Raw genomic sequence first — 144,179 nt, 5'->3', positions numbered from 1 at the left:
TGACAGGTGCCCCAATGGCAGCACTAAGAGCCTCTCCACACCCGTGACTTTAACTGCTAGAGCTCAGAGCTCCTTCGCAGCGGGCAGTCAACACTGACTGACAGGTGCCCCAATGGCAGCACTAAGAGCCTCTCCACACCCGTGACTTTAACTGCTAGAGCTCAGAGCTCCTTCGCAGCGGGCAGTCAGGATTGACTGACAGGTGCCCCAAGAATTTGCCCCGTGGAGGCGGCACAACTCAACGCTAGGCTCTTAGTACTCTCACCTAATGGCCAGGCTTTATAGCCAAAACGGCTGACGTTCTTTTAATTGTGTTGGCTGCTTTACAGTAAACCAGAGAAACAAGTCAGGCTTATGCATAAATGGTTACCAAAATTTATTAAACTAGATTCTAATCATGTGGTTACAAAATTGCTAGTGCCTACTTATTTAAATGTAGAGATGTTACACACACAAACAAGTTACAAAACTGAAGCTACAATCCCAAAGAAAGAAAACAAAGTATAGAGCTCTATTTCAAAATATGTGTACACTAAAGATAGGAGATCAGGTGTGGGTGCTTCTTACCCTCCTTGCATCTCTCGATTCCAGCGGTGCCAAGCCAGGATCGGTCACTCAATTCCGCGGAAAGACGAATAAGGGACAAGGCTCAGGGACCCTCTTAGCTGCAGAAGCCTTGGGAGGCTGTCACTTATCTGACCAGCAGATAGATAGTGAAAAGCACTCAAAAATCATGGTGCTGTAGGTCCCCTACTTATACCTCTGTACTCCTTTATTCTCTTTCTCCTTTCTATGCTAAATTGGGGCTGGTCTGTCGGGGTGACGCCAGCTCTCGCAAGAGTAGTTCACACTTGCAAGGGAGAAACAATAAGTTTCGACTACTGGACACTTCTTTTATCAGGGTAAATATTTTCCCACCTAGGATGTTGGTGTGTGTGCATCATGCTGTTTTAGTAGGGGCTAAGAGCCATGTCTGTCACAGCGCCTCTGCCTGCTGTGAGCCCAATTGTTGTATACGTTCCCAGAGGCACATTGTCGCAGCACACCTGTGCTTCTCACAGCTTCAAAGGCTGTGCTGGAGTGCCCTGGTGTTTTGGCTCCCGTGTGTTTCCAGCAATGCTGGTCTGAGGGGGGGGGGGCTGGCTGTCTGGCTACAAACCCTTATGTCAGGTGGAGCCAGCAGCAACCAGGGCCGGGTTCAGTATCTAGGGGTTCCTTTTCAACAATACAACACAAAACCTGCTTGAGCCCCCACCCAGTGACCTGGGACAATTACACACCATCCCTGGGGTGCCTCTTAAGAGGCAATACTTCCCCTTTCACAAGCACAGAGTCTGAGTGTAGCAAAACTTTTAATAAAAGGAGGGAATTAACTCAACATTAATTTGGGAAAACACTGCAACTAGGGTTCATAAACACAAACTGTGAGGTTGCACCCCATAATGCTTTATAGAAATATGCTTATGAGCGTAAATATGACATAACTGAAATAAGTTTTATACTAGATATGCCATGTAACATATCTTTGCAAAGGTTATGTTCTTCTGCATGTATTCATCCTATTTGTATGCATGTATCATTTTTATATCTGAAGTTATAAGCGTTGGCTCTATGCTTGTATTTAAAGTATTTGCTGTAGAAAGCACCTACAGTAGATTTGGTCAACATAGTGTGAAGGTGTTATTCAAGTAATTGGGAGTACTTTGCCAACAATGGACCTTGATAGATGTCAATCCACATCTGAGCTTTCCTGGGAAAGTTCGGGCTAACATGGCATCAGCCTGTAAAGAACTGAGTCATGCATGGACATGTGACTTGCCCATGTGACTCCAAAACTCCATCTTGGAGCTGTAATTCTACACAGGGGGAGAGATGGGTTTCCACCCACAAGAGGGAGGCTATATAAGCCCCTGGAAAACCCCTCCATTTTGTCTTCATCTGGCTCAAGAGATAGTCTCTCCACCCCAAAGGATGCTTGAAAGAAACTGGAACAAAGGACAGTAACTACAGGGGTGTGAGTGATTGCTGGACCCAGACTAAAAAGAGGCTAGTCTGTCAAAGGAGCTTATTGGAATATCTCTGAGGGTGAGATTTACCTGAATTTAGCTTCCTACTGTATTAGGCATAGACTTGTGTGTTTTATTTTATTTTGCTTGGTAATTCACTTTGTTCTGTCTGTTATTACTTGGAACCACTTAAATCCTACTTTTTGTTTTTAATAAAATCACTTTTTACTTATTAATTAACCTAGAGTAAATATTAATACCTGGGTGGGGTGGGGGTGGCAAACAGCTGTGAATATCTCTCTATGAGTGTTATAGAGGGCTAATAATTTATGAGTTTACCCTGTATAAGCTTTATACAGAGTAAAATGGATTTATTTGGGGTTTGGACCCCATTGGGAGCTGGGTACCTGAGTGCTGGAGACAGGAGCACTTCTTAAGCTGTTTTCAGTTAAGCCTGCAGCTTGTGCAGGACGTGGTTCAGACTTGGATCTGTGTTTGCATCAGGCAAGCGTGTCTGGCTCAAACAAGGCAAGGTACTGAAGTCCCAAGCTCGCAGGGAAAACAGGCTCAGAGGTAGTCTAGACAACACAGGTGGCAGCCAAAAGGGGTTTCTGTGATCCAATCTGTCACACAAACAATGAGCAAAAGACCTACCCCCAAGTAAGTTGGGCAGTGTCCTTTTTCCCCTCAGGATCTTAAGTCCAGCAACCCAAAAGTCCCTTTAACGTGCTTGTCCCTTCTCCGCACCCCATTCAAAGTTGTTGTCCTTGGCCAGTGCAGCCCCAGAATTCAGAGGTTCATCCACGGAGTTCACCTCCCATCGTGTGGAAGGCAGGGGGTGGGCAAGGAGGCACCTTACATGCTGCACTGCTCGAGCACTCGCTCGTCACCCCAACGGCTGACTGCCACACCTCTGCGGAGTTCTGCTCTGGCCCTCTCCACCAGCCTCCCAGCTGGCCGCTTGCCACGCCTCTCCACCAGCCACCGCCTCTCCCCAACACTAACCCTAACCTCTCCACCAGCCACCCACTCATCAAGATGACTTCAGGCCCCACCCCCAACACTTAACACAGCTCTCCGTGATTTCAGCTGTTAGTGCGGGAGCCTCACTGCTGGTGCACACTGGGCAGTCCATTGCAATAGAGAAAGTAGGTCTAATGCTTAGAAGTAGGTATTATTGATTTCAGCTCTGCAGCATGTAACAAGACTCTCAATTGAATCTAAATTAGCTCTTTTATTATACTATGGCAAGGGGGGGGGGAACTCAAATGCTGTCTAGTGCCCTTAAATAGGACCCCACCCTCTCTCAATTCATTGGGCTTTGGAACCCATGTCCCCTGCTTAGAGAGCTGTTCAGTGGAGGGTGATTCACAAGTCATACCCTCCACTGGGGTATGCCAGGTACAGTTTTGCTGCCCTAAGTTCACAAAACAAAGATAGCAACCCTTTATTACTCCTGTCCCAATAACAAGGAGACTGGGGATCCAACACCATTCATTCGGTCAAGCAGTCCTGTCATGCTGAGCACCTAGGCAGGGTGGGTGTGTCCATGAAAATGAGATCTGCTTCTGAAGTCTTTTTCCACAGCTGGATGTCAGGGGAGAGCTCATACAGATTGCTTACACTTAGAATCTGAATGATAACACAAGAATCCCAGAACAGAGGGACAAAGCCGGCTTCTCCCTACAACAGGACTCCAATCACACACTTTCCCACAGAGCATCCTGCCTGCATGTAGGAGAAGGAAAACTCCATAGAATTTAAAACAATAGACCACTGGTTTTCAAACTGTGGGTCGTGACCCAGCACTGGGTTGCAGAATGTAAGGCAGTGGGTCGTGGTGGCTCTGGTCAGCACTGCCGACGGGGCCATTGAAAGTCCCATCGGCTGTGCTGCCGGGCTAAGGTAGGCTAGTCCCTAACTGTTTTGACACCGTGCTACACCCCGGAAGCGGCCAGCAGCAGGTCCAGCTCCTAGGCAGGGGGACCACGGGGCTCTGTGCGCTGCCCCGACCCCAAGTACTGGCTCAGCACTCAGAAGCTGTAAGGGGGTGGTGCCTGTGGGTGAGAGCCACACAGAGCCACTTGCGTGCCTCCGCCTAGGAGCCAGACTGCTGCTGTCCACGGTACCAGGACAGGCAGGAAGCCTGCCTCTGCACCCTGGCTGTGCCACTTACTGGGAGTGGCCTGAGGTAAGCCCGTGCCCCAATCCCCTACCTGAGCTCTGAACCCCCCCCAAACCCAGAGCCCTCTCATGCACCCCAAACACCTTATCCTCAGCCCCACCCCAGAGCCTGCAACCCCAGTCCGGAACCCTGACCCCCTCCCATACCTTGAGCCCCTCATTCCCAGCCCTACCCCACAGCCTTCACACCCCAACCTTCTGCCCCAGCCCTGAGCTCCTCCCACACCCCAAACCACTCATCCCCAGCTCTGTGGGGTCACGGGCATCAACAATTTTCTTCAACTGGGTTGCCAGAAATAGAAGTTTGAAAACCACTGTGATAAGACCACAGCTTTCAATACACCACATTAGAGAGACTTAGATCTTTTTTTGACATGAAAACAGAATCTGGAACATGACAGAAAGCACCAGGGGAAGCATCTGTTTGCTACACTGCCCTGAGCCAGCTCTATTATACCCTGCCTGAGCATCCAAGTTCCATATAGCCCCTGAAAGCTGCCGTACCACCCCTTAAGGGAGAAAGTGCAGATTCCTTCTAAAGAGACTCCTTCACGAGCAGGGGCTGCAGGGAAGGAGCGATGATCTTTCCTAAAAGTCATGTCTATTGAGATAATACGGCAAGACAGGAAGGGGTCCATGGGAAGAACAGAGAGCTGGAGACGCTCCCCTCTCTATGGGCGGCAGGCATATCTGTGGAACAGCTCCTCAGCCTGGGCGAGGAGCCCATTTCCCCAATCCCTGCAGAGAAGCCTGGGTGGGTGGGAGGTCATGATTCAGCCCATGTGGTTTTGTTAAGGAAATCTCCTCTGAAAGCATTTGTACTTCAGGTGCCAAAGAGGACACTGCTAAACCCCACAGTCTGGTAAGGCAGACTGTGACGTTATGAGTGTAATGTATCTCATTGAAAGGTGACATAGGGCCAGAAAGAGTTAATTAACTCACAGACTGACCTGACCCATGGCTGAACTTTAAAAACTTGTTAGGAAGAGATGTAAATGAATAGAGCTTTGAAATGCAAGCATCCCCTACAGCCTCCTGGGAAAAGGAGACCCCAGCTGCCTGGTCCTTGACACACACTCTTCAACCAGTGCAAGTGGGTCTGCCGGACTACCAGCTCCTGGAAGAAGGCCATGACGGTGCTGGTATACAAGAAGGGCGAGTGGGACGACCCCAACAACTGGAAGCCCATCTCCCTCTGCTCCACGGTGTACAAACTATGCCAGCTGCCTGGCGTCGAGGATCACGGAGTGGTCGGTGTGCGGGGGGGCCATCAGCTCCATCCAGAAAGACTTCATGTCCTGCGAGGGCTGCTACAAACACAACTTCGTCCTCCAAACCACCATCCAAACAGCCAGAAGGGCACGGAAGCAGTGTGTGGTAGTGTGGCTCAACCTGGCTAACACCTTTGGGTCCATGTCCCACCACCACATCTTTACCATGCTCCAGGAGTTCGGGATGCCATAGAACTTCCTTCGTGTGATCCAAGAGCTGTACCAGGGGTGCAGCACCACCATCCACTCAGTCGAAGGGGAGACTGCTGAGATCCTGATCCGGAGCGGAGTAAAGCAGGGCTGTCCTCCCAGCGCCATCATCTTTAACCTCGCCATGGAGCCGTTGCTACGAGCGATCTCCAACAGCACAGATGGTTTAAACGTCCATGGTGAGAGGGTGAGCATCCTGGCTTACGCAGATGACCTGGTCCTGACCGCGGACGACCCAGAGAGCCTCCAACATATGCTAGATGCCACCAGTCAAGCTGCCAACTGGATGGGGCTCCACTTCAATGCAAAGAAGTGCGCAACTCTCCACTTTGACGGTAGCAAAAGGGAGTTGGTGCAGGCAACGGAGTTCCAGATCTAGAGGGGCAGGCATACCAGCACCTCGGCACGCCGATGGGATTCCGTGTCCTGCACACACCCAAGGACACCATCCAAGAGATCTTGCAGGATGCTACCAAGATCGACACCTCCCTGCTGGCACCATGGCAGAAGATAAATGCCCTGAACACCTTCCTGATCCCCCACATCTCATTCGTCCTAAGGGGATCCGCCATGGTGCAGGTGCCCCTCAACAAGGCAGACAAGATCGTCTGGCAGCTGGTGAAGAAATGGCTGTTGCTTCACCAGACAGCCAGCAATAAGCTGGTCTACATTGCCCACAGGCATGGCGGCACCAACATCCCCCGCATGGGCGACCTGTGTGACATCGTGGTGATCACCCACGCCTTCCGCCTGCTGACGTGTCCCAACTCCATGGTAAGAACATGGCAGCAAATGCCCTCCATGATGCAACAAAGAAGCCAGCCATTCACTGTATGTGGAAACCCTGAAGCATAAACCGGACCAGGGTAAAGCCTTTGAGTTGACCAGCAAGTGGGACGCCAGCAACCACTTCCTCACTGGGAGCGGCTTCACCCATTTCACTGACTGGCGGTTCATCCACCATGCCCGGCTCAACTGCGTCCCGCTCAACGGAGCCGTCCGCCACAGGAACCGAGACAAGCGTTGTAGGAAGTGCGGCTACTCCAACAAGACCCCGCCCCATGTCCTGTGTATCTGCAAGCCCCACTCCAGAGCCTGGCAGCTGCGTCACAATGCCATCCAGAACTGCCTGGTGAAAGCCATAGCACCGCGCCTGGGGGAGGTCGCCGTGAACTGCGCCATCCCCGGTACTGACAGCCCGCTGCGACCTGACGTTGTCATCACCGACAAGGCCCAGAAAAAGATCATCCTCGTCAACGGCATGGTCTCCTTTGAGAACAGGACCCAGCCTTTCGCGAAGCCCGAGCTCGTAAGCTGGAAAAGTATGCCCTCCTGGCCGACACCCTGAGAGCGAAGAACTATGGGGTGCAGATGGACGCTGGCATAAAAATAAAGGGAAGGGTAACCACCTTTCTGTATACAGTGCTATAAAATCCCTCCTGGCCAGAGGCAAAACCCTTTCACGTGTAAAGGGTTAAGAAGCTAAAGATAACCTCACTGGCACCTGACCAAAATGACCAATGATTAGACAAGATACTTTCAAATCGGGAGCGGGGGAAACAAAGGGTCTGTCTGTCTGTGTGATGCTTTTGCCGGAAGCAGATCAGGAATGCAGTTTCAGAACTTCTGTTAGTTAGTAAGTAATCTAGCTAGATATGCGTTAGATTCTGTTTTCTTTAAATGGCTGAGTAAATAAGCTGTGCTGAATGGAATGTATATTCCTGCTTTTGTGTCTTTTTGTAACTTAAGGTTTTGCCTAGAGGGATTCTCTGTTTTGAATCTGAGTACCCTGTAAGGTATTTACCATCCTGATTTTACAGAGGTGATTCTTTTACTTTTTCTTCTATTAAAATTCTTCTTTTAAGAACCTGATTGCTTTTTCATTGTTCTTAAGATCCAAGGGTTTGGGTCTGTGTTCACCTATGCAAATTGGTGAGGATTTTTATTAAGCCTTCCCCAGGACAGGGGATGTGTAGGGCTTGGGGGGGATATTTTGGGGGAAGACATCTCCAAGTGGGCTCTTTCCCTGTTCTTTGTTTAACATGCTTGGTGGTGGCAGCATACGGTTCAAGGACAAGGCAAAGTTTGTACCTTGAGGAAGTTTTTAACCTAAGCTGGTAAGAATAAGCTTAGGGGGTCTTTCATGCAGGTCCCCACATCTGTATCCTAGAGTTCAGAGTGGGGAAGGAACCTTGACAGATGCCCTGATCGTCGGAGCCCTGGGAGCCTGGGACCCCTGAAACAAGTGTGTGCAGGATCGGTGTGTGGTACCGCTCATGCGGCACCTCATCCGATGGTCCAGGGACATCTAAACCGAACACATCACCGGCCACTGAGAGTACCAGGAGGTGAGAGCCAGAGCGACATCATGCTTTGACTATGAGAAAGGGATCGAGAGACTTTGTCCGTTGGACCATATGAACTGGAACCATAAACTCACTGAACATTAAATCTCACCAAATGAGGGTCAATCCATCATAACAGTATCCACTCGTACTCCACACCTGAATGTAGCCATTATATGAACAACATACCCTCATAGCTCAATGTCTGTACTTTGCCCCATCAACCTTTTACCCCCAATCAGGGATATTGCAGCTTATGTATTCCTTATGCCACCCGATCTTAAACTGAACTTCGCACCCCTTGACAATCTGTGCGTTATTCCGTGATAGCCAGAAACTTCTATGCCTAAACTCTGTACTGTTCACTTTTTTTAAACATCATCTTAATAAAATTTTTATATCTCATTGAAAGGTGACATAGGGCCAGAAAGAGTTATTAACTCAGACTGACCTGACCCATGGCCGAACTTTGAAGACCTGTTAGGAAGATATGTAAATGAATAGAGCTTTGAAATGCAAGTCTGCATTGTTAGAGATAGAAGGGTAACTGTTTGCTCAGGTCTTGTGATGTAAGCAAGCAAGTCTTGTCTATTGCCATGGCTTTGATTCAAAGATCAAAAAAGGAGTATTAACATTTAGGAAGACACTTGAGTAAAATAGTATTATTGTCTATATGTCTTGTTGAAGGTTGTGGTAACCGGTGTCTGAACTGTTTAATGGATAAATTACCCTGGGCTAATTGCCATGATGTTTGGGAGAAGGAAAGTGAAGCCTATTGTTTTCTCAGGCCAAAAGGCTGCTGGAAATGTATAAAAACCCAGGGACATGATCCTTCTTCATCTCAGATCTGCTTTGGGTTTCAAGAGGGAGAAACCTTAAACCACAAGGATTGAGATCCCCAGTCATTGAGATCCCCAGTCATCCCTGAATATGAACTTTGGACTATAACCTGTGGACTATTTCTAAAAGGACTTTTGGCAACTACAAACTCATCTCTGCTACGTATCTGAACCTCAAGAATTGAATTCGTCTGTATGTATATTGATCTTTTAACCAACACTCTCTCTTTTCTTTTTTTAATAAATTTTAGTTTACTTAATAAGAATTGGCTATAAGCATGTATTTTGCGTAAGATCTAAGTTATCATTTGACCTGGATCTGGGGCTTGGTCCTTGGGATCAGGAGAACCTTTTTTCTTTTACTGGGGTATTGGTTTTCATAACCAGTCTTCTGTGTTTGGCTGTGTCGCAGGGCTTCCCCCTGCTTCCCTGTAAGGTGGTTGGGGGCATGGCTGAAACCCGGAGCAGGGAGCCCAGCTACAGGCCCTAACAAGGGTAGGCTCAGGGTGATCTGCTAAGCCAAGTGGAACCAGCTGGGTTGATTACTGGGCAGGCATATAAACCCAGGGAGGAGCTCAGTGAGGAGAGGCTAGCCAGGCTGGAAGGGTTGTGGCTCTATCCCTGCTGGCTGACACAAGCCTCAAAGGCCAGAGGACCCAGTGAGGGGTCGGGGGGACCGGTGGGGGGGGGGAAATTGGGACTGTACAATCACTGTAAATAAAGAAACATTTGTGAAGCACCTGCAAGAGGTGTCTGAGACCCTTTCTTTTGCCAGCTCAAGCGCAGGGTGCAGGGACAAAGGGGAAGAAACCTGTGACACCCTGTGACAGGCTGGTTTGGTTTGCCTTGGTGTGCAAAGGAACCCCAGCCTGGGGCTGTGACTGCCCTGCTCTGAGCAGTTTGTCCTGAATTGATACTCTCACGTGGCTCCCACCAAGGGCAGCATCGTTACACACACGTCAAAAACATGTTCCCAGAGCAGCTTGCTGCAAGAGGCATCTTTTGGAGATACCCAAGGAGCCAGGGGCAGGACAGGAACCCCTCTCCTGAAGTACTTAAGGAGCAGCTAGGCAGCTGCTAGGCAACTGCCCTGCAGTGCGAGTCCCAGTCAGCGGCCAGAGTTCTTCCTCCTGCTGCACGAGCCTTAGTATGACACGCATGGTCATATACAATCACATAACACACTCCCAGCAAAAGGAAGGTCACATGGCTCTGGAGATCTGCCAGCTCTGTCGCAGACGCCATGTGATTTAAACGAGTCAGTCTCTCAAGTGGGGATAATCCTTCCTTTTTCTCCTCCCCTCCATCTGTCTCTCATCCAGCTGGACTGCAGGATCTTCCAGGCAGGACCTGACTCGGTGCCTGTAGACGATGTGCAGCACCTGGCCCCATGGGGATTTAGGTGCCACTGGAACACACACACTGTAGGGTCGAGTTCAAAAGCTCGTCACAAGAACTGTACAATTGTGAGGCCAAGCTCTCAAGAGTCAGGAATTCAAGTTGTCTGTGCATCCATGGGGGGCCTCTCATTACATGATCTCAAATAGGGAAAGAAGAAGTGAAAAATGACTTAGGGCCTGGCTACACTTGCAGATGTAGAGCGCTGTGAGGTGAACCCGCCTTTGTAGAGCGCAGAGGGACAGCGCTGCCGTCTGTCCACACTGACAGCTGCAAGCGCAGTGGGGTGGCCACATTTGCTGCACTTGCAGCGGCATTGGGAGCGGTGCATTATGGGCAGCTATCCCACAGAGCACCTCTTCCCATTCTCAAAAAGAAAAGGAGTACTTGTGGCACCTTAGAGACTAACCAATTTATTTGAGCATGAGCTTTCGTGAGCTACAGCTCACTTCATCGGATGCATACTGTGGAAACTGCAGAAGACGTTATATACACAGAGACCATGAAACAATACCTCCTCCCACCCCACTCTCCTGCTGGTAATAGCTTATCTAAAGTGATCATCAAGTTGGGCCATTTCCAGCACAAATCCAGGTTTTCTCACCCTCCGCCCCCCCCCAACACAAACTCACTCTCCTGCTGGTAATAGCCCATCCAAAGTGACCACTCTCTTCACAATGTGTATGATAATCAAGGTGGGCCATTTCCTGCACAAATCCAGGTTCTCTCACCCATCTTCCCATTCTGGCACTGTGGCTTGTGGGAAGGGGGCAGAGGGGTGTGGGGCATTCTGGGTCCTGTCCCAACACCCCGTGATGCATCACTTCGCATCCCAGCAATCCCTGTGCTTCTGGCCACATTTGGCGCCATCTTCCAATGTTTTTTTTGTACTGCGCGCTCTGCCTTCCCTTTCAGTCTGTGGGAACGGAGCCCGAACTGCTGAGGAATATGCTGATGGGTCTTGCCAGCACGTTACGTCTGGCAGTCGAGTTACTCCTTAAGCTGCAAACTGACAGTGAGGAGTCCGATGATGATATCGACTCGAGTAACGCATATGACACGAGATTGCTTGTGGCCTTCACGGACTTACTCACCACCGTGGAACACCGCTCTTGGGCTTGGGAAACAAGCACTGAGTGGGGGGGGGGGTCACATCGTCAGGCACGTCTGGGATGACGAGCAGTGGCTGCAGAACTTTCGGATGAGAAAAGCCACTTTCATGGGACTGTGTGAGGAGCTCGCCCCCACCCTGCAGCGCAAGGACACAAGATTGAGAGCTGCCCTGATGGTGGAGAAGCGGGTGGCTATTGCAATCTGGAAGTTGGCAACTTCAGACAGCTACTGATTGGTCGCTAACCAGTTTGGCGTGGGAAAGTCGACCGCTGGAATTGTGTTGATGCAAGTTTACAGGGTCATTAATCGCATCCTGCTCAGAAGAACCGTGACTCTGGGTAACGTGTGTGACACTGCGACTAGCTTTGCACAAATGGTTTTCCCTAACTGTGGGGGTGGGGGTGATAGATGGCACACATATTCCAATTCTGGCACCAGCCCACCTAGCCTCCGAGTACATAAATCGGAAGGGGTATTTCTCGATGGTTCTCCAGGCGCTTGTGGATCACCGTGGGCTTTTCATTGACATTAACGCAGGTTGGTTTGGAAAGGTGCATGACACATGCATCTTTCAGAATAGTGGCCTGTTCAGGAAGCTGCAAGCCGGGAATTTCTTCCCAGACCATAAGATCACCGTAGGGGAAATTGAAATGCCCATTGTGATCCTTGGAGACCCCACTTACCTTTTAATGCCATGGCACATTAAACCCTACAGGGAGCCTTGACAGCAGCAAGGAGAAGTTCAACAACAGGCTGAGTTAGTGCAGAATGACTGTGGAGTGTGCTTTTGACTGTCTAAAGGCCGCTGGCGCTGTCTGTATGGGAAGCTGGACCTGACCGATGACAACATCCCCACGGTTATATCCATGTGCTGTACCCTCCATAACATTTGTGAAGGGAAGAGTGAAAGATTCACTCAGGCATGGACCTCGGAGGTTCAACCCCTGGAGGCTGAATTTGAACAGCCAGAGAGCAGGGTTATCAGAGGGGCCCAGTGTGGGGCTGCAAGGGTTAGGGATGCCTTGAGGGAACAATTTGAGGCTGAAATCCACCAGTAATGTTTGGTGCCCTGCACGGAAATGAAGTGCAGTGGTTCCAATGTTAGTAGGAATCTGTGTTTGCTACGTATGATACACTGACTTGCAGTGTCTGTTGCTTTCCTGGGCTAAGGTATCTTTTACGTTATGCAATAATAAAGAATGTTTTCAAAGCCAAAAAATGCATTTGTTGAAAAGAAACACAACTGCTTTGGAAACACAAAGGGCAAGGGGGTGGGATGGGGAACGGTACAATCACAGATTTGTGTATGCCCTGTTATCATACTCAGCCTTCCTGTCTGGAGTGCTGTGCAATGAGTGCTGCACTTCTGGCTGGCTAAAATGCATGGTGATGAGGGTTGAGTGCAGTGAGTAACGGTCACAGTTTGCAGGGCTGGGTGGTGAAGCTACAGGTGTTGGAGGCAGCTGGTGGTGGTAAGAACCCGGATGTTGGGGAAAGTGGGTTGGAGGTGACATGGGGGCACAAGGGAAAGAGTTTTGGGACAAGGGCTGCGGGGGGTGGGGTGTATCGAGTTCACTTGGCGCTCCATGATGCTTAGCAGCTGCTCCGTGCTTTGCTGCTGGCGATCTGCATTCTGCTGGCGGACCCTCCTTTCACTCTTTCACCACTCCTGCGCTTTTTGATTTTCATTAAGGGACTGCTGCATTACTTCATGCAGCATGTCCTCTTTGCTTCTACGTGGCCGCTTCCTGATTCTTTGGAGTCTTTCAGCCATTGATAACAAGGACGGCTGGGATCTCAAGGTTGCATCTGTAAAGCCAAAATGCAACACTTAACACTGGCAGCATTGTTCACACTAGACAGAGCAATGATTCCCCCGTACTTAAGGGCAAGCACAGTCTACACACTAGCACATAACCCACAGGAGCTCCAAAATGGTCAGTAAGCACAGGGTCAAGGAGGACTGATTGTTTCACGGCCATACTGTCCTCTGGGGTTCTGTGCCTTGGGGAGAGCCAACAGCGGCAGGGGACCCTGTACTGAACGCTGTCCCCACATTTTCCATAGGATGAATTCTTCCTGGAAGATGTCTCGCTGCTGAGGTTGACCTGGGAAGCAAGGGAGGGTCTTCTACTGCAATGCGGCTTCCGCCCTGGCCCATATGCAGCTTGCCTGTGTGCAGCAATGGTCCCCTTGCCCCTCATCGCACAGTGGTGTGGACAAGTTAGCCTGACTGGGACAGGACCACAGTGGCTATCCCGAGAAACCTGTGCAAGCGCATTGCCCAAGTGCTGGCTGAGACCTTTGAAGAGATCACTGAGACTGATTACCGCGATGTGAGAGAGCACATCAATGTCCTATTCCACATCTAGGCATCAATGCCGCCCTAACCCTCCTCGCCCCAAAAGCCTGCACCAAACAACGTCCTTCCCAAAATAAAAGCTGCTTACTGGGCACCTCCTTTGGTGTTTGTTCTTCCCCAAGCACCGTGTGCTGTGACTGGCTACCTTCCTCCTGGCTTGAGAACAGCTCCTGGCTGCATGCATCTAGGGATGCCGGGGTGTCTTCTTCCACCTCAGCACCCTTGCGCCCGCTTTCCTCCTCCTCCCACCTTGTTGCACTGGGCTGTGAAGTGTCCATGGTGGTCTTTGAAGTGGAGGTGGGGTCGCCCTCACGTATTGCATCCAGCTCTTTGTAGAAACGGCAGGTCGTGGGGGCAGCACCGGAGCGGCAGTTTGTGGTAGGCATTCCGCAGCTCCTTCACTTTAACCCTGCACTGTAGTGCATCACAGTCATGGCCCCTTTCCAGCATGGCCCTTGCTATCTGCCCGAATGAATCGTAATTCCTATAGCTGGAGCACAGCTGGGACTGGACAGCTTCCTCCCCTTAAACACTGATGAGGTCCAGCACCTCGCCATCGCTCCATACTGGGGATTGCCTGGTGCGTAGAGGCATAGTCACCTGGAAAGATTCACTGAGAGCACTCCACACCTTGCTGAGCAAATAGGAAGGGGATTTTCAAAATTCCCAGAGAATTTAAAGGGCGGGTCTGACGGCTGGTCACCTGAGGGCAGGGCAGTAGAGTTCAAAGTGATGACCAGAGTGGCTAGAACAGGCATTGTGGGATACTTGTGGAGGCTGATCAGAGCGCATTAATAGACCAGGGCTTCCACACTGGTGCTGTGGTGCTCAGGCCGGGGTGCATCAAGCTTTATTCTTCTCATCAAGGTGGATCACCAGGAGCGCTCCAGCCGCAGATTCCGGGCACTCTACGTGCCTTGCTAGTGTGGATGCATCATGAGTTAGGGTGCCCAGGGCTGATTTAATGCACTCTAACTCGCAAGTGTAGCTAAGCCCTTAGACAAGTTAGATGTCTTCAAATCAGTAGGGCCTGATGAAATGCATCCTAGAATACTCAAGGAGCTGACTGAGGAGATATCTGAGCCATTAGCAATTATCTTTGAAAAGTCATGGAAGACGGGAGGTGTTCCAGAAGACTGGAAAAGGGCAAATATAGTGCCCATCTATAAAAAGGGAAATAAGGACAACCCGGGGAATAACAGAACAGTCAGCTTAACTTCTGTCCCTGGAAAGACAATGAAGCAAATAATTAAGCAATCAATTTGAAAACACCTAAAAGATAATAAGGTGATAAATAACAGTAGACATAGATTTGTCAAGAACAAATTGGCCTCCTTACCTGTAAGGGGTTAAGAAGCTCAGATAAGCTGGTTGGCACCTGACCAAAAGGACCAATGGGAAAGAAGATACTTTCAAATCTGATTTTACAGAGGTGCTTCTTTTACTTTTTTTTCTTTATAATAAAGTTCTGTTTTTTAAGAATCTGGTTTCCCTATTTGGTTGGTGTATTATTCTCAAGCCTCCCCAGGAAAGAGTGTGAAGGGACTTGGGGGGATATTTTAGGGAACAGAAACTCCAAGTGGTCCTTTTCCTAAATCTTTGTCTAACTCACTTGGTAGTGGCAGCAGTACCCGTCCAAGGACAAGAAAGGATTTGTGCCTAGGGGAAGTTTTTAACCTAAGCTGGTAGAAATACGCTTAGGGGGTCTTTCATGTGGGTCCCCACATCTCTACCCTCGAGTTCAGAGTGGGGAGGGAACAGAGTCTGTATTGCTCTCCCAGCAGATGTTAGGGTGATTGAAGTCCCCCATTAGAACCAGGGCCTGTGATCTGGAGACTTCAGTTAGTTGTCTGAAGAGAGCCTCGTCTACCTCATCCTTCTGATCCGGTGGTCTATAGCAGACGCCCACCATGACATCACCCTTGTTGCTCTCACCTCTAAACTTAACGCAAAGAATCTCAACAGGCTTTTCTCCAGTTTCAAACTGGATCTCTGAGCAATCAAAGCAATCTCTTACATACAATGCAACTCCTCCACCTTTCCTCCCATACCTGTCTTTGCTGAACAGTTTATACCCATCCATGACAGTGCTCCAGTCATGTGAACTGCCCCACCAAGTTTCTGTTATTCCAATCACATCATAATTCCTTGATTGTGCCAGGACTTCCAATTCTTCCTGCTTGTTTCCCAGGCTTCTTGCATTCATGTACATGCACCTAAGAAAACCTTCACTATGAAAACCTTCAGGATGTTTAATGCCGTTTGTTTTTTAGTAAGGGTTTCCTTTCACTTCCTGCCCAAGTGCTGGCCAGTGGGTGGGGGACCCTGATCCCCACAGTGCCCCAACAGCAGGTGCCTCAGATAGGGTGACCGAGTGACTGACCGGGCCGTTGACTGTGTGGGCCTGGCAGGCTCCCTGCTGCTAGCCTCCGTGCTCCAATGGGAGCTGTGGGGTGGCGCCTGAAGATGGGGCAGCGGGTAGAGCCACCTGGCTGTGCCTCCACGTAGGAGCTGGAGGGGGAAATATGCCGCTGTTTCTGGGAGCTGCCCGGAACCTGCACTCCCTGATCCCCTTCCATACCCCAACCCCCTGCCCCACACCTGATCCCCCTCCCACCCTCCAAATCCCTCAATCCTAGCCCAGAGCACCCTCCTGCATCCTAAGCCCCTCATCCCCAGCCTCACCCAGAGCCCGCATCCCCAGCCAGAGCCCACACCCCCAACCCCCTGCCCCAGCCCCAGCCCAGAGCCCCCTCCCACACTCCAAACTCCTCAGCCCCAGTCTGGAGCCCCCCTCCTGCACCCCAAATAACTCATCCCCAGCCCCACACCAGAGCCTGCACTCCCAGCCGGAGCCCTCACTCACTCTCACAACCCAACTCACTGCCTCAGCCTGGAGCCCCCACCCTCACCCTGAACTCCTCATTTCTGTCCCCACCCCAGAGCCCTCACCCCCAGCCAGAGCCCTCACCCCCCTCCTGCACCCCAGCCCCCTGAGCCAGCCTGGTGAAAATGAGCAAGTGGTGGTGAGGGTGAGGAGAGTGAGCGACATAGGGAGGTGGGGTATGGAGTGAGTGGGGGCAGGGCCTCGGAGAAGGGGCATGGCATGGGTGGAGTCTCAGAGGAGGGCAGGGCAGGGGGCAGGGCAAAGGTGTTTGGTTTTGTGTGAGTAGAAATTTGGCAACCCTAGCTTCAGAACAGGGCAGCCTTGTGCACTCCCCCCACCCCCCGGGGGTGAGGGCTTCTACTGGCCTGTTGGAACCTCAGCTATCCCTGGGGGGACCCCACTCTCATCTCCCCACCAGTGCCGACCCCCAGGCGGCTGGGATCATGTTCTCCATGGGTAGCCTCATGCCCTGGGACACACACCAGCAGAGTAACAAGCTCAGTGGTTAGACCAAGTGAAGATGCCCCAGGCCTGGTGCCTCAGGGAGGCAGAGCCCAGGGTAGATGGCACCATCAGGGGGAATCAGGGTTGGGGGGCTGGCGGTGGAGCAGGCCCCTGCAGCATAGCCCCACCAGGCAGCAAACCAAATACTTATGGGAGGCGAGTGGCAGCCGGCAGGATGGTGTGGGTGGAGACGTGTGCTTGGCCCTGGCCCCACTCATGCTGGGGAGCATCCTCTGAGGAGTACACTGCTCCCTGTGGGCTGGCCCTGGCTCTTTTCTCGATTCATAGAATCATAGAATCTTAGAATATCAGGGTTGGAAGGGACCTCAGGAGGTATCTAGTCCAACCCCCTGCTCAAAGCAGGACCAATCCCCAATTAAATCATCCCAGCCAGGGCTTTGTCAAGCCTGACCTTAAAAACTTCTAAGGAAGGAGATTCCACCACCTCCCTAGGTAACGCATTCCAGTGTTTCATCACCCTCCTAGTGAAAAAGGTTTTCCTAATATCCAACCTAAACCTCCCCCACTGCAACTTGAGACCATTACTCCTTGTTCTGCCATCAGCTACGACTGAGAACAGTCTAGATCCATCCTCTTTGGAACCCCCTTTCAGGTAGTTGAAAGCAGCTATCAAATCCCCCCTCATTCTTCTCTTCTGCAGACTAAACAATCCCAGTTCCCTCAGCTTCTCCTCATAACTCATGTGTTCCAGTCCCATAATCATTTATGTTGCCCTCCGCTGGACTCTTTCCAATTTTTCCACATCCTTCTTGTAGTGTGGGGCCCAAAACTGGACACAGTACCCCAGATGAGGCCTCACCAATGTCGAATAGAGGGGAACGATCACGTCCCTCGATCTGCTGCCAATGCCCCTACTTATACATCCCAAAATGCCATTGGCCTTCTTGGCAACAAGGGCACACTGTTGACTCATATCCAACTTCTTGTCCACTGTAACCCCTAGGTCCTTTTCTGCAGAACTGCTGCCTAGCCACTCGGTCCCTAGTCTGTAGCAGTGCTTCGGATTCTTCTGTCCTAAGTGCAGGACTCTGCACTTGTCCTTGTTAAACCTCATCAGATTTCTTTTGGCCCAATCCTCCAATTTGTCTAGGGCCCTCTGTATTCTATCCCTACCCTCCAGCGTATCTACCTCTCCTCCCAGCTTAGTGTCATCTGGAAACTTGCTGAGGGTGCAATCCACACCATCCTCCAGATCATTTATGAAGATATTGAACAAAACTGGCCCCAGGACCGACCCTTGGGGCACTCCACTTGATACCGGCTGCGAACTAAACATGGAGCCATTGATCACTACCCGTTGAGCCCGACAATCTAGCCAACTTTCTATCCACCTTAGAGTCCATTCATCCAGCCCATACTTCTTTAACTTGCTGACAAGAATACTGTGGGAGACCATGTCAAAAGCTTTGCTAAAGTCAAGGAACAACACGTCCACTGCTTTCCCCTCATCCACAGAGCCAGTTATTTCGTCACAGCATGGATTCACCAAGGGCAAGTCATACCTGACTAATCTAATTGCTTTCTGACTGTTCCTGATCACTTTCCTCTCCTCTAAGTGCTTCAGAATTGATTCCTTGAGGACCTGCTCCATGATTTTTCCAAGGGACTGAGGTGAGGCTGACTGGTCTGTAGTTCCCAGGATCCTTCTTCTTCCCTTTTTTAAAGATGGGCACTACATTAGTCTTTTTCCAGTCATCCGGGACCTCTCCCGATCGCCATGAGTTTTCAAAGATAATGGCCAATGGCTCTGCAATCACATCCGCCAACTCCTTTAGCACTCTCGGATGCAGCACATACGGCCCCATGGACTTGTGCTTGTCCAGCTTTTCTAAATAGTCCCGAACCACTTCTTTCTCCACAGAGGGCTGGTCACCTCCTCCCCATGCTGTGCTGCCCAGCGCAGCAGTCTGGGAGCTGACCTTGTTTGTGAAGACAGAGGCAAAAAAAGCATTGAGTACATTAGCTTTTTCCACATCCTCTGTCACTAGGTTGCCTCCCTCATTCAGTAAGGGGCCCACGCTTTCCTTGACTTTCTTCTTGTTGCTAACATACCTGAAGAAACCCTTCTTGTTACTCTTAACATCTCTTGCTAGCTGCAACTCCAGGTGTGATTTGGCCTTTCTGATTTCACTCCTGCATGCCCGAGCAATATTTTTATACTCTTCCCTGGTCATTTGTCTAATCTTCCACTTCTTATAAGCTTCTTTTGTGTTTAAGATCAGCAAGGATTTCACTGTTAAGCCAAGCTGGTCGCCTGCCATATTTACTATTCTTTCTTCACATTGGGATGGTTTGTCCCTGTAACCTCAATAAGGATTCTTTAAAATACAGCCAGCTCTCCTGGACTCCTTTCCCCCTCATGTTATTCTCCCAGGGGATCCTGCCCATCAGTTCCCTGAGGGAGTCAAAGTCTGCTTTTCTGAAGTCCAGGGTCCGTATTCTGCTGCTCTCCTTTCTTCCCTGTGTCAGGATCCTGAACTCGACCATCTCATGGTCACTGCCTCCCAGGTTCCCATCCACTGTTGCTTCCCCTACTAATTCTTCCCGGTTTGTGAGCAGTAGGTCAAGAAGAGCTCTGGCCCTGGTTGGTTCCTCCAGCACTTGCACCAGAAAACTGTCCCCTACACTTTCCAAAAACTTCCTGGATTGTCTGTGCACTGCTGTATTGGTCTCCCAGCAGATAACAGGGTGATTGAAGTCGCCCACAAGAGCCAGGGCTTGTGATCTAGTAACTTCTGTTAGTTGCCGGAAGAAAGCCTCGTCCACCTCATCCCCCTGATCCGGTGACTCCGACTCCGACCTGACATCACCTTTGTTGCTCACACTTCTAAACTTAATTCAGAGAAGGCCAAGGCACAATTGGAGTTGCAGCAAGCAAGGGATGTGAAGGGTAATAAGAAGGGTTTCTACAGATATGGTAGCAAAAAGAAGGTGGTCAGGGAAAGTGTGGGACCGTTACTGAATGGGGGAGGCAACACAGTGAAGATGATGTGGAAAAAGCTGAAGTACTCAATGCTTTTTTTGCCTCAGTCTTCACAGACAAGGGCAGCTCCCAGACTGCTGCACTGGGCAACACAGCATGAGGAGTAGGTGAGCAGCCCTCAGTGGTGAAAGAACAGGTTAAGAACAATTTAGAAAAGCTGGATGTGCACAAGTCCATGGGTCCAGATCTAATGCATCCAAGGGTGCTGGCTGATGTGAGTGCAGAGCCATCGGCCATTATCTTTGAAAATTTGTGGTGATCGGGGGAGGTCACAGATGATTGGAAAAAGGCAAATATAGTGCCCATCTTTAAAAAAGGGAAAAATAGAGAACCCGGGGAACTACAGACCGGTCAGCCTCACTTCAGTCCCCAGCAAAATCATGGAGCAAGTCCTCAGGGAATCCATTTTGAAGCACTTGGAGGAGAGGAAGGTGATCAGGGTCAGCATGGATTCACCAAGGGCAAGTCATGCCTGACCAAACTTATTGTCTTCTATGATGAGATAACTGACTCTGTGGATATGGGGAAAGCGGTGGATGTGATCTATCTTGACTTTAGGAAAGCTTTTGATACGGCCTCCCACAGTATTCTTTGCAGCAAGTTAAAAAAGTATGGATTGGATGAGTGGACTAAAAGGTGGATAGAAAGCTGGCTAGATCATCGGGCTCAACGGGTAGTGATCAATGGCTCCATGTCTAGCTGGCAGCCGGTATCAAGTGGAGTGCCCCAGGGGTCGGTCTTGGGGCTGGTTTTGTTCAACATCTTTATTAATGATCTGGAGGATGGTGTGGATTGCACCCTCAGCAAGTTTGCAGATGACACTAAAGTGGGAGGAGTGGTAGATACGCTGGAGGGTAGGGATAGGCTACAGAGGGCCCTAGACAAATTAGAGGATTGGGCCAAAAGAAATCTGATGAGGTTCAACAAGGACAAGTGCAGAGTCCTGCACTTAGGACAGAAGAATCCGAAGCACTGCTACAGACTAGGGACCGAGTGGCTAGGCAGCAGTTCTGCAGAAAAGGACCTAGGGGTTACAGTGGACAAGAAGTTGGATATGAGTCAACAGTGTGCCCTTGTTGCCAAGAAGGCTAACGGCATTTTGGACTGTATAAATAGGAGCATTGCTAGCAGATCGAGGGATGTGATCATTCCTCTCTATTCGGCATTGGTGAGGCCTCATTTGGAGTACTGTGTCCAGTTTTGGGCCCCACACTACAGAAGGGATGTGGGCAAATTGGAAAGAGTCCAGCAGAGGACAACGAAAATGATTAAGGGGCTGGGGCACATGTCTTACGAGGAGAGGCTGAGGGAACTGGGATTGTTTAGTCTGCAGAAGAGAAGAATGAGGGGGGATTTGATAGCTGCTTTCAACTACCTGAAAGGGGGTTCCAAAGAGGATGGATCTAGACTGTTCTCAGTGGTAGCGGATGACAGAACAAGGAGTAATGGTCTCAAGTTGCAGTGGGGGAGGTTTAGGTTGGATAGTAGGAAAAACTTTTTCACTGGGAGGGTGATGAAGCACTGGAATGGGTTACCTTGTGAGGTGGTGGAATCTCCTTCCTTAGAGGTTTTTAAGGTCAAGCCTGACAAAGCCCTGGCTGGGATGATTTAGTTGGGGATTGGGCCTGCTTTGAGCAGGGGTTTGGACTAGATGATCTCCCAAGGTCCCTTCCAGCCCTGATATTTTATGATTCTATGAAGGAAGAATCCCATGCACCGCTACAGGCTGGGGACAGACTGACTAAGCAGTAGTTCTGAAGAAAAGGACCTGGATTACAGTGAATCAGAAGCTGGACATGAGTCAACAGAGTGCCCTTGTTGCCAAGAAGGCCAAAGGTATAATGGGCTGTATGAATAGGAGCGTTGCCAGCAGATCAAGGGAAGTGATTATTCCCCTCCGTTCAGCACTGGTGAGGCCACACCTGGAGTATTGCATCCAGTTTTGGTCCCCCCACTACAGAAGGGATGTGGAAAAATTGGAGAGAGTCCAGCGGAGGGCAACGAAAATGATCAGGAGGCTGGGGCACATGACTTACGAGGAGAGGCTGAGGGAACTGGGCTTGTTTAGTCTGCAGAAGAGAAGAGTGAGGGGGGATTTGATAGCAGCCTTCAACTACCTGAAGCGGGATTCCAAAGAGGATGGAGCTCGGCTGTTCTCAGTGGTGGCACTATTTCAGTAGGAGGGTGGTGAAACACTGGAATGCGTTACCTAGGGAGGTGGTGGAATCTCCTTCCTTAGAAGTTTTTAAGGTCAGGCTTGACAAAGCCCTGGCTGGGATGATTTAGTTGGGGACTGGTCCTGCTTTGAGCAGGGGGTTGGACTAGGTGACCTCCTGAGGTCCCTTCCAACCCTGATATTCTATGATTCTATGGTGAGAGACTGAGCAGGGACGTAGTGGCACTGCTAACACCTGTACTGCATGGGGGCCAGAGAGGGACCAGCCTTTGGGTCCCTCTGGCCCTGTGTGGCAGCAGGTCTGTCAGAGTGTGTATTGCCAGTAACGTGTGATCTTGATGATGGTTTTTCCCCCTCCCCCAGCACCCTCTGGTTTTCCATGTCAAAATAGGTCAGCCCTGTGGCCCCAGTACAGAACCAATGCTGCTTGCCTTGGTTCTAGGATTTATCCCTGTTAGTGTGTGGTGTAAATACCCCTCCTGCGAGTGTTCCTGTGGGTGGAAGCAGACATGCCCCCTCAGGTATCACAGGGTGCTGACAGCGGCTGGAAAGGGCCTCTCTTGCAATCAGTGCTGGGCTGGATGCAGGGTGGAGTCTGTGTTCCAGGTGCCCAAAGGCATTTTGGACCTTAGCTTTGAATACACCCCTAAGATTGTAGTTACAGCAGGTGGGCACAGGGTGGCACTAACACACCACATCTCCCAAGGGCTCAGTGTGTTCTGGGGGCAACCTGCAGCCAGAGAGGGGGTACTGCTGCCCTTCCCCCTGTCAGACCTGATACACTGACTCTGGCCTGTGTTTGAAGGCACACTCGTGTCTAAGTTCACACACAGCACCGACCCGGGAGAATGAGCTAGTGGTTGAGACTGGGACCTGGGAGTGCAATGCTGGCTATTGGCTTGAGCAAGAGAGATGGGCCATCAGGGCCTCTGGGTTCTAGCACTGGCTCCGGCACCGACCTACTCACTCCACTGAGCAGCGGCAGAGTCTCTGTATGTCGAGCTGCCAACTCCCCTTTCTGTTAGATTCCGACTGCTCAGCGCTTGCCTGGCCCCTGGACGGTACCAAGTGTGAATAAAACAAAACAGAACCTTGCCATGGATTTTCCTGCTCCTTCTCACTCTTGCCCGCTCACTAGTTTTGCAGACTCTTTAAATAATAGGACCCCCCCCACACACACACACTGTTGCTCCGCTATCCCCACCTTCTGCCTGGGTTGGTAGATTTCCAGGTCAGAAAAGCGGGTCCCTCCTGCTGCATCTCTCCATCATTCACCCAGTAACCGCTGCATCCAGTCCAGTCGCCTGGGGTCAAAATAGAGCATACCCTTTAGACTAAGGGCTTGCTGCGAAGACCCCACGGGATGGAGAATCCGCAGCTACCCCCATGTCCAGCACACAAAAGCACTGTGTCCAAGGTGAGAAATAAGCTGCAGCCAGCTTCTTTAGTTAGGGGGAGGCAACAGCAGGGGGCAGCAGAGCTCATGGTGCACCTAGCTGCTGAATCAGGAGCAGGCTTTCAGCCATGGCAGGGGCACGGGCCCACTGCACCTGGTGGGCAGGAAGGAGAGGGCTGGGCTGCGGGCAGGTCAACTGCTGAACTCACTGCATGGGTGAGGGGCCATGGGCTGTTGCCCTGCACGCCTCACCATAGGATGGGTTTGCTTCCATTTCATCCCTCTGCCCTAGTTAGACAGCAGCAAGCCCTTGCCCTAGGGCCATCCTGTTAACCAGCATGGGCTACCTCTGGCGGCTATTACAAGACATTATAGCCTGAACGCTAGAGGCCAAACCAGTAATTCCCCCTCCAACCCCAAATCCACCACCATGCTGAAGTGCAGGTAGCCCCCGCCAGCCAGTTTGCTGGGCTGTGGTCAGCAGTTACACGGGTGAGACCCCCCACAGATGGACCCAGGGTTTCACACAGGATCGCACTTGGGGCGGTTCACCCTCCTGCTGCTCACGCCGCCACCGCTACCCTTCATTCTTAGAGCTAGTGTGGGTATGTCTCTCCAGTGCTGATGCAGGCTGACTCATGGTTGCTCCCCATCTCCCCCAGTGACTGGCACAAGTCCAGGGAAAACCTACATACTCCCACCCCATTCATGGCCAACGGGGATGCCCAGAAGTCTGAAGGACATTCGGTTCCCCCAGCTTTGCTGAGAGCTGCTGCTCTGCAGGTGCCATGGCTGAGCACTTTGCCTTGTCTCAAGGGACGGGGATGGAGGATGGTGAAGTGGGGAAAGATTCCAGGGAAATTCCTTCTAGAACTGCCTGGCTGGAGGCATCTGAAACCATGCACCAGCACTGGTACCTAGGAACCACAGGCAGATGTGACATCATGAGGCTTCAGGCTTGGGTGTGGTCTCTTGTTAAGGTAAACCAGACTAGTTGCCCTCTCTCTGGGCCGAGAGCATCCCAAGAAGTCACACATCCACACACTTCTTAAACATTTTTTTCAAAATATACAGTTTATTTACAAATATGTCATGTCTACAGTTTTATGGATAACTTTATTTCAACCTTTAAATGTCAGCAGTAGACATTAGGGAAAAGCAAGTCATAGGATCATCAAAAGTAAGAGACCTCTTAGCAATTATATTCATTGGAGTTTAAGTTTCAAGTAGCCAATGTCTACAAAAAACATTAACAGGATAAATCTGGCAAAAAAGATATTGTACACTGGGTTAGAAGAAGGCAAGACACAAACCTGCAAAACCCTTACCGCTGGCTCAGCTGGGCTCCCTGAGCAGCTCCCTCCCGCCCCAGCTGGGATCCCCCCAGATCCCAGCTGGGGGGGAGGGGTGACTTGAAAAAAGCCCCCTCTGAAGTGATCTGGTCAGAGTCACAAGTGCTACATGCCTCAGATCTTGGAGTGGGGAAAGCAGTGCCAGGGCATGGCCTAGTTTGCAATACAAGAGCAGTCATATGGAAATGAGAGAGGCTTCCACCAGGGGTTAGTCAATTGAAGGTTTGGCAAGCACATTAGCAGCAGCTTCCAGACTCTAGGAGCTTATTTAACATCAAGGTCATGAACACTGCACGATGCTTAACATTAATGTCCAGGATTCCTCCCACCAAGCTGCGGGGGAGGGGGGGTATTGGACGCCATATGAACACTGTCTAGCAGTCAGTGCGGTCTCGTGGGGGCGAGGACGCTTTGGAGGCGGCTAGCTGCACTTTGGATGCTCTGGCGGCTGGGTGCTCTTTCCCCGAGCTGTGGAGCAAGGTGCTGAATTTGGGAAGGAGACACATGGCGAGGGGACCCAGAGAGCAGCAGGAGACTGCTAGGCCAGCAAGGCAGAGGGAGAGCTAGAGAACACGGCCAGCCGAGGAGGAGCACAAAGCAGAGTGGGAATGCCTGCAGCAGCCCCAGGAACAGGAAGGGCAGGAAGCCTGAGGCAGGCGCATGTTTGGCACTTCATCTATCAGGGCATGCTGTGCAGCAGATTCCACCCGTCTATCAGTGGCCCACCATGGGGGAGGGGAAGGAAAGTCTGGGGATCCAAGAATCCCCTACCTTGGCAAGTCAGCTGTGGACAGTCTGGCCCACTGTGAGAAAGGCAGAGTTCTCAGGGCCCCCCCCCCAGCTCACTGGCCCCAGCACCAGACGTTAAGCTAGTTCTAAGGGGAGCAAGACTTCTCCTGGAACGCTGCACACTCGCCCGGCTGTCATGTGTCTCCAGGACGGGACTGGGCAGAGGTGGCACTCGCAGAAAACACAGACGGCACCTCTGCTACTGTAACATCTGGCTCCCACAAAGAGCAGGGACTAAGCCAGATGCTTCTGAACCAGCCAGCAGCACAAGGGATCTGTGCTGAGCAGCAGACGCAGAGCAACAGTCTTGGGGTAGGACCCAGGGGCCAGGAGAGCCCTGGCAAAGGCTGCCGGCTCCATCACTTGCTTTGTGGCCAGACGACCGAGCCGTACAAGCCCCTTCTCATTTCCCTCACCCCTCTCTTCCCACCTTACCGGAGGGGACAGCTAAAGGCGTGGAGCTGAGAGCCAAGGGGAAAGAGGAGAGGAAAGTTAAAGACAGCAGCACTGCTTTCCTCTTCTACGAGGGAGCCAACAGGCCCAAAGGCATGCCACAGCACTGAGCGCCCACTGGGGAGTCCCAGCCCCCCACCCAGGGGTCACTCTCTCTGGGTCTGTGCTCAGCTGCCAGCGCCAGCCACCAGGCAGAAAGGGCAGGGCTAATGGAGGCAAGAGACAGCAGGCGCTGCCCAGCCCGGACGGAGCTGGAAGGGCAGTTCCGGCTCCACAGGCTGTGCGGTGGCCCAAGAGCTCAGCCGGGTTCGGAGGGGCCCCCAGTGGCTCCTGGTGTCACCGGCATCCATATTCCAAACACCCCATCCAGCCAGAAAGGACACCGCCATTCTGGAGCCCCAGAGCAAAGCGCATGGCCCCCCAGTTGGGGAGGTCAGATGGGAAAGGAGGGGGTTCTGCTCCCAGCAGGCCCGAGGGCGGCCATTCACTGCAGCACCCTCCTCCTCCCCTGGGCTCAAGGACTCCTAGCTTCCAGCGGGGCTGGCCCGGCCAGGCAGTGTCCCTCACTTTGGCTGTTACAAGGATTTGAGTTGGGGCAGGGAGAAGGAACATCCTACCCTGCCCCAGCAAACCCGACAGACAGAGGGAAGGGACCTGAGCTGGGGCAGAAGCCGGAGTATCATTGCTGCAATTCCTCTCCCTCCGGCCGCCATGTCCAGAGAGCCTCCAGCCATGGGCCCCTCTCCACTCGGACACCAATGCAGGAGATGTGTCAGACTGGCAGTGCAGCGAGCTGGGATGCTCTGCCCTCCGGAGGGCAGGCAACCCCCCAGGAAGAGGCTGGATCTCCTGGTTCTTTGGCACACGGTGGAGAGCAGGGGGACGATGGACTGGCTGGTTCCAAGGTGGGAGGGTGTCGCAGGCACGATTTTGCCATGTGGCACCAAAGCCAAAAGCTTTGTACCCAATGCACGTGTGTGCTGGGCAGGCGGGATTTTGACTGCACAGCCAGTGCACTGGGGAACAAAGGGCAGCACACCTCCCACCGGCCCTGACTGCAGAGCAGGCAGTGAAGCTGCAGCCCCCCCTCTCCCCTCCCCCAGTGTATTGTCATGCTTTACTTGGAATTAACAAGCCCTCGGCGGTGGGGCCAGCCCCTGGCATTTGGAGAGCTGAAGCGTCCATCCCCACACTCCAGTGCCAACAGCTGGGCTGCGTGTGCCGCCTGCCAAGTCTTCCCCTAAGGCCCAGACTCCCCTTTCCCACCTGTAATGGGGAGATGCCGCCCATAGAGAATACAGGTCCCAGCATGCAATGCTTCCCCTTGACCAGAGCCAGGTCAGCACTGGGCCAGGACAGTCTGATGTTGAGTGCAGTGCATCATGGGATCCGAAGTCTCCCTGGCTGCAGCCTGCTCTGGTGTTTACAAGGCAGGTTGCTGGGATGGTTTAGATGCACCTCTTGGCTTGGCAGTTAGTTCTTGTCCCCACTCCTCCCTCCCTCCTTGCTGACGAGCTCAGAGCAAAAGAAACCCAGAGCATTTACACAGCAGCCACCTTGTCTCCTGGCAGACTCACTGCAAAAACACAAAGTTGCTCCTCCACACTGAGTGGTGTGACAACCTTTCAAGCATCATTAGAGAATGCTGTGCAGATGCCTCTTGGGAGAAATACCTGCCTTTAACTCACAGGCAGCGCCACCTCCCAGGAGCCAGGCAGAGTGCCGTGAGGTCGAAGCGACAAAAGCCAGCAACACAGGGCAGTCTTCTCCCTCTGCGGTCAAGGGGCTTTTACTCCCAGTCATTCAGTTTTGCAAAGGTGGGCGCCCTCCCGACGTCCTGCGGCTGGTGGAAAGGGAGGTGGCAGCGTGATGCACCAGGGACACGGGAGCCAGATGCTAAGCGGGGGAGCCACGGATGTTAATCCTCTTCCTCAAAGGTTTCCTCTGGGATTAGTGTTTTAAATGGACGGTCCCAAAATTTACTAGTGATGCCAAAGCCTTGGGGGAAGAGGGGGGAGAGGAGAGGAGAAAGAAGAGAGAGAGGCTGTGTGAATTGGCATTCAAAAAAGGGTAACCTGACCTGTCTTATATGGCCCTCGTCATTTCTTGTCTGAGCACCTCACTGTCATTAATGGAGCCCGAGTGGTGGGAAAGGGTCCCCATTGTACAGCCAGGGAGGCACAGGATAGAGTTAGGAACTCACCCAAGGTCCCGCTGGGGCTGAACTAGGAATTGTCCCATTTGGACCCCTGCCCACCCCGCCTCAGTCAGTGAGAGCGGAGACGCCCAGGGAGCTCAGACACCTGGGTCAGTGTATGGTGACCCCAGGCCAGGTGCATTCTGGGTGGAATGCCGCTGCTCCCCAGAGGTGAATTTAGACTAACTGCAGCCACCAGCGGATTCCGAGGCAAGTAACAACCGAAGTGCTGGGCCGCCAAGGCGATGGGAGGGGAGTCAGGCCTGCGCGCCTCAGCCCCCAAGTGTGAGCTGCCTAGGAGCAGCTGTCAGTCTGAGCCTTCTCTGACACAGCATCTCGGGGACATTTCCCTCAAACTGCCAACTCCCAAGAGCAAGGGGTGAGCTGCCCACGCTGGTGCCAGGTCCCTGTGCATTCCCAGAGAACGGTTACCTGGTACAGGCTCTGTATGTGGTGGCTCCTGTTTGGAAGGGGTTTTCCTGGCTCAGGTGGAGGGAGGGAGAACATTATGGAATTGGCTGCATCTCCCGCCCTCCCCCCAACTAGACATTCAGTATCGACAGTCAGGGAAGCTGTGGCAACAAGTGCTCTGCACCAGTCTGTCATGCTAAATTTCCATCCGTTATCTTCAACTGGGTTTTGTAGTGTTCACTTCCTGCCTAAACTGCTGTGTGCATCAGCTGCTGCACTCTCCCTCAGATGTGGTTGCATTTCAGTGGTGGGAGAAGGAGCCATGGCTCAGAAAGCTGCACGAGCACTAGTCCCCCCACCAAATGCAGGCATGTCTGAGTGCTGTTGAGTGCTGCTCCAAGGATCATTGCTGCTTTGCTGAACACGGCAGAGCGCTGGGGCACCATCCAGAGTGTTTGCTCATTTTGCATTTGAAGATATTAAATTTAGTACAGATCCTCCCACGCTCCAGGCCGATGAGCCCACTGGGGATCCTGCGTATGTGCGTGGGTTGCTAGCCGGCGTCAGGGTTCATGTCACTGCATCTTCTGTGCCATGGTTACCCACAATACCCAATGAATATTCTGCACTGGACTAGTGCACAGGGCTGGGCCTCCACGCTCCCCACCGCTCCCAGTGGAGTGAGGGCTGTAAGGGGACTAAGGCCTTGCTAATGGGGAGGAATACCTTTGCTTTATGGAATTCATTCCATTTGAAAGAGACACTGGTAAGATGCAAGGGAGTTTTTTTAAAACCCAGCACTGGCCTTTGGGGCTCTGCTCGGACAGCGGGAGGGGCAGAGCGTTTCCAGGGAATTGCAGGAGTTCCTGGGGAAAGCTGGAGGGTGACTAAAAGCAGCCATGGAATGAGAAGCAGAGGAGGGACCAGCTCCCTCCTTCTGGGCCCCAAACGGGTCACCACTAACACAGCCAACCCTTGCCAGCCTGAACAACCCAGGTCTCCTCTAGAAACAGCCCCCGACCGCGAGCGCTGCATGGCTCAGAGAACCCACGGCCTCAGGAGAGGGGAGGAGCGCAGGGGCCAGATGCCTGTGGGAGGGGAGCGTTTGCAGCCAATGTCCTGCCATCAGGACGGCAACAGCTACCCTATGTACAGCACTTTTCTCCTGCCTGTCTGGAGACCTCGCCCCCGCCGCAGAGCAAGGCGTGAGCAGCATGGTTTTAGGGTGCCTGTACTGTGGGGACAGTGTAGCCTTGGGAAAGTCATTTAATCCCAGTGTGCCTCAGTTTCCCCATCCGGAAAATGGAGATAACCGCTGCGCTCCTGGGCCAAGGATCACTGGAGAAGCAGAAAGGGGTACCCCGGACCCTGACCTTTCCCCCAGCATGAGGCAGTAGGGATGTGCCTCTCTATCTGCATATCCTGCAGGCAGCTCGGGTAGCGCATCCTCACTGGCTAATGGAAGAGGAAGATGAAGAGAGCCCAGGGCTGGTCAGATAATGCTGGCTAGGCAATGCCCGAGGATATAAGCCTCATACTCCATGCTGCAGGCTACATCAGAGCTTTAATTTCTATAAGAACCTTTCACCCTAATTGAAACAGTGGCAGGCTACATCTACAGTGCACACCACCGGCGGCCGCAGCATATGGGACATATGTAGCTTCATACCACAGTGTGGATGCATCTTGTTTGTCACTGTGGTGTGTAGCTACATGGGTCAGTGAAAGGCTTTGGCATGGGGGAGGCAGCGAGGAAAGGCTCCGGCACCGGCAGCATCTACACTGCTCTTTGTGCTTGGACGAGTGGGGCATGCAGTGTACGTACTCGACACATCCCTATAAAGAGTGCTCAGAGGAGACATAACCTCAGAGCTTTAACAAAAATTTGTTAGAGGATTGGGTCCTTCTCCCACCACTGAAATGCAGCCACCTCTGCGGAAGAGTGCAGCAGCTGATTCACAGAGCAGTTTAGCAGGAAGTGAACTCTACAAAAACCCAAGCGAAGTTACAGGTGGAAATTTAGCATGACAGACTAGTCACCCAAAGGGCAATTTTAACAGGTCGTTGGGGCCAACACCCTGACCCCTGCCTAACATTTAAACAGGCGCTTTAATTACCAGAAGTAGTCAGGACTTGCATTACACCCCATCAGAAAGGCTACAAGCCCAGTGGGAGAGTGCCCTTAGCACTGCTGCATTTTAGTGCCAATTCAGAAAGCAGCACCTACTTCTTAAAACCTTTGGACACACTTCTCAGCACCTAGATTTTCCCATCCACATACCTGTCAAGCCCTTGCAGAGCTGCAGCTGACTAGATGGCTTAATTTCTAACAAAGAGGAACATTATTGAAATCCACCCAGCCTCTACATGACCATAGATTTACAGGCTTAAAATCCTCCCAAGTGCAGAAGTCACGGCTGAATACACCACTTTAACTCTGCCCTCTTACACCAACAGAATCACACAAGCTCAGCTTCACCTCACATACTAGTGCTCTGGTAACAAGGAAACTTTCTACAACTTCAGGTACACATGTGCATCTGTGCACAGTCCCTGTTACCTATGTCTGCACACACAAGGGAGTAGCTAAGGTTTGTTTCAAATGTAAAAAGCTCTGAAATAGGATTCTTGGTAGACTAGGAAGCATCTGTTTGCAACTGATTCAAATTAATTTTTTATATATATTTGTATGTAATTGTACAGTATTAAAACTACACATTTAATAAATCAAAGTAAGTTTTCCGACTCAAGTACACAACTTGCCTTAATTTTTAACCATGTGCTCATATATTGTGCAGTATTAAGACTATTTCAAGGCACATACACACAGGGGCAGAGTTAGGGCTCAGTAGAGTCAGCCATATGCACTGGAATTTCCTGAGCTTGATTTCAGCCCCCTGATTAACGTGAATCAAGAGGGGGAAAAAGCATCCCACATTTTCTTCACACGTCAGACAGTAACTGGAGGAAAACGGACTGACAAGAGAACGTACCACCACCATTTGCAAACCCATGTTGGGGTGTGGTGTATGTGTCTGTGCCATAACCACCAGTCTGGAACGCCTCCACTGAGTCCGATTCAACTTCTCTGCTGCATGTGTAAATCTCCTGGAAACTCAAAACTGGGCCCACGCTTTTAATCAGATGTGCCTAACTTTAGGTACCCACGGCCACATTTAGGCACCACAATAAGTGGTTGCTGAGAACTTGTAAAAAGAAAAGGAGTACTTGTGGCACCTTAGAGACTAACCAATTTATTTGAGCATAAGCTTTCGTGAGCTACAGCTCACTTCAAAGCTTATGCTCAAATAAATTGGTTAGTCTCTAAGGTGCCACAAGTACTCCCTTTCTTTTTGCGAATACAGACTAACACAGCTGTTACTCTGAAACCTGAGAACTTGTAGCTTTTCTTGACCCCAGTAGGGGCTGCCAAGGCTCAGAATCTGTGAGGATCAGGCCACGTTTTTCTTTGCCTAAATGTGGCCTTGGGCACTGAAAGTTAGGCCCCTGTGATTAAAAGCGTGGGGCCAGTTTTAAGTCTCCAGGAGGTTTACGCACACAGGCGTGGAGCTCCAGTTGACTCAAGAGAGAAGAGCAAAGACTGGGGGAGGTTAGGAGATGAACAATGGTTCAGAGACACGCCACCCCGAGCCCCAAGGCATGGATGATGCAGACCTAAAGAGCACAGTCTGACCTCGGCTCAGCCATGTGGTCTCAGGCTCCCCGGGGGTCAGTGGTGTTCGCTGGCCGTGTGTCTGTTCTGAGGGCACAGCGGGAAGGAGGGAAAAGGGGCAGGTACCTGATTTTTGGTGTTCGAAGTGGTGCTTCACATGATAAGCCTTCAGTCCATACAGGTAGGTGCCTTTCTTTGGCGAGCCGTAGTGCAGGTAGTAATGAGTCATGTCGTAGACGACATAACCAAACAGCCCGCCAACGAACATGGAAATGCCAACTGCTTCAGGCAGGAGCAGGCGCAAGAGAGTGTAGAAAAACCCAATCACCAGCGATGCAGGCACGGGAGGGAAGACCAGACGGGAGCTGTCGAATGGAGACTGTAAGCAGAGGAGCACAATGGGCAGGGTGAGTTCCTAGCGTGTTTAAGGAACCCAGGTGCGATACTCTCCTGGTTCAAGTGACCCAGAGAGAGAGGGGGCAATATGAACAATTAGCATCAGATCAGAAGCTACAAACACGTCTGCCTCTGCTCCTGTGGTCTACAACCAGCTACGGTGGAGCCTCTCACCGGTCAAAGGAGCTGTGTTTAAGGCATCATGAGGGAGCTTCCAAGCAGCGTCAGAAGAGTCTACTAGCGCCTGTTGCAGGTGCAGGGGCGGTAGATTGGCTACGCTGGCCAGCTCCCAGGGGAAGCTGATTTGGATCTTGGCCCCTCCACCTTTCAGGGGGTTAGGGTTCTTCTAGTTGCAGCAGTGGCCTCTTCTAAAGCTACTCTGCCACCATTCCCAACACTAACAAAGCTAGAGGTTGCCAAGGCAGCTCAGGTGCCCACAGAAGGGTAAGTTTGTTGAAAGCTACTTTTAACCATCTAAGTCTCAACCTGGTCAGACCCCTACCTGGTGCAGACTGGCATGGCTCCTTGGAGTTCAATCGAGTGACATTGATTTCCACCAGCCAAGGAGCTGGCACTGCATTCATGGATTTGGGATATTAAATCACAAATCAACTCGCCCAACTTCTAGTTACCCAACAAGACTCAAGGCTTCCGCATTTCCCCATCACTAGGGCTAAAGCATCTACTGTCTTGGAAGGGACATGGTGCCTCACCCTGCTTTGAGTCATTGAGAAACACAACCCTGCGTCTGCAGGCTTCCCAGGTGCTAAAGCGTTTCCAGTCACCATTGAGAAATTCCAGGCAAACGCCCCTACATCTGGAGTCCTGCTGCATATGGCTTGAGATGCCACGTGCCAAGAGACTGGCAGGTTGCCACTGGAGCTGGCCCGTGTGTGTCTAAGCACGGCTCCGCAATGTCAGTCAGACCTTGAATTTTAGCTTTCGTGGCAAAACTGTTGCTCTGGGCAAGTGTAATAGCACTGGACGGTGCTCCTTTTCTAAGCAGAGAGAGGACACGAGTCCCTGACATGCATGACTAGGCTCCACAATGCCCATGCCCGAGCCTGTTATCTCCAGAGATCCGTTGTGCCACTCCCTACATTGCAAGCAGGGGTGAGCATTACTCACCTTGTGATGCTGGCCGTGCAACAAGAAATGCAGTGTGATGAGATAATAGTTACTAGCAGGAGGCTTCATGTGGAAGAGAAACCGATGGATGAGATACTCTACTAAGGACCACAGACACATTCCCAGCACGAAGAGGAATGGGAAGAAGTACTTGTGCACAGGGATGGAATACTCTACAGGACAAGGAGACATGCAGCTATCAGCAACCATGCATCACTACCACTGCTAGCGAGCAAGACAGGGGATCACGTCACATTTACTTTGTACTTGTATCCATCCAGACCCTCTTGGAGAGCCAGGAGTCTCCTCTCCTCTCCCCTGCCAGCCAGGCTCTATTCTGGCAATAAGCTAGCCTTACTGCTAAAGCCTGCTTCATGGCCATGGGTCATTTCTTGCCTTGGCCATTGCAAACACCTCCGGTTTCTCAGTTCTCCACCCTCCAAATGCTGTGGTCAAGATTCTCCTCCTCTCCTTGAGCAGCACTGACCACGTCCACCCGCCCTGTCCCCCTCAGATGCTTTCAGTGATCTCCATTCCTTCCACATCTCCTCCTCTCTCCAGACTCTGCCAGCACACCCCATCTCTTCCCTCGCACCCCCTGCGCCCTGCCCATTGCACCCTCTGGGTCCTTCACCCCCCCTTACTTCCTGATACTCCTCGCACTAGAAAGGGCCAGAGCCCCTCTCAATCTGCTCCCAGCAGCAGAACCACCATCTGTACCATGGAGTCTCCCAGCTCAGACTGAACCCCCTGCCCCCAAGCCAGAATTTTAATTGAGCAGCTGATGCTTCTGCCATCATCGTCTCTGGGCATTGAAGGGGAAGGTGGCATGGAGGCTGCTGCCAGGCTGGAGCGCTTTCCCATTGTTCCATAGACAGATCTGCCTCTATCAGGACGCCGGGAGCTAGGCAGAGCACATCAATGGGAGGGCTGTTTTCCCATGGTGTGGCTCAAACACGCATCTTTGTATGATCCCCAGTCATTTACTCTGCAGAAGCAAAGCTAGCTCCTTGGGCTGTGTGTGCGGGGGGATGTTCACTGGATTATAGTGAGAGTCCCTAGCACTCGGGCCATGCGGTACCTACCCACTTCCCCACTAAATGCTGCTGTAGTTCGTACTTCTAGTGACACACGCAGCCCTCAGTCTCAGCCTGGAGTATGCCCCCACGGTGCCCCCCAGCCCCGTTCCCTAGGGGATGCTTCCTGCAGACAGCAGTTCTTACTGAAAAAGGAACAAGGTAACCCCCGCCCACCGCCACAGACTGTTCAACTTGCTACCAGCTGAGGCCAGGAATCCGACTACTACTGGTCTGACACTTCAGATCTTTAAAATGGGCGTGTGACAAGCCCCTCCTCTTGTGACTGACGACCTGTCACAGATCAGGCCTCAGCCAACAGCACAGAAGACTCACAATCAGCTTTAGGGGCGAGAGGGGGAAGAAGGGGAGAAAGCCTCAACCCAGAACAAATCGGTTGCCCAGGGGACTCTGCAAATGCGTAGCGGCGCCAGGCTCTCCCTAACCCAGCTGAGAGCACAGCAGAGCGAACACTGCAGCGGGCGGGGGGCACCAACAGACACACATGAGGAAGTCTGCTTCGTGTCACAAAGCCTTGACAAGAGCTGCTGCTGCCCCTCCTGCCTGGCTCCTAATGCAGGGCACTTGGATCCTCTCAACGGGCGGAGGTCTAGCTACAGGTTTGACTGGACTTCCTGAGCCCTGCGTCACTGGCTGTTTGCGCCAAGCTGTTCCCTGCCTCATGGTCTTTTCACCACAGCTTCATTTCACATCTGCCCTTCTCAGGCTCTGGCTCCTGCCCTGTCCCCCTCACTCCCGTCCCTGCTCTTTCCATTTAGCTGATCCCCCAGCCCCTAAAATAATAACAATTATGGCATTACCCTGCTCTAGGCTGCCATCGCACTGTTCACCCTGCTCATGTGTTCTAGCCCTTCCACCACCCACATCTGCCTGGTCTATTTCGGCTGTAAGCGCTGCAGGGCAGAGACTGTCTGCTACTGTGTTTGTACAGCACCTGGCACAGTGAGGGCCTGTTCTTAGCTGGCCCTTGGGCACTGCCACCATAAACGCAATTGTTCATAACAAAGGCGCAGAGGCCGGCTGGAGGTGGGGCACAGGGGCAGCACTTCAAGCTACTTTTGACTAGCTTTAAAAAAAAAAAAAAAAAAACCCCAAACCCCCCCTCGATTCCAAGTTGAAGGGGTCCCTTTAAGACCCCAGCTAACAGCATTTGCCAATGATCTTCTCCAAATGCAGCGCCCCCTCCAGCCCACTGAGTTGCACCTGCGCCACCATGGCAGGCTCTGGTGGGGCATGGCCACATGACACCAGGTCAGCCTGCCAAGAGGAGGAGGAGGAGCTTCTCCCTCCCCCTGCTGTTCACCCGCCCCTGGCCACAGCCCACGCTGGTACCAAGTAGCATCTCCAAAGGAATGCAGCTCAGGGAGGAAAACAGCACATTAGAAACAAAGGCGACAACATGGTCTGGCTGCAATTGTTGCTGGCAGGAGGGTGGCCAGTGGGGGATTTCACACAAACAAGCCACGCACTGTGCGAGGCTTGTCCAGCGCCAGCAGCACTGAGGGATGGGCTTGTCAAACAACCGAGCAGGGCTGCAGACTTACAGCGCTGGCTGTTTCTTTTGCTTCTATTCAGCTGCAGAAGTGGGCAGGGATGAGTTGCGAGCAGCATGCCCCACAGCAGGTTAAAGGCCACTGGAGATGGTCTCTGCAGCCCCCAAAGCCCCATAGTTGTGGGTCCCCTTGATTTGGGGGACCCCAAAAAAGTGGAATCTCAGCTTTTATGCAGCTGAATTTCTTGCCTTTTTCCTTGTAAAGATAACTAGACAGTGTCCACGCTGGAATTGTTGCAAACTCCTCCCAGGAGCTTGTCTCCAGTTCCTACTAGGAATAAGGCTACGATTTAATCATGGCAATCACGGCAGTCATGGATTCTGTGACTTAACCGGATCTCTGGGACTTCTAGGACTTCAGGAGGCGGAGGCGCGCACCCATGCCCTGCAACTGGGGTTGGCTAGAACCAGGACCCTGCAGCCCCAGTCCCGTGGCTTCCACCAGGAGCTGCAGCCCCACACTATCCTGGGCTTGGTGGGGGCTGCAGCTGGAGCCGTGCACCCATCCTGCAGCTGCAGCCAGCTCCAGAGCGGTGGCTGTGTGCCCCCGTGGCTGCGTCCCCTGCTGGAACTGGGGCTGTGCCCCTTGCTATGGCAGGGGGGGGAGGGGGGCTTGGCCTGTCAGTCCCCCCCATGGGGCTCCGCCTGTCAGTCCCCCCCATGGGGCTCCATTCCTCCCCCCTACCTAGCCCTGTCCCCCGGTTATTTTTAGTAAAGTCATGGACAGTCATGGGCTCTGTGAACTTTTGCATATTACCCGTGATCTGTCTGTGACTTTTACTAAAAATAACCAAGACTTCAAGTTACAGAGACTCCACTATTTACAGGGTCAGACGGGACTGTACTTGGGTGCCTGCTGCTATTTTTAGCATGGTAGCTCCAGCAGAGCTAGCACGTGTATGTTTCCCCAACCTGGAATTACATCTCCCCACTACCGCGCAGAGACACCCGAAAGGGCTAGACCAGGTGTTCTAGTAAAGTGGGCCAAGGAGGAAATGGTTTACATCTTTGCTCAGGATCCGGCCATAGGGAGCTGGATAATGCAGGCCTGCGCGGGTGTGTCTGGAGTGAAGCACCACAGGAGCTGAATCTGATTCCAGCACTGCAGCCCATGAGCTTGTGCTCAGTAGAAAGCTTTGGGGGCTGGACAGACAACAGAGAAGCGTTGCAAACTTGGCACAAGTCACTGGACTGGTACAATATTTTCTTCCTCTTATATGCCTTGCCCAAAGCACCACCGTGATGGATGGATTACAGCTGCCCCAGACCACAGCCCCCAGCAACCGGACTTCTGCAGCAAGCCAGTGATCTGGTGCTGCTCACAAGCTGTAACACTTAGCCCAGAGCGTGGGATGGATGCAGACAACCATGGCTGTGACTGGGTTTAAAGGAGACCGGATGTTATTTCAAAAGCTGTACTTGACAAAAAGGGTAAATTTGCTACTGTTACATGCAACTAATTGTAGCTTCAAACATGCACCAGTGTGGTGGGGTGGTGGAAAGCAAGCCAGCCAGCCCCCCATCCCCATGGCCCTGCACGCACACAGATTTGACCCCTTCATGCTAGTGGGATAGCTTGTGCCAACGTACATGCTAGTGACTCCCATCAGGAAAGCAGGACTGCTGGGATGCAGGTGAGTGCAATCGCCTTTCCGGGGCTTAAGGGACCCGGATTAGACAGGGACAGGTGGAGCCGCGCTGGAGTTCAGTACCTGTTGTGAATGATGAGAAGAGTCTGGTCGTTCCCTGCGCAAGAGATGTGTAGCAGAACCAGCTGAGATACAGCACCACGGGGATCCACACCATGATAACGATGTACCTAGAGGATGGAAGAGAGGAATTCGTTTGAGCAAATTCACAAGCCTTCTCCATGCTCTATGGCAAACTTAGGGCTTGTGCACACTACCACTTGTATTGGTATAATGTATGTCACTCAGGAATGTGAATAAGCCACACTCCTGAGTAACGTAATTTACACTGAACTAAGCGCCCGTGTGGATAGTGCTATGTCGGCAGGAGAGCTTCTCCTGCAGACGTAGCTACTGCCTCTCCTGGAAGTGGAGTTCTTGTGCCAGCAGGAGAGCTCTCTCCCATCAGCATAGAGCGTCCTCCCCAGATGCGCTGCATCAGTGCAGCTGGGCCGCTGTGGTGTATCTAGTGCAGACTAGCCCTTAGCTATTCCACACCGGGCACGTGCTTCGGGGGATATTTGGGCAGCTGTACCAGTGGCCCCAAAACTAGCGTTCTGCCTGTTCTACACTTCATAGGCCCTCACCTCCTGCCCAGGCTCAACAGAGAGAGGGAGGAGGAGACCCAATTCAAACTATTTGGGAGAAGAGCTTTAGGTGGCAGCCATCCTACATCCTAAAGGAGCAGACCCTGGTACCAGAGGCTGCTTTGCAGGGGAGTCAGCCCAGTGGCTTGGGCTGTGCACAACCACAGCAGAGACTCAGGCTCAGTGTCCATGTCTCTTGCTTCCCATCCTAGGAATGCTGTGGAGGAAGCACTTCTCATTGCTCTGCAGCTGCTCCCCTTCGCTTCATCTCCTGAGGGGCACTGAGGGATGCGGGAGCAAGTCTCACCATGGTCACTGTGGACACAATATTGACTGGAGGATGGTAGGCGACGGGGCAGAGAGCGCGAGGGCTCCAGCAACACCTGGATGCTCCAAGAAGCTCCCAGATGGGACGTGTCTTATTATCTGAGCTCGGCCCATTGTGGAGTCACCGCACTGAGCTGGCTTTCCCTGCCGGACCCCAGGAGCTCCCTGTGTATCCAACAGGCCCAGCTTCCCTCCCCTTTCCCCGGGGACATGGTCGCACAATGAACGTCTGTATTGAGATTCTAGTCTTGGAGGTGCCAAGAAGCACAAGCCCTGGGGGAGGGTCAGACAAGGCCAGGCCTGCTGCAAGCCTCCCTCAGGCTACACTTACCATGCTGTTTTAGAGAGGGACTCTATGAAATCCGAGTGGAACAAGCGAATTGGCCGGTCCACAGGCTGATGCACCCACTCATCATATTTCTCCCCCAAATGGCCCACCTGCCAGAGCAATGGTTTGTACCAGTCCACGAGATCCTAGGGGAGCAGAGAACAGGGGGCAAGATCTTTTACAACCAAGTCGCTAAACCATTTTACATTCCTCATCTAGCACAATGCCTTACTGAGTATTACTGGGTGATGTCCATATCTCCCATGGAACATCAGGGTGAGCCAGACAGCTTATTCAACCTGCATCCAAGAACTTCTCCCCTATACAGAGCAACACCTAAGGGGCTTTACCCAGGCTCAAGGTTAAGATTGCTACATTAATATGAGCTAGGACACTTCCCCAGGCCGGGGAGCTGACCGGCTATGCAAAAATTAAAAACGGTAACATTGTATGTCCATCATAGACTGAGCTGTTTGGTTCAAGGAGCTGAATCTATTAGAGTTAGGTGGGAAGAAAGGACCTCTTTCTTCCCCCTACTCCCCCTGCCCCACCAGCGACTCCTGCAGTGAAGCTCTCAATTGTCGGTAACCCAGGGGTCACTTTCATATTTGATTTTAAAAGCTGCCACCGAACTACCACAGAACTTTCATCCTTCTGCACAAACCCCCAGGGGCAGCAGAGGGAAAGACTAGGGGGTTCGTAAGCCCAGAGGGTGCAGGAGAGATATCGTACTGCTGGCTAAACGATGGCAGCACAGAATTACAATCAGCTCTCAGTACTGGAAATGCTGAGTGCTGCTCACTTTAATACTCATGTTATTATTTGAGCTGCTCTGTGGGCCAGAATTTTTTTCTCCCTAGCATTAGAAGTATTGAAGCGTCCAGAGAGTTTTTTGTAAGACACTGTGTTTACCTGCACTGAGATAGATGAGAGACACACACCCCCCCTCCCTCGCACTGTGACCAGACAGACAGATCCCTGTGGCAAGCCGGCCCCCTAAATTACGCAGCAAAGCCCTCTGCAGCCCTTGGAGGTTTGTGCAGAGGATGAAAGTTCTGTGGCAGTTCGGTGCCAGCTTTTAAAATTGAATATGAAAGTGACAACTGAGAGCTTCACTGCAGGAGTCGCTGGTGGGGCAGGGGGAGGAGGAGGTTTGGCAGCTGGGTGGGGGACAGGGAAGACAATTTAGGGTGGGGATGATCAAAAGTGCTCAGTGCTGGCCTGATGTTGCTTTCCCTGAAGTCAGTGGAGCCAGAGCTCCCTGGAGGCCGAGCCCTTACAGATGCCCCCACCCTTGCTTTATCACAGGTAGTGAGTACAGGAGACCAAGGTATCGTGGCTAGATCGCTGGGGCTGGGGCTGCTCAGGGTCCCTTGCTGATTCTCTGTGCCAGGAGGTGCTGCACACCGTAATCCTCCGCACTGTCTGAATGCCCGGATCTCACAGGAACGATTACACCCTGGTTTATGCTCTCCTAAGCGAGCTGTGCTGTACTTTCGCTCAGAGACGACACTGCAGCGCCTGCCACCTCCTGCTGTCCATCATGCCATCCTAGTGCTGCACCGGAAGTGAGCAGGAGACATGCGGGAACGTGGTGGACCAGCCATTCCAGGCTGCCACACATGAGAGCAGCTTACTCTGCAATGTCTTCATTCCCCCTTTTCAAAGACATTTGGTGCTTACCAAGAGCAGGCGAGGGACACGTTCGGGAGGTATTTCACCAATTGGTGACTATAGATGAACAATTACTGAAAGGACAGCTGGAGTGTAAGCTCCGGTGGGCGAGGAATGGAGCACAGCAGGGACAACAGGCAGAAAGGGGAGTAGTGATTTTTTAAGTCCTGGGTGAAGATACTGTAACAGCCATAGTGGAGTCATTCAGGCAGCCCTGGGTGTGCACTACCACAGCACTGAGAGCCAGCGAAAGAAACACGTTAATGCAGAAAAATCTGACTGCGTTTGAGAAACTCTGTCCGCATGGCATGGTCTGAGGAGCCTGAGACGGCAAGGAAACCCCTGGGCCCTTGAAGCCATCCATGCCCCCTGCAGAGGCATTTCTGTACCCTGGGCGCTAATACAGACCAGAAATTGGAATTCCAGGAGATCTGACAAACAAGACTGCAGCTGCTTCACGATGGCAGGTGGCCCACTGGCTGCATATCCAGACCCTGCCTGCCTGGGCACAGTCGAGGAAGTACCCCTTCACATAGAATATCAGGGTTGGAAGGGACCTCAGGAGGTCATCTAGTCCAACCCCCTGCTCAAAGCAGGGCCAATCCCCAACTAAATCATTCCAGCCAGGGCTTTGTCAAGCCTGACCTTAAAAACTTCAAGGGAAGGAGATTCCACCACCTCCCTAGGTAACGCATTCCAGTGTTTCATCACCCTCCTAGTGAAAAAGGTTTTCCTAATATCCAACTTAAATCTCCCCCACTGCAACTTGAGACCATTACTCCTTGTTCTGTCATCAGCTACCACTGAGAACAGTCTAGAGCCATCCTCTTTGGAACCCCCTTTCAGGTACTTGAAAGCAGCTATCAAATCCCCCCTCATTCTGCTCTTCTGCAGACTAAACAATCCCAGTTCCCTCAGCCTCTCCTCATAAGTCATGTGTTCCAGTCCCCTCATCATTTTTGTTGACCTCCGCTGGACTCTTTCCAATTTTTCCACATCCTTCTGGTAGTGTGGGGCCCAAAACTGGACACAGTACTCCAGATGAGGCCTCACCAATGTCGAATAGAGGGGAACGATCACGTCCCTCGATCTGCTGCCAATGCCCCTACTTATACACCCCAAAATGCCATTGGCCTTCTTGGCAACAAGGGCACACTGTTGACTCATATCCAGCTTCTCGTCCACTGTAACCCCTAGGTCCTTTTCTGCAGAACTGCTGCCGAGCCATTCGGTCCCTAGTCTGTAGCGGTGCATTGGATTCTTCCATCCTAAGTGCAGGACTCTGCACTTGTCCTTGTTGAACCTCATCAGATTTCTTTTGGCCCAATCCTCTAATTTGTCTAGGGCCCTCTGTAGCCTATCCCTACCCTCCAGCGTATCTACCTCTCCTCCCACTTTAGTGTCATCCACAAACTTGCTGAGGGTGCAATCCACACCATCCTCCAGATCATTTATGAAGATATTGAACAAAACCGGATTGAAGAGCTCTGCCTTGGTACATGCAGCGGGGTTGCAGAGATGCAATCTGTGCAGTCAAAGGGCATGTCTACGTGGCAAAAAACAAAACAAAACCCAACCCAGTTGCAGTGAGTCTTAGATCCCAGGTCATCTGCCTGGGGCTCATGCGATCGGGCTAAAAATAGCAACAGAGCTGCTCCCGCTCGGGCTCTAAGTCCCGCCTGCCTCGCTGGGTTTCAGAGCCTGAGTGGGAACGGCTACGCTGCTATTTTTAGACCTGTAGCAGGAGCCCGCAGCAGCTGACCTGGGCTCAGACTGGCTGCGGTGGGGTTTTGGGCAGTACAGATGTGCCCAGAGATGCTGCAAGTCAAGTTTGCAGGTTTGCTTCCGAAGCAGCAGCCTCAGAAGGGGCCAGTGGCTCTGACATTGGAGCCTCCTTTTCCGGCTCTAGGAGCTGGGAAGCGTGGCACACACCCGCTCCAGGCACACCTTAGCTCTGCCTGGGTCACCCTGAGATGCCCATATCTAGTTGGGGCAGCTTGATTAGGCAGTGTAAGCGCGCAGTGGTTTCTTCTGTGGGACTAAATGCATCTCACAGCTGCAGGGTGTTTCTAGGTGGCAGCCCAGTAGCACACGGTCCCACCCAAAGCCAACAGCAGTTTCATGCCTTAGCCAATTCTATTATCCTTTGTGGTATTTGGGTCAGGGCAAGGAAGCACAGGTGGCTTGATGGTGCCAGGTGGGAGGTGGTGGAGGCCCACTGCACGTCAGCGAAGCCAACCACGATGCTAACCCTCTCTCCCACAAACAACAGGGTGAGCCAGATAACCTGCGGTGCTCATGTGCAAACACAGCAATGCCTCAGGCACTTTCCACAGGCTCAAGGTGAAGGCTGCTGGATCACTAGGGGCTGGAGCACATTTCCAGGCATCCAAACCCTGACAGGACAAGGAAACAAACTGACAGCAAAGGTGCCAAGAGCAGCCTGAGATGTTTCATTTTAGAGACACTTGAAGCAGTCAGCAGCCAGCACAACTTGAAAGAACCTCTTCTAGTGACCATTAGATTGGCCTTCCGGGACCCCAAGGAGAAGGAGCTTACAGCATTCCCTAGAGTTTGTAGTTTCTTGACTGCAAAGAGCTCCCAGCACATTTGCTGAAGGGACAGGGTTTGTTCCCCGAACTGTAGCTATAACTGTGTCGCCCAAACTGAAGGGCGCAAAAAAAAGTTACACGTGCCAGAAGCAAGTGCCATGGGATTCGCTTCCCTCCGTGTGGGCGACAGGCTCCCTTTCTGAGACACACCAGTAATCAGTAAAAGAGTGTGTGGAGTAGAGGTAACTTTGGGACTCTCAGGAGGAGAGGAAGAGTCGAGCTGCCAGCACCCGTTTCTGCCTGCTGAAGAGAGCTGGTTAATGAAGCTGCCTGGCTGCTGACCATGACACATGGTACTGACTGTGTGAAAGGCGAGTCATTCTAGGGAGATAAATATCGCTTCCTCCTTTATCCCTCCCATGCCTCAGGACAGATTCTGCTCTGGCCCAGCTACTTGGCTCGGCATTGCTCAAGGAAGTCAGAGTGTCGCTATGACAACATGGCATCCAGGCCATGTTATGAGTCGTTTGGCTTATCTGATGGACTGTAGTGTCACATACCAGCTCATTACAGTGAATGCCTGTGCCACTCCCCAGGGCGCCCTGGGTTGTGAGCATAGGCGGCAGGTATTGTAGGCTGGGGAAGTCTGTGCCCCCCCAAACAGCCTGGTGTGGCCCTGCTTACGCTCCATCCCCAGGCCTCCTCCTGCCTGCTGTTCCCTTCTGCTGGCAAGAGCTGCGGTGCACACAAGACCCCCAGGCTGGAGACATGCCGTGCCACCCGTCCTCCCAGTGGTGGAGCTGTGCTGCCTGGTGCTCTGGGGCCACACCACCTGGAGCTCTGGGGCTGGGGACAGGCGAGGGGGTGCTCCAGCAGTGGAGGGGGACAGATGGGGCGGGGCCTTGGGCAGACGGGGAGGGGCCCGGGGCTAGCCTCCCCCAAGGGCACGTTCACCCACCACCCACGGTTGGGAGGCACCTCGCCAGCACCTGCCCTCAGCATGAGACAGCTTTGTCCCCAGCCTCTGGTAGCACAAGCCCTGCCTTCCAGAACTCCGCAGGCCTCACTTTTTCTCTTTCCCACAGAGACAGGGAAGTGTTATTGCCATTACACAAGCATCTGGAATATCGCGTGATGTTCTGGTCTCCCAAGTTTAAGAAAGATGAATTCAAACTGGAACAGGTGCAGAGGATGGTGATTGAGGAATGATAACCCTACCTTGTGAGAGGCGAGTCAAAGAGATTGGCTTGTTTAGCCTCACCAAATGAAGGCTGAGGGGAGATAGGATCGCTCTCTATAAATACATACATATACAAATACCAAGGAGGGAGGGGAGTTATCTAAGTTAAGCGCCAATGTGGACACAAGAACAAATGGATAGAAACTAGCCATCAACAAGTTTAAGCTTGAAATTAGACGAAGGTTTTTAACCATCAGAGGAGTGAAGTTCTGAAGCAGCCTCCCAAGGGGAGCAGTGAGGGCAAAAAACCTAACTGGCTTCAAGACTGAGCTTGATAAGTTTATGGTGGGGATGGTGCGATGAGACTGCCTACAATGGTATGTGGCCCATCGGTGACTGCCTGTAGCAAAAATCCCCAACAGCCAGAGACAGGGCACTAGATAGGGCAGGCTCTGGGTTACTAGAGAATTCTTTCCCAGGTGTTTGGTTGGTGGATCTTGCCCACATGCTCAGGGTCGAACGGATAGCCATATTTGGTGTTGATAAGGAATTTTCCCCTGGTCAGATTGGCAGAGACCCTGGGGGTTTTTTTGCCTTTCTCTGCAGTGTGGGGCTCGTGTCACCTGCAGGTTTAAACTACTGCAAATGGTGGATTCTCTGTAACTTGAAGTCTTGACTTAAAGATGTGAAGATTTCAGTAACTCAGGGCTTGTCTACACTGGCAAGTTTTGTTGCCAAAAACTGCCTTTTGGTGACAAAACAGCAAGAGGCTACACACTACACTGGCTCTGTGGATGAGGGGAAAGCAGTGGACATGTTATTCCTTAACTTTAGCAAAGCTTTTGATATGGTCTCCCACAGTATTCTTTCCAGCAAATTAAAGAAGAATGGGCTGGACGAATGGACTATAAGGTGGATAGAAAGCTGGCTAGATCATCAGGCTTAACGGGTAGTGATCAATGGCTCCATGTCTAGTTGACAGCTGGTATCAAGTGGAGTGCCCTAAGGGTCAGGCCTCGGGCCGGTTTTCTTCAATATCTTCATTAATGATCTGGAGGATGGTGTGGATTGCACCCTTAGCAAGTTTGCAGATGACACTAAACTGGGAGGAGTGGTAGGAGGGTAGGGATAGGAATCAGAGGGACCTAAATAAATTGGAGGATTGGGCCAAAAGAAATCGGATGAAGTTCAACAAGGACAAGTGTAGAGTCCTGCACTTACGAAGGAAGAATCCCATGCACTGCTACAGGCTGGGGACCGACTGGCTAAGCAGCAGTTCTGCAGAAAAGGACCGAGGGATTACAGTGGATGAGAAGCTGGATATGAATGAGCAGTGTGCCCTCATTGCCAAGAAGGCCAATGGTATATTTGGCTGTATTAGTAGGAGCATTGTCAGCAGATAGAGGAAAGTGATTATTCCTCTCTATTCGGCACTGGTGAGGCCACTCCTGGAGTACTGCATCCAGTTTTGGTCCCCCCACTACAGAAGGGATGTGGACAAATTGGAGAGAGTCCAGCAGAGAGCAATGAAAATTATTAGGGGGCTGGGATACATGACTTACGAGGAGAGGCTGAGGGAACTGGGGTTATTTAGTCTGCAGAAGAGAAGAGTGAGAGAGGATTTGATAGCAGCCTTCAATTACCTGAAGGGGGGATCCAAAGAGGATGGAGTTTGGCTGTTCTCAGCGGTGGCAGATGACAGGACAAGGAGTAATGGTCTCAAGTTGCAGTGGGGGAGGTTTAGGTTGGATATCAGGAAACACTATTTCACCAGGAGGGTGGTGAAACACTGGAATGCGTTACCTAGGGAGGTGGTGGAATCTCCATCCTTAGAGGTTTTTAAGGTCAGGCTTGACAAAGCCCTGGCTGGGACGATGTAGTTGGGGATGGTCCTGCTCTGGGCAGGGGGTGGGACTAGGGGACCTCCCGAGGTCCCTTCCAGCCCTGATACTCTATGGTTCTAACTTGCCAACACAGGAGGCTTCACTCATGCTGCAGTGACAACAGCTTCATGTGCTGTAGCTGTGGAAGGGCTGGTCAGAGAGGAAATCACTCTCTGCCGCCCCCATCCCTCCCAGGCCCAGCAGGTGAAACCTACAAGAACAGGAGGATGGGAAAGGCCCATCTGCACAAGATCAGTCCACAGAGTTCATGTCCAGAACTCCTCTTCCTGGCCCCTAGACTCATTTGTACGCAGTCACTTGGCAGCACGGCGCAGCGTGTGTTAGCTGCCAGATCTCGGAAGCAAGGCAGGGACACTTGTTGATCAAACGGGACAATTTCCCTCCCATAACCCCGGCCACAGAGAGGTTCACTCAGTCTCAGCGTAACTGCCATTGTTGCCCCAGTCAAACTGGAGCACCAACTTGATTTCCTCCAGCCCCTGCCTCTGGCAGCAGCGCTTGGGGAGCAGCTAGCGGACGGTGTGGGCGAGAAATGTGGGGGGCCCACACAAGAGCTCGGCGCAGAGGAGGCAGATGGTGGAGCAGCGTGGACTGGCTGATGGGACGTGCGGATTCCATGGGCCAGAGTGCAATGAAACAGGAAGGAGAAAGGAGATGCAAGGGGAGGACAGAGTCATAGGACAGCTCTATAATTCTCTTGGCAACTTCTGCCTCATGGTCCCCTCATCCACAGCTGCATGCCTAGGTAGTAGATCAGACACTAGTGGAAAAGTTTGATGTTCCCGACACCGTTCTTGCTCCAGAGTTCCTGCCACCCGGGACAAGTGTTTACAAGCAAGCATCAGCCCAGCAAATAAGGGAGAGAACATGCAATTTGCTTTAGAAAAAGCACTCAGTTTTAGACACCTGCAGACCCTAGCAGAGCAGTCTGCCAACAAGATCTTGTCTCCTCAGTGCAAGCAGAGAGTGGAAATGCATGCAGCCCTCATGCTCTTGCAGGGAGTAAGGGAAGCTTGTAGGGGACTTCCTATGTCCACAAGCAGTCTCTGCTCGAGGCTGTCTGTCATGCGACTGCGGCAGGCAATTCCAATCATGCACTCATATTCCCTTGCCTGCAGCGAGACAGAGGCTGGCCAGTCACTCGAGCCCAATATTAAGGGGGTTTCTGTTCCTATTAGGCTGTGGAAGTTCACACCCCAGAGAGTGGTTTCCATAGAACCAGTCCCTTCTGGAGCGGTGACCAGAGGCAGCTAAGGGAGTTTTGGAGGGAAAAAGCTGCAGGCTCTGTGCTTGGAGGCAGCGGGACGTGGTGAGTGGCGCGTTTGGGCCAGCTGTGGGTTGCTCTCTGTGTACAAGCTGTGGAGCTGGGCTGTGAGGCTCAGCCCTTGGAGCTTTGATTCCCCCCACTCCCCCCAGATCCAATGGCTGGGAGTTGAAGCTAGACAAATTCAGACTGGAAACAAGGTGTACATTTTTAAGGAAGAGCAATTAACCACTGGAACAATTTACTAGGGGTCATGGTGGATTCTCCATCACTGACAATTGTTAAATCAGGACGGGAGGTTTTTCTAGGAAGACTCTGCCTAGGAATGACTTTGGGGCAGGTCAGAGTACATGATCAGGGTACATGATCATAATAGTCTTTTCTGGACTTGGAATCTATCACCAGCAAAGCAACCAGCACACCAGTCTATACAGTCAGGGCCCTGGCACTCCAACCCAGGGGAGAATGGGCCAAACTGGGCAGAACATTAGAGCTCAGCTAATAAATGAAGTGATCACACCTGGCTGATATTGCCCTTATTTAGGTAAGGGACGTTTCATCATTTATAATCTTTCACATTTAAAAGTTTTAAGAACAAAGTCATCAAACCCTTCCCCCTAATGTAGATGAGTTCATTCATGAAATACAAGAGCTGGGCCCGCTCCTTTCTGTCCCACCCTGGCTTCTCCCTGCAGTCCCCCCACTCCACTGGGGGAGCCCGTTCCTCCCCAGAGCGACAGGCAGTGCTAAAATGCCCAGACATTGTGTCTTCCAGACCAGCAGCATTTCCTTGGAGCTTAAGGCAGCGACTATACCAGGAAGTGTCTAGCTGTCTCATCTGCTCCTCCCCAGAATCACTTTGCAACCGCAATCTGGTTCAGCCACATTTCAAACACTGTCCAGGCTGCTTTGCTCCAGGCAGTGTGGGTGGGTTAAGTGCTTCCCCTCAGCCACTCCCTCCTCTCCCCTGAAGGTCCCAGGGAAGGAGAGACCTGGCCCAGCCAGCAGCTGAAGTTCCCTAGGGAAAGGTGGGGATGAGTTGTCAGAAGCTGTACAGAGATATGCCAGGAATGGCACAGAAGAGGAGAGGACGAATTGCTTCCCAGGTAGAGAATGGCGCCAGGATGGCGAGAGGGAAGGCTGCAAGCTCTGCCCGCAGGATGGGCCCTAGGAGCTCTCACGGACTAAATCCAATTTGCACCAGCTGCTTTAAGGCTGGCTGCTTTGGACAAACTGGAACCAGCTCTATGTCTGCAGCATCACTCCCAGCCATGTTTGTGGCCCGAGTGTAAGTGGCAGAAGGGAACGTTCTGCATTTACCACCTTCCTTCCCTGGCGAAGGGAATTTCCTCTCCGCAGCCATTCACTCCCAGCTGGCTTTTAAACGCAGCCAGACACCATGATTAGACTTTGCACTTCCAGCACTTCCTATTCAAAGCACTTGCAGGCCTCTAGAGTCTCCCACCATGGTCAGGTATATCGCCCTGCCTCATAGCACATCTGCTTCATCGCTGCAAAGGATCCATTCTGGGAAGCTGCGTGTTACCCTCTCAGTTCAGAGCCCGAACAGCTAGTGAGGTCAAATTGTTTGTGTGGGGGTGGAGATGTAACCCTGCCTTCCCCCAGCTCCGTTAATAAGGACGCTTGAGAACCATATATCATGAGGGGACATCTGAAGCTGAGGGATGTAACCTGCATATTGAGCAAAATCTACTTGCCCAGCCCTGGTTATGGTAAGGGCGTGCGTCTAGCTGGAAACAGACTGTTGCACGTTGGCAGGCTGAGCAGGAGAGAGGGACTGGCCACATGACAGGGAACTGGAGTCTGGAACAGTGAGGGAGGCTCAAAGGAGGAGAGCAAGCATCTCCTTGTAAAGGGGGGAGACAAACGAGGCAGGTCTGGCAGGATTCTGGAGTTAGGGTTCTCACACTGGGGGTTGGTACCCTTCAGGGGGTCACAAGGTTATTACATGGGGGGGTCGCGAGCTGTCAACCTCCACCCCAAACACGCTTTGCCTCCAGCATTTATAATGGTGTTAAATATATTAAAAAGTGTTTTTAATTTATATGGGGGGTTGCACCCAGACTTGCTATGTGAAAGGAGTCACCACTACAAAAGTTTGAGAGCTACTGCGCGAACAGTTAATACGCGAGTGTGTTCCAGACTGATTTTCCAGGCCTCAGGTGCCTCCTGGCTCTCTGCAGGGGCGCAAAGAGATATTGGTTTAGCCAGGACTCACTGGGATATGTGCAATTCTGGATACCCACAGACACATTAAAAAACACAGCTACCAGTCTACAGGGGAGTGTGGACAATGGGGCCTTATCCATTAAGGAGCTTGAACTGCCTCTCACTAGCTATCTGGGGCAGCAGCATCTCACTCCAATAATGAACCATCCAGGGGTGTGAGGCTATGGGCTCATACTCAGCCTTTCACCCCTTTTGGCTCCAGGCACACTGGGGGAGTTCTACTTTGGAGAGATGTGTGTGTATCAGGATCCTGCCTAGGACAACCCTTGCGTCCTATGGGGGAGGACGCAGCCAAAGGTTTCTTAGGTGGGAGGGCTGGAAAGGAGCTTTTGGGTCATTCAGCCAGTCCTCTTCCAAACAACACCAAATATGAGCCCCAGGAGGATACAGGATGGGTTGAAGAGGATTACAAGGGAGAATAGGAATGGAAAGAACTTGCAGCCAGAGGGAACAGGGGATAGACTGGAGAATAGCACCATCACCAGGAAAAGGCAGGTCTATGTGATTGAGGACTCTTTACTGAGAAGACTAGACAGGCCTGTAACCAGAGCTGATCCAGAGAATAGGAGAGTGTGCTGTCTTCCAGGTGCTAAGATACATGATGTAGACCTGAGGTCGAAAAGGATTCTAAAGGGAGCAGGAAAGAATCCCCTAATTATCCTTCATGTGGGAACAAATGATACGGCTAGATTCTTGCTGGAAAGTATTAAGGGAGACTATGCTAGGCTGGGGAAGACGCTTAAGGAAATCGAGGCTCAGGTGATCTTTAGTGGGATTCTGCCTGTTCCTAGAGAAGGGCAACAAAGGTGTGACAAGATTATGACTATCAACAGATGGCTCAGGCAATGGTGCTGTAAGGAGGGCTTTGGGATGTATGGCCACTGGGAGGCCTTCATGGAGAGAGGACAGTTCTCTCGGGATGGACTTCATCTGAGTAGGGAAGGAAATAGACTTCTAGGATGGAGGCTGGCACAACTGATTAAGAGAGCTTTAAACTAGGAATTTGGGGGAGATGGTTGGAAGATGTCCAGGTAATCTCCATGCCGGATTTTAGCATTGAGAGGAAAGAAAACGAAGTAAGACAGGATACAGCCATGGGTAGGAGAATGGCTATAAGGAGGAAGGGCAGTGTGGACACCAGTCTAATAGGTTCTACTGGCTGTAGAATGACCGTGCCTAATTGGTAAAGAACGTGAGCGAGGCCAAACAGCAAAAATGAAGATGTTTGTATACTAATGCGAGGAGCCTAGGTAACAAAATGGAGGAACTAGAGCTACTGGTGCAGGAAGTGAAACCAGATATTCTAGGGAGAACAGAAACATGGTGGAATAGTAGTCATGACTGGACTACAGGTACTGAAGGGTATGTGCTGTTTAGGAAAGACAGAAATAAAGGTAAAGGTGGTGGAGTAGCATTGTCTATCAGTGAGGAGGTAGAATGTAAAGAAATCAGCGATGGAATGGATAAGACAGAGTCCGTCTGCGCAAAAATTACATTGGGGAAGAAAACTATTAGAGCCTCCCCTGGGATAGTGCTTGGGGTGTGCTATAGACCACCGGGATCTAATTTGGATATGGATAGAGCCCTTTTTAATGTTTTTAATAAAGTAAATACTAATGGAAACTGTGTGATCATGGGAGACGTTAACTTCCCAGATATAGACTGGAGGACGAGTGCTAGTAATAATAATAGGGCTCAGATTTTCCTAGATGCGATAGCTGATGGATTCCTTCATCAAGTAGTTGCTGAACCGACTAGAGGGGATGCCATTTTAGATTTGGTTTTGGTGAGTAGTGAGGACCTCCTAGAAAAAATGGTCGTAGGGGATAATCTTGGCTCAAGTGATCATGAGCTAATTCAGTTCAAACTGAATGGAAGGATTAACAAAAATAAATCTGCAACTAGGGTTTTCGATTTCAAAAGGGCTGACTTTCAAAAATTAAGGAAATTAGTTAGGGAAGTGGATTGGACTGAAGAATTTATGGATCTAAAAGGTAGAGGAGGCCTGGGATTATTTTAAATCAAAGCTGCAGAAGCTATCAGAAGCCTGCATCCCAAGAAAGGGGAAAAAATTCATAGGCAGGAGTTGTAGACCAAGCTGGATGAGCAAGCATCTCAGAGAGGTGATTAAGAAAAAGCAGAAAGCATACAGGGAATGGAAGAAGGGAGGGATCAGCAAGGAAAGCTACCTTATTGAGGTCAGAACATGTAGGGATAAAGTGAGACAGGCTAAAAGTCAAGTAGAGTTGGACCTTGCAAAGGGAATTAAAACCAATCGTAAAAGGTTCTATAGCCATATAAATAAGAAGAAAACAAAGAAAGAAGACATGGGACCGCTAAACACTGAGGATGGAGTGGAGGTCAAGGATAATCTAGGCATGGCCCAAATATCTAAACAAATACTTTGGCTCAGTCTTTAATAAGACTAAAGAGGATATTAGGGATAATGGTAGCATGACAAATGGGAATGAGGATATGGAGGTAAATATTACCATATCTGAGGTAGAAGAGAAACCTCAAACAGCTTAATGGGACTAAATCAGGGGGCCCAGATAATCTTCATCCAAGAATATTAAAGGAATTGGCACATGAAATTGCAAGCCCATTAGCAAGAATTTTAATGAATCTGTAAACTCAGGGGTTGTACCATATGATTGGAGAATTGCTAACATAGTTCCTATTTTTAAGAAAGGGGAAAAAAGTGATCTGGGTAACTATAAGCCTGTTAGTTTGATATCTGTGCAAGGTCTTGGAAAAAATTCTGAAGGAGAAGGTAGTTAAGGACATTGAAGTCAATGTAAATGGGACAAAATACAACATGGTTTTACAAAAGGTAGATCGTGCCAAACCAACGTGATCTCCTTCTTTGAGAAAGTAACAGATTTTTTAGACAAAGGAAACGCAGTGGATCTAATTTACCTAGATTTCAGTAAGGCGTTTGATACCATGCCACATGGGGAATTATTAGTTAAATTGGATAAGATGGGGATCAATAGGAAAACTGAAAGGTGGATAAGGAATTGGTTAAAGGGGAGACTACAATGGGTCCTACTGAAAGGTGAACTGTCAGGCTGGAGGGAGGTTACCAGCGGAGTTCCTCAAGGATCGGTTTTGGGACCAATCTTATTTAATCTTTTTATTACTGACCTCGGCACAAAAAGCAGGAATGTGCTAATAAAGTTTGCAGATGATACAAAGCTGGGAGGTATTGCCAATTTAGAGAAGGACAGGGATATCCTACAGGAGGATCTGGATGACCTTGTAAACTGGAGTAATAGTAATAGGATGAAATTTAATAGTGAGAAGTGTAAGGTCATGCATTTAGGGATTAACAACAAGAATTTTAGTTATAAGCTAGGGATGCATCAATTAGAAGTAACGAAGGAGGAGAAGGACCTTGGAGTATTGGTTGATCATAGGATGACTATGAACCACCAATGTGATAGGGCCGTGAAAAAAGCTAATGCGGTCTTGGGATGCATCAGGAGAGGTATTTCCAGTAGAGATAAGGAGGTTTTAGTACCGTTATACAAGGCCCTGGTGAGACCTCACCTGGAATACTGTGTGCAGTTCTGGTCTCCCATGTTTAAGAAGGATGAATTCAAACTGGAACAGGTACAGAGAAGGGCTACTAGGATGATCCGAGGAATGGAAAACTTGTCTTATGAAAGGAGACTCAAGGAGCTTGGCTTGTTTAGCCTAACTAAAAGAAGGTTGAGGGGAGATACAATTGCTCTCTCTAAATATATCAGAGGGATAAATACTGGAGAGGGAGAGGAATTATTTAAGCTCAGTACCAATGTGGACACAAGAACAAATGGATATAAACTGGCCACCAGGAAATTTAGACTAGAAATTAGACGAAGGTTTCTAACCATCAGAGGAGTGAAGTTTTGGAACAGCCTTCCAAGGGAAGCAGTGGGGGCAAAAGATCTATCTGGCTTTAAGATTAAACTTGATTAGTTTATGGAGGAGGTGGTATGATGGGATAACTTGGTTTTGGTAATTAAATATTCATGGCAAATAGGCCCAATGTCCTGTGATGGGATATTAGATGGGGTGGGATCTGAGTTACCCAGGAAAGAATCTTCTGTAGTATCTGGCTGATGAATCTTGCCCAGATGCTCAGGGTTTAGCTGATCGCCATATTTGGGGTCGGGAAGGAATTTTCCTCCAGGGCAGATTGGAAGAGGCCCTGGAGGTTTTTCGCCTTCCTCTGCAGCATGGGGCACGGGTCACTTGCTGAAGGATTCTCTGCTCCTTGAAGTCATTAAACCATGATTTGAGGACTTCAATAGCACAGACATAGGTGAGAATTTTTTTTGCAGGAGTGGTGGGTGAAATTCTGTGGCCTGCGTTGTGCAGGAGGTCAGACTAGATGATCATAATGGTCCCTTCTGACCTAAATATCTATGAATCTATAAGAGCAATATCAACCTCTTGTTTACTGCCAACCTTTCTGTCAAGTTAGGAGCACTCAGACTTCCAGAGCCACTGGAGAAATCCATTTCCAGGGCTTACAGCTCAGGAAGGGCTATGGTCCAGTAACCTAGCTAATGATGCATTGCACTGCGGCACCACTCGTTATGAAGTGCCTACTGCCTGCTCCCAGAGAGTATCTGCACTGACTGCAGGAGTACATGGCTCCACACCCCAGGACAGCAACCCTGCATTGATATAGCGCAGCCCTGCAAGACTAGGCACACTTTCTCAAGCAAGTTATGCCATTTCTTTGTGGTCTATTTTTAGTTCTCTTGGAGACGGGGAGAGAGAACACGTGTCCTTTCTTTCTCCGAAAGGACTAGAGGCTGAGCTTCAAACACCAAGCAGTTTGTATGAGTACACGTACACCCCCCCCCCACACACACACACCTTTAGCCAACTGCCAAAAGGACTACACCCTACTCACGCCCTGTCCTCCCACTCCACCTGCTGCGGGCACCTTGCCCAAACACCTAAGTACGTCTGAAAAGTTATTATGCAGCCAGTTTAACCCCACTCTGGTGAGACTCCTTGCACCTGCAAGGGTCTTAAATGCTGGACAGCCGTATTGATTTCTCTGGTTAGAAGTGTGCGCCTGCCCAAATCACGGCTGTACAGCATAAAATGGCACCTGTGTCCCCCCAGCTGGATTTGTGGCCAAACTGCCAAGCATAGCTGCCAACTTCTCCTGGCGCCAGTGGGTGCTCACGTCCCCCTACCCCCGGCCCCGACTCCACCCCTGTCCCGCCCCCGCCTGCCCCATTCCAACTCCTCCGCCAAAGTCCCCACTCCAACTCTGCCCTCTCCCTGCCCCTATTGGGCTCCTTCCCCAAATCCCCATCCTAGCCCCGCCTCCTCCCCTGAGCGCACCGCGTTTCCACTACTCCCCACTCCCTCCCACAGCTTGTTTTGCGGCGGCAAGCACTGGGAGGAGAAATGGGGAAGGCGCGCTCAAGGGTGGAGGCAGAGTGGAGGTGAGCTAGGCCGGGGGGGCGTGGAGCTGCCCATGGGTGCAGAGCACCCACCAATTTTTCCTCCTTGGGTGCTCCAGACCCAGAGCACCCATGGAATTGGCACCTATGCTGCCAAGGTAGATTACCCAGAATTTAACATATCTAGATGCTTCCCTCCACACTAGGTCACTCTCACTGGATGTGTTCACAGCTTTGGGTATCAGGGAAACCTTCACTTTTCAAGTCCACACTATTTGGACAGTGGAGGGTAAAGCCCTAGCTTTGATCTCCTGGGCGTGGGCATGTTTACTAGAAAAGCACTGCTCTATTCCACACCCTTACGCTGGTGACCCTCATTTTCAAACAGCCTCAGCTTTGCAGAGCAGAGCACCTAGGAATAAATTCAGCACCTTCATCTTGGAGCAAAGGAGCTGATTTTAAATCACTTTTCAGCTTAGAGAAGTCAGACTGCACTTTGACTCCCCTTATGTACACACTGAAGGATGACAGTCGGAACAACTGTGAAACACCGATAAGGCTGGGAGCAAGCTTGCAAGACCATGGAGGAGGGGACTGGAATCATCATTCACTTCCCCACTCTTCAGCCCTTCTTTTTTTTGTTATTGCCGTATCTGATAGTGCTGCAAGGAGTGGCCTCCACAGGGAGCAGGGTTTTGCCAAGGTGTGATGCTTAACGCCTGAGGGTGGAACTGATCTGGTAAGATCCGTAATGACTATCGTGGGCGTTCAACTTGATGCAAATGCACCTCTGTTGCCTAACACATTGTATGACCTAGGGCTGGGGTTCTCAAACTGGGGGTCAGGACCCCTGAGGGGGTCGAGAGGTTATTACATGGGGGGTCACGAGCTGTCAGCCTCCACCCCAAACCCCGCTTTGCCACCAACATTTATAACAGTGTTAAATATATTAAAAAGTGTTTTTAATTTATTAAGGGGGGGTCACACTCAGACACTTGCTATGTGAAAGGGGTCACCAGTATAAAAGTTTGAGAACTACTGACCTAGGGCAATGGTTCTCAACCAGGGGTACGCATACCCTTGGGGGTACGCAGAGGTCTTCCAGCCGGGTACATTAACTCTGAGATATTTGCCTGGTTTTACAACAGGCTACATAAAAAGCACTAGTGAAGTCAGTACAAACTAAAATTTCATGTGGATGACTTGTTTATACTGCTTTTATATACGATTCACTGAAATGTAAGTACAATATTTATTTTACAATTATATGGTAAGAATGGGAAGAAGCAATTTGTCAGTACTAATGTGCTGTGACACTTTTGTAGGTTTAGGAGGGATAGCTCAGTGGTTTGAGCTTTGGCCTGCTAAACCTAGGGTTGTGACTTCAATCCTTGAGGGGGCCATTTAGGGATATAGGGCAAAAATTGGGGATTGGTCCTGCTTTGAGCAGGGGGTTGGACTAGATGACCTCCCTTCCAACCCTGATATTCTATGAATCAGACTCCTGAAAGGAGTACAGTAGTCTGGAACAATCGAGAGCCACTGACCTAGGCAGTGGACAGTTCCATGCATCAGAGCGACTCTGGACAAACAAGACTGCACCTCCACTCCAAACATGAAGTCTGCTCCCATGTGGCTGCCCCTCTGCATGGGAGATGGCCAAGGGCAGATTGGAGTCTGAGCTCTGCTCCAGAGCGGGAGGCAGGGAGGGGAGGATTGGGGTTTTGGTGGAGGTGTTGCTTAGGCTGGGGTTCAAAGGAGCCAGAGGCTGAGCCATGTTCTTAGTTAGAAGTGACACAGCCTGGCTCTGCAACACGGGTCTCATTGTGGATGCCCAGAGTTAGCGTGCAGGGGAACTGCACACAGGGAGATGCAAGGCTGCTGCCAAAGAAACCACCTCCTGCTAATCACTCCTGCTGCATTATTTAGCCACACCTGGGTGACAAAGCATAAGCAGCCCCATCGGCTGGGGGTGGGCAAGTTGACTCATTCATGTAAATTTCAGATAGTGCCTTCTCAAGATAAACAAGACACACAGCAGCTGCTGCCTGGCAAATCTCAAGCAGTCTGGAAACAGCCATGAACTGCAATCCTGCTTCTACCACCAGAAAGCCACCTCCAGTTAAACCAGGGAAGAAAGTGCTTGGGAATGGATCAAAGATGGGCAGGCCACAGCCTCCTGCCGAAAGTGCCTTATCAGAATTGTAGCATGCTGACTCTCTGGAGTGGATGGGTGTGGAGGAAGGAAAAGCCTCTTACATGCTAATTACATACATCACCGAGAGAACAACCATATCAGTGTATAACTTGCTTGCCTGAGTCAAGGCAGTCAGTCACGGGTTCACACCTTGTACAATGACTTAAGTTCATATCCAGTGGTGACGCTGGAGCATGGTACAGAAGGAGGGGCACACTGCATTTTAAGAGGCGTTTCCTATGCTTGAAGGGTAAAAGCTGAAGATCAAAAAAAGGTACACGTCAAAGGGGAATAGCATCCTGGCCAGCATTCCCCAGCAGTTCTACCCAGGCTCCAGAATCCAAGACTGACAGAGCTACTGGAGAGCACTACGCAGGCAGGGCAAGCCTAGTGCCTAATGTCTGTAGCAGTTTGTACACTCACTACTGCAAAGGAAAGTAAATCTTGTCCCACGTGCAGGGCGGCCAGCTGTGGATCTACATGTGCATCTACTAATCACAGAACTCCTGTCATAACAAGGTCATTGTATCCATTCAGTCTCTTGAACACTAGCAGTTCTCTTACCAAACATCAGGACCAACCCACAATGTCCATTGTGGTGAGAGGCTTATTCTTAGCAAGTTAAAGTGTCAGTCCGAGATGAGGGCTGGCAACAGGGAATGCAATACATAAGCAGTCAACTCAAACTCACCTCAGACAGGAACAGGGCGATACTGGTGGACAGAGGACAAGCAGAAGATCTCGCAAACACTAGGACCTCAGTATGTCTGTAGAACATCAGGAAGGTGCAGTGTCGTTCTTGGCTCTGCGCTGTGTCTAGAGGCACAAACTGCAGAAGTGTCCAGGAAGGCCTCTTTCCACCTCCAACTGATCAACTGTGTGCCCACTCCTCATGGGCAAAGCCCGACCTCAGTGGGGTAGGGGAAGTCACACGGACATTGCAGGCAGTTTCAAAACATGGCAGTACATCCAAGTAGGACAGGTAAATGAGAACAAGTCACACCAGAGCTCCCTCACACTACCCTGGACCTTCATTCATATTTGATCCAGTTCAAGGTCATCTTCAAAGCCCTCAATGGGCTAGTCTGCCGAATACCTAAATGGACCACCACTGCTTCAAGACCCTCTAGAATGCCGCAATGAACAAGGACGCCGCAGCCAGCAGCACCTGGGCCAAGCATTCTTGGCTCTGAACTCACCACTGCAGGAGCTCAGGATGAAACTTGGGCTAAGCCTCCCCAGCTGCCCTACACATAACTTGCAGATAACTATGTAAGTTATCTGGAGCTCATGAATTTGGGGGACCTGAATCATAATTTTTGAATGCCTGGGGTTGGCAACATAGAGCCTATGGAGGCCAAACCATTTTATGGGTTCCAAGGTTCTTTTGAAAGGAAAAGGCCATTTCTGAAATGCAACGACTTAGAAATTTCCTTCTAAGAGGTAGTGGATCAGGAGACAATGGCTAATTCATGTGTACAACAAAAAACATGGAAATAGCATCAGTTGGGTATTGAGGATTGAACAAAACGAAGTACCAAGCCATGACTCTTGCTGTCCGGACACTAAAATATCACCTTGTATTATCAGTCCATCCTGCCCTTCACAGCTCTGTTTCTACGAGGAACCCTCACAGCCTCCTCTTCTCCCACCAGATGCAGTTTCTCCATAACCTTCTTATAGAAGTCAGTCTCTGTTGCACTCCAGCTGCCCTTGTAATAAGAGGACTAGAACAGTATCCTGGATTCCATTTGGGCCATCACTATATTCTCTTCTAGTCCTACAATAATTTTCTGTCGTTTACATACAATGCCGCCACTGTTTACATATCCCAGAGTGGTGTTTGCTGCCCAGCCTGCTGCTCTATTATGGCACAACTGCACGGAGCTGCACAGTGAAGAAAGCTCTCATGTGGACAATTTGTGAGCACGTAGAACATGCGAGGGTACAGTATGACCTCCAGGACTGCACTTGGGATACTGGAGCACTCTTCCAATTAATCTGGATTTACCATTGTGACAAAAGAAGCATATTTGGATGTTGGGGAGGGGAAGAAGAGGCAGAAGGGGGTACAGAGCCTTTTACCCTAGGTCAGCAGCTCAAATGGAGCCCAGGCAGCTAGTGATTATCATTCATTGCCTATTTGGTGGCCTACAAAAGCTAGCGTGTGGATCGCCAACACGTAGCGCCCCTTTGCTGGTGTGCACTTCTCAGAGAGGCCTTGGTTTGAATGGGCTTGGAAAATGCATGCCCTCCTCACTCCAAGAGATGGTGGCATGGCACGTTGGTAGGGTAGCACAGTGGAAGCTTCTGTGGCTGGTCTGGAGGAAAAAGACGTCAGTCTTTAACACTTTTGATAAGCATGCTAATTATGTTCACAGAATGTCAGAACCAGCAATGGTACTGTGTGGTATCCCGCTATGGGCATAACCCTCACCAGCGCCCATGGTTCTCATGCTAGCCCTTCTAATGGAGATGCTGTGACTCCAGTCCAGCTTCGTTCCTACAGGATCTAGATGATCTGTGCAAAACTCCATTCTTGTCCTACCTTGTGTTTATTTGGAACATCTCTGCTCCTGATCTTGATTTGGACTGTGTTCCTTCGTTACAGGTTTGAAGGAAGATTTCCATTTTCAGACACAGAGAAGAGTGATCAAACATGTTAGCTTCTGGAGATCATTTGAGCAAAGTAACAGTGTTCGAGAAGCCAACATGCTTCTTCAAATACTATACAACCAGCTCCTTACCTTATCTGGATCTACTGTTTTACATCTAGGATCCATCCTATGGTTCATTGTTCGCGCTGTGGAATTTACTGGTTTCTCTGTCTCGAGAAGGCTCTAGAGACAAGAACAAGAAACAATTAAATCCATAAGACATCACTTGAATTTAGTCTGGCAGCAACAAAACCTGAGGTGTATGGCTAAGACCCACATATTAAGCAGCTAGTCAGGATTTTTACTAAGTTCCCACAGCAGATTTCATATGTATCAGGGAAGCACTAGTTTTATGCTGTCAGAAGTCTAGAATCTTTGTTCTTTGATACATGACAAATGGCAAAACACCACTAACCCCTCACAATCATGTCAGTTATATACATACATACATACAGGCTTTACACAGAAGTCACTGAGTTCTGATAATGTTTTTTCCTGCAACTGTATTCACGTGGGCCAAGATTTTGGGCACCTCCATATTTTTAGTGTCTAACTTGAGAAATCTTAAAGAGGCTTTCCCAAACTTCAGAGAGTGGGTGCTCTGTATTTTCTGAAAATAAGTCCCATTAAGGCTTCTCAAACGTTGGACCACCAAAAATCACTAGTGTCATTTTTGAAAAATCTTAGCCATGACCTGTGTGTGTGGAACAGCCATGTGTGGAACAAGCGCTCACGGATTAAATCCTGATGCTTGGCGGCATGTGGTGTCCCAGGCACACCATTATCAGAGCACCAATGAGCATCACTTTCCCCTTTTTAAAAATCTTGACGTGCAATTGTATTGTCCAGAGAAAAAACATTTCTACTAAAACTGCTTGGGAAACAGTTTTTTTGTCCTCCAAACATCCGATTCGAAAAAAAAAATTCCAGCCCAAAATTGGAATGAAGAGTCAAAAAACCCCCTCAATTTTCACACCACAAAAATCCAAACCATTTTTGGATCGGGTCAATCAAATTATGGGTTTCAATTTTGACTTTTGTCTTTACCATCAGTTTAGTTCAAAAAACACTTAATTTTGAAACCTAACTGACTTTGTCATTTAGAAAACATAAAATGGGATGTTTCAACAATTTCAGAACTCTCCCTGCAATGAGCTTCTGAAATAGGAAATTTCTTGAAACTGACCCATTCCCACAAAATTTTTGGTTTCAACTAAAACAGTATTTTCCGATGAAACAGCATTTAATCAAAGAGTTCCCAGCCAGCTTTAATTTCTACTATCTAGGCCATCAGTTCACTCTCAGCATTACAAGCTAGATACCAAGTGACCAAGGTGGCTACCCTGAGGACACCTTTCAAGCAGCAGCACCGCCCACTCCCAACACATCTGCAGAGAGGCATTTTGACACCTTTGGTTTCAGAAGCACAATGCTCCTGACAGGCATCGCAACAGCAGAAGTGGAAGGTTGAGAAGCTGCTGTGGACAACAGGGGGTCACATAAGCAGAGACGATGAGCAAATAAGGAGAACAACTATGAAAAGCAGCTGGAAACCCACAGCTCCAAATAGCCAAGTAAACTGGAAGTAAGGAGAGATCACCTACTTATAGCTCATGAAGAACCAGCCAAAAAGAGAACCAGACTAGGGGGTTACAGCCAGGAGAGCAAATTTTCTTGTTTATTTCTTCTTTCAAGCCATGTGTGCTTCAAAGGGGTTTACACACAAGCATTGGAAAGATGGGAAATCCAGCATTAAGGTTAACACTGGGGGAAAGTAGCAGGCTGTATGGAAATGAATAGCTCCAGACAGACAGACAGCCATCAGCAATCAAACCCAGACACTTTCAACACAGTTAGCCTCATACACCTACCACTGCACCATGGCTGATTTACTCATCTAAGTACCATCAGCATGGCCACAGCCCATGGCCAGTTCACTTCCCTTTGGCAAGAGCAATGCCAGCCTCTGCCCCATTCCCCGTTTTGACCCCTTGTTAGTATATAGGCTTCTTTGTTTGCCTGAAATAGAATTTTGGGTTTGACTTTGATACTTTTATATTTTTATTAATATGTGGATAAAACAAAGACACTGTGTTGCATTCTTCACAACCAGACGGGGCTTTTAGTACAATGGGAAGAGATAAGGTATAGAGCTAGTGTGTTACAGGGTATGGTGGGAGTGCAATGTATATGAGCATACACTAAAAGGCTGCCTGGCTCCTTTCTCAAGCCAAGGTCAAGCAACCAATTAGGAGGGGTAAGGGAGGATGGGGGGGGGCATAAGAAACACTAAAAGCCAAAGAAAAGCCTGGCCTTGGCCAGAACACAACCTCACCCCTCCCATAATATAAAAAAGGTGGAACGAAGACCCCAGACTTACAACCCTCCAAAACAAAACATGACAATAAGTTCTAAGGAGAGTAACTAGGGGCGTGCCCTGCAGGTATATTTGGGCCTGCTAAGAAGGAGGAGGTGGGAGTGGGGAGGTGGGACACAGGCAAGGCTCTGCGGTGTCACAGCTGGGAAGGGGGACACAGGGGAAATGCTCTGCGGCATCAGAGCTGGGAACAAAACACTAGGAAACAGACTCTGCGGCATGTAAATCTATGAAGATGCTTGCTTGAAGCTTACCCCAACAAACATCGCATTGCCTGCACTTTGGACTTCTGCTTTGTCTGTGTGACAAGGACCAGGGGAGGGGGTGAGGGGAAAGCCCTCTAGCACCCCTCACACCCAAGAGTGGAAGCAATGCACCAATTGGGATTTTATCATGATCCAAGAGTGAGCTAGCCATCTTCCAATACAAATAGGAAGGCCATCCATAATCACTCAGAGACCCTGCCGGCCAGGCTTCCAGAGAGACCAAGGACGCTCTGTATATCCCCCCATATAGACCGTTACATAAATCACTGTGTGATGGCCACAGACTAAGGCCCTTAATAACTGTCTACTTTGCAACGTGTACAAGATTCATGGCCAAGCCGCCTATCTGGAGACTGCTATATAGATACCAACTAACTGCTATGCTTGTCAAAGACTTAAAATCATACAGTCATAGGGTTAGAAGGGACCGCAAGGGTCATCTAGTCTAACCCCCTGCCAAAACGCAGGATTTGGCCTTACTCAATACAAAAGTTGCACAGACAGTAGTAAGACAGAGACTTTTGAGGTAGAACTCCTCCCCACTCCATAGTATTTGAAGCGTAATCTTAAATTTTATATTTATATTATACTCACACAGGAAATTCAGAGTTATTTTACATTATTCCACATACACCCCCAATCCCCCATCACACACCATTTGTTTGCAACTAACTACATCTTAGCAGAAGAGCTTTAGCCTGTGAATTCTTCCTCCAGCCTTGGAGCAAGTTTTAGAATCAGCAAACCCACCCAGATGTCTCCAAGGAAGAGTCCTCCTCACGTATACTGTCCTGGAGGTAGAGGGGGAAGGAAAGGGAATGCGGGACTTAAATTATGTAGATGTAGGCCAGTAGAGTAGCCTTCACTCCCACAGAGATATGAGTTGAGTCCCAACTTGGGAAACAAGTCAGTTCCAAAAATAAATCAGGGCACTGGACATAGTTGTCAGAATCCTTGAGAAGCCCATAACAGCTATCTACATCAAAAGCTATTCTTAGTGCTTGCCTAGAGCCAGTGCTTTCATGAGCATGAGCTTCCTCCACAAAACTAAAGAGATGGGCATGGCAGCTGTTCACCTGCACATGTTCTGTTATTCACTGTGCCAACCTATGTGTCAAAAATAGCACCAGAGCGGACATTTCAGCTATTCTCTGAATCTTGCCTTATAGAACATGCCTGCAACCCTATTGGCATGCGGGAGGTACGGGGACCAGATCTCCACCTCGCACTGTTGTGACAAAACAAGGTAACAAGAGCACAATGGAACCAAAGAATGTTTACAGCAAGAATGCACAAGGCAAGTGGTTATCCAATGCACGGTTTCCACAGCTCGCTAACCATATTGATTTATGCTGGGTAGAACAGTTAAGTGTAATTAACTTTGCCAGAATCACTTAACACATTAGAAGAAGGGTAGATGTCATTGTGATGAACTTAAGATCCTGGTCAACTTAAGGCACCCCTGCCCGCTGCCAGAATTCTGATAACGCAATGGTAGGCAGCTGCCTCACAGACCAGGCACATGAGGCCAAGACACCTCTAGTGCTGCCCTTGCAGACCAGAGATGCTGCCTTTTGAGGAGTCTAATTCCAGTGAAATGTTACCACATGCAAGAAAATCGGTCGATCCCGGCAATGCACATGGCATGACCTTGCATTCAGCAGTGAAGGCCAGTGAAAGGATTGCCCTATAGTGCCTCTATGTCCCTTCATTGTCGGTTGCATTTCACTCCCTACCCTCTCAGTTAGTTTGATCTTCCTCCTGTTTGTGTACATGTCTCATCTGTTCGACAGCATCCAATGCTCATGGCCAACAGATGAACTAACAAAAATCAGCAGAGCTGGTAACTTGCTGTAGCTGTCAGTCTACAGAGGGTATAACCTGTCCCACTCAGCAGGACAGTCTGGCAACTGTATTCTAACAGTCTCCTTGCCTTCTCGATGTATAGCACTTTCACAGAGTCATAGATTCCAAGGCCAGAATGGACGACTGATAATCTCATCTGAACTCCAGGATACACAGGCCAGAGAAATGCCCCAAAGTAATTCCTAGAGCAGAGCTTTTAGAAAATATCTCCTCTTGATTTAAAGATGGTCAGCAATGGACAATCCACCATGACCCTTGGTAGATTGTTACAAATTTACATCTTTATTTCCAGTCTAAATTTGCTTCAGCTTCCAGCCACTGGACACATTATATCTCTTTCTCTGCTAGACTGAAGACCCCATTATTAAGTATTTGTTCCCCGGGTAGGTACTAATAAACTATAATTAAGTAACCCCATTATAACAGTCTCTTAGTTAAGCAAAATAGATTGAGTTATTTGAGTCTACCGCTATAGGACAGGTTTTCTAATCCTTTAATTGTTCTCATGGCTCTTCTCTGGACCCTCTCCAATTTATCAACATCCTTCTGCAATGGCAGACACCACAACTGGATGTAGTATTCAGCAGTGGTTGCACCTATGCCAAATACAGAGATAAAATAACCTCTTTACTCCGACTCAACTTTCCCCTGGATATGTATCCCAGGATTGCATTAGTCCTTTTGGCCACAGTATCACACTGGAAGTTCACGTTCAGCTGATTATCCACCATGACCCCCAAATCTTTTTCAGAATCACTGCTTCCCAGGATAGAGTCCCCCACATACTGTAAGCATGGCCTACATTCTTCATTCCTAGATGTATACATTTACATTTAGCTGTATTAACATGCATATTGTTTACTTGTACCCAGTTTACCAAGCAATCCAGATCACTCTCTCTCAGTGATTTGTCCTTTTCATTATTTACCACTCTCCCAATTTTGAGGTCATCTGCAAACTTTATCAGTGAAGATAAAGCTAATTAATAAAAGTTGTTAAGCAGAATAGGGCCGAGAACCAATCCCTGCAGGATCCCACTAGAAACACAACTATTTGATGATGACTCCCTGTTCAAGGTTACATTTTGAGACCTCTCAGTTTTCCAACTTTTAATCTATTTATGTTGACTGGCATTAATTATATTACCCTCCTTTAAGTCTTGATTAATCAAGTCCCATGTCAGTAGCTCCATTACGTTGTCTGGGATTGGGGTCAGACTGACAGGCCTATAATTACTTGGGTAATCCTGTTTATCCTTTTTCAATATTGGCACAACAATAGCTTTCTTCCACTCTTCTGGAAATTCCCAGTTTTCAAGAGTTATTCGGGGGGGAGGGGGAATAATTAACATTAATGGCCCCCTGAGCTCCTTAGCTAGCTCTTTCAAAACTCTTGGATGCAAGTTATCTGTGTCTGCTGATTTAAAAGTGTCTAGCCTTAGCAGCTGCTGTTTAACATCCTCGAGATACTAGTGGAATGGAAAGAGTATTAGCATATGTTATGACATATGTTTATTTCCCAAATACAGAATAGAAATATTTATTGAACATTTCTCCCTTCTCTGTATTATTGATCATTCTACCATTTCCATCTCGTAACGCACCAATTCCATTGTTAGGATTATTTTTGTTCTTAATATACTTAAAAAACCTCCTCATTATCCTTAACTCTGCAGGAAATAGATTTCTCCTTGTGTCCCTTTGCTTCCCCTATCAATAGTCTACAGTTCCTAGCTTCTAATTTATATTCATTACTATCAACTTCCCCTTTCTTCCATTTGTTTACATAATAGATTTATGATTTTATTTTATTATATATATATATATATCATTTTGACCAAAGAAGAAAGTCCAGCTCCTAGTATAGACTTAGTAGAGGCATGATTAGTTTAATAAACATTACCTTTGCCATGCTCTAGAATAGATCCATTCATAGGTGTTGACTCCATGGGTGGACCGGGGCTGGAGCACCCATGGGGAACAATTTGTGGGTGCTCTGTATCCACTGGCAGCCAAGCTCCCCCTCAGCCCCCGCCCCACCTCCTCTCTTGAGTGCACCGCATCCCCGCTCCTCCGCCCATCTCCCAGCATTTCCTGCCTGGCTGCCGCCAAACAGATGTTTGGCAACATTAGCACGCGCCGGGGTGGGGAAGGAGTGGGAATGTGACGTGCTCAGGGGAAGAGGTGGAGAAGAAGCAGGGCAGGGATTTGGGGAAGGAGATGGAATATTGGCGGGGGGGGGGGGGGAGTTGGGGTAGGGACTTTGGGGAAGGGGTAGGGAAGAGGCGGGGCCTCGTGGAAGGGGTGGAGTGGGGGCGGGGGGGGTCAAGCACCCACAGGAAAGAGGGGAAGTCAGTGCCTATGGATCCATTACAAGGTTCTCCACAAGGGAGAAGGCAGAGAGGCCTTGCACCTGATTAAAACTGAAGGATTTAATTCCTCCTGCATTCACTGTCCTTTCTCCTAAAGTTTCCCACCATTGCTACTGGCCCAATGGTGGGAGCACTAGTCCCGAGAAACTGACAGAGGGTGCCAGAGTGTTTCCCTGTTATCTAAACCCTGCCAGCTCAGTGATGACACGATGGTTACAGTAAACAGTGACAACCTACACGCTAGAGTTCCCACCCCACCCACTGAGCATTAATGCCAGAAAGGCCTATTTCTAGCCAAACACAGCTAGGAGCAAAATGCAGAAACATTTAATTGCAGAAGCCAATGCTTCCATGCGGACGAAAGCCTCCAACTAAACTCTTGCTCAGCATTTAGGAAAGGGTTGGGAAGGGAAGAGAGTGTGCGAATCGTGCTTTTGTTCTGCTTGGCAATTCATGCAGCAGGATGCTGGACACTCCCAATCCCCTCCCCACTCTGCTCCCAGCTGCAGTAAATCACCTTCCCCCAGGCTGGAAACCAGGCAGGCACCAGCCTGAACTAGCTCCACTGCCACTGTTTAAGAGAAAGACACTTGTCAAACATTGCACACTACCCCACCCTAAGTTAGAGGGTCCACCCCCCTGAACGAGGGCTGTGACAACATTACAACCCTCCACAAGGCCAAGTATTATAAATGCAGATCATGGAAGGTGCATGAACTGCCAGCTCCTAGCTCCTGCCCTGCCCCTTCTGCTCCCCTCCCCCGCCGTAGCCCAGCCAAACCCCCCCCCCCCCCACCGCAGCTGCCGGCCCCGCCGCCTCAACGCCTCCAGGCCCGGAGTGCTGGCCAGGCAGGCAGCGCAGCTCCCCGTGCCCCCAGCCCCAGAGCACCAGAAGGGTGGCGCAGTCCCCAGCGACACCCAGCCCCAAGTGGGCGATGCGAGCACTGGCCCCAGCCACCTGGAGTCCTGGACCACAGGCTGGCCATGAGGGACGAGCACCAGCGGGAAGCAGGAGAGTGTCTGGGGATGGAGCACGGGCAGGGCCATGCAGGGCTGTTTGGGGAGGCTCAGCCTCCCCTGGCCTGTGATACCTGCCGCCCATGATGCAGGTGCTCGCAAAGTGTTGTTCCCTGCTAGCTGGAAATGGAACATACAGGCTGCTGCTCTCAACAATGCTCAGAGAACAGGATGTTTGCCGGTCACCTGCCTGCTCAGAAAGTTCGAGGGCAGAGTGGAGGGTGGCATGACACCCATGTGCACCCGGGATTTGATGGGGGTGGTGGGAAAGGTGGGAATTTAATGATGCATCGGCTCTGGTTTAGAAACATTCAGTAAAACATCCCTTTTACGAGCAGAAACTTTAAACACAAGAGGTGCCATTAGAAAGCAAGTTAAAGGGTGCTTGAAGGGCACACACATGTGCCAAGGTTAGAGAGACGTGTTAGCAGCCTCTTTTATCGCACATACTGCACGGAGGGCATGTTTCCACCATGGTACCGTCTGGCAGCGCTATCACAGCGCAAGTTATCAAGAAGTCAAAGAAGAAACACCCAGCCCACTTCATGAATTCAGATTCCTCAGCCCAGCGAGAGAGAGGCGCTGCAGTTTGTCTTCCCATGCAGGGTGTCTGCCCATCTATCAAAACCCTACAGATGCTCCTCTACCAGCAATCCCTGTACCTCCTCCCCGTCTCTTCTGCAAGGCACTGTGTGCGCGTGTTATCTGAATATGAATAATGTAAGATCCAAGATTCTCACCCTTCTGTCAGTCCCATGAGACCATGACCCCACATGGCAAGTTTCCAGGCTCAGGCTAAGGTGGATGTTATGCCCTGGGAAGATCCCCAACCCGGACTTCACAGTCAGCTTCCTTGGCTAGGAAAAGTCTAAACGTTTTTCCTCCAGTGCCGCAGCTGCGCCAGACTCAATGGCGCAAGCCATCGTGCAGTCTGGTGCAGAGGGATTGCTATCATCTCCTCTACCCCTGCTCTAAGTAGTACAAGTTTTACTAGTGTACGCACACACTTTGCAACAACTAAGACTCCATTAACAGCTTCCCTCCAGGCCTGTGAACAGATCCGAAGTTCTAGAGGTTTGGTTTTTTTGAGGTATTCCAGTTGTTTTATGCCAATCTCTGCCCATGAGCTGCTTGTGAAGTCTTTGCTCTGTGCCTTTAACTTACGGGCACTGTTCCCTCTAAGCTGTGAGTGTGCACACAGATCCTAAACCCTGCACACATGGCAAAACACCGCGTGCACAAAAATTTGCACAGAAGAAATTTTTTGTGCACATGGCTTGTCAAAAAGTAGAGGGAACATTGCTTATGGGCTGTTTTGATTGGTCTGTGGTAGTGTATTTCAGTCAAATAAACATAACTGGTGAAAATTTGGCATTTCAGGCAGAATTCCCAGTGAACTTGTTCATTCCAGTGTCTGTAGAAAGCAAACAGCTAAAGCAACTGTGCTTGAAAATGTGAATGAGTGCTCAAGTAATACAGCTCAGACTGTAATAATGCATCATTCTTTGCTCCTGTGATTCTTCTCAGTGCAAGACAGTAACTCAATGGTCTCTGGATTATCCCATGGGCATACATGGATCACAAGCCCTGTAGTTATTGGGCTACTGCAAAGGATTCATCCAACAGAAGGAGAGCTCACCAGAGTGCTCACTAACATGGGACACTTCAGCAGGTTGGATATCCTTCTTTGCTAGCCAACACCCTTCTCGGTTGCAGGAACTCTGGAACAAGGCGAGGTTCCCAGCTCTGATAGGTGGCTGGTCACGTCACCTCATCTCTGCATCATGGCAAGCAGCAAAGATCTCTTTTGTGGGAAAGGGTTCAAACAGGAGTTTACAAAACCCTCCGCGGCTAAATGTCCAGGATCCAATGCACTCCCAAGTAGGGAGGAACGTACTAGTGCTTCCCCGAGCGAGGGCAGACCAAGGAATGGCCCTGCCTGCACCATCATGGCTATGAGAAACAAGGTCACAGTCACTGTTCTGACACAGCTCGAGCCCCCACAATAGGTCTTTATCAGGGCTGGAGGAGTTTTCGGAATCAAGCATGGGGAGAGTATGGAGAACAGTGGTGAGCTGCATTTATGACGCAGTGAGGCAGACACTTCCTACGCGAGCGTCTGAGAGCCTCTCTCGGATCTGCAGAGGACCGTCGATAGCTTCACTTCTTTTCATGTAAGGATCCAAACTCAGCTGCACGTTTAGGACCTTGATGCACAACAATCACCACCTCCTCCGTAGGCACACCTCAGTCAGGACGTTTGCTGGATCACTACCTGCATATGCTCATTTGCCTCTAGGAACAGGGTGGCTTGGGGAAGGCAATGGGATTTAGAGGCCATCATCTCTAGGCCACTTGCGCACCTCAGTCCAAAGGCATTGCCATCGAATGGTCAAGTCAATCCACTTCCCAGTAGATATGGGTCTGCTTAAAAGTCCCCAGTGCGTACGGTGTCCCCCACCAGCGGCATCAAGACAAAACATCACCTCTGCAGCTTACACTGCTGCCGCTCAAGCAGTGAACAGAGAACTTCCACCTCCGGGTGCAAACACTGCTTCAGTAAGGGCGCTTTTCATTTAACTAAGGGCTCGTCTTCACTGCAATGTTCCCTCGAGCTATAACAAGCGTGGCCCCTACCCTGACTCCTGCCCACACACTGAATCCTTCAGCGCGAGTTAAACGGTGCTTTAACCTGGCAGGCCAGCTAGCTCCAGGGCGCATGGGGCGACACTCACGTGCTGACAACACCGGAGCTAGTAACGCAGTGGGGACTCAGCTGTTCTGTGATGCTAATAGACTCTGCAGTAATTCAACCACTGTAACAAGGAGGAGTCTGGTGGCACCTTAAAGACTAACAGATTTATTTGGGCATAAGCTTTCGTGGGTTAAAACCCTACTTCTTCAGATGCATGGAGTGGGTTTTTAGCCATAAAAGCTTATGCCCAAATAAATCTGTTAGTCTTTAAAGTCTTTAAACGGGCTCCTCGTTGTTTTTGTGGATACAGACTAACACAGCTACCCCCAGATACTTCCAACCACTGTGCAGCTCCAGTGGTGTTTTGGAGCTCGGCCAACTCCAGAGGCAATAACAAGACAGCAGAGACAAGCCCTAGAAGTCTGAGCCCCTTGACAGATATGGGAGCAACAGACCAGTTGCCAAGTGCTTTCAGGATGGACACGATCTCCAGCCAATATCCAGTGACCAGGGTCCTGACAGGTACTATGCAACGGCCACACCTAAGTACCAAGTGCTATAGGTGGTCTGGGCTCTCTGACTCTGGCTGCCAACTGAATTCCAAAGCCAGGAGATCTGCCTCTATATTCAGGTCAAGATCCTTCACTGCTCTATCATATCTAACCTGCATGCGCAAGCCCACAGCCAGCCGCCCCAGCAAGGGAGCACAGAGCTGAAGGCTGGCTCTCTGAACAGCAGCCTAAGTATGCCCTTCCTCCAGGTATGTCACATGGCATCACCCATTCACTAGACAGCAGGCAACTGCACAGCCAAGTGCATTTCACTTCATCAGCAGCGCTGCCTGGGTAATGGCTGTTTAGTTTTCCAGGTGCGTGACTTCTGGAGAGCAGCAGTTCTCAGCCAGCCATGCACAGCTGTCAGGGACAATGCAGGCATCAGTCCCCAAAGGAGGAGCTGCTGGCTGCTCCCCACTCCAGGACTCCTAGGACTCCCATAAACCTCTTAACCATCTAGACCAAAGACAGAAAGCTCCTGTGTGCACAATCCATGACCAACTCGCCTCTGCCAGGAGTTTCACTGGTGTAAAACTGAACCACTAGCAAGCTTCAGACAACCTAGAAGTCAGCCAGAGTAGCAAACAGAAGGTTAGAATCAAAGAGAAGAAGTACCTGAAGAGAGGAGAGCAGTGCAAGGGGGTTGGGGTACAGGGTGCAGTGGGGGCCCAGGGCAGGGAGTTAGGGTGTGGGCTCCAGCCTGGCGCCCCTTACCTGGAGCGTCTCTGGGGTGGCAGCAGAGCGCACCTGGGCCAGGGCAGGCTCCCTGCCTGCCTGCCCTGTCCCCGAGCCATACCGCTCTGGGAAGTGGCCGGCCCCATGTCCCGGCGGTCCGTGGGGGGAGGGGGGACAGAGGGCTGAGCGCGCTGCCCTTGCCTGTGGGTACCTCCCCCGAAGCTCCCACTGGTCACGGTTCCCTGTTCCTGTCCAATGGGAACTTCGGGGGAGGTGCCCACAGTCAACAGCAGTGCACGGAGCCCTCTGTTCCCCCTCCCCCAGGGGCTGCAGGGACATGGTGCCGGCTGCTTCCCAGAGCAGAGCGGGGCCTGCAGCTCCATAGGGGTGGCAATCCCGTGGGCTGGATCCGGCCTGTGGGGCATAGTTTGCTCACCCCTAGTCTAGTTATTCAGGTGACCTTGAGCCCTGGGCAGTGCAAGCGTCTCCTTGCTTCCTCAGAGTCAGACACACAGGGAGGCTCCCTCCTGCTGCCTATTAATTTCATTTGGTAACCCCTAGTTCTTGTGTTCTGAGAAGTAGTAAAAAGACACCACTTCCTTCTCTACACCAGTCATGATTTTATGGACCTCAATCATATCTCCCCTTAGCCCTCTCTTTTGCAAGCTGAAAAGTCCCAGTCTTATTAATCTCCCCCCATATGGCAGCTGTTCCATACCCTTAATCATTTTTCTTTCCCTTTTCTGAAACTTTTCCAAGTCCAATATATCTCTGAGATGGGGCGACCACTTCTGCATGCAGTATTCAAGATGTGGGCGTACCATGGATTTATATAGAGGCAACATGATATTTTCTGTCCTATTATCTATCCCTTTCTTAATTATTCCCAGCCTTCTGTTCGCTTTTTTGACTGCCGTTGCATATTGAGTGGATGTTTTCAGAGAACTATCCACAATGACTCCAAGATTTCTTTTTTGAGTGATAATAGCTAATTTAGACCCCATCATTTTATATGTATAGTTGGGATTATACTTTCCAATGTGCATTACTTTGCATTTATCAACATTAAATTTCATCTGCCATTTTGTTGCCCAGTCACCCAGTTTTGAGAGATCCTTTTGTAGCTCTCTGCAGTCTGCCTGGGTCTTAACTATCTTTAGTAATTTTGGATCATCTGCAAATTTTGCCACCTCCCTGTTTACCTCTTTTTCCAGATCATTTATGAATACGTTGAATAGGACTGGTCCCAGAACAGACGCCTGGGGGACACCACTATTGACCTCTCTTCATTCTGAGAACTGACCATTTATTCCTACCCTTTGTTTCCTATCTTTTAACCAGCTACCAATCCATGAGAGCACCTTCCCTCTTATCCCATGGCAGCTTACTTTGCTTAAGAGCCTTTGGTGAGGGACCTTGTCAAAAAGAAAAGGAGTACTTGTGGCACCTTAGAGACTAACCAATTTATTTGAGCATGAGCTTTCGTGAGCTACAGCTCACTTCATCGGATGCATACAGTGGAAACTGCAGAAGATCTTTTTATATACACACAGAGACCATGAAACAATACCTCCTCCAACCCCACTCTCCTGCTGGTAATAGCTTATCTAAAGTGATCACTCTCTTTACAATGTGTATGATAATCAAGTTGGGCCATTTCCAGCACAAATCCAGGTTTTCTCACCCCCCCCCTTTTTTTCAAAAAACCACACACACAAACTCACTCTCCTGCTGGTAATAGCTTATCCAAAGTGACCACTCTCCTTATAAAAAAAAAAAACTTCAAATCCAGACTCCAGCAAGAAACTGCTGAATTGGAATTCATTTGCAAATTGGATACTATTAATTTAGGCTTAAATAGAGACTGGGAGTGGCTAAGTCATTATGCAAGGTAGCCTATTTCCCCTTGTTTTTTCCTACCCCCCCCCCTCCCCCAGACGTTCTGGTTAAACTTGGATTTATGCTGGAAATGGCCCACCTTGATTATCATGCACATTGTAGGGAGAGTGGTCACTTTGGATGAGCTATTACCAGCAGGAGAGTGAGTTTGTGTGTGGGGGGGCGGAGGGTGAGAAAACCTGGATTTGTGCTGGAAATGGCCCAACTTGATCATCATACACACTGTAAGGAGAGTGATCACTTTAGATAAGCTATTACCAGCAGGAGAGTGGGGTGGGAGGAGGTATTGTTTCATGCTTTGTGTGTATATAAAAAGATCTTCTACACTTTCCACAGTATGCATCCGATGAAGTGAGCTGTAGCTCACGAACGCTTATGCTCAAATAAATTGGTTAGTCTCTAAGGTGCCACAAGTACTCCTTTTCTTTTTGCGAATACAGATTAACACGGCTGTTACTCTGAAACCTGACCTTGTCAAAGGCTCTCTAAATATTTAAGTACACTATATCCACAGGATCCCCTTGGTCCACATGCTTGTTGATCCCCTCAAAGAATTCTAGTAGATTGGTGAGATATGATTTCCCTTTACTAAAACCATGTTGACTCTTCCTCAACAAATTATGTTCATCTATATATCTGACAATATTGTTCTTTATTATAGTTTCAACCAGTTTGCCCGGTACTGAAGTCAGGCTTACAGGCCTGTAATTGCAAGGATCACTTCTGGAACCCTTTTTAAAAATTGGCGTCACATTAGCTATTGTATGAATGAAATACTTCAGATACTAATGGTTGCGTGTTGGGTAACCAGCCATTTCCAGAAGGAAACACTACACAGTGTCTGATTTTTGCAAGCCAGGCACGCATGAGAAGTATGCATGTACTCTCAAGCAGCGTTTTACTCCCTTGGGTATCACATTCCACTGGGCTGCTCTGGCTCATAGGTTAATCACTTCATAGGCTATTTAGTCTAAGTAGAACAAAAGAAATCCAAAGCAGCACACACCCAGAGATATCTGCTGTTGACATTTTCCCTGCCAAACTAGCTAGTCAGAGCTTTTTAGATTTAAAGGGAGGCAGCCTCTACTATGGTGCTGAATTTGGGCAGTTGTATTTATTACCATTACTATAAACAAGCATCACAAAGATCATTAAACAGCAGCAAAGAACAATGCCTGCTAGATAAGGTTATTGAACAATTGCACGTTTTCTCACTACTCCCTTCCCGCCTGAGGAGAGAGAAAACACAAAAGCAGAACATGTTAAAAAATACGTGAAGCCTGGTTCTTCACGACAGAATGTTGCACCTTTCACAGCTTCTCATCTGGGGTAGATTTTCCTCAGAGGTGTGCACTGCTCAGGGTGCAAGGCTCAGTCTATCATCACAGCTTTATTGCAAAGAGCCAGCACCTGATAAGGGCTAGTCCACGGTAACCTGTGAAGCTTCTACTGGCTTTTTCTGTTTCACTTTCCCAACTCAATAACCGCTTCCAACAGACAAGCCAGAGATGGAAGGATGCAAGGTGGGAGGGGGGCACACAAACCTAAGAGAAGTGATGAGGTGCTGACAATGGGATCAAGAGCTTCTCTTTGCTAGGTCACTCATTCAAATGCCGCCCCGGCCTGCATTGACTAATAGTGGGACAATCTGTGTGTTCAGTGTTTGTGTGCCTAGCCCAGTGGGGTCTCACGCCATGACTAGGGCATACACGGGCCTGCATTAAAGAGATTTCATTGAGAAGACGGCTATAATCACAGCACAAAAGCCATCTTCACTAGCCTTGCTGACCGCCTGTCAGTAGAGTGACTGGGTCAAAACAACTGAATTCCCTTGGGACGTCTAGATATGCCCCCTCCAGGTCAGATTTATGGTGCATTAGCAGAGGTAGAGTGTGCGAGATGCTTGCCGGCCCACTATCCATGCAGTACCCATTCTAGGGCTAGCAGCCTTCAGCCTCCAGGGTTGTTCCAGCCTGATACCACGTGCACGGTCGAGCATTCTGAAGTTACTGGGTGCTGTGGTAACGGAAGGATGGGCTGAGTATTTCCCCAGTACTACAAGCGGAGCCAGACTTCCTAGAGCACCCTTCCCTCCGGGATTCAGATTAAAATCTTCCCTAATATGTTACTGGGCTCGGGAAACTGACATTAACGGAGGGCCCACGCAGCCGTCAAGGGGAGGTAGGTGTATTTGTGGTGCACTGACAGAGCATGTGTCACGCTGCGAACACCACGGAGCGGGCCTATGGCTCGTCCCCTACCCCGAGGGAGCAAAGATGACTAGACAATCATCCAGACAAAAAGGCACTACACGGGCCAGCAGGCGGATGCAGCACAGAGCAGGACAGGAGCCCCGCACACAGATGAATCCACCACACACTGAAATGCTTGTAACACGGATGGGCTTCCCAGAGGCCATGTGTTTTGAGGATTTCTCCATTTAACATGTGCAGAGGGTGTCTGGAAAGGCTTCTGCTAGTAGCAGATTGTGTTAAGACACAATCACATCCTCAATAGCCTTCATGCTGTCCCTTCTGTGTTCACGGGAGCAACTAGTCCCGAGAGAGGATAGCCCACCAGGTAAGGAGGTCGAGTTGTGCTGTCGCACACTCTAGAGTAGACAGGGACAGGACAGAACTGAACTGGCTGAGAAGAGTTAGAGCAGGGGTGGGCAAACTTTTTGGGCCGAGGGCCACATCTGTGTTGGGAAATTGTATGCAGGGAAGGGGCAGGTGGTTGGGGTACGGGGTGCAGGAGGGGGTGCGGGAACGGGCTCAGAGCAATGGATTGGGGCAGAGGAGGGGTGCAGACGGTGGGAGGGAGCTCAAGGAAGGGGGTTGGGGTGCACAGGGTGCAGCAGGGGGCTCAGGACGGGGGGGTTGGGGGGTGGAGTGCAGGAGGGGTTCGGGCTCTAGCCTGGTGCCGCTAACCTAAAGCGGCTCCAGGGTGGCAGTGGCGCACACCGGGGCCAGGGCAGGCTCCCTGCCTGCCTGCTCTGGCCCTGCACCACTCCGGGAAACGGCTGGTACCACGTCCCTGCGAGGCCCCTGAGGGGGCCCCCCACAGGGTTCCACGTGCTGCCCTTGCCACGCCTCCAGGTACCTCCCCCAAAACTCATTGGCCGCGGTTCCCCATTTCCGGCCAATGGGAGCTGCAGGGGGCAGTCCCTGGAGGCCAGGGCAACACACAGAGCCCTCTGCAGAGCCCCCCACCCCCTCCCCCGGGGCCCCAGGGCCGTGGTGCCGGCCGCTTCTGAGAGCGGTGCAGGGCCTGTCGCACCATGGGGGGCAATCCCGCAAGCTGGATGCAAAGCCCTGACAGGCTGGATATGGCCCACGGGCCATAGTTCGCCCACCCCTGAGCTAGAGACTCCTACTTCTCACACCAGAGGGGAGCCCTAGAGTTCTGACCCCCAGCCTGGCAAGAATTCCATGCTGCCCCCTCTCCATCCTGCAGTTTGTTTGCACCCAACCAAACTCATATGTGCAACACTGACATAGAGAAGCTGGAAAGTCACTTAGTATCTCCTTAGGCATCCTCCCTGCGGATGCAGTCTCCATTCCTCCCTCCTCTGACACGCTTGCATGGCTGAGATTTGTAAGCCCACATGGACACCCACACAGAGCTGCCAAACGCTGCTTCAGATCAGATGCTCAGATTTAGTGGGCGTGGCCACACCAATTCCTCCCAGCCACAAACATGCCATCTTAAAAACACAAAGGCAACTCCAGTCCCAAGACTGATTAGACTATTTCCAGAAGCCAGCCCCACGCCTTCAGTTGGAATGAGCAATAAAGTAGGAGGCAGCCTTCAGTTGGTCCATTGTCCAGCAGTCAACAAGCTAAACTCTAGTTACAAACAAGGGGCCTGAGGCTCCAGTACATTAATCCAGTTCTGCGCTGGTATAACTCAATCAATTCAGTTACAGTGGCGAATCAAGCCCAGGAACTGCTGCAGTAGACTGCTCATCCAGCCACTACAGCATCTCTTGCTAGCTGTAACTCCATGTGTGATTTGGCCTTCCCGATTTCACTCCTGCATGCCCAAGCAATATTTTTATACTCATCTCTGGTCATTTGTCCAATCTTCCACTTCTTGTAAGCTTCTTTTTTGTATTTAAGATCAGCAAGGATGTCACTATTAAGCCAAGCTGGTCGCCTGCCATATTTACTATTCTTTTGACACATCAGGATGGTTTGTCCCTGTAACCTCAATAAGGATTCTCTAAAATACAGCCAGCTCTCCTGGACTCCTTTTCCCCTCATGTTATTCTCCCAGGGGATCCTGCCCATCAGTTCCCTGAGGGGGTCAAAGTCTGCTTTCCTGAAGTCCAGGGTCCGTATCCTGCTGCTTACCTTTCTTCCCTGTGTCAGGATCCTGAACTCGACCAACTCATGGTCACTGCCTCCCAGGTTCCCATCCACTGTTGCTTCCCCTACTAATTCTTCCCAGTTTGTGAGCAGCAGGTGAAGAAGAGCTCTGCCCCTCGTTGGTTCCTCCAGCACTTGCACCAGGAAATTGTCCCCTACATTTTCCAAAAACTTCCTGGATTGTCTGTGTACCGCTGTATTGCTCTCCCAGCAGATATCAGGGTGATTGAAGTCTCCCATGAGAACCAGGGCCTGCGATCTAGTAACTTCTGCGAGTTGCCGGAAGAAAGCCTCGTCCACCTCATCCCCCTGGTCTGGTGGTCTACAGTAGACTCCCACCACGACATCACCCTTGTTGCTCACACTTCTAAACTTAATCCAGAGACTCTCAGGTTTTTCCTGCAGTTTCATACTTGAGCTCTGAGCAGTCATACTGCTGTCCTCTTTCTCTGCTCAGCATTTGGAATACAGAGTGGCCCCATGCGGAATTAAAGAAACTCCTCTGACTTTGAGTAGTTAGCACAAGCTGTATGGAGCGTGGGGAGCCAAGAAGCAGCTATTTAGAAGACAGAGGGTGGGGAAGAGGAACAGGAACATACAAAATATCTTCAGAATAAAACCCATTCACTCCACACATGAGCAATACTAGAATCAAGCATCAGAAGAACCTAGCCACTTGCTGACTAAGCGTCCCTTTCTCCCCAACCCCTGTGCTTAAAGAATGAATGAAAATTTTTTGCATTAGATTAAGTTTCCTCTTCCAGAAGCTTGAGGCCCCTATTCGGCCAATAATCCAGACCAGGGAACTAGGGCTGTCAATTAATCGCAGTTAACTCATGTGATTAACTCAAAAAAATTAATCACAATTTAAAAAATTTATTGCGATTAATTGCACTGTTAAACAATAGAAATTGAAATTTATTAAATATTTTTGATGTTTCTACATTTTCAAGTATATCTGAAAGCAAGAACAGGCATTTGCATGGCACTGTTGTAGCCGGCATTGCACGATAGTTACATGCCAGATGTACTAAAGATTCACATGTCCCTTGATGCTTCAACCACCATTCCAGGGGACATGCGTCCAGGCTGATGACGGGTTCTGTTCGATAACGATCCAAAGCAGAGCGGACTGACGCATGTTCATTTTCATCACCTGAGTCAGATGCCACCAGCAGAGGTTGATTTTTCTTTTTTGATGGTTTGGATTCTGTAGTTTCTGCATCAGAGTGTTGCTCTTTTAAGACTTCTGACAGCATGCTCCACACTGCGTCCCTCTCAGATTTTGGACAGCACTTCAGATTCTTAACTCTTGGGTTGACTGCTGTAGCGAGCTTTTAAAATTTCACATTGGCATCAACTTTGCATTTTGTCAAATCTGCAGTGAAAGTGTTCTTAAATGAACATGTGGTGGGTCACCAACTGGGACGGCTATAACATGAAACATATGGCAGAATGCGGGTAAAACAGAACAGGAGACACACAATTCTCCCCCAAAGGAGTTCAGTCACAAATTTAATTAACACATTCTTTTAATGAGCATTATCAGCATGGAAGAATGTCCTCTGGAATGATGGCCGAAGCATGAAGAGGCATATTAATCTTTAGCGCATCTGGCACGTAAATATCTTGCGATGCTGGCTACAACAGTGCCATGTGAACGCCTGTTCTCACTTTCAGGTGACATTGTAAACAAGCAGCATTATCTCCTGCTAATGTAAACAAACTTGTTTATCATAGTAATTGGCTGAACAAGAAGTAGGACTGAGTGGACTTGTAGGCTCTGAAGTTTTAGATTGTTTTATTTTTGAGTGCAGTTATGTAACAAAAAATACATTTGTAAGTTGCACTGTCATGATAAAGAGATTGCACTACAGTACTTATATGAGGTGAATTGAAAAATACTATTTTGTTTATTATTTTTACAGTGGAAATATTTGTAATAAAAAAGTATAAAGTGAGCACTGTGCACTTTGTATTCGGTGTTGTAACTGAAATCAATTATTTGAAAACGTAGAAAACATCAAAAATATTTAAATAAATGGTATTCTATTATTGTTTAATCGCATGATTAATCACGATTAATTTCTTTAATCGCTTGACAGCCTGACAGGGAATGGAATTCGCCAGGCAGAGACCCACACTGCACCAGCAGCAAGGCTAAGAGTTTGCATATCCAGTTTCGTCCAAATTGGAATTGTATGAAACCCTGAGGAAAAATTCCCGCTCCACTATAGAGGCGGCACAGGGAGGTTGGTTAAAACATCCTGCCTGAGTTCTGCTTCTGAAGAATGTAACCCTAAAGCTGTTGGAGAAAAGCCACTCAAGACTTAGCTTTGAGTGCCCTTCCTTAGCCACAGAGTGAGAGGGGGATGAAAATAGCGTGCTAGGGGAGCGGCATGACTTATCACTGGCCTCTTCAGGATAGAGTTCTTCCAAATACATTGCCCATGGTGGGCGTGACCGGCCTAGCTCCCCCCTCAGTCTATCCATTCCTCCCTCACTTCACAAGTTCAAAAACCCATTGCTTCAGCACGCATGGAAAATAGGGGAGCTCTCAAGTCTACCCTCAGAGGAGCCCCATTGCACAGGCTGTTCAGACAATGGTGTCAGAGGCCATAGAATATCAGGGTTGGAAGGGACCGCAGGAGATCATCTAGTCCAACCCCCTGCTCAAAGCAGGGCCAGTCCCCAGTTTTTGCCCCAGATCCCTAAATGGCCCCCTCAAGGATTGAACTCACAACCCTGGGTTTAGCAGGCCAATGCTCAAACCTCTGAGCTATCCCTCCCGCCATGTAGATCTGGAGACCCACAGTAGCAAGGTATCACAAGGCGCTTTCTGATCAGTGAGGGAGAAAGTCCCTTTAGAGCCACAAAAAAGCTTCTAAGAAAAATCTTGACATGGAAATGAATCTTGACAATTTCTATACAGAAGCCTTCATTCCTGTTTGACCACGTCACCCATAGTTCCAAAAGAATGAGGGATATGAGAACGGGAAAGTTAAAGACTGACAGCTTTGAGAGAGGGAAGAACAGAACATAGGAATGGCCATACTGGCTCAGACTAATGATCCATCTAGCCCAGTATCCTGTCTCCCGACAGTGGACTGTGCCAGAGGGAACAAACAGAACAGGACTATTTGCAGTGATTCATCCCATCATCCAGTCTTAGCTTTTGGCAGTCAGAAATTCAGGGACATCCAGAACACGGGGTTGTGTCCCTGACAGACCTATCCTCCATGAACTCACCTAGTTCTTCTTTGAACCCAGTTATACTTTTGGCCTTCACAATATCCCCAGGCAACAAATTCCACATGTTGACCATGCATTGTGTGAAGAGGCACTTTCTTTTGTCTTAATCCTGCTGCCTACTAATTTTGTTAGGTGACCCCTGGTTCTTGTGTTACGTGAAGGGATAAACAACACCTCCCTACTCAGTGTCTCCACACAAGTCATGATTTTAGAGACCTCTATCAGCTCCCCACTTAGTTGTCTCATTTCTGAGCTGACCAGTCCCAGGCTTGTTGTATCAACCAGGCAAGGTACTAACAAGCTTCAACAGGACTTTATTTTCAAAGTGGAAACCTCTTTACCAAGCTGCTGCTGCACCCTCTGTAGCTTTCTCCCAGCCTCTCAACTCCTCCCCACCTCCTTCCTGTTTCCTGTCCTTTCAGGCTCCCAACAGCCAGTGCTCCCAATTCCAATAATTACAAGCAACACCACATTCCCTCCTCTTAAAAACCTCTCCCAATTAAAACAAACATTATTGTTCTAACCACAGGAACAAATATGAAACAAGACGCTATACTGTTGGCAGAAATATTACACTGAAAACACTGTAGATACTAGAAAACAGTGTTTAGTCCAGACAGGCTGTCTCTCAAGCCCCGCTTCCAGTGCAATGTCTTGTTGTGTTGGTACTACGGTGAAGTCATCCAATGCAGACTGGGTGTTGGCATAATCTCCTCTCAGTGCATAGGCAGGTGCAACGTAAGAAGCATTCCATACCTGCCCATCAGAAAGTCGATAGGTGCAAGGTCCTTTCTTCTCTATGATTTTAAGGGGAACTATGAATTTATGGTCCCCTTTGCATAAAATTCCAGGTTTTCGTATTCTGACGAAGGAACCACACTCAAACTTTGGTTCCTTCACACCCCGCCACTTGTCTGTGAAAGCCTTAGACTTTGCTTGGTTCTGTTTGACTATTTTTCCTCACATCATCCTCGTTTGGGGCATCAGGTCATGCCTTTAACAATCCAGCAATGTTCAGTTTAGTATTCATCTGTTTCCCATTTCCCTGCAGGTGATCTTTGCGTTGTGGCATGTCATGTAGCCCGGTATGCTTGCAAGAAATCAGTAGTGAAGGGTATCCACAATCGCCCTTCTAGTTTACCCGTTTGCAAACTCTTCAAACTTCTGTTAAATGGTTCGATTTCCCCACTGGCTTGAGGGTAATATAGGAATGACCGTCTGTGTAAAATGCTCCTCTGTGCTAGAAAAGTTTCGAACTCCAGGGAAGTAAATTGACTACCATTATCTGAAACCAGTTCTTTGGTGTTACCTTCCCTGCTAAAAACTGAAGAGAGGAACTTAATTACTGTAGCAGAAGAGATTTGTAATGTAAACGCTACCTCAGGCCATTTACTGAAATAGTCTGTTAAAGTGATGGCATAATGGAAGTCAGTTGGAGCAGTATCAAAGGGTCCTGCAATGTCAACCACCACTTTTTCCCCATGCAGATTCAGGAAGAGGAACAGGCTGTAATGGAGGGGTACATGTTACTGCTGTCTTATCATGCATTTGGCAAGTGACACAGGATTTTATGAGTGCTTCAGTTTGAGAGTCCATCCCTGGCCACCAATACAGATCCCGTAGTCGTTGTTTGGTTCGGACAATTCCTTGATGAGTATCGTGTGCCAGATGTATGAGTTTTGACCGTAATTCTTCTGGCACAAGGAGCCGGTGTGTACCTCGTAGCACACAGCCATCAAACAAAGAAAGGTTTCAGAGTAGCAGCCGTGTTAGTCTGTATCCGCAAAAAGAAAAGGAGTAGTTGTAGAACCTTTATTTATTTGGGCAAAAGCTTTCGTGAGCTCCAGCCCACTTCATCGGATGTAGTGAGCTGTAGCTCACGAAAGCTCATGCTCAAATAAATTGGTTAGTCTCTAAGGTGCCACAAGGACTCCTTTTCTTTTTGCAAACAAAGAAAGTTCATCCCGAACTCTAAAATAAGGCAGCAAAACTAGGTCAAGGTTTTTAGGGCGACTGGGACATCTTTGTCAGAAATTCCTGTGGTTTTTGTTGAACTGGACACGCTGAACAAGCAGCTTGAAATTGTTCCCTTCTAACTGCAGTGAGAGCGTTTGTAATAAGCGCACCACGACAACCTCATCCTCCGGTGGACCATCTGGTGAAGGCAAAGGCAGGCGAGAGGCAATCAGCGGCCACGTTTTGGTTTCCAGGCTTATATTCCAGTTCATAATTGGAAGAGAGTAGTCTTGCAGACCCTCTAGCAATACGGTATCCTGCTCTGCCCAGTCCTTTCGTGGTGAGCAAGGTCGTCAAAGGGCTGTGGTCTGTGCGCAACTTGAACGTGCGGCCCCCACAAGTTCTCCATTTTTCCGTAGCCCAGACACAAGCTCTTTTTTCGACTGTAGAATATTCTCTCAGCGTTACTTAGCGTCCTTGAAGCAAATGCAACCGTCCTCTCTGTGTTGTCCTCATGCAGTTGTGTGAGAACAGCCCCAAGTCCATAATCAGAAGCATCATTAGTTACAATTGTGGGCAATGCAGGACTGAATAGTGCAAGTACTGGACTATGTACAATCAAGTCTTTCACCGTTTCGAAACTAGCTTGTGGGGGGGAGGGATAGCTCAGTGGTTTGAGCATTGGCCTGCTAAACTCAGGGTTGTGAGTTCAATCCCTGAGGGGGCCATTTAGGGATCTAAGGAAAAACTTGGGGATTGGTCCTGCTTTGAGCAGGGGGTTGGACTAGATGACCTCCTGAGGTCCCTTCCAACCCTGATATCCTATGATCCATTGTCCACACTAAGGTTGAACTTCTCCGTAGTAATTCCCATAACGGTTCAATGACAGAAGCATAAATGGGAATGAATTTTGCATACCAGGAAGTAAGACCCAAGAAGGAATGTAAGGTTTGCAAATCTGTTGGAGGAGCAGCATTTGAAAATGCCGGGATATGATCTGGATCAGGTTTTAGTCCAGCCTGTGAAATTGTATGCCCCAGAAAGGAGAGATCAGTTTGTCTAAATTTGCATTTGGACCTATTGAGCTGGAGGCCTGCTGTGCTGATGCAGTTTAGTACAGACAGCAGGTTATTGTCATGCTCCTCAGAAGTATTTCAAAACATAATATCCAGATAGCACTGAACTCCGTGTTGATTCTTCAGAATCAATGACATTTTTTGAAAGGCACTTGGAGCAGATGCAAGACCCTATGGAACACGTTTAAAATGAAATAGTCCCTCATGTGTAATAAATGCTGTGAGGTCTCTGCTATCTTCATGCAACATAACCTGGTGGTTGCGCTCTGCGAATCAAGAGCAGAAAACATCTTTGCTCCATGGAGTTCTGCAAATACTTCTTCTACGTGAGGAAGAGGATGGCTGTCAGTCACAAAAGCTTTATTTGGCTCCCTTAAAGTCCACACAAAGGCGAAGGCCTCCACCCTTCTTCTGCGTCACTACGACAGGTGAAACCCATTCCGAGGAGACGATCTCTTCAATAATGTCCTTTTGAACAATTTTTCTAAGTTCCTCTGAAACAGCTTCCCTGACTGAAAAGGGTAAGCGCCGTAACGTCTGCCGTACAGGCATCACATTATTCCGCATTTTAACTTGATGCGGAAACCCAGAAGCACAGCGGAGTTTCTCCTCAACCTGGTGCTGGGTCCCAGCTGAAACTGGTGTGTGTACTGCAAGAGTGCTTTGCTGAGGAAGATCAATTCATCCATTAACTACTCTGAGATTTAAAACAGCCACTAAATCTCTGCCAAGGATAGGAGTGCCTTTGTGGACAATGTAGAACTCTGCAGTTACACAGCAATCCCCAAAAGTAACTATTACTGGCAGGCAGCCACGTACTGGAACATGGTTTTTCAAATAGCACAGCAAGTGAAGTCTGGGTTCAGTAAGAGGCACGTCTTTAAAGTAATGCAGATAGATGGAATCTATACTACCTGATTCCAGCTAACGTTGGACACTGGCTCAGCGGTTAGAGTGTGGTTTGCATGCGGATATGGCGGAAAAGTTTACAGTGCACTTTATCTGTTCTGGAATATGTGCAGTAGTGATTTTGTCCACGCTCAGCACAGTAACATCTGGTATTGTAACTGCATGCACCTGTTAATTGAACTGGCTACACTGACTGAACTGTCGCATACTTTAGCAAAATGTCCAATCTTTTTGCAATGATTGCAGTGAGCTACTTTTGCTGGACATCCTGTGTAGCTTGCAAGGTGTTGTGGGGATCCACAGCGAAAACATGCTTTTACTGTATTTTGAATTTGCTGATTTGGTGGTTTTTCATTAGTTTTCCTCTTGCAATTGTGCGTCTGCAGTGGTAGTGAACTTTTCTGCAAAGGAGTCACAGCCTGGACTGTGCCTCCTATATCCAGGCTCATTGTTTTGGCTTCAGCTGTAGCTGACTCAATCTGGGTAGCAATGGTTATTGCTTTTTCTAGTGTAAGTTGTGGTTCTAGAAGTAAGTGTTCTCCTACATGAAGCATGGTTGTTTTCTCAATGAGCTGGTCTCTAAACATCTCATCTGCCATATTCCCAACGTCACAAGTTACAATCAGACTCCTCAGGGAAGCAATATACTGCATTATAGTTTCCCCTGGTTTCTGCTCATGCTGGCAAAATCTGTAGTGATTAGCTACTACATTCACTTCTGGCATAAAAAAGTTCTTTAATGCAGTGAGTGCAGTCTCATATTTATCATCTGCAAGGGGAAAAGTGTAAAATATACGCTGTCCTTCTGCTCCAAGGCAGTGGATTAGCAGAGCACGCTTTCTTACTTCAGAAATCTCTGTAGCAGTGATTGCAAGCAGATAAGTCTCAAACATATGGATTCAGGTAGTAAAAGCAATTGGAGGCTCACCTGGGCTTTGCAGAAAGGGCGTAGGTGGGTTCAGAGGCAGAAGATCCACCCTCGTCGCCAAAATGTTGTAGCAACCAGGCAAGGTACTAACAAGCTTCAACAGGACTTTATTTTCGAAGTGGAAACCTCTTTACCAAGCTGCTGTTGCTGCACCCGCTGTAGCTTTCTCCCAACCTCTCAACTCCTCCCGCTCCTTCCTGTTTTCTGTCCTTTTAGACTCTCAGCCAGTGATCCCAATTCTAATCATTACAAGCAACATCTAAACACCACATGGCTCTCCTCATGTGGAAGCTGTTCCAAACACCCCTCATCATTTTGTTGCCCTTCTCTGCCCTTTTCCAACTCTAATAAAAAGGGAACAGAAGTCTGAGGCTAAGATGGTCTGCCCGTACCTCCCAAAGCTAGGGGAATACATTAGTCATGGAGATGCTCAATATGAGGCAAGAGCTAAAGTTTGTTCATTAATTCTCCAGCATTAATATTAAACTAATTGGCATCATAGGGATGCACAGTGCCGCACAAGAGTGTCTAAAGTGCCTCAGGCCAGGGACCTGCCCAGGCAAAGAAAGAAAAGTGCAATGCAGATAATTCAGAGGCTGAGGAAGGAGGGTGGTAGCAGCAGATCTCCTTGGTCTATTGGCCATGGGAGATTGGGCAAATATGGAATGATCCTGAATGCCAAGACAGCAGGTGCTTGGAGGCTGGGCAGAGGGAGGCTGTTCCAAGCATAGAAGGCAGGGCAGTAAATATAGCAGAATTAAGAAGGGGACAGATGATGAGGCTGTTGAAGGAAAGAACACAGATTGATGAGGAGGGGACCAAGGACTGAACTCTTAGGGACATCCAGAGAGACGGGGCTAGAAGAGGGCATGGGACCCCCAAAGGAGAGACTGAGGAGACCCTTTGCTTTGGCCATGCATTGGTGGTCATTGCCCTTGGCAAGGTCACTGGTTTCAGCTGTGCCAAGATGGTGGAAGTCAGACTGAAGGAGAGAAGGAAGCGGAGTCAGAGAGAAAAGAGAGCACACGCATGCCCTGTGGGGAAGTGGGGTCAGGGAAGTCTTTCTTCAGGAATAGTGAATGAGAGAGGTGGTTTCTTTTAGGAGAAAGGACCCAGAGGTTGCGAGAAGGAATGAGAGGAGAAGGGAAACAAGAGGGGCAAGGGACTGGACCCTCAGATTGTAAATTCTTCAAAGCTCCTGATGGGTCTGTGCGGAGCTAGCACAGGGGGCTCCAGTGCAAACTGGGGCACTCATGCCCAGGGGCCCCAACACCGGTCCAGCCCTCCAACACCACCTGAAACTTGACTGAGGCAGCAAGCTGTCGAGTGACTTAAAGCCACTGAGGCAATATAACTGCTTCCCAGCACGGGGATCCATCCTCCTGCTATGGTGCAGATGGAATCTGCAGGTCTCAGGGATGCAATTGCATGATTATTTCCATGGCAGCCAGGAACAAGGCTCAGTGGAGGATTGTGGTTTTCAACAACTGGATAGAGCAGCAGGAGTGGATGAGCTGTGAAATAATGGGTGATGCTCAGACCCCAGTGGTTCAGGAGCTGAATTACCGATCTACATTACCCAGAAGAGCTACAGGAGTGTGAATTCATGGTCTCATTTACTACAGTGCTATAGATTCATAGTGTCATAGTATGCCCAGGGAAATATTTTGTGTGTGTATGTATATATACACATACAAGGGTGTGTGTGTGTGTGTGTGTGTGTGTGTGTGTGTGTGTGTGTAACTATTCTCTCAGCAAAATGACTGACCAAGTATTATTTCATCAACTACAATTGGTTAATAACATAGTAAAAGCCTTCTGATTGGTTAATAAATTAAATCAATGTTTTAATATCATGTGCTGCAAAGAGCCACAGGAGACACATTAAAGAGCCACTTGTGGCACACGCGTCTCAGTCGCAGTATCACTGCCCTAACGAATCATGGAAAGAGAACCACAGACTGGAAGAGCTACCTAATTTAAGAACTAGTTTTCCATGAGTCGCCAATACCCCCATGGAAGCTCCAATTTTGATTTCCTTAAACACATGTTTAGAAACAGATGCCTTCTATGTTACTTAAGACCACCGCCGCAAGTCTTCCCAATAACCACAATCTTATCAGCCTCCAATAACCCTGTCCCATCTGGGTCACCGTCTCTTCTCCATTAATGTAAACTGAAAGCTCTTCGGGGCTGGTATTCCATTTCTATTCTGGTACTCCGCAAACACAGGTGAAGCTTTACAAGAAGTGAACAGCAATTCAAGACAAAGACACAAAATAGTCTGAGGCATGTTTGATTTATGAGCATCGTGCCCCGTGTCATCATTATCATAATCTGCTCCAAGAAGGGGTTTGGGAGGCATCCTGCCCTCCGAGTTTGCTTAGCCAGAGAGAGCTTGTTTGAATGATGTAGGAAGCTGGCTCTGATCAAATCAATAACAACTTCACTGAGGCCAAAGGTGCTAGTGCGGTGACTCAAAAATCAGACCTGCAGACGTTGTGACTTTCTCTCCTTATTCGAGGTTCGGTGGGCAGAGAACAGAAAAAAGATGACTGGAGAAGAGAGTGAAAACTCAGGAGTGCCAGCTGAGCCAGAGGATCGTGGGCCATGGACAGCAACACCCATTCGAGCAAAGGTTGCAAGGCAGCTTCCATCGCAGCTGTGCTTTCACATGCTCATGCGTGTCCTAGAGCAGTGGTTCTCAGCCACTGGCTGTCTGCAGCTTATGACTAAGGGATCCACAAAAGACAGATTGAAAACTGAACAGAATTTGACTCTATATACAGACAATAGATGTCCAAAGAGGTCCACACCTCCAGTTGACTTTTTTTTTTTTTTTTTAAGGGTCCGCAAATGAAAAAAAGTTGAGAACCACTGGCCTAGAGCTCACTGCAGCCCTCCTGTAATTTGAGTCATTAAGGTAGATGGAAAGTTTTATGATTTGCCCCCAGACTTTCTATCATCTCCAACCCCCACAAGGGAGTATTAGATAATGAAGGTCAACATAAACATGCTCATGAAGTGCATAGCCAGCATATTAGCTAAATCCACGCACTACTTGCATGAGTGAAGGCAACTTGCTCCAGCCTCATCATGACAGCACACGTGGCCACCAAGTGAGGTCTCATGTTCCTGCGAAAAGAAAACCCCACAAAACTGAAACAAAGGAAACATAGCCAATGTCGTCTTCATCCAGACCTTGCAAGGGGAGAGCCATTTCCTGTTGCACCTGGAACAGTCCTTTCTGAAGGATTATAAATTGCATTCACATGATGCCTATGGTTAGTCCCAATCAGACCAGGGCAGGACTACGCAGATAAAGTCCCACCCACTAGCAAATGTGATCGCTACGCACGATTTATCATTGTTTATTATGTTAACGCCAACCAAGATAAAGATTGGGGTAGGCACTGCACAAGCAGTAATAGACAGTCACTGGCCCAAAGAGCTTGTAATCTGAACAAACAAGACAGACAGAGCAGGAGAAAGGGATATCACACACAAGCAGAGTGAAGGTTCACACACATCATGTTAGTTTGGTTTGATTTATTTAAATTTTTGAGGGTAAGGTTTAGAGAAGAGATATCAGGAACTGGAATTAACAAAAAACAAAACATAACCCAAATCAAAATGTCTGACAAGCTTCTGCTACTTGAAAGCAAGAGGCTGGGGGGGGGGGGGGGGGGGATGGAAAGGGGAGAAAAGACCACCCTCTGCCAGGAGCTTCCAGAGGCCAATTGTACAGACATAGCTTTGGTTTTCAAAGAAGTTGAGCTCCTGAAATCCATTTGTGGAGTTTGGACCCAAATACCATAGAATCTAGCTCATCTGCTCACTTATGCAAACTGAGGGCATCTCCCCACCACTCGGTTCTAAGAGTGCTGTAGTGAGGGTTCAAATTATTCTCAGCCTTGTCTAACTTCCCAGAATGAAGTATTAGCGCATGGTACTCTCGATGCCGTAAAATTTTACGGCATCAACGTCAAGACTGAGGCTCTGATCTCAAACATCCTACAAACACACAGGCCAATTGAATTGCAGCTGTCAAAAAATAAACCAGCCTGATTCATTGACCTTGCTTTATTTGGTTTATTTAATAACTGCTGGCTGGTTTGCCAGTTGTTAGTAAGGTCCTGCCATAGCTGTTTTGTTGTCTGCTCTTACATAAGAAGAGAAGAATGGGCCAATGATGGTGGGAAAACCCAGGTTCAGCTTCCTGCTCCGCCATGGACTTCCTACATGACCTTGGGCAAGTCACTTAGCCTCTCTGGGCTTCAGTTTCTCATCTCTAAGATGAGAATAACACTGCTTCCCTACCTCAAAGGATAAATGCATTACAAGATTGTGACTCTACTGATGAAAAGCGCTACATAAGAAAGAGAGACAAGGTGGGTGAGGGAATCTCTTCTACTGGACCAACTTCTGTTGGTGAGAGACAAGCTTCAGAGCTTACACAGAGCTCTTCAGGTCTGGGAAAATAACTTGGGGCTTGTCTACACTACCACTTACTTTGGTATAATTTATGTTGCTATGGGATGTGAATAATCCCCACCCCTGAGTGACATAAATTACACTGACCTAAGCACTGGTGTGGACAGTGCTATGCTGACCTGAGAGCTTCTCTTGCTGACATAGCTATTGCCTCTTGCAGAGGTGGAGTAATTAAGTCGACAGGAGAACCCTCCCCCGCCCCGGGGTGGGGGCTTAAAGCATCTTCATCAGACACACTACCACAGCGCAGCTGCAATGGTGCAGGTATGTCACTGTGGCTGGCATGAGCACTCATGTGCATGGCTATCACCTCCCATTTAGGTGGTTTTATTATGTCAATGGGAGATCTCCCCTCCGTTCATGTAGCTGCTCTATGCCAACTATCTTATAGCATCAATACAGCTGTGCCCTGGGAGTTCGCTAACGTAGATATGGCCTTAGTTTCCCAGACCTGAGAAGAGCTTTGTAAACTCAGAAACTTGGCCATCTCTACACTACAATATTACGTCGACATACAGCCAAGCACAGTTATTAAATTGCTTCTGTGCGCACGCTTGGCTCCTTGTGTCTGCATCATCACCAGGAGCACTTCTATTGATTGTATTGTCAATGTGGGGCACTCCCGAGAGCCAGTAACAGTCAACGTGAACCATTGTTCACGTTCAGGGTCTACACTGACAGGGCGTTGACCTAATTACATCGACCATGACTAAGCCGTATGGGGAGGTGTGTTACTAAATTAGCGTAGAGAGGCATTTATGTTGGCGAGAGCCAAATTTAAGTGAAGACATTTCCACATCTAGGCTGACGCAAGGAACTTATGGCAACCTGACTCTGTAACATAGGCCAGGCCTTCATCCCTCTCAACAACAGAAGTTGGTCCAATAAAAGTTATTACCTCACCCACCTTCTCTCATATCCTGGGACCAACATTACTACAATATAACTGTATATAAGAAATTATTGTTGTTATTAATGAGGAAGTGCTCTCTCTGCAGCTCAAACCCTTCCATTGTTTCAGTTTCCCTCTGGTGATATTAGGAGCCCTACAAGAGTAAATTCACACTCTTGGCTTCTACCACTTCACTTCCCACCCTGCCCTCGAGCCAAGGAGCCGGTTCTGTAGGTAGCTGAGGTGTGGCTGGCTTGCGACACTCATGGTTTAAGATAACCAGTCTTGAGGGGTGGGATTCAAGAAGTAAAATACCAAACTCAAGATAATGTGACGCTGCTACCCAATCCTCATCACAATGCACCCTTTATTAGTTACATGTGCTTGCGAGAGATCATGGATTGGACAAACTGGAGCATAAGTGAGATTTGTACCCTGAGAATGTCAGGCCCCAGCCCTAACAGAACCTTGCTCCCCTGTCCCCAGATGGGCTCTTCCCCTGCACCGCAAGATAGAAGGAAGACAGAAGACGAGTAGAGTCCTCGAAGCTCTTGTCCTCTTCAGCCATCCAGAAGGCCACAGGACATTAAAGCAACGTACGTTAATTAGAAGTGTCAAACATTTGGTGCCTTTGTGAGGAGATGAAGAATAAGAATAAGTTCAATCAGCAACAAAAAGCATCATGATATTTACAGCACTTCTGAATGGAACATGAGATCTTCTTTTGTAAGGGAGGATGCAGGCAGTTCACCCCTACCCATGCCAAGCCAAGGAATGTGATAGTACAGGGGCTTTTTACTGACACAGCCGCATGCCACCAGTGATGCCTTGATCAAAGTGTATTTTGCTTAAATCAGAGACTCAATTATATGATTTCTTCCCCCCCAATCTAGCAAGGCTGTTACCCAGAATAGAGACTAGATTATAATTATCCCACTTAGCTTTGATTTCTTTCTATTCTGATTGCAAAACTAGTGATGTTTTATTTCAGACAATTGGGTTTATTGATTCATCCCAGGATATGTGCCAGGGAGCGGTTGTCTGGAGGACACACACTCAGGACCCACAGAAGCATGAGCAAACATGGACATGCCTGCCTGAGGCACTCAAATACCTGGACGCCCAAGCCCCAGAAGTGCTCCCTGGAAGCTGGGACATGGGAAACGCTTTAACCCCAAAATGGTGGCACGCATGGGACACCAACTCTGAAAACAGCAACTAAAAATTAGGGAATCAGGAACCCTGATTAGAACATGCAGTAGCCAAACAACAACATTCACTCAGGCCACTGCTCAGGAACCCTTGAGTCTCATACAAGGCAGAGAGAATTAGACCACTTAAGCCTACAAAAGTTAGTCACTTTAGACAGGGAGATTCCAAGACACGCAACTCCCAATGCATTTCGATGGTATATGGGCACCCACCTCCATTTGGAAAATCCCATTAGAACTGAGTGATGTAAGCTGTGTTTCCAACATCATTCATGCCCAAGAAAGTTGAGTAAATATAGCACTATTTAACATCCCCATACTTAATTTCTGTGCAAAATTTTGGACTTGTTGGATGGGGGCCCAACTTTATGCCTTGTTTATAAATGCCCTATTTTATAGCTCTGGACTCCAGTTCTTGCATCAGCCAGGCTGTGGATTTTAGAGAATCTTCTATACAGTTCAGGCTATTAGTTCAGAATCTACCACTTCACCAAGAAGTGCCTGCAGTGCATCTGGCAATCAGAACTCAAAGACACTCTCTAAGGACTTGCTAGTGAAAAAAAGCAGAATGCCTCTTAAACTTCAGTCAATGTGATATAGTGGCAATTGCAGAACTGGATAACATGACTATCTGGGATCATTAGAATCAATCCCAGAGCAAGCCACTCTGCAAGTTCAAGTGAACAAATCAGCATACATTCTAGGGGGCTTCTGCCTGCATTTCAGAACTACTGTTAACTAATTCTGTCTGCAAGAGCTGTGAGAGGCAGCAAACCCCAGTTCCAAGTGCACACCCAGTCCTCCAGCCTCTTTGCTGTCAGAGACCTTATCTTTATAAGAGACACAGGGCCAGAATGTGGTCAAACAGGTTCAAGCCATTAACAGAGACTGGAGAAACCAGCATTAGATTCATCCAAGTTCTATGCAGCATTCCTCAAAATCCTCCCTCTCCAGGATGTGTCTCCTGCCTGTCCAGTCTTCAGCCATACACACCAACACTCCTAGACGTCCAGTGAGCTGACCTAGAGCCTACATTCCAATGATCCAGGGGAGACTGAATCACCCAGAGACATGACGAATTTCTTTTAGCTGCATAGGGTGTCCTTAGCACAGGATTGTGGCAATAGGAGATAAGCCTAAGTTGCAGGCTTGTTCTTCCACTGGAACCATTTGGAAGGTGCTTATTGGAAATCATGCAGGTCCCATTTCACAGAGCTGTGGGCTGCTTGAGCATCCTTTGAGCACACCAGGCATTCCCACCCTTGGGAAACAAGAGCAAAGCTCTCTCACAGAACAGAGCAGAGCAGTAACCCCACCAGCATCACCGAGATCAGAATTGGTGCCTAAGTCTACAGTAGAATCCAGACTTATGCGAGAAGGATTTGCCTCTGTTTGGGGGAAAACTGAAGACATGCCATGATGTCATGGGGGCCTTAAAAAGACAGACTTAGGCTGTGTCTGCACTGCCACTTTCATGGCTAAAACTTTTGTCGTTCAGGGGTGTGAAAAAACACACCCCTGAGCGACAAAAGTTTTAGCGCTGAAAAGCGCCAGCAGAGACCACTTTGTCCCCAGGAGCTACACTCCCAGCAATAGAGCTACCACCCCTCATTCGGGGTGGGGGATTTTTTTAAATTGCTGGGAGAGCACTCCCCCAGTGATAAAGCGTCTCTACACTACCCACTTCACAGCGCTGCCGCAGCCACACTAACGTGGGTAGTGTACACATACCCAAAATGCTCAGAGTACAACCCGCATGGCACATCGAATGTGGAGATAAGCCTCTCCTAAAGCCCAAACAGCTGCAGTGTCTGCACAAAGGACAGGGTAATTTACAGATGGAAAAAACGAGAGGAAGTGGATGAGGTAATCTCTTTTCAACTCCTGTCAGTGAGAGAGAATAAAAGCTATTACCTGGTCCAATAAAAGCTCTTACCTCATCCCCTTGTATTGCCAATATCCTGGCACTCTCACACGGCTACACCACCATTACACACACACAAGCAGTCATTGAAGGCAAGTGGGACATGTCCTCTTAACAGGGACTCTGGGCGACATGTGTTTGCTGTGCCATTAGAATGGGATTTAAACCTTTTCTGGCCCAGGCAAAGCAAATCCGAGTCTGAGGGCATGCGTGCAGCAAGCAAGTCACTTGTTACTTAAATCAGCAGATGCCAGACAGAGAGTTTGTCTAGTGCCAGGTTGTGTCTGATCTCCCTCCACGGTCTGCTTCCCTCGGCTCTTGACTGGAACCATAAACTCACTGAACATTAAAAGAAAAGGAGTACTTGTGGCACCTTAGAGACTAACCAATTTATTTGAGCATAAACTTTCGTGAGCTACAGCTCACTTTATTGGACGCATACTGTGGATTTTTCCACAGTATGCATCCGATAAAGTGAGCTGTAGCTCACGAAAGCTTATGCTCAAATAAATTGGTTAGTCTAAGGTGCCACAAGTACTCCTTTTCTTTTTGCGAATACAGAATAACACGGCTGTTACTCTGAAACCTGAATATTAAATCTCACCAAAGGAGGGTAAATCCATCCTCATCATCGTATCCACTCATTCTACTCCACACCTGAACAGAGCCATTGTATGAACATACCCTCATGTCTCCATGTCTGTACTTTGACCCATTAACCTTTTAGCCCCAATTGGGGCTATTGCAGATTATGTTTTCCTTATGCCATCCGATCCTAAACCGAATTTTGCACCCCTTGATAATCTGTACCTTATTCCCTGATAAACAGAAGCTTCTACACTTAAACTTTGTACCTTTTTTATTTTAACATCATCTTAATAAAATTATTAAATCTGAACGGCATTCCCCTCCAGAACAGGCTGCAGAGTAGGAACTTGCTTGTCTGGCTAGCTCGTTGGGAGCATGGGGGAGGGGGCTGGAAGGGGAGTGGCATGGGAGAAAGGAGAAGAGTCTCCAAGCTGGGGACCATTTGCTCTTTCAAGGATTTGGAAGACTGAAGAATTTTGTTTCAAAAATGCTAACAGGAGCCCTATGATACCAAAATTCAGACGATTTACAAAGCCGTCCCTGAGAGACAGCTGGTGCACGGCCCTCGCTGCTCCATGCTGAAACACAAGAGCTAAACTAAGCCAAGAAAACAAACAAAAACAAACAAAATTAGCCAAACAGAAACCTTGCACCCCATGGTCTGAAGGTCACTAAACGCTGGCTCTGGCACCCTCCCCAAGGGAGAGCAGTCCAAAGAAAAGGGAGGAAGCCTTGGTTATGAAAGACCTGCCACCAGTTCAGGCTAGATCACTTCCAGGGGTAGGCAGCAAGATTCCAGCTGATACTAGCTGCTGTGAAGGGGGTGCAGAGTGCTAAGGGGGTCTCTGGCAAGTGTCCCCAAACAGGGCAGCTTTCAACAAGGGAGCCCCTCCACACTCCAGAGAGAAGGCCCTTGGAATGACCTACTTGGATTATAACCCCAGCCTCTGTTTATCTGAAAGCAGGAGACAGGAGATCAGAAATCAGCCAGCAAGCGGACATAGCCCCAGGCCAGCAGTGAGTGGAACCACTACTGGGTGACCTGCAGGAGGAGCAGAAGAGAGAGCCCTCATCTTCCGCTCCCTTGGCCTGTTATGTTGGCTCTTTTCTACACCTCCGCATCCCTGGATGGCAGCGGCAAGCACCCTCTCTGCAGGGGAGTAGTTTTTGTATTTTTAGGAGAAAAGCTTTTGTTTAAGTATAAATCTGGAACGCTCTGGTGAAGGAGGCAGACTCAAACTGGAGAGGACACAGAGTGATGGAAGCCATGGGTTGGCCCAGAGGCTGTCACAGAGCAAACAGGATGAGGAGTGCCACCACTGAACAGAAGAGTCCCATGGCCTCGGACAGGGCAAAGCCCAGGATGGCGTAGGAGAAGAGCTGCTGCTTGAGAGGGGATTCCTGGCATAGCCGATGATCAAGCTGCCAAACACTGTTCCAATACCTGCTCCTGAACCAGCCACCCCCACTGTGGCAGCACCCGCACCAATGAACTTAGCAGTAGTATCAATATCCCTGGAGCTAGGGCTCATTTGGAACTCCCGGTGAGCCAGCTGTAGCTGGGAAACACCAGAGAGCCGTACAGTCTGAGTCTCAGGCCTGCTCAGTACAGATATGGAAACCAGCCTTGCCAGAGCCTAGAACAGCAGCGGAAGCAAGGAGAGCCACTGGAGTCTGCATTTTGACTGATCTGCGGACAGTCGCCCCCACACGAGTCCCTGAGCTGCTGCCCTTTGAGATATATTAGTCCCAGATTAAGCAGGTCCATTTTCCCTGGGTAAGGTAACAGGCAGTTTTTTGGTTTTTGAAACAGAAAAGAAGGAACTTGCTGGAACAAATTCAGGCAGGCAGGCTAATTAGGACACCTGGAGCCAATTAAGAAGCTGCTAGAATCAATTAGGGCAGACTGGATAATCAGGGCCCCTGGGTTTAAAAAGGAGCTCACTTCAGTTAGGGTTGTGTGTGAGAAGGCGTACTGCTGGAGGGTTGAGGAGTACAAGCATTATCAGATACCAGGAGGAAGATCTGTGGTGAGGATAAAGAAGGTGTTGGGAGGAGGCCATGGGGAAGTAGTCCAGGGAGTTGTAACTGCCATGCAGCTGTTCCATGAGGCACTCTAGACAGCTGCAGTCCACAGGGCCCTGGGCTGGAACCCAGAGTAGTGGGTAGGCCTGGGTTCCCCCCAAACCTCTCAACTCCTGATCAGACAAGAGGAGTTTGACCTGGACTGTGGGTTCCCCCAGAGGTGAAGGTCTCTGGGCTGTTCCTCAACCCACATGGTGGATCGGCAGGATTGTTGTTCTTCCTTTTTCCCATGCTGGCCAGTGATGAGGTTACCTGAGTGAATGGCAGGTTTAAGCCACTAGCAAAAGTGGCCAAATTGAGGGCTGCCATGAATCTCTGAGGCGAGCAAATCCACCAATAAGTGCAGGACACACCAAGGCAGAGGAGGAACTTTGTCACATGACTTAGGAGCGCTTTGTACTGGATAAGAATACTGTACATGTCGGTTATATGGACACACTATTTATAGCCTCCTTAGGTAGCCACTGCCTTGCTTCCAAGTGCTTGAGTTTGGTGAGAGATACACTGTGTAACTACCCTCACATCTCACCCACAACTAGCTTTTGAGAGCATGTTGCTTGGGGTTTAAGTTTTAAACAAGCATTGGATGGGTCACTGGATCTTTAATATGTGAGCATTGCTGGCCAAGCTAATGAGGACTCCTTGGGAGCACTGCCTGATATGCCATTTCACCGTACAGCTGCCATGCATGGACAGAACAGCCCGCCTTCACTCCAACATTGGCAAAGGAGTGTGGGGAGGGGGAGGAGAGAATAAAAGTAAGAGTCAAAGTAAGCAAGGATTAAGACCCTGGGCTCTTGACTCAAGAGGCTTCGTGCCAAATGGACCCTCTTTGTGCCTTGTCTGAAAGGGGTGGCTAACAAAGCTGTGTGGTGATGTACGGCTTCTCCAGCTGTAACATTCAAGCACGTTTACAAGGGAGAATAAGCATTTAAGTATTCTTGACCCTGCCGCAGCTGGGGTGGAGGGGTGGGTCAGACTAGATGAACTCTCAAGGTCCCTTCCAGCCCTATGTTTCTCTGATTAGCTTGATTTACAACTAGCACTGCTACCAGCTGCTGGCATTTACTGGACATTTGAGAAGTTTCTTTAGCTGGTTCAGAGGTGGATGATGGAAAATCTTCTGTTGCCATAAGATCTCTCTCCAGCAGCTTCAGAGGGAGTGAACCAAGCCTAGTTTTCAAATAACGATAATTCCTTTACCATTTTTTTTTAATCCCTGCCCTAGAAAGCTGGCCTGCATTTGAGTCAGCCTCCAAAGTTACCTGCCACACCAATGTTGTGGCACAATGTGGTTTCGTTGTGTAGACAGAGGGACACTAGTAGTATTAAACGCCTGAAATTTCAAGGAGCCATTTTTGGATCTTTTCATCTCAAGCCAAGTACTTCCTCCATTTAATCCTCATTTCAAGCACAGTCTAGTTGCCAGTGAGACTCAAACCTACAAATATGGAAGCACAAGGATCACTACCCCACAGTTACAAGGGGGAAATCAAAGTCAGTCTTCTAAAGGCACCACATCTGCAGTCTTTGCAACCCCCCCAGACACTGTAACCTCAATGGCCTGTGGCTGCTTTCCCTCCCAATGCAACCATGCCCTGGCTACAACAGAACTCCTAACCTTCTCTCCCAAACCTCTTCCCCCCACCTCAAGCACCCCCTTCACTGTAACGGAGGGCAGCACGCAGGCCCTCCCAACAAGCTGGTGCATATGGCGCAAGTGCACTTTGACTCCTCCCTCTCCTTTGCCCTACCTATCTGAACCCTGCTGCCTCTTCTGCCATACAGCTAAGATCCATCTTTCTTTCTATTCCCACGGCAGGAACTCTGAGCCAGGACCCAAGTATCCAGCTGTGATTACTGCAGACTCTTCTCTGGCCTCCCTACTTTATGTTGCCTCCAACACTTGATACAAAACACTGCTAAAATTGCATTCCTTAGCCACGATCTTCCCTATTTAGCACCTCCATCCCTGCTGCGATCCCAATAGTGCCAGTCTCAATGTGACCCTCTGTTCTGCTGCTCCAGCCCAGGTCACCATGCCACGTCCCAGACATGTTTCCTGAGTCAGGTGGTACAGCTACTATCCCCTCCTGAACACCTATTTCTATCACGACTCCTACAGGGATAACAGCAGGGCTCTAAGCTATTCCAATATGTAGTTTAACATGATTACACATTCAAGCTGTATTTCATCAACATGTAGCCTGTCATCACCCGGCCAGCTTACCTGTCTCTTGTCCCCTGCTCTCCCCTACCCTCCATCTCTGCCTGTTGTCTTTTTGAAGTGTAAAGCTTTTGGGCAGTGACGCCCATGTTGGGAAGATGCCCAGCACATCGCATGCCTGCTAATGGAAGTGAGCAACACACAGTACAGAGTTGGCATTAGCAGCAGGGTTGGGCCCGATCTATCGCCACTATTGTGAATAGTGAGGATTAAGCAAAACTTTTCTTCAATTCATGTGCCAGCTGGATTTAAAGGGGATTTAACTTTAGGGAAAGTTTGCAGGGACAATAACAAACAGAGCTTGGTGAACAGCTGATGTTTTGGTCCAGTGCCAGTAGAGAATTTTTTTAAAAAAAAATCAATTCAGTCAAACCAAATAAAAATTTTTCAGAGTGATTAAATCAGAAGATTTTGTTTTGGCTCTGTTCCAGAGCAAGGGTTTGAACCTGGTGTGTCATACCCCTGGTGAGCACCCCGTCATTGATCTTCGTGGTCAGCTGCAACTGTATTTTTTAGCAAATAAAGTACTTGTAAGAAAACCTGAATTTAGCTCTAGTAACCAGCCTTTTCCCTCTGGAGGGGATAAGAAACCAGGAAACAGACAGGAATCAAGATTTAAAAATCAGGGTAATTATTTGAGAGACCAGTTACTCAAAACCAGTTGAATGGATTTTCTTCATAAATACTTTTACAAAAATATTGCTCTTCGCCTTCAGAGGAAGTCTGGTAATTTTTCAGACCTGACCAATTTTTACTGCTAAAGTTACTGGTGCGTCGGTACACAGCTTTATGACAGAAGCTGGGTACAAGCTCAAGAGACTAGCTCACTGTTTCTGTATAATCATTGACAGTGTAACATTGGGCAGTGCCATGCAGTGACGGGAGTGCAGCATTTGCTCTGGCATCAGTTGTTAACTACCCCTCCCACCTCCACCCCTTTAGCCCATGCACAGAAATGAAGCCTTTCAAAGCAGCATACAGGCTATTTGAGAACGGAATTAATTAATTGAGAACCAGGATCTCTGCATGAAGAAATGAAGCATTTTTCCTCCCACTTCTGCAAACAATTTTGAAATATTAAACCCTCAGTTTAGCCTAAAGGAAACAATTATTTTATTCTTAGTGGTGACATTCTCTGAAGTTTGTATGGATGGGGGGGAAGCTTGAGGGGGATGTATACAATGCAGCCCACCTCTAGGCACCTCCTGCTCGGATTTGTGCCCTGCCACTGACTGATCTTCCTTCCCTGGCATCCAGGAACAACTGCTCTACCTCTGGGAGTATCCCCATCAACGGAACACTTTAGAACTGAGCAGAGATTGCAAAAGGGATTTGCTCCGAGCTAAGGCGGGGCGAGTGAACCACAAACCTTGTGCTGTTACTCCCCCCCCACCCACTCTTATATTTCCACATCCTAGTAAGAACAGAGGGCAAGAGGATGGGGGTAGAGGGGTAGTGCTGAAGTTCAGAAGATGAGCAATAAGCCAGCATGGAAGTGAAAGGGGGGCACGTAGGTGACAGGTGAAGGGGGTAGGGTGTGCACTGCAGGAATAGGGGGCAAAGGGGAAGGGAGGGGGACCGAGGGAGGGGCCAGGTTGCAGAGGCAGGGGCCTAGGGATGGATGCAGGGGGTAGGGGTATGCACTGCAGGAATAGGAAAGGGAGGGGGGCCCAGGGAGGGGCCAGGTTGCAGAGGGCAGGGATGGGGGACTGGGGTGCAGAGGTCAGGGATGGATGTAGAGGGAAAAGAGGCAGGGAAGGGAGCCCAGGGAGGGGCCAGGGTGCAGAGGGCAGGGATAGGGATGGATGTAAGGAGCAGGGGTGTGCACTGTAGGGGTAGGGCACAGAGGAGCCAGGAAGGGAGTGGAACCCAGGTTGCAGAGGACAGGAGCCTGGGGTACCAGGGAGTAGAGGACAGGGACAGGGTACAGGGATGGGTGCAGGCTGGGGGTGTGCACAATGCTGGGATGGGGCACAGAGGATGGGGACAGGTGGAACTGGGGGCAGGGACAGGGATAGGACACAGAGCAGCAGGGAAGGAAGCGGGGCCCATGGCACAGAGATGGGACTGGGGTGTAGAAGGCAGGGATGGGTGCAGGGGGTGCAGGCTGGGGGTGTGCACGCAATGCAGGGATGGGACAGGGCGACCAGGACTGGGAGAGGGCACAGAGGGGTGGGGAAGGGAGCTGGACACAGGGCGCAGAGGGGGAGGACGGGGCCTGAGGGACGGGGGTGCAGAGGGGGAGGATGGGGAGGTGTGTGCAATGCAGGGATGGGGCACAGAGGGGCAGGAAAGGGAGCGGAACCCAGGGTGCAGAGGGCGAGGACAGGGGCCTAAGGGACCGGGGTGCAAAGGGCGAGGACAGGGGCAGGGATAGGGACAGGTGCAAGCTGGGGGGGTACGGAGGGCAGGGACAGGGCACAGGGAGTGGCACAGGGATGGGAGCAGGCTCGGGGGGGGGGGACAGGGACGGGGTGCAGAGGGCAGGGCGCAGAGGCACGCTGGGGCGGGGTGGGCAGGGTTGAGGGGGGATGCAGGGCACGCCGGACGGGGGGGGGAGCTGCGGGGACGGGTGCAGGCTGGGTGGGGCGCAGAGGGCAGGGACGGGGCGCGCCGGGCAGGGACAGGGGGTAGGCTGGGGGGCGGTGCAGGGACGGGGGGGCACAGGGGACAGGGTGCGCCGGGCAGGGACGGGTGCAGAGGGCAAGGACGGCGGGGGGGCACAGAGGGCAGGGACGGGTGCAGGCTGCGGGGGGGGGGCACAGGGGGCAGGCTGCGGGGGGGGGGCGCGCCGGGCAGGGACAGGGCAAGGACGGCGGGGGGGGGCGCAGAGGGCAAGGACGGGTGCAGGCTGGGGGGGCACAGGGACGGGTGCAGGGGGGCGCACCAGGCAGGGACGGGGGGGGCGCGCAGGGACAGGGCATGCCGGGCAGGGACGGGGGGGGGGCTGCGGGGGGGGCAGGGACAGGGTGCGCAGAGGGCAGGGACGGGTGCAGGCGGGGGGGGCAGGGGGTGTGCAGGGCAGGGACAGGTGCAGGCTGGGGGGGGGGCGCGCAGGGACAGGGCGCGCCGGGCAAGAACGGGTGGAGGCGGGGAGGGGCGCGGGGGGCAGGGACAGGTGCAGGCTGGGGGGGGGGGCCGCAGGAAGCAGGGGCAGGGCGCGCCGGGCAGGGATGGGTGCAGGCAGCGGGGGGGGGGGGGCGCGGAGGGCAAGGACAGGCGCAGGCTGCGGGGGGGGGGGCGCAGGGGGCAGGGACAGGGGGCGCCGGGCAGGGACGGGTGCAGGCTGGGGGGGGGGCCGCAGGAAGCAGGGGCAGGGCGCGCCGGGCAGGGATGGGTGCAGGCAGCGGGGGGGGGGGGCGCGGAGGGCAAGGACAGGCGCAGGCTGCGGGGGGGGGCGCAGGGGGCAGGGACAGGGGGCGCCGGGCAGGGACGGGTGCAGGCTGGGGGGCGCGGCGCAGGGGGCAGGGACGGGGGAGCGCGCGGGGGGGCGCAGGGGGCAGGGCGCGCCGGGTGCAGGGACGGGGGCGCAGGGGGCAGGGACGGGGGGCGCCGGGCAGGGACAGGTGCAGGCTGGTGGGGGCCGCAGGGGGCAGGGACGGGGGAGCGCGCAGGGTGGGCGCCGGGCACGGATAGGTGCAGGCTGGGGGGGGGGCGCAGGGGGCAGGGAGCGGGCAGGGTCGGGGGGGGCGCAGGGTGGGCGCCGGGCACGGACAGGTGCAGGCTGGGGGGGGCGCAGGGGGCAGGGACGGGGGAGCGCGCAGGGTGGGCGCCGGGCACGGATAGGTGCAGGCTGGGGGGGGGGCGCAGGGGGCAGGGAGCGGGCAGGGTCGGGGGGGGCGCAGGGTGGGCGCCGGGCACGGACAGGTGCAGGCTGGGGGGGGCGCAGGGGGCAGGGACGGGGGAGCGCGCAGGGGGCAGGGCGCGCAGGGGGCAGCGGGCCGGGGCCGGGGCCGGGGCCGGGGCCGGTACCTGCGGGGCGGGCGCCGGGCGCAGCTCGCCCAGGTAGTACTGCTCCAGCCAGCGGCGCGCGTTGCGCGAGTGCCGGTGCGGCGGCCCCTCCAGCGCGGCGCTCACGTCCCCGCCCGCCCGCTCCCGCAGCAGCTGCTCGCCGCCCGGGTGCAGCCGCACGAAGCCGCTGAGGTCGTAGAGGCGGCGGCCCCGCAGCACCAGGCAGGCGCCCTGGGCGCAGCGCTGCCGCAGCTCGGCCGGGCTGTAGGTGCGGGGCGGCGGGGCCATGGCGGGTCGGGTCGGGTCGGGACGCTCCAGCTCCGCTCCTCGGGGCACCCGCAGTCGCCAGCCCGGCACCTGCTCGTTTCCATACCATGCATAGGCATGAGCGCCGCCACGCCCCCAAGCGGCGCCTCAGGGACATTCAGCAGGCGCGCGGGGCTCTGATTGGGGGCTGGGGCGGCGGGCGGGGTGAGAGCGGCCAGGTGCGGGCGGGGCCCTGAGCCAGACCCGCCTCTCCCGGGGGCAGCCGGGGGAAGGGAGGGAGCCAGGTGCTGGGTGCAGCTGAGTGTTATTAACAACGCCCAGCCCCCCGCTAGCGGCAAAGCACGTCACACAGGTGGGCAGGAGCGGTAGCCCCATTTTACAGAGGGGAAACTGAGGCACGGAGTGGGGGCTGTGGCTTGCCCTAGGTCACCCGGCAGGGAACGGGGCACAAAGCGCAGCTCTCCTGCCTGCCAGTCCGGCGCGCTCCTCCCGAGACACACGCTGCCTCCCTCGCCTGGGTTATGGACAAGATGACCCACCCACAGAGGACAGGAGAGCTGCCTCGAGGGGGGTTGGACACCCAGAAGAGGGTGTGAAGCCACTTCGAGGTTTTGGAGAATCTAGAAAGGGAACACGTGACTGTTATTAGTAATAATTACCCATTATAGTTAATAATTAGCCCTATTCACTATACAATCCAGCTTGGTTTTTAACTGTGCGTGTCACCTTCCAGGAAACTACATTAGCAAGGAACCCAGGGCCCTCCCCAAAGTGCAGGTTAGCTACAGCTAGGTTGAGAATACAATGGGCCGGATCCTTGGCCCCTTTGCACTGCTTTGGGGGCCCAAAGCAGCATGAAACCTTGCCTGAGAATCTGGCTGAGGATGCTCAGGGGACCCCAGTACAGGGGGTGTTTTGGGGATGAAGCATGGCTAGAAGAGGTTGCATTCAGACAATCCCCAGCTTCCATAATGGGGGCTGTTGCAGACAGCCATAAATTAGAGCAGCCTTGAGGCTGCTTATGATGGTAGCTGAACTGGACCTTGGCAAGCTTGGCCTGGGGTATCAGGGGAAAGCAATGATAGTGTAAAACCACCTTCTCCTCCCTTGGGTCCTGCACTGAGCCTGACACAAAGATCTGGGCCATTTTCATTATCAATTGTTTGTATTGTGGTAGTATGCAGGAGCCCAGTCAGAGACCATGACCCTGTTGTGCTAGGCGCTGTACAAACAAACACAGCCTGCACACCAGCTGCCTCACCCTTGTCAAGCTTTTTGTGAGCAGCATCCCAGCCAAGGGGAGTTTTAAGGAGGGATTTGAAGGAGCACAGTGAGGGAGCTTGGCGGATGGTTGCAGAGAGCACCTCCCACACCTAAAGGGCAGTATGGGACACAGCACAAGGGTGCTTGTTGGAAAATGTAACAAGTAGACAGTGAAGGCTGGTGTCATGGGCTGGTCAGAGGTAGGAGTCATTGTTCCCCTAGTGTATGAGAAATAATACATAGGGTGGGGACAAGGCGCAAAGAGCCATAGCATGCATAACAGATGATAATGGTGCGAGGAAGAGTTTGGAGCACAGAGGCACACAAAAAAGGGAAGGGGATACTGAGACACGGGTGAGGTGGGGTTGTGCTTTCCCCCAAAGAGAAGAACATGAAACTCTGTGTGACACAGATTTCCTATTAGTTACTTTACTGTGCTGATAAATATCTTTGTGACTGAAGTACCTTTCTCTGAAAAATTAGCATTGGAAAATTAGCATGTGCAGAATAAGGAAACACTGGCTGCTCAGTGAACAAGGAGAGGGGGACAGACCCAGGCCTATGGGACAGCACAGGAGAAGACCAGAGGAATGGAATGGGGAGAAGATGAGGAAAGGAGTGGTTAGGCAGGAAGGTGATGGGGATGGGGGCTATGGCTAGTTGCGCATGTCCTCATGTTTTTGAACTCCACCAAAGGCTTTTAAGCAAAGTAAGCCACCATGGGATAAGAGGGGAAGTCCTTTCATGGTTTAAAAGATAGGAAATAAATGGTCAGTTTTCACAAGGGAGAAAGGTAAATAGCGGGGTCCCCCAGGGATCAGTATTGGGACCAATGAGGTTCAACATATTCATAAATGATCAGGAAAAAGGTGAGGTGGCACCCAAAAAAGCCAACAACAACAACCCAACAGTGCAGTGGCAAAGCGTTACAAAGGGATCTCACAAAACTGGGTGACTGAGCAACAAAATAGCAGATGAAATTCATTGTTGACAAATGCAAAGTAATGCACATTGGAAAACATTATCTCAACTGTTCGTACAAAATGATGGGGTCTAAATTAACTGTTACCACTCAGGAAAGAGATCTTGGAGTCATCATGTATAATTCTCTGAAAACATCTGCTTAAAGTGCAGCGGCAGTCAAAAAAGCTAACACTGTTAGGAACCATTAGACAGAAAATATCACGTCACTATATAAATCACTGGTATGCCCATACGTTGAATACTGCATGCAGTTCTGGTCACCCTGTCTCAAAAAAGATATAATGGAAAAAAGTACAGAGAAGGGCAACAAAAATGATGAGGGGGATGGATCAGCTTCCATGTGAGAAGAGTTTAATAAGACTGGGACTGTTCAGGTTGGAAAAGAGATGACTAAGGGGGATATGATAGAGGTCTATAAAATCATGAATGGGGAAGAGAAAGTGAATAGGGAAGTGTTATTTACCCCTTCACTTCACACATGAAGCAGGGGTCACCCAATGAAATTAACAGGCAGCAGGTTTAGAACAAACATAAGGAAGAACTTCTTCCCACATCGCACAGTCAGGCTGTGGAACTCATTGCCAGGGGATGTTGTAAACGTTAAAAGTGTAACTAGCTTCAAAAGAATTAATTATGTTCATGGAGGATAGAGCCATCCATGGCTATTAGCTGAGATAGTCAGGGACATAACCCCATGCTCTAGGTGTTCCTAAACCTCTGATTGCTAGAAGCTGGGGCTGGATGAAACAGGTTGGATCACTCAATAAAGTGCTTTGTTTTGTTCATTCCCTCTAGGGCACCTGGCATCAGCCACTGTCAGAAGACAGAACACTGGGCTGGATGGACCAGTATGGCTGTGCTTATGTTCATATGTTTATATTCTTATGTGTACTGCTAACAGATGTACCTCACACTTGCACAGAGTGTCCAAAATGCCATGCTGGGCATTGGTACACGCTGTGTACACACTTATGTCTGCCTCCACACTGCCCCTCCTTGGTACGTGATGTTAGTTCTAGCATTTCCACAGGAGACACTCTAGGAATCGCCTTCCTGCGCATTGCTGGTACTGCATGCTGCCTTCACACATCTGACAATGGCAGGTCCCACTCCTCTCTCCCATCTGCCAAACTGGGTGGAAGATGTGGAGCAAGTCCATGATCCTGTGGCTCTTCTCCTGCTTCTGAGACAAATGTCCACGTGGTGCAGTGCTGCGTACTGAACGGAATAAGTCATGCTCTCAGGCAGTCACTAGTGCAGCTGGTGGCTGAATGCTTTCAGGTCCAGCCTGCCGCCATAGCCCCAGCTCCTCTCTGGGAACACATACCTTCTCCTTCTTTTCCTCCTCCTCCTCCTCCACCGCCAGCTGCTGCCCATGCTGCTGTTGAGCCAGTGGCTCAAACCCTGCTCTCTGTGCCAGGGAGGAGCCTGCTAGATGCCCAGTGCAGCATCCTTGACCAGCACCTGAAAACTCTTGCAGGGGACCCCCCCAGAGCATGCAGGAGGGGAACAGTGAGCCCAAGCCAGTCCCTGTGCAACCCAGCCTGTGTCTGGCCCTCAAACTCCATGCAGCTGACAATTCCCACTTGTCCCCCTCCCCCACAATATTCCACAGCCATTCCCCTGGGCCAGGTCGAGGGGAAGGGGAAGGGCAAGGAGCTGGGTCCACAGACGTGAATGTTTGTACATTTCACAGGGTATTTGACTCATTTTTTGTTTATTTCCAGTTCCTGTTGAACTGTTCTAGTTCTGTCCCCCATGATTCCCTTTAAATAAAAGTTACTGGTCATTTAAATTGTGAGTGCGATCAATGGGATGTTTGCCACATGGTTTGAATGGGTCGGCAGGATTTACAGCTCATGACAGTGATTTCTGTAACTGTCCGATGCCATACAAATGCAATGAATTCTCTCTCTCTTCCACATCCTTTTTTCCTTCCCGCACCCCCCAGCCATTCCCAATCTTAAAAAAAAAATCAACAACAAAACCATGGTTCATGACAACGAGCTAAGTTTGTAAATATCTATTGCGGTCCACAGCAGCAGAATGCAGAGCAAAAGTGACATGTACATGTACGTCTTCATGCCTTTGTAAACAATGCAAGTGACAACATAAAGAAAGAAAACAAAAGTAAAAAATTTATAGTGCAGAATGCAGACATCTGACCCTGAGCTGTGCTTTAACAACTCCTCATCGGGGCACTGGAACAGGGGGGCCAAGGGTCCATGGCCCTTCCACTTTTGAAAGTGGATGGGCCTCATACCTCCACTTTTTGCCATGGGCCTGGCCCCCTGCTCCCCCTCTTCCCTCTGAGGCCCCACCCCTTAGCCAGGCCAGAAGCTGGAGCCTGGTCCAGGGAGCCTGGGCAGCTGTGGGGAGCCACGGACCCTCCTCCTGCCCGGGGTGGGAGGACCAAGAGCAGTCCATGTCCTTGCCCCCCGTACCCCAGCCCAGAGCAGGTGGAAGGTCTGCAGCTCCCCACAGCTGCCTGGGTGGCTCTTACCATGGCCTGACTGTGGGTCTTCAGCCCCCACCCTCAGGTCAGGCCAGAAACCAGAGCCAGGTCAGGGTAAGAGCCATGAAGAATCTGTCACCCCTGCCTCTCTTCCTCCATCCTCAACAAGCATTTATTGTTTGCAATCTTGGAAGTCCTGTGGGCACTGGCGGCAGAAAAGAGTGGGAAGAAGGAATGTGCAAAGCCCTTCCCAAACCTTACTGACCTGTTTTCAGGTACTTTGCCAATGATTGGTGCTCACCAAAAAGCACCCTTAAACAGAGCTGTTAGCATGTAACAAAAACATTTCCACACCCCTATCTGTCATCTAGCACCTCACCATGGAAGCCCCACAGGGTATCATCAAACTACAACTCATACTCAATCAGAACTCCATCTGGAAAGAAATCTTTCCTGAACCCCCTCTTCTCACCTTCAGACAACCCCCCAGCCTCTCCAAGCTTCTCATCAGAAGCAAGCTCTCCACAGACCAGGACACACCAACTCAAAGCTGCACCAGACCCTGCCAGAATAACAGATGCAAAACCTGCAAACATATCTCCACGGCTACAATGATCAACAGGTTACACCCTGAGCCCTAGGAACTGGGTAAGGTGGCATACTTAAATTAACCAGCTTATGCCCTGAGTCCTAGGAACTGGGTAAGGGAGCATACTTAAATTAACCAGGTTACACCCTGAGCCCTAGGAACTCAGTAAGGGAGCATACTTAAATTAATCAGGTTATGCCCTGAGTCCTAGGAACTGGGTAAGGGAACGTACTTAAATTAACCAGGTTACGTCCTGAGTCCTAGGAACTGGGTAAGGTTAGATTCTTTTTGCACAGAGCTCTAAGAACTGGGAAAGGGTGGGAGTGTGTAAATTAACCGGGATACACCCTGAGCCCACGGAAGGGAAAGGTGGGTGCCCTAGAGTGTGTGGGTAACACCAAGGACATACCTTTGCAATCCCAGCAGCATTCAACACATCTGTTCCATGCGAGCCCACTGGATCTTCATTCACCTTCTCGGTCAGCCGTCTTCGGTGTCTCAAATATTCCATCCAGTATCTGGTACTGCACCATGAACATTTGTCCTGTGAGCAGGAGCAGAGCCACATTGTCAGGAACTAGCTCCAAGTCTTCCGCCTGTTAGTATATAGGCTTGTTTGTCAACCTGATACACAATTTTGTGTTTGACTTTTTAATACTCTTGTATCTTATACCAATATGTGTGAAGAACAATGAACAAAGACACCATGTGTTGCATTTCCCACAACCAGATGGGGCTTTTAGTAAAATGGGAAGAGATAAGGGATAGAGCAGTTAAAGTGTTACATGGCTGATGGGAGTGTAATATATGAGCATACACTGAAAGGCTGTCTGGCTTCTTTCTCAAGCCAAGGTCAAGCAACCAGTTAGGAGGGGCAAGGGGACATGGGGGGAGGCATAAGAAACACTAAAAGCCAAAGAAAAGCCTGGCCTTGGCCAGAGCACAACCTCACTCCTTACGCCTCCCATGGGATACAAAAGAGGTGGGATGAAGACCCTAGACTCATGACCCTCCCAAATGGAACATGACCATAAGTTGTAAAGGATGTGACTAGGAGTGTGCACTGCAGGTATATTTGCACCTGCTAAGAAGGAGAAGGTGGGACTAGGGAAGGGGGAATAGGGACTAGGGAAGGGGGAACAGAGACACAGGCAAGGCTCTGTGGCTTCAGAGCTGGGAAGGGGGACACGGGGTAATCGCTCTGCAGCATCAGAGCTGGGAACGGAACACTAGGAAATAGACTCTGCCGGTGTTTAGAGCTATGAATATGTTTGCTTGGCTAAAGCCACCTGAAGGGAAGGCGGCGGGTCAGGGAGGGGGAGTCCAAACTGAGACAGGAGTCCAGTCTGAAAAGAAATATAACTGGAACTCTGAACCACAGAAACTTTGCAAGCTGCCTAAAATAACATTTAGGGTAAGAAATTGGGGTTTGTATCCTGTTTTTTAAGTATATTGAGCTTAGCTTGCGTACTTTGTTTTATTTTCTCAGAAATCTGCTTTGTTCTGTCTGTTATCTCTGATATTCACTTAAAATTCACCTTTTGTAGTTAATAAACTTATTTCTTTTTTATAATGAAACCCCATTTATGCAATTTCTAACTGGGGGTGGCGTGGAAGAAGTTGTGCATATCTCCCTCCACACTGAGGTTAGGGGGCAAATTTCATAAAACTTTTGGGTTTGTACCCCTTAAAGGGAGTGGGAACCAGAGTGTTGGGTCAAGCCCCTAAGGCTGAATCTTTCCAGAGTGGATCTCTGTCTCTCTGTGCAGCTGGGTGTGGCCCCGCCTGTGTGTTTGGCTGGAAGAGGCTTAATAGCCTAGCTGAGCAAAACAGGTAAAGAGGGTGCCCGATCTGGCATAACAGGCTGGCTCAATGGTATCTCAGCACATCAGGTGATACCCAGTGGTGAGCTGGAGCCAGTTCGCGTTAACCAGTTGTTAACCTATGCAGGTTCTGAGGGGGGCAGTCATAGAATCATAGAATATCAGAGTTGGAAGGGACCTCAGGAGGTCATCTAGTCCAACCCCCTGCTCAAAGCAGGACCAACCCCAACTAAATCATCCCAGCCAGGGCTTTGTCAAACCTGACCTTAAAAACTTCAAGAGAAGGAGATTCCACCACCTCCCTAGGTAACGCATTCCAGTGTTTCACCACCCTCCTAGTGAAAAAGGTTTTCCTAATATCCAACCTAAACCTCCCCCACTGCAACTTGAGACCATTACCCCTTGTCCTGTCCTCTTCTACCACTGAGAACAGTCTTTGGAACCCCCTTTCAGGTAGTTGAAAGCAGCTATCAAATCCCCCCTCATTCTTCTCTTCTGCAGACTAAACAATCCCAGTTCCCTCAGCCTCTCCTCATAACTCATGTGTTCCAGTCCCCTCATCATTTTTGTTGCCCTCTGCTGGACTCTCTCCAACTTTTCCACATCCTTCTTGTAGTGCGGGGCCCAAAACTGGACACAGTACTCCAGATGAGGCCTCACCAATGTCGAACAGAGGGGAAGGATCACGTCCCTCGATCTGCTGGCAATGCCCCTACTTATACATCCCAAAATGCCATTGGCCTTCTTGGCAACAAGGGCACACTGTTGACTCATATCCAGCTTCTCGTCCACTGTAATCCCTAGGTCCTTTTCTGCAGAACTGCTGCCGAGCCATTCGGTCTCTAGTCTATAGCGGTGCATGGGATTCTTCTGTCCTAAGTCAGGGGCAGAAAGTGGGTGGGGGTTGGATAGGGGGCAGGGACAGGCTGTTTGGGGGGGCACAGCCTTCCCTACCTGGCCCCCTATATAATTTTGCAACCCCAATGTGGCCCTAGGGCCAAAAAGTTTGCCGTTTTATTAACAGGGGTCGCACTTGCCTCGTTCATTATGTTGATATGCATTTAATAAAGCAATACTTTGTTTCTATTGTAATAAACATGTAAAAATGTTTTTTATTTTCTTGATTGTTAAGTATGACTCCCAATGACTCAATGCATTGACACTTCTTATGGAGAAAGGTACAAAAAACACATACTGTGGCACATCCCTTAAATCAGAACTTTTTATAGGTTGTTAAGATTTTGGCAGCTCATCACTGGTGATACCCCAAAGGGCCCAAACCCATCACAGGTGGAACAAAGCTAGAAGGGCGTGTTACAGATGGTGAAAAGAGAAGAAGGCAGACGAGCTATCTAGGTGAGTGACAACCTAACAAGTCACACGTTTCCCTTGCTTCTGAAAAGCTACATCATTTTTTTACATCAGTCTTCACCACCCCAGACCAGCTCTTTTCTGCCAACAAAGGTGATGTGCTCTCTGAGATTGCAGGGACAGAAGAAGAGGTGCTGGAGCAAACTGATCATTTAAATTCTAATAAGTTGCCAGGCCCAGATGGTTGAGCCAAGAGCTGTGAAGGAGCTCAAGAATGAAGTAGCTGAGCTGCTATCAAAAATATACCACCTCTTATTACAAAGAACCACCATTCCAGAGGACTGGAGGGTAGCAAGTGTCCCTGTGTTTTAAAATGTGATCTGGGGAATTATAAATCAGTAAGACCTTCCATCTACAACTGGCAAATTGATTGAGATGACAGTTAAAAACACAGTAACAAACCACCTTGAGTCAACAGTGTGCCGTTGTTGCCAAGAAGGCCAATGGCATTTTGGGATGTATAAGTAGGGGCATTGCATTGCCAGCAGATCGAGGGACGTGATCGTTCCCCTCTATTCGACATTGGTGAGGCCTCATCTGGAGTACTCTGTCCAGTTTTGGGCCCCACACTTCAAGAAGGATGTGGAAAAATTGGAAAGAGTCCAGCGAAGGGCAACAAAAATGATGAGGGGACTGGAACACATGACTTATGAGGAGAGGCTGAGGGAACTGGGATTGTTTAGTCTGCGGAAGAGAAGAATGAGGGGGGATTTGATAGCTGCTTTCAAGTACCTGAAAGGGGGTTCCAAAGAGGCTGGATCTAGACTGTTCTCAGTGGTAGCAGATGACAGGACAAGGAGTAATGGTTTCAAGTTGCAGTGGGGGAGGTTTAGGTTGGATATTAGGAAAAACTTTTTCACTAGGAAGGTAGTGAAACACTGGAATGCGTTACCTAGGGAGGTGGTGGAATCTCCTTCCTTAGAAGTTTTTAAGGTCAGATTGGTCCTGCTTTGAGCAGGGGGTTGGACTAGATGACCTCCTGAGGTCCCTTCCAACCCTGATATTCTATGATTCTATGACCTGGAAGATCATCATCCAACATGGTCTAACCAGCGTAGTTTCTACCAAGTAAAATGCATTGCACTATTCTTGTAAATTTCTTTGAATGTGTCAGTAAATTAGCAGATAAAGTGGAACTGGTTGACAGAAACTGCTCAGACTCTCTTCTTTTAGTGTCCACTCCACAGAATTTAGTCATGGCCCCTCCACCAACACCTGCACAGTGTAACACAACAATTCTACTATCTATGACCCTATTTAGAACATAAGCAAGGCCATACTGGGTCAGACCAAAGGTCCATCTAGCCCAATATCCTGTCTTCCAACAGTGGCCAATGCCAGGTGCCCCAGAGGGAATGAATAGAACAAGTAATCGTCAAGTGATCCTTTTTATTGTCTTCAGCCCCTGTTCATCAAAGCCCTGAGAGGAAATCTCCCTTCCTTGGGATGTCCTTCTGTCTGAGCCGAGCTAGCCTAGCCTAACCCTGCCTTGTCCTGTCCTCTCCCCCCTCCCCTCTAACACTTCCTTCCTGCCTTTTTTCAGGCTAACTAGTTGATGGGCCTGTTTGTTCCTTACCTCACCCAGCTTCCCCATCTGATTAGCTAATTCCTCCCTAGTTCCTTAACCAACCATCTCTGGGGAAAACAAATGAGGCTACTGTCAAGGTTCCTTCCCCACTCTGAACTCTAGGGTACAGATGTGGGGACCTGCATGAAAAACCCCCTAAGCTTATCTTTACCAGCTTAAGTTAAAACTTCCCCAAGGTACAAACTATTTTACCTTTTGTCCCTGGACCTTATTGCTGCCACCACCAAGCGTCTAACAAAAATAACAGGGAAAGAGCCCACTTGGAAAAGTCTTTCCCCCCAAAATCCCTCCAAGCCCTACACCCCGTTTCCTGGGGAAGGCTTGATAAAAATCCTCACCAATTTGCATAGGTGAACACAGACCCAAACCCTTGGATCTTAAGAACAATGAAAAAGCAATCAGGTTCTTAAAAGAAGAATTTTAATAGAAGAAAAAGTAAAAGAATCACCTCTGTAAAATCATGATGGTAAATACCTTACAGGGTAATCAGATTCAAAACATAGAGAATCCCTCTAGGCAAAACCTTAAGTTACAAAAAGACACAAAAACAGGAATATACATTCCATTCAGCACAGCTTATTTTATCAGCCATTTAAACAAAACAGAATCTAATGCATATCTAACTAGATTGCTTATTAGCCCTTTACAGGAGTTCTGACCTGCATTCCTGCTCTGGTCCCGGCAAAAACATCACACAGGCAGAGAGACCCTTTGTTTCCCCCACCCAGCTTTGAAAGCATCTTGTCTCCTCATTGGTCATTTTGGTCAGGTGACAGCGAGGTTATCTTAGCTTCTTAATCCTTTACATGTGAATGGGTTTTTCCTCTGGCCAGGAGGGATTTAAAGGTGTTTACCCTTCCCTTTATATTTATGACAACTACAATGATCAGAGTACTAGGCCACAGCACTTTGTCCCAGTGTCTCATAACACAAGACATTCAATGAAATTTGGCCAAGTCACGAGCCTCTGAAAAGCTCACTTTGCACATGCTTCGTAGAGACTTGTCAGAGTCTGGCACCTAAATTCTCTGACGATTCCATCTACTCTGAGCATGCTCTAGCCCTGGGATGCAGGGGCTGAGCAGGACTTTTCCTGAAATTGCTTGTCTCCGCTGTTGGGCACAGGAACTAAGAGCTGACACTGTCTCTTCTGTGCTCACACTCCCCCTCGCCTCCTGCTGGTTCCAAGGCCATGTGGAGGAGAAAGAAGAAGCACTCTGACTGGAATGGGGAGCCAGGCCTGTGGGAATGGTGAGTAGGGAGACTAGGACAAGAGTCCCAGGGTGCGTGGGGAGACTGGGACAAAGAGCTATGTGGAGGTATGGGGTTGGGGGAGAAGTCTTGCCAAGGACAGGTTAGAGGAGGCAGGGACAAAATGGGTCAGACTTCTGGGAGATAGGGGCAGAAGGGTTTGTAACTGATAGCGTACAGTCCCATCAGAACCTGGAATAGAACCCAGGATTCCTGAGTCTCATCCTTCCCCTGCTGTCAGCAAACACCTGTGAAAACCACTGGCAAAATGTGTGCCCCATCCCCCTCTAGTGTTGGTCCACACAGAGGGTGACAACCTACTACTGCTAAAAGTTATTCCATCAGCTCAAGCATCAGAGATCTGGGTGGTGGATCTCATGGTACTAACCTGATGACAAATCAGGTCCCGGGCTCGCCCACACTCATCCTCTGTCAGACAAGGCCTACCAGCTTGCAGCACTTAGATGGCTCCCCTCCCTGACTATGGCACCCTGGGGGGTCCAAATTACTGGTGGGCTTGCATTCCACCTTTGTCTTAGGTGGAGCTGTTTAGCGGTCTCCAACAGCTATCTTAAATGAGGGGTGGAAGTCACAACAGTTATTAAGACATTTAACCCAACTCACTTAACAGTACAATACAATGCTGCACAAGTGACCTGTGCCCCATGCTGAAAAGGAGGGCAACCCCCTCCCCCAGTGTCTCAGCCAATCTGTCCCAGTGAAAAATTCTTTCCTGATCCCAAATATGGTGATCAGTTAGACCCTGAGCATGTGGGCAAGCCTCACCAGCCAGACAGCTGGGAAATAATTCTCTGTAGCGACTCAGAGCCCTCCCCTTCTGGTGTCCCAGCTCCTCACCTAATTAGCCCAGGTTTGTTGCATCTCAGAGAGTGCTGCAAGGTCTCTCTGTTTGCTTTGGCTTGGGGAGGGGGCTGCTGTCTGTGAGACAGAAGAGTTTTGATGGAGGAGGCAGTTTTGTGGGGTTCCATGGGCTGCTGGGCTCTCTCTTGATTCACTGTGTCTATAGTTAGTTGTGTCAAGGACTCCTGGAGCAAAGGGTTGGAAATCAAATGGATCCAGGACGCTACGAAATAAATTGCTGCCGAGGCATATAAAAGAGCAAAACAGCGAAGGGTGAAATCTGCTGACACAGCACTCGTTGCTAAACCGTGTGTCGTACCCAGGTTTCAAGCCAGAATGGCTCCAGCCATGACTACACTATAGCAGCACAGCTATGGCACCGTCGCTAGGCCACGGCAACCCTGCAGTGTACTCACTTACTATAGTGGTGGAAGGGCTCTTGTCATCACTGTAGGGAGACCATCTCCCCCAAGCAGCAGCAGCTAGAGCAACGGAAGCATTTGCCCATCAGCCCAGCTGTGTCTACACTGGGTGTTAGCATGACAGAGCTCCGGGCTGTGAGTTTTCACACCCTTGAGCCCTGTAGCTGCATTAACCTACGTTTTAAATGTAGTTCAGGCCAGACACTCCTGTTCACCTGGGACCCTGAGGTGTGAGCTGGCTTTAATCTCCCCTCTTCCCTTCACCCATTATAGAGGGAATGGAAGTGGCCAGCTATGGTGGAACGGTAGGATAAGCAACTGGTTATTTGTGTCTGTATCACGGGTGGGGTTTTCTGAAGAGTCTAAGGTACTTAGGAGCACAAGTCCCACTGTATGTCCGCAGAGCACTCACAAGTTCCAGTCTTCAGTGGGAGCTGCAGGTGCTCACAACCCCGAAGATGAGGTCTCAGTAATTCTAGGGAGTGCAATCATTTTGGTGGACGGCATCCGCGGAAAACCCGGTGCCATAGGCGCTGACTTCCTCTCTACCTGGGAGGTGCTCGAGCCCCCACTCCACCCCTTCCCCAAAGCCCTCCCCCTGCTCTTCTCACCCCTGCCCTGCCCCTGCCCCGCACCCCACTCCACCCCTGCCCTGCCTCTTCCTGCCCCCACCCTACCTCATTCCACCCTCTCCCCTGAGTGCGCCCCATCCCCACTCCTCTTCCTCCTCCCTACCAGCGCCTCCTGCACGCCTTAGAACAGCTGATCCGTGGTGGGAGGAGGTGCTGGGAGGGAGGGGGAAGGGTTGATTAGCAGGGCCGGGGTGGACGGGAGGCACTGAGGGGGGAGCTTGGCTGCTGGTGGGTGCTAAGCACGCGCTAATGTTTTTCCGTGGGTGCTCACGGAGTCGGCAGCTATGCCTGGTGCACTGGGGAGGTTAACACGGCGGAATGGAAGGCAAAGGGCTTTGATCTACCCACAACCTGTTTCTTCCCCGGGGAGTTTTCCAGGGATGGGGCCTGGTGTCTTCTAGCCAAGCCTGAGGATTGTCACTGGGCCAGTTCCTGGCACAGCTCAATTGCATTTTTCTTCTCTCTTTTTTTAAAGGGCAATTGGCTGGTTAAAACCAGTTTCCCGTCTCAGGGAGGTTACAGTCACACCGATTGGACTCGTATTTCCAGCTTGTGGGTTACCACACCCATCTCATCTCTCCAAGGGCTGGTTTCTGCCTCAGGGAAAAAGTCTTCTGCAAGTTCTGAGCAAAAATTGTGCAGCTGGTTTGGACTGTGAGGGCAGAAATATGATTTAAAAATAGCTCTGAGCCTCAGCAGGGCAGGACAGAGAGGCCCCAAATGTGGCCCAGAGAGAGGTTGCAGGGAAGGGATTCTCTCCACCCTAGACAGGGTCTGAAAGGGGGTGGGGAAGAGTCCCCCCAGGGCAGAAGTAGTGTAGGGCTGATATGATCAGCCCAGCATTGCAGCTCTTGCAAGCCCCAGCAGAGGGGGCAGGAAGAGGCATGCAGGAATGGGAGGGGACACCTCCATAGCACATGGCATGAGAGATTCCGGGTGATGGCTAGGCCCATATGTAATCTGGGTAAAGTGGCTGTAAATTAGAGCAACCCACTGGTCGGCTCTGGTGTATGCCAAGGGCATGAGCTCACAGCCATGGTGAAGGTTCACACTCACACTTGGCCAGTTCAGTCTGTACTTGAGGAGCCCTCTTGGTTTCCTTGCTAACAGTGAGTTCTCACACACCAGTGTCTGCAAGTAACCCCTTCCACCATCTCCAGTTGGCTAGGAGATGCCAATCCCATCCTGGCGGACAATGACCTGGCCTCAGTTCTTCACGCCTTTTCCACCTATGAGCTGGATGACAGCGATGCGATCTACCTGGGCATTAAACTTTCAGTGCTTAGGAAACGCCAAGTACTACAAAACACTGCAGTGCATCTCCTCAGCAATACAGGCACCGTGAGCCCATTGCACCTCTCCTCCACTCTCTGCACTGGCATCCCACAGAATGTCTAATCAAGCTCAAGGTCTAGGTCCTTATCTTCAAAGTGCTCCGTGGCCTGGGCCCAGGACATCTAAAAGACCATCTTAAGCTCTGGGACAAAGATCCAGAAATTCAAAGGTACAGTGCCAAAAGTGAAATCCCTGCAAGCTGCATGGAAACTTGTTAAAGACACCGTAATAGAGGCTGAACTTAAATGTACACCCCAAATTAAAAAACATAGTAAGAGAACCAAAAAAGTGCCACTGTGGCTAAACAACAAAGTAAGAGAAGCATTGAGTGGCAAAAAGGCATCCTTTAAAAAGTGGAAGTTAAATCCTACTGAGGAAAATAGAAAGGAGCATAAACTCCGGCAAAATGAAGAGTAAAAATATAATTAGGAAGGCCAAAAAAGAATTTCAAGAACAGCTAGCCAAAGACTCAAAAAGGAATAGCAAAACAATTTTGTAAGTACCTCAGAAGCTGGAAGCCTGCTAAACAACCAGTGGGATCACTGGATGATCAAAATGCTAAAGGAGCGCTCAAGGATGATAAGGCCATTGCGGAGAAACTAAATGAATACTTTGCATCGGTTTTCATGGCTGAGGATGTGAGGGAAATTCCCAAACCTGAGCCATTCTTTTTAGGTGACAAATCTGAGGAACTGTCCCAGATTGAGCTATCATTAGAGGAGATTCCGGAACAAATTGATAAACTAAACAGTAATAAGTCACCAGGACCAGATGGTATCACCCAAGGGTTCTGAAGGAACTCAGATGTGAAATTGCAGAACTACTAATTAGTTTGTAACCTATCATTTAAATCAGCTTCTGTACCAGATGACTGGAGGATAGCTAATGTGATGCCAATTTTTAAAAAGGGCTCCAGAGGTGACCCCGGCAATTACAGGCTGGTAAGCCTGACTTCAGTACCAGGCAAACTGGTTGAAACTATAGTATAAGAACAAAATGGTCAGACACATAGATGAACATAATTTGTTGGGGAATAGTCAAGATGGTATTTGTAAAGGGAAATCATGCCTCACCAATCTACTAGAATTCTTTGAGGGGGTCAACAAGTATGTGGACAAGGGGGATCCAGTGGATACAGTGTATTTAGATTTTCAGAAAGCCTTTGACAAGGTCCCTCACCAAAGGCGCTTAAGCAAAGTAAGCAGTCATGGGATAAGAGGGAAGGTTCTCTCATGGATTGGTAGCTGGTTTAAAGATAGGAAACAAAGGGTAGGAATAAATGGTCAGTTTTCAGAATGGAGAGAGGTAAATAGTGGTGCCCCCCAGGGCTCTGTACTGGGACCAGTCCTATTCAACATATTCAGAAATGATCTGGAGAAAGGGGTAAACAGTGAGGTGGCAAAATTTGCAGATGATACAAAACTACTCAAGATAGTTAAGTCCAAAGCAGACTGTGAAGAGTTACAAAGGGATCTCACAAAACTGGATGACTGGACAACAAAATGGCAGATGAAATTCAATGTGGATAAATTCAAAGTAATGCACACTGGAAAACATAATCCCAAATTATATATATAAAATGATGGGGCCTAAATTAGCCATTACGACTCAAGAAAGTTCTTGGAATCATCAGGGCCGCCCGGGGGGTGGGGGAGCGGCAAGCGGGGCAATTTGCCCCGGGCCCCGCAGACAGGGCGGAGGTAATTTCGGCTGCAATTCTGTGGCGGGTCTTTCAGTCCCTCTCTTCCTCATCAGCAGCACTTTGGCGGCAGCTCAATCGCTCTGCTTCAGTCCGCAGCAATTTGGTGGCGGGCCCTCCTGTCCTCTTCTTTCTTCAGCGGCACGACTTGGGTTTTTCTTTTTTTTTTCTTCGCCGCTTGGGGTGGCAAAACTAACTTTTTTTATGGAAGGGCCCCCCCGAAATTGCTTTGCCCCAGGACCCCCGAACCCTCTGGGCGGCCCTGTGAATCACTGTGGATTGTAGATGGACCTTTGGTCTGACCCAGCACGCCCATTCTTACGTTATGTTCTTAAGAAGGACACTGCATTTGAATGCCGGGCAAAGGCTCCACCCTCTGTCATTTCTTTTAAACTTCCAGACGTGGTTCTAAATTTCAGGCAGAATTAGTAGAGGCTGAGGGACACCATATCAGGAGGCCTCTTTCACTACTGGTGCAGGCAGCTGCGTGCCAGCTGTGCTTGCAGGGGGCATTCAGAGGTGAGAGGGCCGGGGAAGACAGCAATACAAGCCAGAGACCCTGGGTGACCGAACAGCCCCTTAAGGGGTGTTATCCGGCAGCACAAGTCACAGCAGCCCTGCGCCCCACTGGTCCCTTGACAACCTCCAGATTTGGGGAGGTGGAGAGGTGGCATGAAACCATCAGTGACCTGTTGTCCCTGGGTGCCAGGAACATGAGAATCCGTCCCTGCATGACCAAGGAATGCAGCTGGTAATACCAGTGTGCACAAACAAACAGCTATTGCCCAGCTGCCTTCACCACGCAACCATGTGGTAGTACGAGCACACAACACACACACCTTGCAGGTTGCAGGGTAGGATTCTACATTTTGTGTAGTTCTGCAGCAAGCCTCTCGGTAGCACTTGGCTACAGCTCTGTGCTGAATTGCACAGGACATGGAATTGGGTTGACTGTGTCACAGAGGAGAAGTGGTGTTGTGTGGAGGGTACAGACTGGGACTAACTACCAGCCAGCAATCCCTGACTCCGACACTAGCTTACTATATTGCCTTAGCCAAGGCATTTCACCTCTGCCTCAGTTTCACCAGCCACTAACTGGAGACACAGTTTGTTTACTCAGATGAGTGTTGGGAAGATCAGTTTTGCCATCGGTTACATGGCAACCATGTTCATTTACTCGGATGGGGAGAATAAGTTCATTTATCTTTGTAACGCCGTTTGAAGACGTAAAGTCCTACTGTCCATAATCACTCAGCGTTATGGCATGTTTGCTGTCAGAGATTATGGCTGAGGGGTGCAGCGGTGAGAACGGATGAATTGTGAGGTTGTGTGGACTTTTGCTTTAAATCCGTAACAGGAGGGATCTGGGACGCCATAGGGAAGCAGAGAGAAATGGGTGGCGTAGCTTTAGGGAGGACTCTGCTTTCCTGGTCCCATTAAAGTTTCTTGTTCAGTGTTAGAAGAAAGTGATTTCAGAGTAGCAGCCGTGTTAGTCTGTATCTGCAAAAAGAACAGGAGGACTTGTGGCACTGCAGAGACTAACACATTTATTAGAGCAGAAGCTTTCATGGGCTACAGCCATCTTACTATATGTTCCATCCAATGCATCCGATGAAGTGGGCTGTAGCCCACGAAAGCTTATACTCTAATAAATGTGTTAGTCTCTATGGTGCCACAAGTCCTCCTTTCTTTTTAGAAGAAAGTGGCTTGCTCCTGGTTTCTGCACCATGGTCACATGACATGGGGTTGGAAGTGGACTCCAGCACGACACAAAGCGGCAAAAACCTGCGGGAGGGAGGTCAGCCTGGCCCAGCCCACAGAACAGCCCGCATGGAAGGAGCCCTTCGCCCAGCCAATCCCCAACAGAGCTGGGCACAGCGGTCAGGGAGAGCCCAATGAAGAGAATAACAGGGCCAGTTCTGCTGGCTCATGCAGTCATCTGCCCCACTGCCCTGTGACTGCACAGAGCTACTACTTCGGAGCAGGACCATGTTGTACCCACACAAACGAGCACATTGTGCAGGGCAGGGCTGAACTGGGCCAAAGGCAGATCACACAAAACACGAGCTGAAGACAGTTGAGGCTTCTGGACTAAAATGAAAGAAAGGAAATGAATTCTCGCCCCTGGTCACATGACATCAGAGAAGCAGGTCAGGGAGCTTCATATTGGAAGCTGCAGCCAAAGAGCTGCTGGGAACCCAAGGATGGCAGTGCCAGTGTCCACATCACAAAATGTCTGAGTCCTGCCTGACCGTATTTCCTGTATCTCTTCTGGTACTGCCCACCCCGAGCAGTCACAAATCAAGGCTCAGGCCCTTCCTCCCCTCAAATCATAAAATTCATTACTTTTTTTTTTTTTAAATGTTGGTTCTTTTTCTTTGCCTTTTAGTTTCTGAGCCTTGGGGTTGCACTAGCTCAGTGGTCCCCAAATTTTGAGGATCATGCCCCCCCCTTACCCCGTCCATGCCCCTGCCCCCGCACCCTCCTAGGGCTGGGGCTTTGGGGGAGAGGGCACGGACGGGGGTAAGGGGGCCAAGGCTGGAGCCACAGCTGGGGGTGGATCTGGGTCTGGGAGCAGGACTGGAGCCGCAACCAGAGGCCAAGACTGGGGGCAGGAGCGGAGCTGCAGCTGGGCTGCAGTGGGGGCCAGCAGCCAGGCCCACAGCCAGGTGCAGCTCTACTCCTGCTCCCAGCCCCAGCTGCAGGTGGAACCGGAGCAAAGCTCTTTGTGGGAAGGGGCTGGGTGGCACTCCTTCCCCACCCCACGTGGGGGCTGGCCTGGGCCCTGCTGTGCCCTCATAAGATTCCTCCACTCCCTCCTCTAGGGGAGCGCACCCCACAGTTTGGGGACCTCTGCACTAGCTTCATATTGTCAAGCTTTTCTCTGCAACCAGCCAGGCTAGAAATTCACTCTTTAAAAAGGAAAGCTGATGGTTTGAGAAAATAACATGACTCCAGGATCTGGGGCTTTGAGAAAAAAACCCACCAAATATCTTGAGATGAGTGATAAAATTGCGAGAGATAGCACCACAGAGAATATTGTCCCATAGTGTTTCCTATATCTTTCCCCAGAAGTCACTGTGCTATGGGCCAGGCTCCAGCATACCTGTGTACGTAAAGGAGATTTCAGATACTCTGCTCTAAACTGTGTCATCGCTCTGGGATTAGGTACCATTTAAATAAAATCTGGTTCCCAAGTTCCATTCATTTGGATTCAAAGCAAAACAAAAAAATATTTAATTTTCATTTTGGGGATTAATTCATCCCCTTTTCCAGGGTTTCTGTAGAAGGGTTTCTACAGGTATGTTAGCAACAAGACAAAGGTCAGGGAAAGTGTGGGACCCTTAATGAATGGGGGAGGCAACCTAATGACAGAGGATGTGGAAAAAGCTGAAGTACTCAATGCTTTTTTTGCCTCGGTCTTCACAGACAAGGTCAGCTCCCAGACTGCTGCACTGGGCAACACAGTATGGGGAGGAGGTGAGCAGCTCTCAGTGGTGAAAGAACAGGTTAAGGATATTTAGAAAAGTTGGACGTGCACAAGTCCACGGGTCCAGATCTAATGCATCCAAGGGTGTTGAGGGAGTTGGCTGATGTGACTTCAGAGCCATTGGCCATTATCTTTGAAAACTCGTGGCAATCAGCAGAGGTCCCAGACGATTGGAAAGAGGCAAATATAGTGCCCATATTTAAAAAGGGAAGAAAGAGAACCCGGGGAACTACAGACCGGTCAGCTTCACTTCAGTCCCCGGCAAAATCATGGAGCAGGTCCTCAAGGAATCCATTTTGAAGCACTTGGAGGAGAGGAAGGTGATCCGGAACAGTCAACATGGATTCACCAAGGGCAAGTCATGCCTGACCAACCTGATTGCCTTCTATATGAGATAACTGGATCTGTGGTGAGGGGAAAGCGGTGGATGTGATCTATCTTGACTTTAGCAAAGCTTTTGATACGGTCTCGCACAGCATTCTTGCCAGCAAGTTAAAAAATTATGGTTTGGATGAATGGACTATAAAGTGGATAGAGAGCTGGCTAGATTGTCGGGCTCAAAGGGTAGTGATCAACGGCTTGATGTCTAGTTGGCAGCCAGTATCAAGCAGGGTGCCCCAGGGGTCGGTCCTGGAGCCGGTTTTGTTCAACATCTTTATTAATGATCTGGATGATGGAATTAATTGCACCCTCAGCAAGTTCACAGATGATACTAAGATGGGGGGAGAGGTAGATATGCTGGAGGGTAGGAATAGGGTCCAGAGTGACCTAGACAAATTGGAGGATTGGGCCAAAAAGATTGGATGAGGTTCAACAAGGACAAGTGCAGAGTTCTGCACTTAGGATGGAAGAATCTCATGCACCGCTACAGACTGGGGACCAACTGGCTAAACAGCAGTTCTGCAGAAAAGGGACCTGGGGATTACAGTGGAGGAGAAGCTGGATATGAGTCAACAGTGTGCCCTTGTTGCCAAGAAGGCCAATGGCATATTGGGCTGCATTAGTAGGAGCATTGTCAGCAGACAGAGGGAAGTAATTATTCCCCTCTATTCAGCACTGGTGAGGCCACATCTAGAGTATTGCATCCAGTTTTGGGCCCCCCCCCCACTATAGAAAGGATGTGAACAAACTGGAGAGTCCAGCGGAGGGCAACAAAAATGATCAGGGGGCTGGAACACATGACTTACGAGGAGAGGCTGCGGGAACTGGGATTGTTTAGTCTGCGGAAGAGAAGAATGAGGGGGGATTTGATAGCTGCTTTCAACTTCCTGAAAGGGGGTTTCAAAGAGGATGAAGCTTGGCTGTTCTCAGTGGTGGCAGATGACAGAACAAGGAGCAATGGTCTCAAGTTGCAGTGGGGGAGGTTTAGGTTGGATATTAGGAAACACTATTTCACTAGGAGGGCGGTGAAGCACTGGAATGGGTTACCTAGGGAGGTGGTGGAATCTCCATCCTTAGAGGTTTTTAAGGCCTGGCTTGACAAAACCTTGGCTGAGATGATTTAGTTGGGGATTGGTCCTGCTTTGAGCAGGGGGTTGGACTAGATGACCTCCTAAGGTCCCTTCCAACCCTAATATTCTATGATTCTATTATATGATTCTATGAAACATGGGTGAGAAAGGGGGGAACTCCCCACTGCTTTATTTTTCAGTTTCATCAGATTCTAAACAAAACTTTTCAATGGAGATGAAAATCAAAAGTTTCTGCAAGACAAAAAAGGCTGCAGGAGACAGTACACTCCTTCACACCATGTGGAAATTATAGAATCATAGGACTGGAAGGAACCTCGAGAGGTCTCTAGTCCAGTTCCCTGCACTCATGGCAGGACTAAGTATTATCTAGACCATCCCTGACAGGTGTTTGTCTAACCTGGTCTTAAAAATCTCCAATGACGGAGATTCCACAACCTCTCTAGGCCATTTATTCCAGTGCTGAACCGCCCTGACAGTCGGGAAGTTCGCTCCAAAGCTGGTCTCTTTCATCAACAGAAGGTCCAATAAGAGATAGTGCCTCACCCAACGGGTCTCGCTGTTTCTGCTGGCGGTTATCACACGAGCGGCAGGTGTCACACCCTGCTATCAAGGAAAGGAGTTGCATATTCCTTCCTGGCCAGTAAACACGCTCTCGACAGGGGTCATTACTGAGACATGAGACTTATTTTTTGCATGAGATCCTTATGTAATGTGGGACAAACAACTCTCAGTCCTGGAAATGAGATTCCATCCTGCACACGCAGCTCATCTTAAAATTTGAAAATATGGTTCTGTAGATGGCCAGCCCTCTGTGGAGAAAGAGGTGGTTAGGGACTATTTAGAAAAGCTGGACGTGCACAAGTCCATGGGGCCGGACGAGTTGCATCCGAGAGTGCTAAAGGAATTGGCGGATGTGATTGCAGAGCCATTGGCCATTATCTTTGAAAACTCGTGGCGAACGGGGGAAGTCCCAGATGACTGGAAAAAGGCTAATGTAGTGCCAATCTTTAAAAAAGGGAAGAAGGAGGATCCTGGGAACTACAGGCCGGTCAGCCTCACCTCAGTCCCCAGAAATATCATGGAGCAGGTCCTCAAGGAATCAATCCTGAAGCACTTACACGAGAGGAAAGTGATCAGGAACAGTCAGCTTGGATTCACCAAGGGAAGGTCATGCCTGACTAATCTAATCGCCTTCTATGATGAGATTACTGATTCTGTGGATGAAGGGAAAGCAGTGGATGTATTGTTTCTTGACTTTAGCAAAGCTTTTGACACGGTCTCCCACAGTATTCTTGTCAGCAAGTTAAAGAAGTATGGGCTGGATGAATGTACTATAAGGTGGGTAGAAAGTTGGCTAGATTGTCGGGCTCAACGGGTAGTGATCAATGGCTCCATGTCTAGTTGGCAGCCGGTGTCAAGTGGAGTGCCCCAGGGGTCGGTCCTGGGGCCGGTTTTGTTCAATATCTTCATAAATGATCTGGAGGATGGTGTGGATTGCACTCTTAGCAAATTTGCGGATGATACTAAACTGGGAGGAGTGGTAGATACGTTGGAGGGCAGAGATAGGATACAGAGGGACCTGGACAAATTGGAGGATTGGGCCAAAAGAAACCTGATGAGGTTCAATAAGGATAAATGCAGGGTCCTGCACTTAGGACGGAAGAACCCAATGCACAGCTACAGACTAGGGACCGAATGGCTAGGCAGCAGTTCTGCGGAAAAGGACCTAGGGGTTACAGTGGACGAGAAGCTGGATATGAGTCAGCAGTGTGCCCTTGTTGCCAAGAAGGCCAATGGCATTTTGGGATGTATAAGTAGGGGCATAGCGAGCAGATCGAGGGACGTGATCGTTCCCCTCTATTTGACATTGGTGAGGCCTCATCTGGAGTACTGTGTCCAGTTTTGGGCCCCACACTACAAGAAGGATGTGGATAAATTGGAGAGAGTCCAGCGAAGGGCAACAAAAATGATTAGGGGTCTGGAACACATGACTTATGAGGAGAGGCTGAGGGAACTGGGATTGTTTAGTCTGCGGAAGAGAAGAATGAGGGGGGATTTGATAGCTGCTTTCAACTACCTGAGAGGTGGTTCCAAAGAGGATGGTCCTAGGCTATTCTCAGTGGTAGAAGATGACAGAACAAGGAGTAATGGTCTCAAGTTGCAGTGGGGGAGGTTTAGGTTGGATATTAGGAAAACCTTTTTCACTAGGAGGGTGGTGAAACACTGGAATGCGTTACCTAGGGAGGTGGTGGAATCTCCTTCCTTAGAAGTTTTTAAGGTCAGGCTTGACAAAGCCCTGGCTGGGATGATTTAATTGGGGATTGGTCCTGCTTTGAGCAGGGGGTTGGACTAGATGACCTCCTGAGGTCCCTTCCAACCCTGATATTCTATGATTCTATGATTCTATGATTCCTCCCAGTACTTGGCTAGTATCTTCTGGCCACACTGCCAGGATTGCTCTCTGGCCTGCCTGTAGTTGGATGGCCTTTTCCAGAGCTTCTTTGATTTCCATCAGCTGCACTGCTGAAACTGGGAGATTGAATCCATTGACATGCTGCACTATGTCCTGACCCCTTTCCCCCAGCTCGCTGATGCTGGATCTATAGGCCTGCTTGGGGGATTGGCCAACACCAGTAATTGTCCTGGGCAATGTCTGATCTCTACCTAGTAGCACCAAAGGTAGATCAACATGTGCTGCTGTCTCTTTGGACCATTAAGGAGGGCCTTGGCCATGATTGTCTGACTACCCTATCACTGGGTGGCCATAGACGTACTGATGGGATCACCCCACTCCTAATACCACCACCAGAAGCCTATGTTTGGGCCTATCCCTGTTCAGTCTCTGCTGGCATCAGCGACCGCTCCTGCAAAAATACTGTACCCAATCCTATCTCTGCTGCATCACACCGGAGTGTCAGCGCCTTTCCCAGCTGGTAGTACTTCAGGCGAGGGTGTACCAGTCCTATTCAAATAGCCGCCAGTGAGGATTCGGGATGTGAAACAGAAAACAAAGACATCGGCTCATGGAGAGCTACTTTGCAACATCTGCCACAGAGCTCTCTCCCTTTCCTCTCACTGCTCCCCAAGACATGGTTACCTGCAGGCTCTTTAGCTCTATCAAATAAGACCGAAGAGGGGGTGACCCTTCCTCAGCGAGGACAGAACACACCTGTAAGCAAGTCCTTGGGAGGAATGTTGGGTTCGGGTTTGTATAGAGTTTCAATGTCCATTGCCTACACAGTCACCCAGCTCTCAACTCTCCGGTGAAAGATGGCTTGTCTACAGCCTGGCTTCCCCTTCCTCTTCCATTGTTATAAGGACTCTGTGTTATCTAATGGGAGGACCTCTCTCACTGTCCCTGTCATACACTTGGATTGGAGGTTGCCTAAGGGCCAGCAGTGGGGTGGTTCAATGGCCCTGAATTTCTGGACTCTTGCTCTAAAAACGTAGCTAGCGAATGCTTCAGGGCTCAAGGCTACACCCAACCTCTGAGCATTAAATATGTTTTGAAGCCCTGTCCCAAGGCAAAGCCCACACCTTTCCCATGTACTGTGAAGACCAGGTCCAGTGACTCACTGTCTGAGATCTGAGTTCTTCCCTAACAGGTATGACATGTATAGGCAAGCTGATAAAGGCTTGGCGAGCCAAGACAAGGAGGGTCATCCTAGAATCATGGAAATGTCAGGCTGGAAGGGACCTTGAGAAGTCATCCAGTCCACTCCCTGTGCTGAGGCAGGACTGTTAAACCTAGACCAGCCCTGACAGGGGTTGGTCCAACCTGTTCTTAAAAACCTCCAGTGACAGGGATTCCACAGCCTCCATTGGAAGCCTGTTTCAGAGCTGAACTGTCCTGAGAGTTCGAAAGTTTTTCTATATCTAACCTACATCTCCCTGGCTGCAGAATAAGCCCATCACTTTTTGTCCTAACTTCAGCGGACATGGAGAAAAATTGATCCTTGTCTTTTTTATAACAGCCCTCAAGGTGTTTGAAGACTGTTAGAAGATCCCCCCTCAGTCTCCTTTTCTCCAGACTAAACTTGCCCCGGTTTTTAACCTTTCCTCACAGGGCAGGTTTTCTAATCCTTTTCTCATTTTTGTTGTTCTCTTCTGGACTCTCCAATTTGTCCACATTGTTCCGGAAGTGCGGTGCCCGGAACTGGACACAGGACTCCAGCTGGGGCCTCCCCAGCACCAGGTAGAGCAAGACAGTGACCTCTCATGTCTCACATACGACACTCCTGTTAATACTCCCCAGAACGATATTAGCCTTTTTTCACAACTGCATCACACCGCTGACTCCTTCAGTTTGTAATCCACTATGCCGGCCAGGTCCTTTCCAGCAGCATTCCCACCTAGCTAGCTATTCCTCATTTTATAATTGTGCCTCTGACTTTTCCTTCCTGACAGAAGTTCTTTGCACTGATCTTTCATGCACACCTGAGGGACTAATTGAGGATGAAGTGCTCTCATAGGCCCATCTTACCATTTCCACGCACTGAGGTGTAGGGAAGAGGTTTGGACCTGCCAGTAATTGGGTCTAAAGAGGTAGAACAGTTGGATTCCAGCACAGCCCTCCTAGCTTCCCACCAACAGGAACTGCAGCCTGAGTCACACACCACTCCACAGGGCCCAGCCTGCCCCTTGGCCTCTCCGGGCATTGACGGAACCAAGGGGAACTCTAACCTCTCGAATGTTCTCAGTGCTGACGGAATCTAGAGCACATGCGTTCAAAATCAGGCCACATGAGTTCTCCCAGCCCCAAATGGAGTGACCCATGTCCCCACTGGGCCTTTAGAGAACACAGTCAAGACTGTTCAGTCAGGCAGGTGGCTCAACTGGTGTAGGATTTGTAGAGGTCTAAATTATAGCAGTCTCCTGCTTTCAAACAGGTCGCAAAACAGTTTCCATTCTAAGCCCCTACTTTCCATTGTCTCATAGCTTTTCCAAACTGCCCAAACGGGCACATGTATGGGTGTGTGAGGAAAATTCCTACAGTGGTTTATGAGATGAGAGAGTCTGTGGAAGGGGGGGGCGGGAATCTTGCAACATTTTTGTGCAGTCAAGGATGACTGAACTTTTAAACTTCAAACACATCTTGTCAGCTAATCTTTCTCTTCTGCTTCCCCATTCCACCCAGCTGCCATGTCAAGTTCAAGCTAGTCCATCCATCAAGTTTGGATATGACTCTGCCTTGGTGTCTCTCTTGCCTCATCCCTTCCTGCTCTTTCTCACAAGCTTCTCTGCTGATGGCTTCCTTTGTCTCCTTTGCCCTCTTGTGACTTTGGGCCTTCCTTCATGCTGCCCCTTAAGCCCAGAATGTGGTCTCGAATGATGTTTCCTAGAGAGGGAGGACAATCCAGTGGTTAGGGGGGCTACTCTGGGACTTGAGAGACCATAATGCAGACCATACTTACAGGGCGGGGGACTCTACCCTGGGAAGCAGCGACTCTGAAAAGATTTGGGGGTCATGGTGGGTAATCAGCTGAACATGAGTCCCCAATGAGATGCTGTGGCCAAACAGACCTAATATGATCCTGGGATGGCTAAACAGGGGAATCTCAAGGAGGAGCAGAGCGGTTATTTTATCTCTGTATTTGGCACTGATGCATCCACTGCTGGAATCCTGTGTCTAATTGTGAGGTGCACAATTCAAGAAGGATGTTGATAAGTTGGAGAGGGGACAGAGAAGAGCCAAAAGAATGAATAAAGGATTAGAAAACCTGCCCTATAATGATAGCGTCAAGGAAGTCAACCTATTTAGCTTAACAAAGAGAAGGTTCAGTGGTGACTTGTTTACAGTCTGTAAGTGCCTACATATTTAACAATCAGCTCTTCAATCTACCAGAGACAGGCATAACATGAACCAATAGCTGGATGTTGAAGTTAGACAAATTCAGACTGGAAATAAGGGGCACATTTTTAATGATGAGAGTAATTAACCATTGGAACAATTTACCAAGGGTTGTGGAAGATTCTCCAGCACTGGCAATGTTAAAATCAAGATGGGATATTGTCTATCTGCTCATGTAGCTATTGTAGGGCAGGTCTCTGGCCTGTGCTCTACAGGGGTCAGACTAGATGATCACAATGGTCCCTTCTGGCCTTGGAATCTCTGAATCTAAACCCAGGTTCAGTTCCGGTCAGAGAATGCAAGCATGCGGGTAATAGCACCGACACTGGGCAGCTGCCATTGAAAAGGAAAATCTAATGGGTGGGATTTTCTACAGCACCCAAGGGAGTTAGGAGCATAAGTAAATATGGCAGGCGACCAGCTCGGCTTAATGGTGAAATCCTAGCGGATCTTAAACATAAAAAAGAAGCTTACAAGAAGTGGAAGTTTGGACATATGACCAGGGAAGAGTATAAAAATATTGCTCGGGCATGTAGGAATGAAATCAGGAGGGCCAAATCGCACCTGGAGCTGCAGCTAGCAAGAGATGTCAAGAGTAACAAGAAGGGTTTCTTCAGGTATGTTGGCAACAAGAAGAAAGCCAAGGAAAGTGTGGGCCCCTTACTGAATGAGGGAGGCAACCTAGTGACAGAGGATGTGGAAAAAGCTAATGTGCTCAATGCTTTTTTTGCCTCTGTCTTCACTAACAAGGACAGCTCCCAGACTGCTGCGCTGGGCATCGCAACATGGGGAGTAGATGGCCAGCCCTCTGTGGAGATAGAGGTGGTTAGGGACTATTTAGAAAAGCTGGACGTGCACAAGTCCATGGGGCCGGACGAGTTGCACCCGAGAGTGCTAAAGGAATTGGCAGCTGTGATTGCAGAGCCATTGGCCATTATCTTTGAAAACTCGTGGCGAACGGGGGAAGTCCCAGATGACTGGAAAAAGGCTAATGTAGTGCCAATCTTTAAAAAAGGGAAGAAGGAGGATCCTGGGAACTACAGGCCAGTCAGCCTCACCTCAGTCCCCGGAAAAATCATGGAGCAGGTCCTCAAGGAATCAATCCTGAAGCACTTACACGAGAGGAAAGTGATCAGGAACAGTCAGCTTGGATTCACCAAGGGAAGGTCATGCCTGACTAATCTAATCGCCTTCTATGATGAGATTACTGATTCTGTAGATGAAGGGAAAGCAGTGGATATATTGTTTCTTGACTTTAGCAAAGCTTTTGACACGGTCTCCCACAGTATTCTTGTCAGCAAGTTAAAGAAGTATGGGCTGGATGAATGTACTATAAGGTGGGTAGAAAGTTGGCTAGATTGTCGGGCTCAACGGGTAGTGATCAATGGCTCCATGTCTAGTTGGCAGCCGGTGTCAAGTGGAGTGCCCCAGGGGTCGGTCCTGGGGCCGGTTTTGTTCAATATCTTCATAAATGATCTGGAGGATGGTGTGGATTGCACTCTCAGCAAATTTGCAGATGATACTAAACTGGGAGGAGTGGTAGATACGCTGGAGGGCAGAGATAGGATACAGAGGGACCTGGACAAATTGGAGGATTGGGCCAAAAGAAACCTGATGAGGTTCAATAAGGATAAGTGCAGGGTCCTGAACTTAGGACGGAAGAACCCAATGCACAGCTACAGACTAGGGACCGAATGGCTAGGCAGCAGTTCTGCGGAAAAGGACCTAGGGGTTACAGTGGACGAGAAGCTGGATATGAGTCAGCAGTGTGCCCTTGTTGCCAAGAAGGCCAATGGCATTTTGGGATGTATAAGTAGGGGCATAGCGAGCAGATCGAGGGACGTGATCGTTCCCCTCTATTTGACATTGGTGAGGCCTCATCTGGAGTACTGTGTCCAGTTTTGGGCCCCACACTACAAGAAGGATGTGGATAAATTGGAGAGAGTCCAGCGAAGGGCAACAAAAATGATTAGGGGTCTGGAACACATGACTTATGAGGAGAGGCTGAGGGAACTGGGATTGTTTAGTCTGCGGAAGAGAAGAATGAGGGGGGATTTGATAGCTGCTTTCAACTACCTGAGAGGTGGTTCCAGAGAGGATGGTTCTAGGCTATTCTCAGTGGTAGAAGAGGACAGGACAAGGAGTAATGGTCTCAAGTTGCAGTGGGGGAGGTTTAGGTTGGATATTAGGAAAACCTTTTTCACTAGGAGGTTGGTGAAACACTGGAATGCGTTACCTAGGGAGGTGGTGGAATCTCCTTCCTTAGAAGTTTTTAAGGTCAGGCTTGACAAAGCCTTGGCTGGGATGATTTAATTGGGGATTGGTCCTGCTTTGAGCAGGGGGTTGGACTAGATGACCTCCTGAGGTCCCTTCCAACCCTGATATTCTATGATTCTATGATTCTATGAACCTCTGGGATTTGTGCTCCTAAGCCACCTAGCCATTTTGAAAGTCCTACGCTAATTTATTAGTAGTAAGGCCCAATGGGACCTGCCACAAGTACCTAAGGGGGTAACATGCCCAACTGCCACTGAACAGCCCTGGGCACACAGATCACTTAGGCATTTTTGAAAATCCAGTTCAATATTGTTCAGACGTGGTTAGATAAGTTTAACTGTGTCAGCAATTCTGTGGGTGATACATAAGAAAGAACAAATTCCAGCTCCCTCCCCCTGTGGCCAGGCCGGCCCTGCAGGGCCCTCGGAGACGGGATCTGGCTCCCTCCCCCGTGGTTCTGGCTCCCTCCCCCTGGGGCCAGGCCGATGAGTAAAGTCTATTACTCTGCCCTACAGCAATTACCTCTCGTTGATGCATACCCTGGCTGTAGCTGAGCTCTGCTTTCCCCCCACCCCCACCCCCACACTTTAGAATCATAGAATCATAGAATATCAGGGTTGGAAGGGACCTCAGGAGGTATCTAGTCCAACGCCCTGCTCAAAGCAGGACTGACCCCAATTAAATCATCCCAGCCAGGGCTTTGTCAAGCTTGACCTTAAAAACTTCTAAGGAAGGAGATTCCACCACCTCCCTAGGTAACGCATTCCAGTGTTTCATCACCCTCCTAGTGAAAAAGATTTTCCTAATATCCAACCTAAATCTCCCCCACTGCAACTTGAGACCATTACTCCTGGTTTTGTCATCTGCTACCACTGAGAACAGTCTAGATCCAGCCTCTTTGGAACCCCCTTTCAGGTACTTGAAAGCAGCTACCAAATCCCCCCTCCTTCTTCTCTTCTGCAGACTAAACAATCCCAGTTCCCTCAGCCTCTCCTCATAACTCATGTGTTCCAGTCCCCTCATCATTTTTGTTGCCCTTCGCTGGACTCTTTCCAATTTTTCCACATCCTTCTTGTAGTGTGGGGCCCAAAACTGGACACAGTACTCCAGATGAGGCCTCACGAACGTCGAATAGAGGGGAACGATCATGTCCATTTTTCAGTTTTGGATTGTTGGGTTTCCACATAGTCCAAATCTTTCTCTCTCCAGGAACTCCATACAAGAGGTTTGCTGGGGTCCTTAGCTCATGTCCAGATATGAAGAGTGCTGGGATACACTTTGTACTCTCATGGACTGCTGCTGTCCTAATAGCAGTCAAGAGGAATAGGAGCTGCTGGTCCCAGTCCCTTTGGTGCTGTTCTGCAAAGCTAGCTCGCCGAACTGCAGAGTCCCAAGGAACCTTGCCACCGTCCCATCAGACTGCGAGCATGCTGGGAGTTTTATGGATCCCTAACATCTCACAAACCTGTTGAAACACTTTGAATCCAAAGTTTCTCCCTTGATCTGTGTATAACTCCCCTGGGACCCCAGATCTGGTGACGATCATTCACCATCATTCACTGAGACCCCTGCTACTTTCTCACCCCCTTGATAAGCTGGAGGCTATTTTGTGAAGTGGTCCACAGCTCCCAGCAAGGACGGACTGCCAGCCTCTGCCTCAGGCAAGGGCCCAAGAACACCACCAGGAGTGCACTCCCTCGGTGCCACCACAAGATGCTGCTGCAAGGGAGGCATTTTCTGCAGCAGCGTTTTACATCCTGCCTGCATTGTAACCTGGCAGAAATTCTCCCTTCGCTTGGCTAAGGTTTTTGCAACCGCAAAATATCCAGCAGGTTTAAGATCACAACACAACCTCAGACACTCCTTTTCCCCAGTATCCAGTACAGGAAGGTAGTGCCCATCACCCACTGGTTTCCCACTGCTCCTATACATGATTTCATCTTGAAATTCCAAGCTTTCCCACTGGATCTGCTTTGGGAGGTCTTCGTCCACTGGATGAAACAGGGCCATTCTGTGAATTAGAGGGAGAGATACACACCTTTTCTTTCCTGGAGCAATTAATTCCTTGCTCTCCTGCTTACGGCAGTGTTCGCAAATAGCTCCCCAACAAAGCTGTCTGACATCAGCATTGCCATGCGTAAGGCCGGGCCAGAGTGTGACTGAAATCATAACACTGTTGTTTCTCCAAACACCGGGTAAGCGGTCTCTCGGGATTCCTAAATCTAAAGGGCCATTAAAGGGAAGCCTGGTCTTGTCTGTCCTGACCATAAATTTCCCCCCATACAAATAGTGAGGAAAGTGTTCTACTGATTGCACCACTGCCTTTCGGGTGCTGCAATAGTTTCTCTCAGGAGAGCTTAGACTTTTGCTATTATAAGCCACCAGCCTCTCAAGTCCCTGGTGTTCTTGTGTCAATACTGCCCCAGACCACAAGCACGAGCATCTGTGTCCAATATGAGAGGGGTTTTGAACCCTGGCGAGGCCAAGACAGGAGCGGGTACAAGAGCCTTTACAACTCTGAAAATGCTCCATTACTGAGCACGAAATGGCTTCCCTTTCTCACCCAGCAGCGGCTTGGCAACAAAAACCCCCGCAAATGAACCTTCTGTACTAGGGACAAAGTCCTGCAAAACTCTGCACATATTTGAGTGTCTGGGGATTTGGCCAACTCAGGACAGCCTCCAGTTTTCTTTTTTGCCAGTGGAAATTCCCTCCTCATGGACAGCAGTAAATTAATTCTTTTTGATACAGCTCACGTTTCTTTGGGTTCAGTTTCAGGCTGTGATTAGCTGACAGCAGCCAGACTATTTGTAAAGGTTTTAGTTCCCAATCAAAAGTTTTAGTATGCACCAGGATATCTATCACCTAGGTATAAACAGAGGTTGAAAGGAGCATGCCATGTAATACCCTCTCCATTAGTCTTTCAAATGTGGCTGGTGCGCTGAACAAGCTGAAAGCCATCTCTTTAAATTCCCTCAGGCCTTGTCCTGCTGTGAAAGCAGTTCCCTCTCCCCCGCTGTCCTTTGGATCCACTTCCTCTTGCCAACACCCATTTTTAAGATCCAGTGGAAAACCAGACTGAACCTGCCACACAGCCAGGGTATCAGCTATTTATGGTAATGGATAAGAATCCTTTAAAGTGACTTCATTTAATTATCTATGTAAGCAGTGTCAGGATGAGCTCCACCCTGACATCTGGTGGTGAGGTGTGGCAAGTTGTGGAAAAGAACTTCAGGGGCCAATCTCATTTGCATAGGCACACCCACCCCACCTAGAATGAGGCCATAGCTGCCCAAATGGTCACTTTGGCTGCTGTGGGATCCCCAGTGTTTCTGTTATTGGGGCAGGAAGAATAAATTGTTATTACCCTGATTATGGGAACTGTGCTTGGAACTGTACTTGGCCTTCTGTTATGATGGAGGGACTCACCATCAACTAAGTAGCACTCGCTAGGCAAGGGTCATGGGTTCCAAAACTCTCTGAATTGAGAGAGGCTGGGGATAAGTATTAATACTTGGTGGCATGGGTCCCTTGGTTAGGGCCTTACCTGCTAATTGCACTTCCTCCTCTCTCCACTGTGGAATATCAGAGCTGATTTTGATTCCATTAGGAGTCTAGTTACAGGCTGCTGAGCTCACTTTGGGCTAATAGTGCACCAGCGCTGAGGCTCCCCTACTCCAAGCTGAATTCACCAAAGAGCTGAAATCCCTGAGCGTTGTGTTAAGTAGTGGGGGAGCCTGAAGATCTATTGTGGAGCAGTTTGCGGGATGGCTGGAGAGCCTTGTGGACAGGCTGGTGGAGCAGTTCATAGGAGGGCGGGAGCTGCTGGTGAGATGCGGAGCAGTTTGTGGGACGGCGGGCGCTGCTGGTGGGCCGCAGAGTGGAGCTGAGCGAAGCAGTTCGTGGGGCGGCGAGCGGAGCGGAGCGGAGCAAAGGCCTATGGAGCTGTGGGGCAGCCAGCTTCAGATCATGTAAGGTGCCTCTTACCTCCGCCCCCATCTCCACCCAGGTTGGGAGGTAAAGCTCTGTAGATAAACTTTTGAACTCTGGGGCTGCCCTGACCAGGGACAGAGACTTTTAGGTCATTGGACTTTTGGGACTTTGGGTGATTTGGGGTTGCTGGACCCAAGAACCAAAGGGAAAGGGCATACCCCAGTTTGCTTGGGGTGGGGTTTTTTTTGCTCATGGGTTGTGTTATGAATCCTGTTGGTGGTGTTTCCCCAACATAATGCCACATTCTCTCTCTCTGTTATGAAAAGGCTTTTTGCTACACTCAGACTATGTGCTTGCAAGAGGGGAAGTATTGCCTCTTGGAGGTGCCCAGCGGGGGTGGTATATATTTGTCCCAGGTCACTGGGTGGGGGCTCGAGCCGGTTTGCATTGTGTTATTGGAATGGATCCCCTAGATATTGAACCCAGCCCTTGTTGCTGCCAACTCTGACGGGCAGAAGGGTTACATCTATAGTCCATACAGCATCTGGTGCTGCCATTCTTTTTCTTTTAGCCAGGACTGTGGGTGAGGCCCAAGGAATGGTTGCAGGATCAGTAATGCCTTTCAGGTATGTTTCCTGGATGGCATGTAATGCCTCTTCCCTCTTTGCTACTGGAAAAGGTGAGGTGGTGGTTTAAAGGGTCCGTTCTTGTGCTGGACCAGTGCAATAAAATCTACATCTGTGTAGGATCAGGAGAACAACTCCTGATTCCTAACCAGAAAGTCTTAGACTGTCCTGTAGGACCGAGATCTGATCAGTGTCACTGTCCCCGCCCCCGTCATTCCTCATTTAAGTGTACTGCATTACTCTGGAACAGCTCCAGTAGAAAAGGTTTCAACCAGTCCTCATCATTCCCTTGCTGGAAAGCCACCAGAGCATGTAGCTCTTATCTTCTGCCCCTGGTGGCAGGACCATTTGTTTACCGCACAGCAACTGCCTACAAACCATTTTGGGCTACACCTTTAAAGGGAAGTTCCAGCCTGAATTTGGAAGACACCTTTCCTAGCACTGATTGCACAGTTAGTAGCCATAGTGAAATCCAAGCTAACTAGCTAATCCACTCAGACTTCTAGCTCAGATTCCAGAGGCCCAATCTTTGAAGCTAATATTTCCAATTTTCAGGCAAATGCGCTTGCCCTAGTGACTGTCTCCTTTTGAGACCAATGAGGCGGTTCAGTTTGGGTTCCCCTATTCCCTAGCCTTTTTAGCATATCACAGATCCTATTATGCACTCAATAGTCAAATTCCCATCATTGTTGTTGAACTGTCCAGATCTAACAAAATAGTGGAGCTGATCCTTGTATCTTGTACCTCCAAACTGCCTCTTTACCTTTACATTTCCTTAATGGGGAGAGAGACTTTCACAAGGCACGTGTAACAATCTGACTTGGCCTGCCGTAAATTGATAACCTTTCTTGGTGTGGCCAGTTTTGTCACATTGAACTGAACTGTTTCCTTTCGTTTTTACACTGTCAGTTTGCCTTATTTTACAAGCCAAATATAGCATTTGTTCTCACCGTTCAATAAGGTCATGAACTAGATTAGAATCCCCTCTTTCATCATGCAAATTGGACAGAGTTGGAGTTACACGACTTGTGACAATTGGCTTCCATCTTCATCACTAGCAGTTGCTTTCTCTTCTGGTGCACTGCTGCAGGAATCAGATTTCAGAGTAACAGCCATGTTAGTCTGTATTCGCAAAAAGAAGAGGAGTACTTGTGGCACCTTAGAGACTAACCAATTTATTTGAGCATAAGCTTTCGTGAGCTACAGCTCACTTCATCGGATGCATACTGTGGAAAGTGTAGAAGATCTTTTTATATACACACAAAGCATGAAAAAATACCTCCTCCCACCCCACTCTCCTGCTGGTAATAGCTTATCTAAAGTGATCACTCTCCTTACAATGTGTATGATAATCAAGTTGGGCCATTTCCAGCACAAATCCAGGTTTTCTCACCCCCCCCCCCCCACACAGACACACAAACCCACTCTCCTGCTGGTAATAGCTTCAAGTTCTGGGGGCAAATTCCACAGCCTTTGAGGGCCTCTGGTGTCCTGTCATTGATTTTGACCTGCAAGTCCAAGTCCCAGCTGATCATGTACAAACTGCTTCATCCCCAGTTTATCCTGGAAAGCTGGAGTGGTGTCTGGATATGCCAGGAACTCAAGGCTTCACCAGTCTTCTGCCGCCGGTTCAGGTGGGTTTGTGACATCACATTCCATATTCCTCATGGAAATATGCTTATGACATGAATATGACATAACTGAGGTGTACTTTATGCCAGATGGCTCATGTGAGGTATCACTGGAAAGGTCATGATTTACTAGATATGATTATCCTATTTGTATGCATGTGTCATTTCTGCATCTGAAGTTAGGAAAATTCACTATGTATCTGTATTTCAACTATGCCACTTTAGGTGACGCCCACTGCTAACACTTCAGGTACAACAATGGAAAAGCCAGAGAGGCTGGAAGGCGGACGCTCCATACTGCCACTGTCTCATGGATGCAGTGATCCTACAGAGTCAGGTGGTCTTGTCACCTGGTACTAAAACATTACCTGGGACTTCTTGTAATTTTCCACTGCAAGGGCAGGGGGGTCAAGTTTGGGAAACAAAGGATTCCCACCTTATGTAAATCCCATTTAAGGGTGGGGAGGAAGGCAAACGGGTCTCCTCCTTCTCTCCATGGCCTGTCTGCCCAAGAAGAAAAACCGAAGGCAAGGGGGGAGTTCAGCCTGAGACAGGGGTCTAGTCTGAAAAGGAATATAACAGGAACTCTGAGCCACAGAAGCGTTGCTAACTGCCTGCAACAATATCTAGGGTGAGAAATACTATCTGTAAAAAATTTCTTTAGTGAAACCAGCTTAGTCTGCATGTTTGATTTCATTTGCTTAGTAGTCTGCTTTGTTCTGTTTGTTACCCCTTTTACCACTTAAAATCTGCCTTTTATAGTTAATAAAATTTGTTTTGTTTATTATTAAACCCAATTTCTGTCATTTCTAACTGGGTGGGGAGGGGAGGGAGGATAAGAAGTGTGCACACCTCACTCCACAGTGAGGGAGGGGGCAAATTTCATATCTTTGGATCTGCACTCCAAATGAGGTGGACATCTGAGTGCTGGAGCAAGTCCATTAAAATGAGTCTTCCCAGAGCAGATCTGCAGCTGGGTGTGGCCCTGTCTGTATGTGTGTTAGGGGAGGTTTTAAGAGCCTGGCTCAGCAAACAGGTTAAAGGGGGCCCATGATGGCAGAACAGATGGACTCAATTGTATCTCAGCACATCAGGTGTCTCCCCAAGGGGTCCAACCCATCACAAGGTTTCTTCCTTTCCTCTGCTTTTAGCTCTTGGTGGTGCCCCAGCCAGCTCAGACTGAGGGGCTAGTTCCAAACCAGATATACCAGGTCTGGATAAACCTGGGGATTACAGTAGACAAGAAGCTGGATATGAGTCAGCCGTGTGCCCTTGTTGGCAAGAAGGCTAATGGCATATTGGGCTGCATTAGTAGGAGGAGCATTGCCAGCAGACCAAGGGAAGTGATTATTCCCCTCTATTCAGCACTTGTGAGGCCACATCTGGAGTATTGTGTCCAGTTTTTGGCCCCCCACTACAAAAAGGATGCGGACAAATTGGAGAGAGTCCAGCAGAGGTCAACAAAAATGATTAGGGGGCTGTGGCACATGACTTAGAATCACAGAATCATAGAATATCAGGGTTGGAAGGGACCTCAGGAGGTCATCTAGTCCAACCCCCTGCTCAAAGCAGGACTGACCCAATTAAATCATCCCAGCCAGGGCTTTGTCAAGCTTGACCTTAAAAACTTCTAAGGAAGGAGATTCCATCACCTCCCTAGGTAACGCATTCCAGTGTTTCACCACCCTCCTAGTGAAAAAGGTTTTCCTAATATCCAACCTAAATCTCCCCCACTGCAACTTGAGACCATTACTCCTGGTTTTGTCATCTGCTACCACTGAGAACAGTCTAGATCCAGCCTCTTTGGAACCCCCTTTCAGGTAGTTGAAAGCAGCTATCAAATACCCCCTCACTCTTCTCTTCCGTAGACTAAACATACCCAGTTCCCTCAGCCTCTCCTCATAAGTCATGTGTTCCAGTCCCCTCATCATTTTTGTTGCCCTCCGCTGGACTCTTTCCAATTTTTCCACATCCTTCTTGTAGTGTGGGGCCCAAAACTGGACACAGTACTCCAGATGAAGCCTCATCAGTGTCAAATAGAGGGGGACGATCACGTCCCTTGATCTGTTGGCAATGCCCCTACTTATACATCCCAAAATGCCATTGGCCTTCTTGGCAACAAGGGCACACTGCTGACTCATATCCAGCTTCTCGTCCACTGTAACCCCTAGGTCCTTTTCTGCAGAACTGCTGCCTAGCCACTCGGCCCCTAGTCTGTAGCGGTGCATGGGATTCTTCCGTCCTAAGTGCAGGACTCTGCACTTGTCCTTGTTGAACCTCGTCAGATTTCTTTTGGCCCAATCCTCCAATTTGTCTAGGGCCCTCTGTATTCTATCCCTACCCTCCAGCGTATCTACCTCTCCTCCCACTTTAGTGTCATCTGGAAACTTGCTGAGGGTGCAACCCACACCATCGTCCAGATCATTAATGAAGATGTTGAACAAAACCGGCCCCAGGACCGACCCTTGGGGCACTCCACTTGATACCGGTTGCCAACTAGACATGGAACCATTGATCTCTACCCGTTGAGCCCGACAATCTAGCCAGCTTTCTATCCACCTTAGAGTCCATTCATCCAGCCCATACTTCTTTAACTTGCTGACAAGAATAGTGTGGGAGACCATGTCAAAAGCTTTGCTAAAGTCAAGGAACAACACGTCCACTGCTTTCTCCTCATCCATAGAGCCAGTTATCTCGTCATAGAAGGCAATTAGATTAGTCAGGCATGACTTGCCCTTGGCGAATCCATGCTGACTGTTCCTGATCACTTTCCTCTCCTCTAAGTGCTTCAGAATTGATTCCTTGAGGACCTGCTCCATAATTTTTCCAGGGACTGAGGTGAGGCTGACTGGCCTGTAGTTCCCAGGATCCTCCTCCTTCCCTTTTTTAAAGATGGGCACTACATTAGCCTTTTTCCAGTCATCCGGGACTTCCCCCAATCGCCATGAGTTTTCCAAGATAATGGACAATGGCTTTGCAATCACATCTGCCAATTCCTTTAGCACTCTCGGGTGCAACTCGTCCGGCCCCATGGACTTGTGCACGTCCAGCTTTTCTAAATAGTCCCGAACCACTTCTTTCTCCACAGAGGGCTGGTCACCTCCTCCCCATGCTGTGCTGCCCAGTGCAGTAGTCTGGGAGCTGACCTTGTTCGTGAAGACAGAGGCAAAGAAAGCATTGAGTACATTAGCTTTTTCCACATCCTCTGTCACTAGGTTGCCTCCCTCATTCAGTAAGGGGCCCACACTTTCCTTGACTTTCTTCTTGTTGCTAACATACCTGAAGAAACCCTTCTTGTTACTCTTAACATCTCTTGCTAGCTGCAACTCCAAGTGTGATTTGGCCTTCCTGATTTCACTCCTGCAGGCCCGAGCAATATTTTTATACTCTTCCTTGGTCATTTGTCCAATCTTCCACTTCTTGTAAGCTTCTTTTTTGTGTTTAAGATCAGCAAGGATTTCACTGTTAAGCCAAGCTGATCGCCTGCCATATTTACTATTCTGTCGACACATCAGGATGGTTTGTCCCTGTAACCTCAATAAGGATTCTTTAAAATACAGCCTTACAAGGAGAGGCTGAGGGAACTGGGCTTGTTTAGTCTGCAGAAGAGAAGAGTGAGGAGGGATTTGATAGCACTCTTCAACTACCCGAAGAAGGGTTCCAAAGAGGATGGAGCTTGGCTGTTCTCAGTGGTGGCAGATGACAGAACAAGGAGCAATGGTCTCAAGTTGCAGTGGGGGAGGTCTAGGTCTAGGAAACACTATTTCACTAGGAGGGTGGTGAAGCACTGGAATGGGTTACCTAGGGAGGTGGTGAAATCTCCATCCTTAGAGGTTTTTAAGGCCCGGCTTGACAAAGCCTTGGCTGGGATGATTTTAGTTGGAGATTGGTCCTGCTTTGAGCAGGGGTTTGGACTAGATGATCTCCTGAGGTCTCTTCCAACCCTAATCTTCCATGATTCTATATTTCTATGGGTAACTCAGTCTCTTTTCTCAGGGGAAGGTTCTGCAG

General features: G+C 49.6%; 1 protein-coding gene across 1 annotated transcript; it reads right to left on the bottom strand.

Annotated features, from left to right (window-relative positions):
• Positions 1–24,799: 24,799 nt before the first annotated feature.
• On the bottom strand, positions 24,800–104,482 carry FA2H (fatty acid 2-hydroxylase). Its single transcript, XM_074968316.1, has 7 exons — positions 104,370–104,482; positions 60,856–60,948; positions 39,677–39,819; positions 38,456–38,562; positions 34,095–34,267; positions 32,697–32,949; positions 24,800–28,287 (listed from the first exon to the last, which is right to left on the bottom strand). The coding sequence occupies exons 2-7, from the start codon at positions 60,901–60,903 to the stop codon at positions 28,208–28,210; spliced, it is 804 nt and encodes a 267-aa protein (XP_074824417.1). The 5' UTR covers positions 60,904–60,948; positions 104,370–104,482; the 3' UTR covers positions 24,800–28,207.
• Between the last annotated feature and the right edge of the window lie 39,697 nt (positions 104,483–144,179).

Source organism: Natator depressus, chromosome 12 (genome assembly GCF_965152275.1).
Source record: "Natator depressus isolate rNatDep1 chromosome 12, rNatDep2.hap1, whole genome shotgun sequence".
Lineage (NCBI taxonomy): Eukaryota > Metazoa > Chordata > Testudines > Cheloniidae > Natator > Natator depressus.
The sequence above is the reverse complement of the archived record's forward strand: the minus strand, read 5'-3'. Positions and strand labels throughout refer to the sequence as shown.

What these genes read in the sequence shown, in the direction of transcription:
- FA2H (XM_074968316.1), bottom strand. Translation starts at nt 60,903, where the DNA reads ATGAACCATAGGATGGATCCTAGATGTAAAACAGTAGATCCAGATAAG. An exon ending in TCCCTCTCTAAAACAGCATG is followed by an intron (nt 38,563 to 39,676) that starts GTAAGTGTAGCC and finishes TCCATCCTCTAG; the next exon opens with GTACATCGTTATCATGGTGT. An exon ending in CTTCGAACACCAAAAATCAG is followed by an intron (nt 28,288 to 32,696) that starts GTACCTGCCCCT and finishes TCTTCCCCCAAG; the next exon opens with GCTTTGGCATCACTAGTAAA.